Source organism: Pelmatolapia mariae, linkage group LG5, assembly GCF_036321145.2.
Source record: "Pelmatolapia mariae isolate MD_Pm_ZW linkage group LG5, Pm_UMD_F_2, whole genome shotgun sequence".
Classification (NCBI taxonomy): Eukaryota; Metazoa; Chordata; class Actinopteri; order Cichliformes; family Cichlidae; genus Pelmatolapia; species Pelmatolapia mariae.
In genome coordinates, this window is record NC_086231.1 from 17203380 (window position 1) to 17321082 (window position 117703).

General features: G+C 40.1%; 5 protein-coding genes across 12 annotated transcripts; 1 reads left to right on the top strand and 4 right to left on the bottom strand.

Annotated features, from left to right (window-relative positions):
- Positions 1-18050: 18050 nt before the first annotated feature.
- Positions 18051-34752, bottom strand: znf362a (zinc finger protein 362a). Of its 8 annotated transcripts, XM_063473940.1 has the most exons (10): positions 31907-32225; positions 29536-30101; positions 29387-29450; positions 26896-27136; positions 26509-26634; positions 22230-22554; positions 21806-22030; positions 18965-19043; positions 18714-18872; positions 18051-18626 (listed from the first exon to the last, which is right to left on the bottom strand). In XM_063473940.1, the coding sequence occupies exons 3-10, from the start codon at positions 29447-29449 to the stop codon at positions 18507-18509; spliced, it is 1338 nt and encodes a 445-aa protein (XP_063330010.1). In that variant the 5' UTR covers position 29450; positions 29536-30101; positions 31907-32225; the 3' UTR covers positions 18051-18506. The 8 variants fall into 8 exon arrangements, with proteins under 8 accessions (XP_063330010.1, XP_063330008.1, XP_063330006.1 ...); XM_063473938.1 differs by lacking the exons at positions 29536-30101; positions 31907-32225 and adding an exon at positions 32254-34752; XM_063473936.1 differs by lacking the exons at positions 29536-30101; positions 31907-32225 and adding an exon at positions 32627-34751.
- Positions 34753-40276: 5524 nt separating this feature from the next.
- On the top strand, positions 40277-46057 carry LOC134627652 (uncharacterized). Its single transcript, XM_063473945.1, has 3 exons — positions 40277-40394; positions 40946-41095; positions 43186-46057. Exons 2-3 carry the CDS (start codon positions 40948-40950, stop codon positions 44277-44279), a joined length of 1242 nt encoding a protein of 413 aa, XP_063330015.1. The 5' UTR covers positions 40277-40394; positions 40946-40947; the 3' UTR covers positions 44280-46057.
- Positions 46058-52398: 6341 nt separating this feature from the next.
- Positions 52399-87763, bottom strand: trim62.1 (tripartite motif containing 62, tandem duplicate 1). Its single transcript, XM_063473946.1, has 6 exons — positions 87674-87763; positions 85988-86525; positions 65773-65868; positions 62405-62661; positions 59610-59725; positions 52399-55179 (listed from the first exon to the last, which is right to left on the bottom strand). The coding sequence occupies exons 2-6, from the start codon at positions 86393-86395 to the stop codon at positions 54629-54631; spliced, it is 1428 nt and encodes a 475-aa protein (XP_063330016.1). The 5' UTR covers positions 86396-86525; positions 87674-87763; the 3' UTR covers positions 52399-54628.
- Positions 87764-92482: 4719 nt separating this feature from the next.
- Positions 92483-98780, bottom strand: tnfrsf1b (tumor necrosis factor receptor superfamily, member 1B). The gene is made up of 9 exons (XM_063472987.1): positions 98678-98780; positions 97200-97293; positions 95731-95856; positions 95454-95612; positions 94281-94374; positions 93945-94201; positions 93731-93826; positions 93525-93583; positions 92483-93156 (listed from the first exon to the last, which is right to left on the bottom strand). Exons 1-9 carry the CDS (start codon positions 98726-98728, stop codon positions 92608-92610), a joined length of 1485 nt encoding a protein of 494 aa, XP_063329057.1. The 5' UTR covers positions 98729-98780; the 3' UTR covers positions 92483-92607.
- A 3435-nt stretch (positions 98781-102215) lies between these two features.
- miip (migration and invasion inhibitory protein) lies at positions 102216-110895 on the bottom strand. Its single transcript, XM_063472989.1, has 9 exons — positions 110566-110895; positions 107144-107319; positions 106754-106859; positions 105211-105322; positions 105055-105134; positions 104834-104960; positions 104223-104319; positions 102685-102804; positions 102216-102508 (listed from the first exon to the last, which is right to left on the bottom strand). Exons 1-9 carry the CDS (start codon positions 110792-110794, stop codon positions 102365-102367), a joined length of 1191 nt encoding a protein of 396 aa, XP_063329059.1. The 5' UTR covers positions 110795-110895; the 3' UTR covers positions 102216-102364.
- Between the last annotated feature and the right edge of the window lie 6808 nt (positions 110896-117703).

The following is a 117703-nucleotide window of genomic DNA, read 5'->3' on the forward strand; positions in this document are numbered from 1 at the left end:
TATACACCACCACAATGGATTCCAAATGAAACGAACAAGACATGCTTTAACTGCAGACTGTCAGCTTTTATTTGAGGGTATTTACATCCAAATCAGGTGAACGGTGTAGGAATTACAACAGTTTGCAAATGTGCCTCCCACTTCTTGAGGGACCAAAAGTAATGGGACAGAATAAGAACCATAAATCAAACATTCATTTTTTAATACTTGGTTGCAAATCCTTTACAGTCAATCACAGCCTGAAGTCTGGAACACATAGACATCACCAGACGCCGGGTTTCATCCCTGGTGATGCTCTGCCAGGCCTCTACTGCAACAGTCTTCAGTTCCTGCTTGTTCTTGGGGTATTTTCCCTTCAGTTTTGTCTTCAGCAAGTGAAATACATGCTCAATCGGATTCAGGTCAGGTGATTGACTTGGCCATTGCAAAACAGTCCACTTCTTTCCCTTCAAAAACTCTTTGGTTGCTTTTGCAGTATGCTTTGGGTCGTTGTCCACCTGCACTGTGAAGCGCCGTCCAATGAGTTTTGAAGCATTTGTCTGAATATGAGCAGATAATATTGCACGAAACACTTCAGAATTCATTGTGCTGCTTTTGTCAGCAGTCACATCATCAATAAATACAAGAGAACCAGTTCCACTGGCAGCCATACATGCCCACGCCATGACACTTCCACCACAATGCTTCACTGATGAGGTGGTATGCTTAGGATCATGAGCAGTTCCTTTCCTTCTCCATACTCTTCTCTTCCCATCACTCTGGTACAAGTTGATGTTGGTCTTATCTGTCCATAGGATGTTGTTCCAGAACTGCGACGGCTTTTTCAGATGTCGTTTGGCAAACTCTAATCTGGCCTGCCTGTTTTTGGGGCTCACCAAAGGTTTACATCTTGTGGTGAACCCTCTGTATTCACACTGGTGGAGTCTTCTCTTGATTGTTGACTCTGACGCACATACACCTGCCTCCTAGAGAGTGTTCTTGATCTGGCCAACTGTTGTGAAGGGTGTTTTCTTCACCAGGGAAAGGATTCTTTGGTCATCCACCACAGTTGTGTCCCGTGGTCTTCCTAGTTCTTTGGTGTTGCTGAGCTCACCAGTGCGTTCCTTCTTTTTGGGAATGTTCTAAACAGTTGTTTTGGCCACGCCTGATGTTTTTGCAATCTCTCTGATGGGTTTGTTTTGTTTTTTTCAGCCTAATGATGGCTTGCTTCACTGGTAGTGACAGCTCTTTGGATATCATCCTGGCAGTTGACAGCAACAGGTTCAAAAAGCAAACAGCACACTTGAAATGAACTCTGGACCTTTTATTTGTTCATTGTAATTGGGGTAATGAGGGAATAACACACACCTGGCCATGGAACAGCTGAGAAGCCAATTGTCCCATTACTTTTGGTCCCTTAAGAAGTGGGAGGCACATATACAAACTGTCATAATTCCTATACTGTTCACCTGATTTGGATGTAAATACCCTCAAATAAAAGCTGACAGTCTGCAGTTAAAGCATGTCTTGTTCGTTTCATTTGGAATCCATTGTGGTTGTGTATAGAGCCAAAAATGTTAGAATTGTGTCGATGTCCCAATATTTATGGACCTGACTGTAGATGATAGTAGCACTAAAATCATCATAGACCTGCACTACACTTATTTTTTAATTCTACCAAAGTACAGTATTTAGAAAAGTTTATATAATTATTTAGCCTTGTTGTGCAAACAAGCCTGCATAACTTAATAAATATAGAAATTGAAAAATAACAAACCTAAAAAGAAACACTAGGTACGAGATACATGAGTACCTATGATACGGTCATACTTTTGGTAAACAACCATTTGACTAACATGTGTGTCTCACCTGCTCTTGTTCCATCTCTGTTCTGTCCTCATTCTCCTTCTCTGTTCCTCTCTCTCCCTCTTTGTGCTGACAATCATCAAATATACAGTTGAAATCAGATATTTACACACTCTTCAGATCAAAACACAAACACTTTTTAATTGTAACATCAAATCATACTAAATGTTTATTTTTTCAGATTGATAAATATAAAAACATATTTGTTAACTTTAAGAGTAAAGAGAGAAACTATCTGTATTTCTTAATTGTAAATGGCACCAAATTGTATTCAAAATTGATCCACATTTATGGAGGTCCTCAATTCTTTTCCTGGTGTTTTAGTTGACATCTCTTGATTTTCCCATTTCAAAGAAACAGGCTCTGTGTTTTGCCTTATATGTGTCCACAGGTGTGCCACCAATTTACTCACATGGACTCTACAAACCTATCAGAAGCTTCTTCAGCTCAGAATGGAATCGTCTGGAGTTTTCTTATTAATTAACAATAAACTTAGTGTATATGTACTCCTAAATTTGATGAAAGTGATAGACAGCTCTGTCTCTCTTTATTCTGACATTTAACTAATTCAAAAGATATTTCAATATTTATTTATCCAAAACAAAACAAGTTTACTCTAAATTGATGTTGTACAGTAAAAAATTGTTCTTGTGTTTTCCATAAAGTGTATGTAAATATCTGGTTTAAACTGTGAATATACTGCTGTGTATTGAAATTCCTCTTGTTTTGCATAGAAATATACTGAACAACATACAAAGCATAATATATTAAATAACATCTACTAGTTTTTTCTTTGAAAGAAGCTCCTTATGTCCATTTTTGTGTATCTGTACATTACTGAAACAGATTTATTTAGCCGTGGAGGGTAACAACTGAAAATATGAAATAAACACACATGTAAGCTAAGACTCTCTAAAGAAACAGCATTGTTGTTGTTCGGCTTTTCATTTCGCCATTTGTTGATTCATTTGAAGAGCAAGTAACGTAACATGGGTCAAGTGATCAGTTTGATATCAATCTTTCGTGATAAACCGTCATATTTACATTATTTGTACAGTACGAAAGATTTCCTTTGGTACCTGGTCGAACTTAAGCTCTCCTCTGTCTGCCTGGCTCCGTTTCTCTCAGCGCACTCGCAGGCAGCAGCTCCCCCCGCCCCCTCGCTCAGTCGCTTAGTGCCTGAGCTCGGATCATACCAATATTAGGGGGGATTTACGCACAGTCGTAAATTCCCACAGTGTGCACTAAGTGCTTCGAATATTGTGTGTAGTTTTTTGTTTTATACAGTTGTCAGCCAGGCATCTAACTATGAAAAAATTACACTCCAAAAGACCCCGGGCTTCTGAAAAAACAACCCGGGCTTAAGCCCAGTAAGCCACCCGCCCGCTCCGCCACTGGCTGACAGAAGGACCCGAGGCAAGGGCCGTTTCTCAATTCTCAAGTACGCGAGTACGTACTCGCGTTCTCGGCGAGTACGTACTGGCCGAGAACGCACGGGAGTACGGACTCGCCGAGAACGCGAGCACGGACTCGTGATATGTACAATTGGAACACCAGCGTACGTGATGATGTCACAGGTCCGGAGTTTTTACTGCTGTCCCCTCTTAATTTAACTGTGAGTAACATGTTATGAAGCTTAACTTTAATCACAGCCAAACCAGTTTACTCAGGAACAAATAAAACACTGAAATAAACCAAACATTAACATTTAGAAGTGATCTAAGTGACTTATATATCATTTTTAACCTCAGTAGTGAAACCTCTATTAATAAAAATAGTGTACATGTACATACGTGTACATACCTTAATAAAAACAAGCAGGTGAGATGTTAGAACGCTTTTATTTTTATTTTAGTGGACATTTAATACAATAGACAGCTGCTGGGGTTTGTTTAACCTGAGTAGCGAAAAGACCGCGGGCGGGGGGTGGGGGGGTTGAAAACGATGTGCCGGGAGTCCGCTGTTCTGGACGAAATGCATTCTGGGATATTTAGCTGTACCAAGTCCACACCGATGCATGCTCGATAAAACGGGCGGAGCGAGAACACATCCGGGACTTTTTCGCGTTCTGGAACAGTACTTGGTCTCCGACTGATGACGTATCACGAGTACACGAGAACGCAAGTACGCATATTGAGAAACGCCCAAGATAATCCGTAATTACCGTCCTTAGCTAGGTCTCAGGACCTAGCTAGCTAAAATGAGCACTCGGCTGTCGGGGTTCGTTTAGCTAATCTGTGCAGGTGAATGAATTTACCCTGACTAAAGAAATCAAGAGAAACGCCCCGGGCTTCTCAGTCACTAATTACTGTACTTTTATTACAAGTATTATACTGTAAAAACAACAGGCTGCACCCTGCTTCAGCTCCTGTGCAGAGCTGAATATTAAATATGTGCAAACAACAGCATGTTTTCTCTCTCTTGCCACATCTGTAAAGACAGTAACATTTTTTTAAAGCTTGTGCTTCAGTAACTCCTCATTAATCAGGAACTATGGATTAAAGTACTGTAGTGTACTGTAATACTGAAAAAAATGTAAGAGAAGAACTTCAGATCCTGAGTGTGTGAGGACAGAAGAATCAGCTTTATTTCAATTTTGAGGGATAAAATTTATATTTGAGTTTGATGGTTCTGTTCTCTTTGTGATTACAGGGGCTGCCCTCAGATTCAGACCTCAGCACCACCCAATGACAGCAGACAGATCATCCAACATGTTCACATGTTAACTGCAAAATTAACTGATGAAAACAGTACAAAGGTTAAAGTACCACATGTGCTGTAGTGAAAGCTGCAGCTGTTTTATTGATAAAGTTAAAGACAAAAAAACAAAAGGATTAATCACCCCTGTAACTGTGTCACTGTATATCAGCATTAACAGGACCTCAGTTTGGTGTTTCACAAAGGTGCTGATCTCAGACCTGCTCAGCCTCCATTTTAAACACTTGATGTACTCAGCTGCATGAAGAGCACATGAGATTTTCTCTAACACAATTAAATAAAACCTGATGAAGGTCAAAGGTCGTCACTTGTATTTTTAACTATAAACTTGTGATCTGGAATTCTTTCAGTTTTTTGCAGATGGTGTGTTATTTACCATAAAGTGATTCAGAGTTATTCATACCAGAGTAACCAGAGAGGATCATATATTTTTAAATATATAACTTTCTACAGGACTGAATATAATATCTTTATGTAAAGTCCGGAGCCTCTGGGGAGTATCCGAGTATTTATAACATTACACAAACCAAAGGTCTCCATCACAGTGTTCATGAAATGCTGGGTGTATCCATCTCCTGGGGCGGCCTACAGAGGAGTGCTGAAGATTTCCCTGTGAGGGAGCTGCTGGTGAAGATCATGAGTCCTGCTTAATCAATGCGATGAGCTTCAGTGTTCCTGTTGTTTCTTAAATGAAGCCTCTCTCAGTGGGTCAACAGAACATCTGGCACAGGACAGCTGTGATGAAAGAAAGGCAAGAAGTTTCTCCAAACCTCTGGACCCAGGAAACCCAGCTTAGTCCTGATGGTCTCCCTCACTAGTTTCTCTCCAGGGTGAATGTAGCTGTTGATATAATATGGACTCTGTTATTAAATGAAAAGAACAAATTAGACTACACTACTGAAACGTTCTGCTGATGTTTTTAAAGTTTCCATGTTACCAGGCTGTAGAGGGCTCTGAAGATTTAAACAGTTTTAGATCCATTACACTCACAGTCTTATGTTAAAATCTCAAAGGACAGCATTATATTTTTGATATTAACAGTAACTCTGGGCCTCTGTGGAGTGAGCAGATGATCTCATCACTGTCTAAAAATGGATAAAAAAAAAACATAAGGAGTGCTGAATCCTTCAATAACACAGACTATTAGAGTAACAGATGTGTAGCATCGCTAACTAGCTAGCAACAAGCCTCCAACACAGTGCGTATGCTAGCGGCTAATCTAGCAAACGAATTAACAACAGAGTGATTTTAAATGTATAGAACTATAAGATGATAAGCTGTGTGTCTTTTTTTATAACAGTGACATGGTTGTATTTACCTTAATTAAACGAGTCGTCAGTCGCGGTAAACCAGCAAAAAACTCGAGCCGCCGGGCTACGTAAAAAGTGTAGAGGGGCATGTTTGCGGTCACGTCTAGTGGGTGTGTGGGCGGAAGCGTTACACAGTCGCTCCACCTCAAGTCATTACTGCGCAGACTCTGGCTCCAAATTTGCGAGATGGCAACCTCCCCAAGCGGGATATTTTAGCTGTGTCCAAATTCATGGGCTGCACCCTCCTGAGGCCGCATTTGTAGGCCGATTACGTCACAGCGACGCGCCGAAGGCTGTCCAAATTCGTAGACTCCTCCGAATGCAGCCGACAAATGCGGGTCGGGTGTGTCCTTTGTGGCCCACCATATCCCAGAATTCATAGCGCGGCCCAGCCAACCTCCAGTTTCCAGCAATGGCGGCCGCTACTAAGTTTTAAAATTACTCTTATTAATCTTTCTGGGTCACAAAATAAACTTTTAACATATTTTCAGGCGAGAATGTGGGTGTGTAAACTTGAAATATCTGCTCGGTTTATCAAGACATCGCATGTTTGCAAAAGTGCTTCGACGTTTTCGGAGACGTCTGTTACCCACCAGCTCGATAGTTAGCCGAGAGCTCGAGGGTTACTGAAGCCGCAGAGAACGGCACATCTCCCGGCACATCATGTTCAGATCACCGCGGACTTTCGCTACTCAGGTTAAACGTAATATACAAGTCACTTAGACAACCTAAAAATGTTATTGTCTGTCTTTTTTCAGTGTTTTATTTGTTCGTGAGTAAATCGGTTTGGCTGAAATTAAAGTTATTAGATTAGATCAGATTAGATAAAACTTTATTAATCCCCCAGGTGGTTTTCACACAGCTGAATAAACGTCAAACAGAAAACTAATTAAACAGAAGTGTGAGATGGTCGAGAATTTACGCCAGTGTCCTGTTATATTTTAGATAGCAAGGAGCAGACGGCCGAGTTTATTAAACTCCACCGAGACAGCGGTGACGCTAATCTGAAGGCTAGACCGTCCAATTCCACAGCCGTTTACTTCCGGCCTACCCGACCTCCTGAGGACCCGGCCCACGTAGACCGCGAAGGCCGGGTCCTCAGGAGGATGCAGTCCATGAATTTGGACACAGCTCATTTTTGCACAATGGGAGGAGGCGGTGTCGCGTCGTCCATCTTTTCTGTGTCCCAAAACGTCGGCTGCATCCTTCGGAGGACCCGGCCTTCGCAGTCTACGTGGGCCGGGTCCTTCGAAGACCGAGAAGGCCGGAAGTGCGAGGCTGTGAAATGGGACGGTCTACCCTTCAGATTTGCGTCACCGCTGTGTCGGTGGAGTTTAATAAACTCGGCCGTCTGCTCCTTGTTATCTTAAATATAACAGGACACTGCCGTAAATTCTCGACCGTCTCACACTTCTGTTTAATCAGTTTTCTATTTGGCGTTTATTCAGCTGTGTGAAAATCCCGAAGGAACCCACCCAATGGATTAATAAAGTTTTATTTAATCTAATAACTTTGATCTCAGCCAAACCGATTTACTCCGGAACAAATAAAACACCGAAAAAAGGCAAACAATTACGTTTTTAAGTTATCCGAGTGACTTATATATCATGTTTAACCTGAGTAGCGAAAGACCGGGGGTCTGAAAACGATGAAGCCGGGAGTCCGCTGCTCTCGCCGGTGTCCGGCTCGAGTGACCATTGAACCCCCCGGCTTGCTATCAAGCGGGTGGGTAACAGACGTCTCCGAAAACGTCAGCACACTTTTGCAAACATGCTATGTCTTGAAAAACCAAGCAGATATTTGAAATTTACACAGCTACTTTCTCGCCTGAAAATATGTTAAAAGTTTATTTTGTGACCCGGAAAGAGTAATAAGACTGATTTTAAAACTTAGTAGCTGCCGCCATTGTTGGCAGCTGAAATTTGCTATGAATTCTGGGATATGGTGGGCCACGAAGGACACACCCGACGCATCCTTCAAATTCGGGGAAATGAAGGACGCATTTGTCGGCCACATTTGAAGGAGTCGACGAATTGGGACAGCCTTGTACATACAATCAATATCAGACTCCACCAACAAAAAGGCTCTCAAAACAATATATGTATGTGAATTTTTGCGTGTATTCTTATAATTGTTACTTTTTTCTTTTACCCCTGGCTTTGTGTGTTCATGTTCTGTTGTTTTGTATACTTCATCCGTTCGTATGTTGTATACTCATTGTTTGTTAAATAAAGTTTATTAAACAAAAAAAAAGAAAAAAAGAAAAAAAGAATTGGGACAGCCTTCGTCGCCTGGCTGTGACGTAATCGGCCTTCAAATGCGGCCGACGTTTTGGGACACAGCTAATGGGGTAGACCCGATTTGTACGGTCCGACTTTGCACATGCGCAGTAAGGATCGGGGAATCCTGATCCGTAACTATCTTTTTATTTTTCGTTTTTGTCTACATTATATTGAAATGCTTCATTATTGCAAACATTTTAAGAGATACTTATTATTCTTAACATCTTAACAGATACTCTGACCTGTAACTATCGTAAAATGCTTCGACCGGAAGTAGACAACTTCGCACATGCGTGGTACCTGTCACTACCCGATCCGTACCGGAAACCCGATCGGTATCGGTGTCGTCATTACAAACGTGTGTTAAATTTGATTTAGTGATAGTCGAGTGTGTTTATGCTTGTCTGTGTGGAGAGGATTGATTGGAATAGTGATGATGATGTCGGCTATCACTGTCAATTGTCAGTAAACACTTCATCTGGCTGATGAATCTTCACGTGACATATTACACAGTCTGTATTATTAACTCTGTAATTAGGCGCCATTCTTCTTATTTTACGGCGCTCTCTGTTGTTCAATCGGGGGACGCTCTCTGTTGAGGAGAAAAGCATGAATTTATTTGTAAACGGATTATCCATTGTTTAAATGTCCCGGTAGTAGGGATGGGTATCGTTTAGGTTTTATCCGATACCAGTACCAAACCGGTACTTTTGAAACGGTGCCGGTGCTTAAACGGTGCTCGAACCGGTGCTTAAAGAATCAAGAACACAAACTTTGTCCTAAAACCTCTCATGTTTAGCTGTTTTTTTGTAAAAAGATAACAATGTTAGCCTTTTCTGTAGCTATAGGGGATTTATGGTATCACTCTTGGCTGGAAGCAGTGCTTAAACAATGGAAAAAAAACACCAACTTTGTCCAAAAAACCTCTCATGTTTAGCTGTTTCCCACTTTTTTTTGGTCATTTTAGCCTTTTTTGCCAGGGTGAAGGGAGTATCTGCCATCAAACAAGAAGACAGCCGCATGTAACTACGATGGTGTTTGCTAGTTCACCTTACATGCATTAATTTAATAACGTCCTTAGCCTACTCAACGTAAATTACACACAAACAACATTAAGCTACTGACCCAGAGATGAACGGCTGCTGCTGCCATCATCATCCTCATCATTTCTGCTACACTGGCAGGGCTAGGGGCCACGACTCTACTCTTCGGGTTCTTGGGGGATGTTGCTAACTCCGGGTCCGATAACAGGCAACCCACCCGCAGTAGATGTGCTCGGTGTGAGGTCTCGCAGCAAGCTATCAAATACGGTGCATTTCTCGGCTTTTAAAAAAACGCTATGCGTCACCAGGTGTTTCATTAGATTCGAGGAGTTACCTCCTTTGCACAGTATCACAGTATCAGCATAATAGCACTTGTTGCAGGCTGCTGAGTTTGCATCTTTTGCTGTGAAGTACAGCCAGACTTTTGACCGTTTCGCCTTGGGCATTTTTAATCTGTAGCTCTGCTCTAAAAGAACGTACGTACCTGGGCCCACCTACTACGCTTGCAAAGGTAAAATGATTGGCTAGAATCCAAAGTGTATGACATCTCAGTAAAAAAAAAAAAAAGCACCGAAATGTGCGCTGCTCTTCGGTCTGGTTACTACCGTTTATGTCAGATACCGGTACCCATCCCTACCCGGTAGTCGAAAAGGAGGGAGAGCTGTTGAGAAATGCTAGGAGCTAACTGGGCACTAACCGTATCATTCAAATATATTGAATGTCGCAATGCTGGCTGTGATGTAGCATAACTTAAGCAGCAAGGAAGGTGATAAGTAAATAGCATTAGCAGACGACTGAAGTTCTTTTAAGCATACTTTATTGCTGGCATCTCCATTTTACCATAAAACAATCAATCAGGCATGCAAAAATCCCACTTGCTTTATACAGGACTTTGCCCACACCTGACCTCGTTAGTCCCTACCATTGAAACAAATAGGTCAAACCAAACAATACAATTCTAAACAAAGAACAGGAATAAGGTCATGCATGAAACTGACAAACTCATTTACTCAGCTAAATGGTTTGTAAAGTAAAACACTGCATACAATATAACTCAAAAGGCTAATTTAAAGAAAACAAACAATACTATACAAAATGGAAAACCCTCCATTTGGTTACACCCAGTGATGCAATCATTGACCTCATGACCCTATATAAACAGGAAGTAGTGGGCGGCCCTTCCCATACACCTGTCTCACATATAGGACCTGAATACGCAACATGGACACCATGGTAAGTATAACCAAAGCAACATAAAGAAACAGAATTTACCAGACATTTGCCTGTAAACAGAAGAAAATTTAGATGATCTGATGGTTAGTAGTGTTTGCTTTAAAACACATGCATGGATGTAAAGGATGTAACTACTGCTACCACAAACAAAACCCGGGATAGTGTGTGTTAAGAGAAGTTACACCAGCAATGTCTAAATTAAAGCATTATGGCTGACTGTAAAATAACAAAGAAATAAATTAAGGGACAAGTGGTAAATGAGTTCATGCCTAACCACTTTGTCACACTGGCAAAGAGAGGAAGTGACGTAAGATTTGCGCATGCGGGGTACCGATCGGGTTTCCGGTACGGATTGGGTAGCGACAGGCCGCGTACTCTAAGGCTGTGTCCCAATTAAGAGACCGCATGCTTGGAGTACGCGCAGTACGCGTACTACATACGGTGCGTACTATAAGTACTAGAAGTGCGGAAGTGAGAGGCTTGTGAAATGGGACGGTCTAGCCTTCGTCACGCTGCTCAGGTTGCCTAGCAACCATGATACTATCCACTGGAAAAGTTTCATACAGCATTGTTTGACAGAGATGAAGGAGAAAATATTTTGTTCATTTGTTTTTACATGAGCTCTGTGTGATTTGATAAGTATCTGAGGCTGAGACCATGGGACTGTAAAAACATGATTGTTGGGCTTCGTCTAAGGAGCTTGGAAAGAAAAGTGTGAAAACAACACCCGTTTTCACACGGGTGTTTTCACACCCCACCCTATCATGTGATTTCCTGAGATGAGATCTCACCTCTCACCTCAGGAAATCACATGATAGGGTGGGGGCAGGATTCACAATGAGCTCACCCGAAACCCTGGCTGATTGTGACCCACACCCGTTTTCACACCTTGGCTCATGTGATTAGGTAGAGGATCATCAGGGGGTGCTTTGTCCCTCTTTGGGGGGAAACTCCCACTGGGTTTAAATCTGGGACTCTCCACCATTTGACCCTTAGAACTGAAGAAGCTTCTCGAATGAGAGGTGAAACGTCTTCAAGCAACTTAAAGAAGTCCAGACGCTTTCCTTTCCAAGCTCCTTAGACTACGATGACCTGGATGACTGAGAACCTTCACAGACATTGTTGGGCTTCATTTCTGTACTGAACAGTCATTTTAAGTTAGTAAATAACAATTAGCTCATGTTGTTCATGAGACTAAAGTCATCTTACTTGGGTAATGTAAATATAATATGGCCAATATTAAAGTTATTATTATATTAATTATGATTTATTACAGCAGTGAGCTTGAACTGTGTCAAATACTGAGCTTCAGTAAAGATTCAAGTTCCAGTTATTTATATTTCCTATCACCTTAAATCGTCACTCAAAGACAAGTATCTTTGACAGTGTATATGTAGATGTATTATATATAAGAGACAAATATTGTTCTTTTAATATGTTGGCATTACTAAATTTGGCTCAGTGCTTACAAATGTGTGTATTAAGAAAATGTACGGGCTGTGATAACTGTTGCTGATAAAATGAAGAGTAGACTGATATATTAAAAATTCCTTTATTGGGTCATAACTGCTTTAAGTCATACAGAATAGATATCAGAGCCTTAATAAACAGGCTGACTTCTGCTAAATGGGACAAACTGGGCAGAAAGTATACAAACACATAACATCCTTAGAGAATATGATGTAACACTATAGATCAACTTACCTCAGAATATATTAAGCATATAAACAATTACAGCAATATGATGCAACAAACACAGCAGTACTACTAATCCAAAATACTCAAAGCTTCATAGAACTGAAATAAACATTTATTTTTAGGTCGATTCTGCTGCTGATACATACTTTAGGTTTCTGAACATTAAACTTGTTACTGCCTTTCATAGTGTGTAACTTGAAGGCCCTGAGTACTTTCTCCCACACTGAAAACACTGGAATGATAAAATTATTTGAACATTACCTAATAAGACTGATTCAGGACAGACAATTAGTTATTTTAAACCTTTCTAGCAGTCCTTCACAAACAGGGAACAGTCTGTCTATTCTCTCCATCTGTCAGCTGCTGCTGGCTCTTCCTCCTCCTCTTCCTCACACACTGCTGAGTTTGTCTTGGTGGATCATCAGGGGTGCAAAGCCTCACAGATGATGTGCAGCAGTGGGTCCCTCAGTCTGTCCTCACTCTGGACACTTGCAGTTGTCACACATGGAAATCAAATGTGTGATAAGCTGCAGGATTCAAACACAAGTGTAACTTATAAATACATGTTCATACTTTTATTCCACAATCAGAGAGAAAGAAACAGAGAGAGTGCGCAGGACAGACAGACAGGTGACAGTCTCAGGTGTATACACTGCTACAAAACAGCACAAGAGAAGGAGGATTTATTACGAGTGCTAAACAAGAAGAGTTCCCAGATGGTACAGTGGACACATGTGTGACTCCTGTGATTAAAGCATCTTTCTTTCAGCTTAACGAGTGAACCCTCAGCTCGTTCAAACACACGTTAAAGTCCGTTTGGCTCGACACCACCGAACAGAGGCAGCAATATAACATAGGTAACATTAACAGTGCAGTGAATCCTGCTTGTGCCATGATATTCAGGACTGCAAACCGAGCAGCATCACTGACTTTCAGCTTGTTGTGTTTGTGGATATATGACTGACTTTAATTATCCATAAAATCATCACATTCTCTGTAAGATTAATGTCAACTATTGAACAGCGTATATTTTAAAGGCTTTAAAACCAAGTTAGTACTAACATCGGTAATGTTTGTAACTTTGCCGACTTGTGGCCAACAGTAATGTTTTAATGTTCTTCATTATTAATCATTTGCAAATAAATAAGTGACATAATATTCAGTACTTACTTTTGAAAGTTTACTCTTCGGCCGCTCCGCTACAGCCATCCGCCGCTTTTTTCGGCAAAATTATCCACACCCACCGCCACGCTATGAATTGTGGGATATATGGGACCACGAAGTCTACACCGGACCACACTTCAAATTTGGGGAAATTGACGGCGCATTTGGAGACCGCATTTGGAGTACACTTCGGATTGGGACAGCCTTGGTCGCGTCGCTGTGACGTAATGGGTCTCAAAATGCGTACTCCGAAGCCTGCGGTCGCTGGATTGAGACACAGCCTGAGTGCTATGTGTGGAGGGAAAGTAGCTGTGTGTGTATATGTAAGCATTTAAACACTGCAGAGAGTAAAATTAACAGTAACAGTATTTTGTCAAAGCCGCCATTGTAGAAATTAATTTCACCGAAACAATAACGTGGCGCACAGTGTGACGTCAAAAAAGGCGCACACCTTTGACGCTGCGTTTTCTCCGTTGCCCTCGTTCACACGTAAACGCAAAAACTTAGTTTTCGAAAATCTCCACCCTGGCAGGAGTTTTTAAAAATCTCAGTTTTCAGAGACCGAAAACGCCATTTAAATGTGGACGAAAGGTGCAAACGCATAGAAAAATCTACGTTTTCAAAAATACCCATGTACGCGTGGACGTAACCTCAGATTATGACATTTAATCCCTCATATGTTAATATAAAAATAAGAGGAATTTCAAAAGTATGTCAGCCAGAAAAACTGAGACAATGAAATGTAGAATGTAGAAATGTCTGGTCAGCAAGACTGTTTAGGCTTAATTTGTAAGAAAGAAATGTGTAAAATTACATTAAAAGTTCTGGTGGCTCACCATGCTGACTGGCTTTTAATGCAGAAATTATTTTGTTAATGTACAGAAAATAGCCTTTTTAAGGCTATAATTTATTGGAGCCTTACTTATGTTAGGCTACAATTACTGTGTCTAAAGTTCTAGTCTGTTTAGTTTATTATTGTATGGATAGCACATGTTGCAAGAAATTCAATATAGGTATTAGAATAAAAGTATATATATACCTAAATATTCTAATACCTTCCTTAGGTTGCCAGTGATAAGACTATAAAAGCTGATCGTGGCTAAAAGTGTGTGTCAGGTTCAGCGACTTTGAATCCCTCAGGTGTTGAAATTCATCTGAAAACATTAAATCCCGACCTAATAATTGTTTTTGGCAACAGGCAGGAACCAAAATATCTTGGGGAACCATCTAAGGGACATAACAGCCTTTTCAAATTTTTGAACATTTCCTTTCATTATTACACATAAGTGATAAAGTAAATTTTTCTCTACCACTTGCTCTGAAGCCCTGTCAGAGAAAACATAGTTGCCACTACCCTGCTGAAGGGTTGGAAAGTCTCAATTCATTCTCAAGGCAGTGAATAGTTTGTGTTACAAGTGTGAGAATACCCTGTATCATGTGTGTGTGCTTTAGGTGTGGTGCAATTTCAAACATCAGCTAAGCAAGAGTAGGTGCACATTTCTCATGTGCCTCCACCCCAGCCCCATGCTAATCATCAGTAGTGTTGTCCCTGCTGCAATTCCTAGCCCAGTGTCCCCACTTTAAACAGATGTCCGAGTCATTTTATCCTGTTTTGTAGCCACCTCTTCCTCCGAGCTTGATACATGGTGCTCATGTAGAGCTCTTTTTCCTTTTCCTTTTTCTGATGGGGTTTGAGTTTAATGTCAACATCAAAAGCAGGATGCCTGACCTTTATAGTCTGGCCTCTTGGAAAAATAGCTTCTCTTAACCTCTGCTGCTATCTCCTCTCAGAAAACCCAGGCCTGCAGTTCAGTCAGTACCACTGTATATGGTGAACACTTCAGTCAGATGAGCTTAATGCTCCTGAACAGGTTTATCATCATTAAATTTGCCTGCAGAGATTTTTGCAGTGTCCATGAGTGGAGGAAATTCCTTCTGCAACTCATTGCATAGGGATGCTACTGTGATCCTGTAGGCCTGATTATTGTTATCATCCCAATCATGATGCTGCCTGTTAACATCTCCTGTAGGACATGTGCTTGAAAATTTTGCCCACCCTCTCTTTCCCAACTTTATCACCAGCAGGTGCCTCAGCTCTGCCATGGTGTCTGAAAATGTTTTTTTTTCTTCTTTTTATTCTTAAGATGATTGTACAGCTTATAGCATCATCTTCTTTTCAACCAAACTGTGCTCCTACATTTCAGCCTTTTGTCTCATTAGTTGGGTTTGGAACATTTTTTTACTCAAACGTCTTTCGTAATCCATGAAAGCAGTATGTTTCTCAGGATATCAATGAATCAATTAGATGCTACTGTCATGAAATGAACATGATGGGATGCATTCATGAGGCGTTGTGGGTGGAAAACCCGTTTGCTTTAAGTTTAAATCCTGTGTTTTCCTGGAGTTTACCTGGATTGTCAATTGTTGTTAGCTGTAGACAGCGAGCTCTCTCATTTCAGTTGCTCTGGGAGTGTTCGAAATACAAATGAGTGGTGAATGTAGTTAATCAGAATTGCCAGGACAGACATAAGAGCAACTGGAAAAGTCACATTTAAAAGCATAAAGTGACTACTGTCTGGAAGCAACTTCAGTGCACAGTGTGTGAAGTTGGAAGTACCTGATGATACCCGATGATAGTGCTCACAGTGATCAGAGACTTTAGTTGTACAACTGCACTTTCTTGATTTTATTCCATATCAATTTCATAAACTCATAATGCAAATACAAGCTCTTTGCTCCTGTTTGCATCAACAACAATGTGTAGTTTGAGACATGCCCCCACAGTTGTGCCAAAGAAATTCAGCTGCACTTTTTTCTTTTTGACCAGCCCTAAACCATTTTTTTCCTTAAAGGAAATTACAAAAACATAGTCGACATCTCTCTAAAGTGTGAAGAACAAGATACGTGATGTGAAGTCCACACCCTAGAAACACATTTACCAGAGAAGTTGGTCTAATGGACCATGACCAGTGTGACATGACTTTTGCTATGAACACTGATAAGGTGACTTGTACAGTATTTTCTTTCATTAGTTTACAGTCAGTCACACCTTTGTTGTATTGGACTAAATGTGCAATGTTTGCTCAGTTCCACTATGGTTCACCTAGCTCTGAGCAGGTGACATATATATGACTAAAGGACTCCTGTAAGTGAGTGAGTTTGATTTCCTGCGACTCATTCCTCCCCACCTCTGTCACCTGAAGTCTTTTTTTCTTGCTTATTTTGTTTATGTGCAACCACAAAAGCGAAGAGGGGAGGGGAAAAAAGACTTTTACAACTATTTAATATAAAATGGGTTGACAGTAGGTATAGTTTATTTACAGTATACGTCATGCTATAACATAAAAGGCAAATGTAAAGCCAACAACAAAATGAAATGTAGAATTGTAACTAAGTTAAGGCTTAAATGCATATAAAATGACAAAATATTCATTCATAAATCAATTAAAAAATACATATTCAAATAAGGTTGATGCTTTGATTACACAACCAAAAAGGAAAAAGCTTATTGTCAAATAATGGTGGTGGAAGTCTTGCCACCACATTGGTTTATTTTAAGACCAGATTAAATACAAAACGGACAAAACAAATTGCACACAACACACACACTCACTCACACACAAACAAATATAAATTTGGCAAGATAAGTGATTATACATTGCCATTTTTTCAGTTTTAACTTAAACTGAGAGTAACACATGTTTGGGTTACAACATATAACATTTTTTAACTCCACCCATAAGAAGCAAAAACCTCTGATTTTAAATTTGGCCACTGTGAAGCACTGTACTGCTTCCATCTTGCATTTTCCATTTGCACTGCCCATCAGAGTCACACATACATGTGCGGGTTCTGTGTCAAATGGACTTCTATGTTGAGCATCATCTCGGTCTTCAGCGGAACAGTCCACGGTATTCATGCCCCAAGGTGGCGCATCAGGTTGAGAGCATGACCAGGAGCATACTCATTTATTTTTAACCATAAGCCTTCAATTCATAACACAGAGCTTTACAGTCACTTTCTGAGAGACATCTAGAATCTTCAGTGTAAACAACCTGAACTGTGACGTTAGCCCATGGGGCACTGCAGACACGGGAGTTTCCCAGCAGTGTTTGCCCTCCACCCCCTGCATGTGCACTTGTTTCCCAAAACATTTAACTTGTGAGTAAATGAGTGAAATTCAGTCCACCGTTTACTCCCAGTTCCTGGGAGCGATCTAAAGTTAACAGAAGCACAGAAAGTGACTCAGAGGTGAAATAGAAGATAACCTTGAAAGCTAGAGTGATTAAAGTTAAATCACGTGAGGGTTGTTTTTGGTATTTTGCCTTTTATGGGTGGAGTAATGAAACATTGTTCCTTGCATTTGTAACACTACTGAATGCAGAACCTCTTGCATTCGTTGTATGAGAGCTTCTATTTCATTTTTCAGTGGCTTGGAGGTTTATTTAGTATATTTTTATGAGACACTTTATAACAGTGCTCATCATTCAGAACTTTTAAACCTTGACCAGATTAAACTGAGTTCTCCAGGATTGCTTTGAGCATATTTGTTTAACAATACAAAAACTAAAATTAAAAAAAAGAAAAGAATTAAAAACTAAATTTGATAATGAGTCACAGCGGCTCAGATTGAACTTGGCAGCAGGCTGAAAATAATAAGAATAATAAGATGTGTGTATTACGGTCATGTGGTTGATGAAACGTTGCTGACGAAGCTGACATGAGAAGTGGCACGATATACATGAATAGCTACACAGTATATAAGCATTCACTTTTATGTTAACTTGGCCACTCAGCTAATGGAAGACTATTTCTGATGCAAATATATTTATTTTGTAAAGAGTAAAGAAAGTAAAGGACTGTATAAAAAAGACAAATAAATCTGTGAAACACACAAAAAAAAAGGTTAAAAAGGTTTTCCATGTAGCTGCCTGGAGCATTTTTTTTCCTGTGAAGTCACATAGAAAATTGAAATTTTAGGCCTGTGATTTTCAGGCCGGAAAGTGCTGAGAAATCATCTTTGGATGCCCCCGATAATACTGTCTGGTCAGCAAGGAAGGACAGGAGGATATACTCAATAAAAGAGCACCTCGTCACAAAATACTGGCAATCTGGCACATTTTTTTGGATCCCAGTAGCGGGCTGTGTGGTTCTTCAGAGGACCAAAGTGACGATGTCACAGAAAACAGGAGGGCAGGAGACGCGTGAAGGGCTCAGATGAGGGAGATCCGTATAGGGATGGCGGGAGAGTCTGTCCTGTGATGAGGGGAGTGATGAGACACCACGTGTTCCACCACTGCGTGTTTAGACATGTGTTTCATAAGGTAGGTCTCCTGAGAAGAAGCAGAGGAAAACTATTTAGATGTGACCGTTGCCCCCTTAATTGAGACTTAAAAATATGACTCGGGTTTTGAACTCACAGAGGTGTACGACCTGCCGCACATGCTGCAGCAGTAGGCCTTGGCGTTTTTTATGGCATGTGCAGACAAGTGGATTTGAAGTGAGGCAGAGTCTGAGTAGGCACGGTAACAGTTGGAACATTTGAAGGGCTTGTCTTTGTTGTGCTGCCTCTGGTGAGACTTTAGAGAGAAAACGCATGCACACAAAGCCAAATGGTCGTCAGGCAAGTTTAAGGGGAAAAAAAAGTATGTCAGAGTTCATGTTTACCTACCTGCAGATTAGACAGCTGAGTAAAAGCTTTTTCACATCCAGGATGGGCACATTTATAAGGCCGATCCCCCGTGTGGATTCTGAAACGAGAAAAATGAACCAACAGGTGAGACGGGAAGCCGGCAGCTTGTAGATGTTTGCAATCTACTTAGTTTTGAATGAATTCAAATGGTTTCTCAAGTTACAAGGTCGTCTGCACAGCAATGAATATAAAATGTCGTCAGTGAGGTTAATTCGGTCATGGAAAGTGGAAAAAAAATGCCAGCAAAAAGCAACACAGATGCTTGAAAGAATGGTCAACCTTTAGAATAAAGTCTGTTCTTTGAAGCAAGAAAGAGACTTTTAGGTCTGTACTTGATGATGGCGATGTGACTTATATGCATGTGTCCACAGAAGCCTTATTTAACACTGTGTTTGGTCAGGTTGAGTGGTCTCCTTTGTCATGTCATGAACTGGTAACTCTCATTTATAAGGCTATTCTTGATTTGTTCACACCTTACATTCACCAAAAAGTTGAAATTAATTCAATTTCATTTATATAGCATCAAATCACAACAGCAGTTGCTTCAAGGTGCTTTACACAGTAAGGCAAAGACCCTATAATGATAAAAAAATAGAGAAAACCCCAACAATCATATGACCCCCTATGAGCAAGCGCTTTGGCAACAGTGGGAAGGAAAACCTCCCTTTTAACAGGAAGAAACCTCCAGCAGAACCAGGCTCAGGGAGGGGCGGCCATCTGCTGCGGCCGGTTGGGGATGAGGCAAGGAAGACGGGACAAGAGACACGCGGTGTTAAAGAACCAAAGATTAATAATGTGAGAAGTTATTGGTTACTCCTTTAGTTTTCCCCAAAGGTTTGCACTGAATTTGGAAAAAGAGCAATCAAACTTTCAGCTTCTTTCTCCTTGAATCAGCTGCAGAATCAACTAAAACTTAAGGAACCGGTCTCAATTAATGAATTTAAGGCAATTTTAAGTGAGTTCAATGCAATTACTTTAGCCTGCAAATGTTTTTGCTGGAATATTATTATTATATAGAAAATTACTTTTATTGACACCCGACGTTTATATATTTTGGTTGTTTCTGCATTTATTTATTTGCAGCTGATTGCAAAGAGAAACTGTGATCATAATCTTCTCTTGTCCAAAGTACGTGTTCAGTATAAGTTCATGTAATTATCTGTCAAGGTGAAAAATGAAGCTGCCTTCATGACATGAAAATCTCTAAGTTCAACACACTTAGCTTACCCGTTACTCTCACGTCATGTTAAAACCATGTGGACTTCTGATGGTTCTGCCTCTTGTGGATGCTTTCTATATAATCATGTTCATGACTTCTTGCTGGTAACCCTAATTAGTTTTGAGATTTTCCATCAGTTGATTCATTTTTAGTATTACACAACTTTTCAGTCTTTTGTTGCTTGCATCAAACTTCAGAATGAACACTGAAAAGAAAACTATACTATTTCTTAGTGTCTGACTTTATTATGTTGTCATGGGACTATTTCAGGTGGCAGAGCAGGTCAGCCACTAACCAGAAGGTCGGTGGTTCAATCCCAGGCTGCTCCAGGCTGCATGCCAAATATCCTTGGGCAAGATACTAACCCCATGTTTGCCTACTGGTGGTGGTCAGAGGGCCCGGTGGCGCCAGTGTCCGGCAGCCTCGCCTCTGTCAGTGCGCCCCAGGGCAGCTGTGGCTACAATGTAGCTTGCCATTGCCAGTGTGTGAATGTGTGTGTGAATGGGTGAATGACTGAATGTAGTGTAAAGCGCTTTGGGGTCCTTAGGGACTGAGTAAAGCGCTATACAAATGCAGGCCATTTACCATTTATTTAAATTAAATACAGGGTTAAAATGAATTTAAAAAATAGATGCATTTTCTTTTCTTTGCTTGTACCTGGTTGGCTGCCCTTTTGCTTTGAACAGCCTTTAATCTTTACAGCATAGATTAATCGAGGTGCTGGAAACATTCCTCAGAGATTTTGAACCATATTTATATGATAGCATCACACAGTTGCTGCACATTTGTTGGCTACACATCAACGATGCCAATCTTGCCACCCCAAAGTTGCTCTATTTGACTGATATTAGGAGACTGTGGAAGGTCATTCGAGTACAGTGAATTCACTGTCATGCTCGTGAAACCAGTTTGAGGTGATTTGAACTTTGTGTAATGGTGTGTTCTTCTGCTGAAAGCAGCCATCTAAGTACAGATGGGACTAAGGGGTCCAAACCATGCCAAGGAAATATCCCTCACACCATTACACCATTGTTTATACCAAATTCTTACCCTACAGTCCTGATGTCGTATCAGAATTTATGAATCTGAGGCCAGACAATGTTTATTCCAATACACTGTTGTCCAGTTTTGGTGAAGTTCAGTTTCCTGCTCTTAGCTGACAGGAGTGGCATCTGGTGTGGTCTTCTTTTACTATAAGCTCATCTGCTTCAAGGTCTAAAGTAGTGTTTGTTCAGAGAAGTAGTTGAACAGTCAAACCTAATAAAATGAATGTTTATTTGTACATTTCACAGAGAATTCCAACCTTTTTGAAAACCGGGCTGCACAGCAGGCTCAAACGTCAGCTCCTGTTCTTACATGTTACCATTATTTATAGAGCCAGTTCACGCTAAATACAAAATAAATATGTCAAGTTCAAGCATATATTTTCTCTCATGTTGTAGTATTAAGTGATTATCCTCATTAGGAAACACTGAGCTGTAGGGGAAGATCCAGCTGTCACATTAAAATAGGACTCGTGCATTTATGTTCCCTGTGCTTTTAGAAGATGACAACATAATTGCAAAACAAACTATCACAAATACACTGTAAACATTTCAGACCTGGTGTGCTGCTGAAGGTGGGAGAGCTGGCGAAAACATTTCTCACAGTAGGTACAGCGATAAGGTTTGACGCCCAGGTGTATGCGCAGGTGCTGGGCTAGGTAGGACGCGTTCGCAAAGGACTTGGTGCAGTGAGGGCACTTGTGAGCCTTCGCCTCTGTGTGTGTTTTGGAGTGAAGCTGCATGTCTGACTTAGAGAAGAAGGTCAGCGGACAAACTTTACACCTGCGTCAAAAACAGAAACAGAGATGCACTTGTGAATATTCTTCCAACCCCCATTATTCCAAAAAAAAAAAAAGCAGAAGTGTCGTCAAACCACTTTGCATGTTAACGCCGTGAGGAAGCTGTTAAAGCTATGAGGAAGCTCTTTCTTGTATTATTATTGAACTGAAATGAGCTGCTGTAAATGCAGGTCTTTTGCTACCTGTAGGTTTTTCCCTCTTTGGCAGCAATGGTGATGCACGACTGGTCGTTGCCTGAGGCTAGAAATGGGTAGGGCACCACCAAAAGAGATGACCCGTTCTCTGCCTTTATCTTCTTGCGTCCTCGTTCCTGCTTTGGAGGAGGACCAAGAAGTCCCACGAATCCACTGCTGTTTTTCCCAGGCTCCATGCCGTGGCCGGCCAACCCTGAGATGAGGTGAGGGGAGGGAGCTCCACCCAGGCGGCTGTGGCTGCTTGAGGTGGGCGTGGTGGGGGTGATGATCTCCGAGGTGTTTAGGTTGCCTGTTCTGGATGCAAGCGCCACACCTAACAGATGGAAGACAAAGACATTAAGCGTTTACCTTACAGCTGGCATAAATCCAGAGAGGATCAAATAGATATTCACAGACATTTCATATTTCCTGGGGTCTCCAAACGTTTCATTTTAATTTAACAGTGAAGATAGGAAAAAAAAAAGCATCTGTCTAGTGATTCATTATCAAATCAAATCAAATCAAATCACTTTTATTGTCACATCACATGTGCAGGTACACTGGTACAGTACATGTGAGTGAAATTCTTGTGTGCGAGCTTCACAAGCAACAGAGGTGTGCAAAGTACAATAACATAAGAACAAGCAAATATAAGAATGGCTAAATCTGAGAATTATATGAATAAATATATGTACAATATAAGAGTGTATGCATATTACTGAATGTGTATACTAAATATGTATGTCTACGTGTGTGTGTGTGTGTATACATATTTTACAAATTAAATAGAGTAAAAATAAAATAAATATATAAAATATACAGAGGTTGGTAGTTGAATATTGTGCAAAACAAGTGGCATTAATGTACAGTATGGAGTGCATAATGTTGAAGTTCCAGTAGTGAGGGTGAGGTGTCTATGAAGTGTTCAGCAGTCTGATGGCCTGATGGAAAAAGCTGTCTCTCAGTCTGCTGGTACGGGACCGGATGCTGCAGAACCTCCTTCCTGATGGAAGTAGTCTGAACAGTTTATGGCTGGGGTGACTGGAGTCCTTGATGATCCTCCCCGCTTTCCTCAGGCACCGCTTCCTGTAGATGTCCTGGAGGGAGGGAAGCTCACCTCCAATTATCCGTTCAGAGCACCGCACTACTCTCTGGAGATCTTTGCGGTTGTAAGCGGTGCTGTTGCCGTACGAGGTGGTGATGCATCCAGTGAGGATGCTCTCAATGGCACAGCGATAGAAGGTCCTGAGGATACGGGGGCTCATGCCGAATCTTTTCAGTCTCCTGAGAAAGAAGAGGCGCTGTTGCGCCTTCTTCACTGTTTTGTTTGTGTGTACTGACCACGTAAGATCCTCAGCCAGATCTTTTGGCTACCTGTAGGTTTTTCCCTCTTTGGCAGCAATGGTGATGCACGACTGGTCGTTGCCCAAACATTGATTTGGCAAATCAATGTTTGGGTGCCTGAGCTCAGAAAGTTCAGGAAAATTCCCCACTACGAAAACCTAAAACACTCTCTCCACAGCAGCGCCGTTGATGGTGATGGGGACACCCCATCTGCTGTGGAGAGTACTTCTCTGCACCTCCGGAAGTCCACTATCAACTCCTTTGTCTTTGCGACGTTGAGGGTGAGATGGTTGTCTTGACACCAGTGGGTCAGGGCGCTGACCTCCTCCCTGTAGGCCGTCTCATCACCGTTGGTGATAAGACCCACCACTGTAGTGTCATCCGCAAACTTCACAATGATGTTGGAGTTGCTAGTGGCCGTGCAGTCGTAGGTGTAGAGTGAGTACAGGAGAGGGCTCAGTACTCACCCCTGTGGAGCACCAGTGTTCAGTGTGATGGGGGATGAGGTGATGCTGCCCAGTCTGACCACTTGGCGTCTGTCAGACAGGAAGTTAAGGATCCACCTGCAGAGGGAGCTGCTCAGTCCTAGATCCTGCAGTTTCCTGTCCAGCTTCGAGGGAACGATGGTATTGAATGCTGAGCTGTAATCTCCAAACAGCATTCTCACATACGTGTCTCTCTGTTATTAGCTTGTAGAACAACCTTTAACACCAATAACTTGAAGTAACTGTTTTCTCTTTGACACCACTCTTCTTTACAGTGTGTCTTCGGTTCGCTGAGGTGAGATTAAGGTACTGCCACAAAATTTTGAGGTGTGGACTTTGTAACACTGTGATTTTTTCTTTTTCAGCCTTTCTGTTGTAGATGTTGCTGCTCTGCTCGTGATCTGTCTTGTCCCATTGCATGACACTAGAATATTTTGGTATACAGAGTAGGGCTGGGCCATATCATACCGTTCACGGTAATACCGGTATAATGTTGGGCAACGATAAGAAAATGAAATATCGCAATAGAATATGGGTAAAACACGCATGCGCAGTGCCTTTGTTTTCATATGCACATGGCGGAAAAAGCATTTCGATGACGGAGAATGAGAAGGGCGAAAGCGGATAGTTGAATGAAACGGATGAACCAGAACTGGTTTGTAAAAATGCTGCAACTTCAGTGGTGTGGAACTGGTTTAGCTTTCGTCCTCAGATACACAACAAAGCACTATTTTTGGTAGAGCATGCTAGCGGGCCGTCGTTATTACCGTGTTTTTTTGGACAATACGGCACACTTAAAATCAATCCTTTGATTTTTCTGAAAATCGGCAGTGCCCCTTATAATCCCGTGTGCCTTATGTATGAATTCTGGTTGTGTTTACTGACCTCGAAACGATTTTATGTGGTACACGGCGCTCGAAAATCTGTCAAATGTTTTAGTACAACTTTGCTAAGCTACGAACCCGCACCGCTTGATCGATTGTTGGAGCACTACAGCTATCGTAGGCAGGAGCCTCGCGGAGTGATACGTACTGTGCTTCAACGTAATATTACCGTATTGTGTGTGTATAACCTCTTTTTAAGTTTTGTGGATATTATACATGGTTATGCTGAGGATATGTCGGCCAATTTCCACTGGAAATGCCTTTTGGTTAAACTGTCAGCAAGGAATTTGCATTTGCACTGTAAAATTTTTATATAACTTTAATGTACATAAAACACCTGCTTGTTTAAGTGAAAATACATTGATGGTTTTTTTTTTTTTTGCACTAATAAAGTTGTGGAGTCGTAAAGTATTTTGTCTAGTGCCAATTATATCGTCAGTTATATCGTTATCACAAATTTTCAAATGTATATCGTGATAAATATTTTTGGTCATATCGCCCTGCTCTAATACAGAGGAGCTCATGGTTGACTTTAGGACCTCAAGGTGCCTCTTGCTGAAAAACAAGCCCAAATCATCTCCCCTCCACTACCATGCTTGACAGTTGCTATGAGGGGAGTGTGTTTAAATGCTTTGCCTTATGGTCAAACATCCCCACTTTGTTTCAGGACTTATTTGTTCAGATGCAACTTTTCAAACCTAAGGTGTGCCGCCATGTTGTTTTCAGAGAATAGATGTTTTCTTCCAACAATCCTTCAAGCTAGTTCAGTTTCTCTGAGCATTGCACAATCTGACCTCGGGGTGAATTTGCTGGCAAGACTGTGGCCTTGTGTTCACACACATACCTGAATGCTTCAGACCAGCAAACCAACAAAACTTCTACTTTTATAGAGGTGCTCACACTTGCTGATCGTCAATTATTCGTGTGCATTTGATTAGCAGCACCTGGTTGCTACTTACCCTTTAACTTCACATGGAAGCAGTAAAAGTGTATTAGTGTTTCCACTTTTTCACAGGACTGCACACACAAGTATTATTTGCCTGGCAATAGGACTGGCATGACTTCATTAAGCCGTGACACAGTTTAGGCACCTGGACACAATGCTGTACATTGTAGCATGCCACAGAAAATCTGTAATTTGCATGTACAGTCAAATGCAAATAACTTGATGCTGCATCTGAGTTTAGTTGATCCATTTTACAATGATGAAATATCCCAGTCTGCAGGTGCTTAAGAGCACAGGTAGAGTTTAAACTGCAGTTCCTTAGTGTAGGTTACCATGTGGCTTTGCTCACATTGTCTACATCCATTGACACCCATTCATTCAATCACCTTTTCTGCACATAAATGCTTTCTAGCTAACATTTATACACATTGATACACCAAGATGAATACACCGAGAGCATCTTGGAGATCTGTATCTCACCAAGGATACTTTGGCATGGAGACTGGACCAGCCAGCTACCAACCTTTCGATTAGGTTGACCTGCTCTACCTCCTGAGCTACATCCACACCCATAAATATGTTTGTAATTCTAAATAATCAATAAAATCTGCAGAAATCTGCACGGTTACCTGAGACGTGGTTTGTTCTGGAAGGATGATCTATGAGTTGACGCAGATGCCAGTCTTCCCATAATCCTCTGGCTTTTATAGCTGCCTTGTCATCTAGATTCAAGTTTACATCTCCAAGAATACGGCCTGAAAGACAACCACACACACACACAGCATGTATAATTACAGACTAAATGCAATTAAATGACATTACAGTAAAATTATTAAAGAAATGTCACCAAATTTGAAGAATACACACACATATATGTGCGCCCTTACATAACTGTAACTTCCTGATATGTGGACATGTGAATAGACTTTTCATTACTAATTATATTAGCCTTTAATGAGGCAAATGACTCTTTGCAGGAGACTGAGGAAACTGGTGTGCACTTAGTGCTGGAGTACCTGTGACTGAGCTGGAGGCGGGGCGGGCGTGCAGGGCGATATCAGGCTGAGATGGGCTGTGGTTGTGAAGAACAGGCATCTGCTGGGCTTTGGATATCCCATGCTGGCCGCCTTCGGGCTGGCTGGAGGTAGCCAATAGGGGCTGCTGGGAAGGGGCTGAAGCAGGGGCCAGATGATGCGGTCTGATCTTCTCCGCCATCAGCTGCTCCTTGATTTTATTGATCAATACTAGGTTATCCAGCTGACAGCCAGAAAACAACATTTGTGACAAGAAAACAGCCATCAGTTCAGTCAGTCAGTTCATAAGGAAATGGTTCCCTCTTGTGGCTAACACCTGATATTACATGCGTTTCCAGCCATTTCCCTTTGGAGGCGTTTTTTTAAAAATGATTTTTAAAACCAGAAAGAAGCCCAATTAGGTAGTAGCTCCTGAATAATGCAGAAAAAATAAAAAATAAAACGTGACTTCCTCTGAGTGATCTTCAACAATCCTTGGTGTCAAGGTTTGTATGACCATTATGTAAGTGTAAGTGTATTTAAACATACACTTACACTTTCTCTATATTCATTTTATTGACAGTATTTAGATGGGAAGATTTATGCTAACTGTGTTGCCAAAACTAATCGGCAGTTAGCACAACTTAGCTTAAAGAATGGGAAAACTGTTAAAAAAATAAAAAGCTAGCCTAGCTAACCCTAACATGCCACACCTGTTTAACTGCAATAAATAAAAAAAAACATGAAAATAAATCAGAATGTAGTTTTACCCAAAGTTATGTGTATATCTTAGCCACACAATGCTAAGCTATAAAATATTTCAGCGCTAACCACCTTCAAAATCACAGCTTTTTAAATATTAAATATTGTTTTTTTCCCCCAGGTTAATCAAATTACATATCACCATCTAAGGATTTAGTTGTGCTCATGTTTTTATTTAAATCACTGTACATACACTAGTTAGGTGCTTTTTTAAAAAAAAAAAAATTTCATGCTAGGCTAAGCTAAATAGTTTCTGGTTATAGCTCTATATTTAACAAACAAATATTAAAATTTAATTATGTCAGAAAAACTAATAAATGTTTCCAAGTGCAGTAAGGTGCAAACATCACTTCTGTATGTTTTGCTAGGAAAATAGATATAGGCGAGGTGATTCATTAAAACGTGCTAGCATAAAGGTAAAAACATATACTTTTTATTTTAAAGTGTACATTTCTTACAAGCTTAAAGGGAAATAATTTCCAAGGCAGTGTTTAATTTTCAAGGTTGCCATTCACAACCTGAACTGTTAGGCAAGCTTTCTTTCTTTAAGTAGTCTTCAGGAATAGTTCTCCAGACTTCTTCAAGGACATTCAAAGCTCTTCTTTGTGTGTTGGCTGCCTTTTTTTCTAGTCTCTATCGTGATGATTTCACACTGCTTCAATATTGTTGCGGTATGGGCTCTGGGGAGACCAATCCAATCTATGACTGATAGAGTTGCACTGAGTTTTTCTATCCAGGTATTCTTTTAATGCATTGGCAGTGTGTTTGGGATCATTGTCAGGCTTTGAAATGCTTTCCAGTTGGTATTGCATGGTGAATCAAAATATGATGTTACCTCTCTGCGTTCATAATTCATCAATTTTGACAAGATCTTCAACAGTACTGGCTAAAATGTAGCACCAAAGTACGAAAGATGCTCCACTGTGTTTTACGCATGACTGTAAACACTCACCTCTCCACCTTTATCATGATCTCTGCCATATATATATATATATATATGTGTAGGCATACTTCAGTTTTTTTCTCCCTGGTTCCCTCCTTAAGAATGACTTCTCATCAGCCACCCTTCCATTGACATCAGTTATGATGAAGCTTAAGTAAATAGCTCAGTTGCATCTCTCAGGTCCTTTGTCAGGTTTTTACTGGATTTTTTCCTATTTTTTTAAGGACACGACATTCAGATACTGTTCATCTGATTCATATGAACAGAGGACCTGCTACTTCTTATTTTAATTCTTTTCCAGGGTCCACTGTACACAAAACCAGGTTTTCAGTTAATATCTCTTTTGGAATTACCTTGTTGGTGTAAAAATACTGTTTTATGCCTTCAAACTGTGCTAATTTTGGCATTTTTCATAGATAGTTATATTTAGACACCACACTAGTTGATCGCTTGAGTTTGGTGCTTTGTTTAAGCTTGACTGATTCATAAATCTGTTCCTCTGACAATGGTCAGGTACAAGGACTTTACTGTGAAAAAGCAGCCATGGTCCAAAGAACAACTTTAAGAGTATGGACAACTATTGCTCAAGACCTATTTAAAATACTACAAGAACACCTGGCTCTTTGGAATCAAATTATGAAGAAATGAAATATTAAATGCTCTATTTGTCTAGATCGTCTAAAAATATATATTTTTAAAACAAAAACAAAAAATATTCTAAAAGTTACAGTCATGTAGAGTGTAGTGTTAAGATGTTTAGAAACAAGGGTGAATACCACAGTCACTCACCTGACCAGGCATGGCAGGAGGGGGAGGCCAAAAATAGGGGTTGTTAAAGCGGGGTTCAGCCATCCTGAAATAAATACATAGGGGTTATAAAAAAGGTGAAGGGTGCTCTAAATGCTCAGGACTTAGGAAACATCTGTAGTCAGACTTACAAGACAGGGATATCCACATTTACGTGTGATACCTTATCCCTGGTTCCACAGGTGAGTGATTGTTTTTAAGTTTTAAATAACAATGCAGGAAGTTATTTTGAACACCCTTCACTGATTACCAGTTTGCGGCTCCTCAGATTGATCTTGTTTGAACCCACTGTTGTGAGAATCCTGGTAAAACGATGTCCTATATATATTTATGTGTGGATCTGTTGTTCATGTAGCACACAGCGGTTAAAACATGTGTCAGTAGCTCTCCACCCGTGCAGCAGCTGACTGTTAGACGTGATAATTTGAGATAATCTTTTCCAGTCTTGTGACAGCATTTTCAAAGAAACCCTGTATGAGTCCTCCTGCTTCCCGAAAAGTGTGTGAGAAAATGCTGTTTTCTCAAAATTCATCTTCATCACTGATAGCAGGGAGGATGCTTCTAAGTTGCATTCGGTGAGGTTTTTTTTTTTGGGGGGGGGAGTGATGTCAGGCTTTTCCTTAAGATCTCCAACCACAAGTCAGCATGATGGGCATGCTGCCCGAGAGAGAGGCTCATGCAAGATTACGACAGCCAGCTAGAGGAACAGTTATCAGAGAAAACAGAAATGTTAGAAGCAAAGTGGCTCAGATCGTAATCACCCGCTTTTTCTGTCTCCACCTTGACACATGGGGCCCCGGCTGGTTAAGAGTCTGATGGGCAACAGAGCAAAGTTTGCACAGAGTACAGCAAGACCCAAAAGACAGCCAGTGCCTAAACCAGAAGGTCAGTAATCCAATTATAAACACAGACTACATGTATTTCTTCACAGACACAACATGCTACACTCATTTGTAAATGACTCAGCTGTTAACCTTAATTGTTTTCTTGCCTGGTTGACTATGATGGCACAATGCGAGCACAAACCTAACAGTGCTTTATCGAGAAGCTGGTTTGACCAAGTGGGCAGAAACACTCCTATTTTTCAGGCAGAGAAAGTTACTAACTGCTCAAGTCCTGACCCGAAGGCCTTTCTTTCCATAACTTCTCTTTTCAACCCTGTATGAAGTTCTTTTTAAAACATTTCGCATTGCATGCTTTGGCACACATCCCCATTCCTAAGTCTGTTTGGCTTAGCAGAGGCAGAACAGAGTCCACATGAGTGAGCCAAGAGAAACAAAACTGATATGTTCAGGGGTACGAGCGTACAGTGCACCCCACAAAATATTTCTCTAATGATGCCAGTGGGGAAACGTTTCAGTTCCCGGACCATTTCTGTCTTAAGGCAGCAGGCACAGTTTAGCAGTCCGTCTGGCAGCGGACAGCTTTGTGTCACTTTCAGACGCGACATCCTGACACACTGAAAACACATGCAACAGCAGCGAGATGCTCAAGTCGTCAGCAGTCAATCAGCTGGTTAATTTTTATGTCCTATACAGTCAGGACTGCATTGCTTTGCTCACTTAAGGATTGATTGGGCCAGTTTTGGCCAGATTAGTTTCATTTTTTTGTAGTACTGCATCTGACCTTGAGTATGGCAAGTTAAAGGTGTAATTATTTCCAGTATATGTTTACTCTTGCTACAAAAGAAAAGTTAATCCAGGTGTTCAAGTTAAAAAAAAAAAAAAAAAAAAAAGCAACAGCATGAAATGTCACTTAATAATGCTGTTTAAAACTCTGAGGTTACTGTGACACTTTTAAAATATTACTTGTTTTATTCAGAAGAAATAAACTCCTGCAGGTGATGAATTAATTAAATCATATGATGCACTTGGACACATAACGAAGGTGACCCTTATAGGCTAATGTGGCAGCTTTAAGCTTTTACCATGACAAGGTCTGACCTGTCACCTTCTGAAATGTATGAGTTTTAAACATGTTAATATTTACAGCTGCAGACATGGCAGATTAAAGTTCCCTATTTTGGGTTCGTTAATATTTATACCTTGATACTTTGTGGTTATTATGACTATTTATTAATAGATTAGCAATATTAATAAGAGAAAGGGGTGTGAATATACACCCAGAAAATAGAAATCATGAAGCTTTTTTCAGTGTCTTCTGTAGCATAAATAATTGGGTTAAATAACATTTTCCTTCGACTTTTAAAGCTTTATGAAGGCTTCAAAAACAATCATGGTAAACATGCGTCATGCTGTTAATTTTGCATGAACTGTTATTGAATAACTAGACTAATATATCTGCACATTTTTAGAGTCTAACGATCACACAGTTGGTTAGTCAGTCTCGGTCTGCTGGCAGCACATTTTAAATCCAGAACATCTTCTTTAAACCTCAATATTTCAGCTTTAAAAATAGATCAGACTTCGAGATTGCCTCTAAAAATTGAAATCCAACTTTCCCTGAAACAAAAGTTGGCGTTAACTTTCCCCATTTCTGTACCTGCTCTGCTGATTTAACCCTCCGTTAAAAACAAAAAAGGGATCCGAAACGCTGTGCAAATCTTAACCCGAGCAGCTTTAAACACGAGCCGTTCCCTCCGGAGAGACACGATCCTCCGCTCTCCCCGGCCTGTCCGCCGCCTCTCCCACATTCTCAGACAGTTTATTAAAAAATTTCAGACAAAAGGAAAACAAAAATGGCAGCCCAGTCTTATTTTTATAAGCACTGGACGCCATATTCTGCAGATCCGAATATTATAAGCAGATAATTCTCCGGATGTGATTAAACGCTGCTGCGACGCATCTGCTAGCGGCATGTTTGCATTAAGCCTACGAATGATTGTTTACTTTGATTTGCAGGTTTGAATAGCCCGGCTCGGGGAGGAGGAAAAAAAAAAAAGCCCTGACACTTCCTACAACAATCATCATGCCTTTGCTGAATGCTCTGCAGCTGCTGAGCCATAAATCCAAACGTCGATGATAATCCTGACGCGCCGTGGAAGCTTTAAGTGGCACTGCGGCCGAAAAACGAAGTGATTATTCGCCATTAATGCGCTGCAAATGCGCTTTTTTGTAATTCCAACTTTTGCATGACTTAAATAGAAACGGTGACGAAGCGACACGGAGCAGCTGCGTGTGTGTGTGAGCGAGAGAGAGAGGGGGTAAGGAGGGTAAAAAAAGCAAAAAGAGGCAGAGAAATTGCATCGAGTGGCCAACATACCTGAACCAGCGAGCAAGGAAATATTTTTTTAAAAAGGATTAGAGTCTTCTTTCTGCTCGCTCTCAGTCGGACTTCAAATCTTCCGGGTCGCCTGCTGTTCACTTCTGGGTGCTGCAGGCGAGGAATTGTTCAGTGTAAAAACACTGCGCTCAAACAGATTTTTTAACCCATTTTCTGGCTTCTGGTTTCCTCGCAGATGTTGTGCGCATTTGCGCTGTAGCGTTAGATACAAATTGGAAAAGTTCACATTTATCTGTGCACTGATTGTTTTTCAGTAATACATGTTATCTTATTTTATTTTATTTAATGTTATATTATATATTTGCATATGCAAGGGTGTCTCTTTCTTGTGTCATCGCTGAGAACAGGTGTGCACACAAATAATGAAACACTAGTCCAGCTGAGGTTTTTTTTTTTTTTTTTGCTTTTGGTTTTCTTTGGTTTTTTTCCTCCATCAGAGAGAGAGAGAGAGAGAGGTGGGGTAACAAGTGCGCAGCCTAACAGTGGGATTTGCCCTATGCAGGTGTAATCTGTTACATGGCCTGTAAAAAGCTGGCGCCTGTGTGTAGGAGATCATGATGGTCATGCACACATATGAAGTGTAATCCTCTCAGCAGCAGCAGCATGACAGGCTGCTAATATGCTCTGTGCTTAGCTCAGCAGGAGATGGCACTGCTGCCACAGAGAGGGCTTCAGCTGATGGTGAAGGTTTTGCCTCAATGATGAAAACAGGAGATATTTAGCATAGTCACTTTACATTAGGGAATGGGACATCGCTAAACTCCCACTGGTCATTTGTTACTGGAGATAATGCCTGTGGTGGTTTATTGTATCTAACAATCCATTATTTAAGGGGACGATTGAGGCAGTATAAAACTGTCAGTGTGGTTCTCCAAAAGTTGATTCTGTTCATCTGGACGTAGCGTTTTCAGTTTTCCCACTGAAAACGCTACGTCCAGATGAACAGAATCAACTGTTGGAGATTTATTTACCTGGATGATTGAGCATGCATCAAGATGTCAGTGTGGTTCTTTTAGTGATTGAAGACACAATTTCAAAGGGGCTCATTAGTAAGAACTGAATCTTCTAAAAATTGTAATTTAATTATTTCATGCTTTTAGGTTTTTACATGCCCTCTCACTCTTCTTTGAGGTAATACTAGCATGTATTGAAGTAATCTCAGACTTTTATGTTTTTAGCAGCAGAAATGCATCCCTTTTAACTGAAAATGGGGCTGTCAGTTTTTACAAACAAAGGTTTTGTTTAAATAAAAATAGGATTTGTGGGGTTTTTTTCATAACGTTCATGGTCCATTCTGTGAAGTGCAAAAACACTGTACTGTTTCTTTGTCACTGGGCAGAAATGAGTTTGAAGGAGACAAGTTCAAAGGTGGTGAGTTTGGATTTTGCTTCAAAACAATTAATGTGTTAATGTGATGTTTTAGTAAGGTGGGTCATTTTTAATCCATTTGGTTGCTAGGATACTCGAGGAAGTAATAATATAGGATGTAGATAAGAACCTTCAATCGTCTATGATGTACCTGTGAGACAGGTTTGGTGGCCTGAGTGACTAGGAGGATGTATGTGGAGTATGTGGACAGATGGAGGTTTGGAAGAGTCTAATGAAGAATTACTGCTGGTCTGTTTTTTATTTTGTTTTGTTTTGTTTTTCCCTTGGTGATGACATACTGCATGGCTACATTTGCACCACATATAGTAGTAATTAGCACTTTTTCTTGGATTTTGTTCCTTGTGTGAAATGTCTGTTTGATCAGATGTGAGAGCCATGGAGTGCTTTCTTTCTTTCTTTCTTTCTTTTTTTGTAAAATTAAATTTTTGAACTGTATTTGTACATGAATGTGAATATTTTCTTTACTGATTTATCTTTTACCGCATACAGAAATTTGTCCGTGTTGCTTTAACTTTTTTCCCAGCCCGTCACACTGCACAATGTCACAACCATCAGTGTTAGCTTTAGTCCTGTGGCAGGGTGGAGCAAACCAACTTTGATACCTGCTTATAACAGTTAAAGCGCTTAGATTGATGCCTGTGCTTCCGTGTGATGTTTTACTGCAGGTGTAACATAGAATTCAGTATTTTATAGCATAAAGTATAAGCTTGGCTTTGACACAAAAATCTCTCTAAAAAAGAATTTCAAGGGACAATCCCAACATTTTTAAACAGCATGGCCCATTTATGGATTATATTTGACAAACATTGTTTGAAAGAACACATCCTCGTGATTTAATTGCTGTAAACTGTTTTAAGGTGCCAATATCACACCGGCGGTAGTTCTTTACTTTCTGATAAGACTGTTTACACAGCTGAGTGTGCTTCTTACCTTTTCTGTTGACTGTAGGGGTCCATGTTTGTTTGACGCGCTGTGCTGCACTTGATGCTTCAAGCTTTTTGTCTTTGCTTGTAAAAGTAGGCTGAATATTTGGTGTTAATCTAATAATATCCAGCAACATACAATGGAGCCTTAATAAGATCAGATGATTTAGTCCAGGACTGTTGCATTATTGGGGTTTTTAACCTGCCAACAAGCAGCCTTAATGAATGATTTTCTTTAATGTGTCATTTACTAACATGCAGCAGCTCTCTTTACTCTCTGCATCCTCTTAACTATATTTGCTGTTAGCATAATTGCAAGCGCTCACACACACATTCAAATCTATGTAAAATGCATATCTCAGTGGGGCTTCACCTCTTCCATCTTTGAAATGAGTCAGACTAGTGCTGGGCGATATGACGATATATATCGTGTGGACGATAGAAAAGTGTCTATCGTGCCATTTGTCTTCTATCGTTTCTATCGTTTCTAACCCGAATTTTACAAATTATTACATAAAATATATCATTAACCCTTTACAACCGGTCAGAGCAGGCACACTCCGTTTTCCCTAACTATTTTTAAATCCCTGTAGAACTGTAGCCACGTAAGCTAGCGCAATAATGTTTTTTTTTTTTTGCATATGAAACCGTAGGAGTTGTACTTACATCTTATTCCATTAGCTTGTCCTAGGTCACGGTTTTCTTCCACATATAGCTTTGCAAAAATTGCATAAAAAGCACTTCCAGCAACAAAAACATAATATTCCAGACTTGCAGCAACAAAAACATAATATTCCAGAAACACGCTTTGCCAATCCGATCAGCTGTTCATAACACTTCCTAGTTGGAATATAAGTCAGCACAGCTATCGCATGTCCGCCATTACCTGTCCGAAACCGGAAGTGACGTCACTTTCGCGGAAAATGTAGTTTTTTAAGCGTCAAAGTCTATGTTGGTGTTTTTAAAAGTCATGTTTGACTTTATGTTCTTCTGTATCGTTTCTGGGATGCTTAGAAGTCAAATTACACTGTTGGAAATAGTTTATTTTGATGCACATGCTGTTTTTTGCAAATTTGCATTATAATATTTATTTTCATTTATATATAAAAATTTGTGTATCTCAAAAATAAAACTATGAAGACACTCAAAATAAATAAATGTAAAGATAAGCTCTGGCGGACTTGGTTCTATGGTAGGTCTTAAAGGGTTAAATAGCCTGTGCAAATATATTAGTGTTGTCTTCTCACTATACATGCTCTTAACTTTATGCAAGAGAAAATAAAGTATAAAAAAATGATATTTTTCGCAAAGAAACTGTCTTGTGGTTTTGCGACATGGTGCTGCTTTACGTGCACCCGGATTTGCGACATACTTTACAGTAACTCAAAACAAAGACTGCACCCTCTCCACTCGCTGTTTACAGACTGCATACTTTCCAGATGACCACAGGTCAGGTGGTATATCGTGATATATATCGTTATCGTGATATAAAATAATTCATATCGTGATAAATATTTTTTCCATATCGCCCAGCACTAAGTCAGACAGAGAAAACAAAATGCATTCAAATGCCACTAAATACAAAGCAGGTGCACATAGAGAGCAGTGGGAACTGATTTAATTGGCAGATCTCTGACTACACATATGTGGCTCTTACTTGGGCTGAAAGTAAATGTGGTCAGCTCATATTTGCCAAGGAATAACACTATAACGTAGGTAATGGCCACATTTTTCCTTTTTTGTTTGTTGTTAAATTCCAACATACATATAAATTTATCTTAACTAACACATCCAGCTGTTTTTCATGGTGGCTGCAGCCAAAGCAGAGGTGCCCATGCCACCGCTTTCCCCCTTCCACCTCCTCCTGGTCTTCTGGGAGGCACCAAGGATTCTCTCACCTAGTCAGATGCAAACTAAAGGGTTCCTTTCACCCTGTTTTGATTTAAATTAAGCAAAATGTTTGGAAATGAGTTGCTGATTTATTATGGGAAATAATTCAATTTGCAAATGTCATCATTATGGTTACATAAGATGTCGAAAATGCATTTGTATTTCATCATCTATTTAAAATCATATTTAACACCCCAGTCTAACAGCTAGCTAATTGTGACGCTAGCCATCTTTTCTCCTATATGATCATAGTTTTTGGGAGTACTCTATATCAAATAAATGATAAGCACACACACACACACACACACACACACACACCCCTTTGGGGTTGCATCAGGAAGGTCGTCTGTTTTTTTTCACTGTTCTAGTCACAAAAAAGTCACAGTTTAAAAATAATAAAATATATTTCCAACACCCTGGAGACAAAGTCAAACAGGATATAACACTGAGCTGCGTAGTGTAATCACACAAAAAACAAAGAAACTTTATTGCAGTTGTTAAAATCATCTTGTTAACTCTAGGTTTATTGAAGTGGGCTGTAAATGGAGTGCTGCAGCAACTTTTCCAAATCTCTGGAAATCCACAGATTTTAAAAATTGTGAGGAAAAAGTGACTGGTGATGATTCCTGGTAGTAAAGTTACAGAACAAAGGTTAATGAGTTATTAAGGCAAAGAAACCCAATGAGATATTTCACTGCAGTTGAAGCCCGTGTCTTACATCAGGTCAGGATGCAGAGTCAGGTTAAAAGAACAAGTCTTGCACGTTTGCAGTGTATATTATGTATGATATTTAATTTTATGAGGGGAAAGAAGAAACACATCTCTTCGCTTTGCAAGTTGGGATAAACCTCATCAGACTGATTCTACAAACTCGTTCTTCCTTCCTTAGTTTGTGCTTATAGTTTTGTTTATATTGTTATTCGGATATTTTCCTTTTTAGTCTCATTCTCAGTTCCTAATTGTTTCAGGGTTTCGATCCATCCTCTCGCCTCAGTTCTTTGTGTCAGTGCTTCACTGTTTATTTATCACATTTCACTTTCTGCTTTAGCTTCTTAATAGTTATCTGTCTTGTCTGTCTTGTGTTCACTTTTACTTCCTCTTGTTTCCCTGATTGTTTGCACCTGTGTTCACTTCCCGTGGGGAGCCTTGTGCGTTTAAGTAGCCAGTTCTCTACTTATCGTTTGTCAATGCAATTGTTATTCCACCCCGAGATGTTTCTAACATGTTTTGTATTTGTTTCCTGGATTTATTTTTTCTTTGGACCATTTCCTACTATGCTTGAAGTTTTAGTTCTGTCTGTCTGAGTTTAAGTCTGCATTTGGGGTCCTCTGACACGCACACATCATGACACTATTATGCCATAGAAATCGGTGTGGGGGCCTCTCATGAATAGGCTCAGTTTTTAGGAACGCTTTTGTAAGTTTAGATGGTTCCTTCACTGTGTTTTTCAGGATATCTGGGCTCTCACTTAGAGATAGAAGGAAAAGCTCAATCTTTCAGAAGGACTCTGAATAAAGCCGTTGCTCCTCCAGATCAAAAGCAGCCAGTTCAGGTGGTAACCAGGAGGCATCCTAGTCAGGTGACTGCTGGACGCCTCATAGGTGAGGTGTTACGGGTATTTCCTACTAGCAGAATGGCCACGGGGGAAACCCAGGACTCGCTAAAGATATTATATCTTTCAGCTGACTTGTAAATGACTTAGGTTCCCACCTGATGAGCTGATAGAGATAGCCATAGTGAGGGAACTTGGGGCTTGTCTGCTCAGACTGCTGCCCCCCAAAACACAAACCCGGATAAGTGGTAGAAAATACATGATTGGCTTTTCAGGCAGCCACTAAAATGAACATCAAAATTTCAAGCCTAGACTGCCCTTGGAGGACATCACAAGATTATTTTCCTTTTGGACCTTAAAAAATATGTTGCAAGCTACTATATATATATGAGTCCCATCTATCTATCTATATATGAGTCCTATCTATCTATATATATATATATATATATATATATATATACACACACACACATATCTATATCTATATCTATATATATATATATATATATATATACACACACACATATACATATATATGTATTCATCATTGATCCGTTATAGAGTACACTCAGAAACTTATATAGGTGAAAAGATGGCTGGCGTCACACTTAGCTAGCTGTTAGAGTGGGGTGTTAAATATAATTTTAAATAGATCATGAAATACAAATGCATATCCATGATACTAGAGCTATACTAGAGACACAGTCCCTCTGACATCCATAAAACACAATGCAAAACCTTGAGTCTGATTTGTCATTCAATAAAGGCACTCATTCAGTAACATAACAGCAAAATCAGGGTGATGGAGGTTAAAATGCAACTGATCAGTTTGCACCAGGGGGGAAAAAATGAGTCTGCACACGTTTTCAACTGACTGGGAGCTTGCTCTGTTCCTTAATGGGCTGAAATGCGAAGGAGGATCATGCAAAAGCACAGCTTCTGTGGGGAAAAATCCACTCTCAACCTGAGCATTTGAAGTTTATCTGCTCAGAACAAAGTTGCACAAATCTTTTCGGTGGTGCAGCATTTTTAAAGACAAGATGAACATCTGAGCACAAGATGACCTTCTGAAAAGTAAATGTTCTGTTTTTGATATCACAGTGATGTTGCTGTGTTAGGGATTCCTGTCAAGAACATTTAGGCTTGTTTATAAAATGACCTTGTTGGTTTTAAAGATAAAGATGCAGTAGCTGATGAGAAATTATCAACACACTGCCTGCTTCAGTGAGTTGCTTTCTATATAATTAAAGATAACTGTGCTGTGTTTTAATTTATTACTCTTGATGTGCTTTAAAAGCTAAGTGTAGGGCATAAAATCCTATGAAGATGCACTTTATTTACACTTCATTTCTCAATATAAAAGAGCAGAAGTAATCAGGCAGTTTTCACCACAAGTATCTTATAGATAAATAATGTGGTATACAGGGTCTATCTATTGGATACAGAGGACTATTCTGTCTCTACAAACAGAGCATTACTGGAAACCAGTATAATAACTAATCACTTGTGATGCCTAAATAGGATCAAGTGATTAAAATATAGCATTAAGAAGCTAATAAATAAATTGTATTTCTATTTTCAGTGATCTGGAGTTTAATCCAGCTTTACAAGACTGCATGCAGCATGTATGCATTTAAAGTAGCCTTTGAACTAGCAAAAGTGCAGTATGAACAGGCTCAGGGGCATAACACAGAACTGTTTAGATAATGTTTTCTTTACAAGCAAACAGACACCCACTTTGCATCACACGCTGCTGGTTCCGTACTCGTTCGACAGGTTTTCTCGTCAGCACAAACAACGCCACACCCTTGCAGTTCTCTCACCTCCACTGTCCAGGTGCAGGGATCACAGAGAGGGGTGGGGGAGGCAAAGGGGAGGAAGGAGGAGGGTCATTATCCCCTTTGAGGGTGGAGCAAAAGGGGAGGCTAAGAAAGCGGATGAAGCATTTGAAGCTCATATTGACATGTGGCTCTGTAGGCTCCTGTGTGCACAGGTAAGAACGAATGAACTTCGTGGTAGATTGATACTATCTGGTGCTTGTAGTGTAGATTTTCATCTGTAGCCGTGTGGTAGAGGTGGCGGGAGTGTTTACACAGGTTAAACCAGTTTCATTGCCAGGAAGTGGACATGCTGGCAGTCAGGTCACAGCAAAGTTTACTGTGCATTTGCACCTGTTCACATTACTGAATGTGAACTGCATTTATTACTATTTATTTCTTATCTTGCCTTTGGAAGACATCATTTTGGAAAAAATGTAAATAGTATTGATATTTACCCGACATGACATGAACCTATTCCTAGAATTTTCTTTTCGGTCATTTGCAAACAGCCTTCAGTTCCAGGGTTCAGTGTTAATGTAAACAACTAAATATTGATTGTGAAGCATGGTGTTAAAACACTGGAGGTTGAATGACCAGAATGACCACGTAAAATATAAATATGACTTTGTAAGATGTTCCAGAAGTGTTTGTATTTGTCATCCCTGAATTCTTCCACCCTGAGACAAGAAGCCATTTTAATATGTTAACCCTGTTTTTTTTAAAGCCATGGATGGTGTGTTGGAAGGCGCGGCTGTGTTGTGTGTATGTAAACTGGCCTGCAGTCTACTCTTCCTGCCCTCAATGGCCGACTCCTACAGTGCTGTCAGTTTCTGCTGCTGCTGCCTCCTCGTCTTCACAGACTTCCTGGTCACAGGTGAGGGCTTGATTAGGACACTGCAGGATTCTAACCAGTGTTTCCAGTTCCCCCACAGCCCTCTTATACAAACTGAGTCACTTGAATTAGTTTAAAATATCAGAAGGTGTTTCCAACAACCTGTATGTTCAAGTTTCCAAATAATTTTTACTTTTATTTTTTAAGATTAACCTTACCTCACAGCAGAATCTTGGTTTTACTGACCTCCAGTGGCTTAAGCACTCACCCTGCAATGGTGATTTGCAGGCATTACCCAAGGCCTGTGACACCACTGCTGGGTGTGGCTATAGGTGCAGCAAATAATGAATCAAATAGAATAATGATGCCTCGATGGCCTTACAGAAATAGTGAATTTGTTGATCCAGTACACGCTCTGTAATAAATGCACTGCAGAAACAACAGAAAGGAGATGCTGTGAAACGTCACACGTTTTATTTATTGCCAGTGGCTGAGATGTGGCAGTATGTAGCCACAGGCTTTGATCACAGCTGCAGCTGCTCTGCCTGGGATCTGCTGGCTGAGGATGTGATTAATGCTCAGGCTTTAGCAGCATTTGCTGTTGAATCTGCGGACTGTGGATGTGTGCCTCTGTCGATGGAAGAAAACATTTCTGTGAGGTTTCTGATTAAACTGTTAGAGTGTGAGGACTGAAGGAGCATTTTGAAGCATAGGGAGGGCAAAACATGCTAGCTGGAGTCAGCAGGAGCCATGAGAAGCTACTGTTTTCCTACATCAGAAAAAATGAAACAAAAGAGGAAAGGTTTGCTTTAAACTTACTTTCAATACATTTGGTAACTGTTGAACTTTTTAAATCTTAAAGTTATGTAACACTTGACAAAGTCAATGAGTATATATGCTCCTAAATGTTTCAGCGGGGTCTCAATTCATAGATTAACAGCACATCATAAATACTGTGCATTCTCGTATTTCAAAATTCCTCTTAATTACACATCCATGGTCCAATCAAATCTGAAAACCTGCCTTATATCCTTCTGCAAGAGGTCTAAACTGACAGGTGATGACTTTAGGAATGTACTTTTATTGTCTATAATTTGCTTTTATTGAACTTGGAAAAAAGAAACTCTGTATCTATTAAGAAATGGAGCTGGTGTTTCTTAACAGAGACACGTTACAACTCATTCTTTTTAGTACAAAGAGATCTCAGGTAAATACAAGCAGTGGTTTCACAACTCCAACGTGAGTCAGTCTAATCAGCTTTAAGAACCAAAATGCCTGGTAAATTAATTGGGAGCCTGTTTAATCTAATCTATAATAACCTCATCTATAATAAATGTTTATATTTCATAAGGTGATTAGACATCAAAGCAGCAATATCTACCAAACAAACTTGAGAAGAATATAGAAGCATGAATCTAAAAAAGATATAAAAGTGTTTTTCATGTTCACTGTAGGTAAAATAGAAAAGGAAATGAACTTCTATCTTTATCTGAGAGCTACAGATTAAATAATTATTGTAATCTTTGAGTTTGGGTTGTTGTTGTTACTTTACTTTTGGAACTTCGGATGAACATTTTCACAATTTTCTGACAGAACAAGAAAACAAATTACAGATTCTACAATAATAAATATGTGCAAGTTGCTGTTATGTGAGATGTAGTGATCCTGGAACTAGTTCCACTCGCTGCTAGACGCTTTTTATTTACATGTAGCAAATGATAGGAGATGCAAATGCTATAGTTTGCTAAAATAAAGATAAATGAAACAGACCTTATGTAAATTTCACCACTCCTTTTGGTTTTGGCTGGGGCAGTGGTAGAGCATTTAGGAGGCAAGACACATGAACTCCTACGCAGTTACCCGAGTTATTCATACTTCAATCGGTCAAACTGCGTTTGTATGGAGGGGTGTGTTAGGATAAAAAATGATTTGCGGGCTGAGTTACCTTACACCTATATTAGGATGAAGTGTTTTTCAGAGCTTTGCCTTTAATAAAATGGCAGAATATTTATTTTAAGTTACTTTATTAAAGCAACCCTTTCTCTTCTTTCTGATATCTAATTACCTGGTCTAATCCAGTCATCTAACTCACTGACTCTGACACTTTTTCTTTGTGTTTTGTGTTTCTGCAGCTTTTCTGAGTTGCCTTTGCATCTTTGACTCTTGGCTGACTGACTTGACTCCATCAGGGGATTTTATTGCCCTGCGCTTCCTGCTCTTTCTCAGCCAAACCTATGGAGCGGTGCTGCTCCTGACCGCACCTCTGATCGCTGTGGAGACTGTGATCAGACTCCTGTGGCCCTGTGTTGTCGTCCCTCTCAGGACAGCGAGGCGGACAGCAGGCTCTGATGGACAGTGTTGTGATGGGAAGGAGGAGGAAGAGGAAGACAGCAGCGGCTCAGATGAAGACATACGGTCTCATGTTGTCGGCTACCTCTGCTGCCTGTCAGTGTGGGTCATTGTCGCCCTCAATGTCAGGGGGCAATGGAAGCTGGAGGAAGTGTGGGCTGCTGCCTGTCTCCACACAAATAGCTCCCTTGTCAGATGTCTGCCCAGCCTCTTCAGCCCCATTCCTAGCGGCATAAATCTCTGCTGGTCCATGGGCTTCTTCCTCCTTCTGCTCCTGCTGACCACGAGCAGCACAGGCCTTCAAAGGAGATGCCAAGGCCATTCGCTGATGTTCAGAGTCTTCAATAAAGGCGACTGTCACTGCCAAGAACTCATTCCAGAGTTGTCTGCACCCCTCAAGCCTGTAAAACCAGGGATGTTGGTGTCTAAGCCAGCACAGCATGTTGACCCAGAGAAAACAGAGAGCAGCCGTACTGTTCATACAGCCTGGAACAGCTGGCAGATGTTGACATGCAACCATGGAGACTTTGTCCTTATTTCCCCAATGTGTTTGTCTGGAAAGAAGGGAAGACAGGAGCAAGAAATGGCAAGGAGAGATGTATCTGTGGCATTTATCACAGAGGAAAACGTGGACTCACAGTGCAGGAGCTGGTGTGGGTGGCGACAGTGGGGTTTTCCCTGCCTCGGGGTGAATGTAATGATAGGGTTGGTATGTGTGCTCTCCATATTTGTGCTGCCTCTCAACCTAAGCGTGAATGTTGTTCTCGTCAGGACTATTGAGACTCTGCTGGAGCTGTGTATCAAATCTTTACTTTCATCAAACATAGCGGCAAACACAAGAGACACGTCTACCTCTGGTGATGAAACACTCATTTAACGCCAAACAAATGAGGAGAGAAAGTGGAACCTGATTGGTCGCCGTTTGCGACACAGTCATCAGATTACAGCTGGCTTGGCTGTTAACACTGGCTTGAATAGAGCACAAATGCACATTTGCGTGCAGCTGTTCACATGTGTGGAGTAATATGTGGAAACTGCTGATAGCTGTTGAGGAGGCAGGTTGAGGCGTGCTTGGTAGAAAGACACTAAAAACCTCGACTGGAACAGATGGCTGGAAGGCCTCTCCTTACTATTCAGAGCTTTGGGATCTGCCACTATTTGTCATTACACAGTGGGTTACAAAACAAGCCACTCCAGTATAAATAAGGCTAATACAGGCGCAAACACTGTTTTGAAAGTTATGAACAGGATGAATTAATATGAGTCTGCCGATGCTCCATCACATAATGCCTGTTTAAAGCTGCATATAAATAAATGCTGAGTGACTGCAGGGCACACCGGGAATTCTTTTGGTTTTCTTTGTAGGTTTGTTCCAAAGGATTCAACTGAAGCTGAAGTATGTGAACTTGAATACTTATTATTCAGGTTATTCGGAAGTTAACAATCACAATTGCGCATTGAAATAGAACAAATGATCACTTTATAAAAGCAGCGTGAAGCATTAAATCTGTGATTTCTGTTTCTTTGCCATGTTTCTGCTTTCTGTGACCTGTTAGCTGCTACAACAGAAGAGAAAAACACTGAAGGGTATTTTTATTCATCTTCAACATCTCAGCTAACTGCAATATAATATATAATGTGACACTGTATACATAGTTAATAGTAATAAAAACCTGTTTTGCAGAAAGTACTTTTACTATTTATATATATATACACTTACCATCCACTTCACTAGGGACACCTGTTCAACTGCTCATTAACACCAATCACCAGTCAACCAGTCAACTGGCAGCAACTCTATGCATTTAGGCTTGTGGACATGGTCGTAACAACCGACTGAAGAATGGGGAAGAAAGATCTGGGTGACTTTGAACATGCTGGCGTTGTTGATGCCAGACAGGCTGGTCTGACAATTTCAGAAGTTGCAGATATGCTGGGATTTTCCCACTTAACCATAAGTATTTTCTCCATAAAAGAGAAAATATAGAAAATGTCTTGTTGAGGTCAGAGGAGAATGGCCAGACTGCTTCAGCCTCTTGGGAACACTCAAAGAACATTACAACCAAGGTGTGCAGAAGAGCATATCTTCTTGAACCTTAAAGCAGATGGGCTACAATAGCAGAAGACCACACGTGGTTCCAATCCTGTCAGCTAAGAACAGGAAACTGAGGCTATCATCACACAGGTTCCCCAAAATTGGACAATAAAAGATTGGTAAAATGTTGCCGATCTGATCAGATGGTAGGGTCAGAATTTGGTGTTAATAACATGAAAGGTTGCATCCATCCTGCCTGGTATCAGTGGCTCAGGCTGGTGGTGAAGATAAGTGTGAGGGATATTTTTTGGCACATTTTGGGTCACTTTGCATCATCTGAGTATCATTTAAACACCAAAGCGTACCCGAGTATTGTTTCTGACACACTGTACCCATCTTCTGATGGTTGCTTCCAGCAGGATAAAGCGTCATGTCACACAACCCGTTCTCACTCCCAAATCGTAACATTTTACGCTAGGTGACAAATCGTCAACATATTACGTTTTTGGGCACCCAAGGCGTTCCTACGTCACGACATCGGAAAACTGCGGACACATGAGAACCGTTTGGACTCAATCTACACATCTTCGCTTTTTCCCTTAAAATCGCTTTAGAAAACACTATTTCACCTCATTAAAGTGCTGGTTAAGGTTAGGAATAAGGTTATGGTTAGGTTTAGCGATAAGGTTAGGTTTAGGCTTAGGTATACGGTTATGGTTAGGTTTAGGCATAAGGTTATGGTTAGGTTTAGGGATAAGGTTAGGTTTAGGCGTAGGGATACGGTTATGGTTAAGGTTAGGAATAAGGTTATGGTTAGGCATAAGGTTATGGTTAGGCTTAGTGATAAGGTTAAGTTTAGGGCTGCAGTACAGGGCTGGAAACTGCCGCGTACCATAACAACGTGGAAGGTCACCTTTCGCGTTCCTCAGGAACGCCGCAGGACGTGACAAAACGTCGGGATGTTACGCCTCTGTCACAAGCTCAAATCATCTCAAACTGCTTTGTTGAACGTGACAATGAGTTCACTGTACTCAAATGGCCTCCACTGTCAACAGATCTCAATCCAGTAATCCAACAGAGCATCTCTGGGATTTTGTGGAACAACAGATTCACATCATGGATGTGCCGAAAGCAAATCTGCAGCACCTGTGTGATGCTATGATATCAATACGGACCAAAACCTCTGAGGAATGTTTCCACCACCTTGTTCAATTAAAAATTTCAAAAGCATTGAACCCTGTACTAGCAAGGCGTTTCTAATAAAATGTCCAATGAGTGTCTTCTTGTAATACTTATTTATGAGTAATAAAACCTTTTTTTATAGTAAATGCTTTTACTTTATATATTTTTACTGACTACATTTTCAATGCAGGAATTTTAAAAGTAATCAAATTTTATTCTGTTTAAATTTGTGCTTTTACTTAAAAACAGGCACAGAAATTATTTCCATTCTCGTTTTTGTCCTTTAAGTTGAATATTAACTTTGCACAGACTGGAATAGGTACCCTTGCTCTTTCAAAAAGTACCAAAGAAGTACGATTCAGCCCCACTAAATCTCTCTGATTAACAGCTGAAGTTGTTCCCGTGTTGCCCGTTTCTGTTGTTGGTGACTTGGTTGACTTTCATCTGGTTGTCTGGCAACAAGTCCCTGCAAAAACTTAAACCTGGCTCTTAAAGTCTGTGATTCTACAGAAGAATCTTCTTTTGTATGCATTGGCTAAACAAACAAAATGTAAGGTGTTATTAGTGAGGTTTAGAGATAATTGGCGATAGGTTTTTGTTTCTTTTATATCAGTGGTGTCAAACTCGTTCATGTTCATGGGCCCCCCTCTCTCTCTCTGCTGGTTCTGGCCTGCAGGCTGTACACTTGACACCTCTGCTTTAGAAACAAAACTGACTTAGTCCTCTGGCAATATCTTCATATTTAACAGGCATGTATCCAGCTCAGAAAAGGTTATCGGGTTTTCCTGTCCATACACAGGAGACAGCACATTTCTCAAACCTTAAAAAAAAAAAAAAGGAAACCCAAAACAACTTAGGACCAGTTTCGCAAATGGTAGAGCCGCTTTAGACCAATAGGTCTCAAATTGCTTCTGGCATGCTCTCTTTAGTTAGTTTTGGAGTTTCAGTGATTAAAAAGAAATCCAAATGAAAGTTTTAGAGGAATAACTTTCAAATTAATCTTAATTTAGTTTCCCATCACATTTACTCCAATTTTGTGTGTCTTCTCTTGTCTCTGCGCTTTATTGAGACATCTACAGTTCAGTCCATACGTTTGTGGACAGTGAGGCCTTTTTTTTTTTTTTGCCTTTGTAGACGATCAAACAATCATCATGTGATTTAAGTGCAGACTTTAAGCTTTAATTCAAGTGACTGAGCAAAAGTTTAGGTGTTACAGACATTTTCAGCGGCTCAGAAATAATTGGATAATTAACTGACAGGCCATTTCATGGTTAGGTTCCCTGGTTATTTCATGACAAATGAAGCAGATAAATGAGCTGAAGTTCAATCCAAGTGTTGATCTTGTCAGTGAAAAGTGAAGAATGCCATTTTCTGGCTGAAAAAAAATGGGGAAAAACTTTAAGAGTTGCCAAATCATCAATCACATTCCTGAAAAGAAGGAATGCACCGGCCAGCTCAGCAATATCAAAAGATCTGAAAGACCACAGTAGACTGCTAAAGTGGATGATGACAGAATTATTTCCGCCTTTAAGAGGAACACCTTCATAACATCCATCCAAGTCAAGGTGTATCATTTTTTTTTAGATCTACAATCAAGAGATGCCTTCATGTATGGAAATATAGACAGTTTACAACAAGGTGCAAACCACTGGTTACACTCAAGAACAAGGAGGACAGATTAGATTAGACTTTGACAGAAAATATCTGCATGAACCTGCACGGTTCTGTTCTTCAGAGCGATGAAACTAAGATAAACGTGTACCAGAATGATGGGAAGAGAAATAGATGGAGGAGGGAAACGGCTCATCTGAAGCCAGAGATCTGTCAAACATGATCGACGTAGCATTGTGGCATCGGCATGCATGGCTGCAGGGAACCAGGCTACTAGCGTTTATTTGATGATGATGATGATGATGATTATGTATAGCAGCAGTCACATCATCACATCTGAAGTCTACAGATTCAGGCTAATGCAGAGTGCTTCGCAGTCCTAATGAATAATGACCCAAAGCATACTGCTAAAGAAAAGTAAAGAAGTTGGGCATATTCTTGAATGGCCAAGTCAGATAGCTGATCACAATCCAGCAGTGTAGCTTTTTTCAATAAATGCAAAACTGGAGGCAGAGAGACTCACAAACAAGCAGCACCTTCAGCAGAACATCATTAACTGCAAAGGATTTTCATCCACGTAGTAAAAACAATTAAAATTCTGCTAGTTTGTTCAATTAATTCTGAACATTTTGAGAAAATGGGGGACTATTTATAAAAAATACATTTAAAAAAGACTATAATTTCTGAACAATTAATGCTTTACTTTTGTCAAATACCTTGAATTAAAGCTGGAAGCCTGTGCTTCACATACTGATTCTTTGATTTAAAATCCACTGCGTTGGTGTGCAGAGACCAAATTAAAAGCAAACAAACAAAAAAAACCCAAATCTGTGTCACTATCCAAAAACTTAGGGACCAAACTATAGTTTATCTTCTGCTTTGTCTTCTGACTTCTCTAGAGGAGACATGGAAACGATTTTTTCCCCCTTTTACTACTGCTTCAGGTTTCTACTTCAACTATTTGCATAAAAAATGTCTGTGTTGTTCTTTTAATGATGAACAATTCAGATAAAAAAACAAAAACAAAATACTGACATGATGTAGCAACCAAAACTTAGGGAAACGTGCCAACACCAGAGGGCACTCTGCTACAACAACAAGCCTGGACTTCGCTGTGTTCAGTGCTTCAGCATGTAACAGGAGAGGCATGAGGAGGACTCAGGAAACAGGATGAAGGTGAATTAGACTGTCTCCTTTCTGATTGAGCTAAACACCTTCGCACTGCTTCTTTTACGGTGCAGAGACTTGTGCTGACAAATACACTGACTCATGCAAGATTATACAAGAAGGTCAATTTCTCTGTGCGTCCGCTGTGGACTAAAGTTTGAGGAGTGCAGTAGAGAATGTGTGTGTGTGTGTGTGTGTGTGTTTGTGTGTGTGTGAAAGCGAGAGGGAGGGTTTTTTATTTTATACAAGTAGATGATGACATTTTAAGGGAAAAGTTGCTTCAAATTTCCTCATTTCTGAAGTTCTTACTATTCAGTGCTGGAACTGTGATCTGTGAGGAGGGGGGGAAAAGAACAACAGACTGTATTTTTATACAAGATTTGAGATAATTTTCTTCCTAATGGCGTAACATTTTATTGCCTTAACAAGACACCCACAAGTGATTTATCTTCTCCCAGCTAGATGAGTAATCCTCTGCTTCACCTACACATAACTTTTTTTCTTTTTCTTTTCTGTTTTCAATTTCGGAGACAGGATGAAGGCAAGATTTTTTCATTTCTTTAATGAGCTCTGGAGTGTGTTTATCAACCAAAAGGGGGATACAAAACTCTATCTAAAGTTCATCTGTTCCTTTATGAAGCTCCAAATGACAACAACAGATGGCTCATGGTACTGAAGAAAACCCCTACAATTAAACAACCCTCTATGAGCAAGCACTTGGTCATGGTGGGAAGGAAAAACTCCCTTTTAACAGGAAAATATCCCCAAAAGCAGACTCAGGGAGGGACAGCCATCCGACCCAGCTCTATAAGGAAGGTTTTAAGCCTACTCTTAAAAGCAGAGAGGGTGTCTTGTCTTTTGAATCCAAACTGGGAGCTGGATCCCACCTTTTACTTTTAGAAATTCAAGGAATCAAAAGTCTGAGTCTCAGTCTGAGAGCGAAGTGCTCTGTTAGAATAATAATGTACTATGAGGTCTTTAAGATATAATAGAGGCTAATTATTCAAGACTTTGTATCAATTCAACATTGAGCCATTGAAGAGAAGCCAGTAATGGAGAATTGTGTCCAAAAATGCATAACTAATGGAAAATCACGCCCCTATACGAGAGAAAAAGAAGTCCACACATGGGAGCAACAGGAAGCAGACAATGTTTGGCATTCTGGCTTGATAAATGACCTCAGTGTTCAATCAATTAACAAAATAGATGTTGGACTAATCCCTTCAGCAGTGAGATGGTGTAAAATCCTGTGGCACAGTCATGATCCTCAAGTCCCATTTAATCTAATACAGTGCATAATCCATGAACATGAACTGCATAATAACACAGATGATGGATCTGTTCATGCCACCAGCATTACGGCTGAAGCTCTTGTTCTTCAGCAGGAAGGGAAAAAAATGATGACAAAAGTGAGCCTCTATTTCTGCTTTCCCCATCACTTAGAAGATTAAAAACCCTACACTCCCGCCTCAGGAGGGCCACATCAGACTGGAATCAGATACGGGTCTCTCAAAGGAGAGCTCAGTGACTTTTTAATGGACACTTTCCCCTCTGGGAAAAATGTCTATTACGGGTTGGACACCTTCTCCTCGGATAAAAATGTCTTTAATCACAGGAGCGAGCTGAGAAAAGTACCCAGAGTCAAAGCTGAGAATATGAAGCCTCTTGTCCTGAGGGTCTGCTCTGAATCAATGGCACTGCTTCAAACTGCACCGTTTGTTCATGAAACAACGCTCAATTGCTTTGGAGTGTGAAAGAAGAAAGAACTAAGGCACAAAGTCAGAAACACAAATAACATTTTGTTTTTCTTCCTGGCGTTTTTGACATAGAACGTGACTCAGACATTAATCGTTTTTGTCGGGATTAAAAAAAATAAAATAAAGGGGCTGCACGACAGTTTCTTCTTTGCTGTTTCACTGAGCTTCATTCAGATGCATCACAGATGGCAGACGAACAGGATGCATTGAAAACGGTGGCTCACCTGCAGTGAGGGAACACTGAACTCCAGCAGACATCTTTTTTTATTCATCATGTCACACGCCCGAGCCTCAGACTCAGCCAAAATAGGGAACAGTAATGAAAAAGAGTGCACAGCCTCCCACATCCCTGCTGGATACCTTAGCAGAGCTGCGAGTTTGGCACAGCCCAATAAAATGTGTGGCATGAAAACTCTCTCTGATCTGGAGCAGGCATTGACAAGCTCAGACAAAGCCTTCCTACATTTCTAGCAGGACTCATCTGCCTACCAGATGTTTCATTTTAGGGGTTTTGGTTTCAGCTGCCGCATGGTGTTCATTATGATGATGGTGTAACAAAAATGTGACAGATCGTCACAGATGCAGGAATAGATGACCGCTACCCTTCAATGTCCAAAGGAAACAGCACAAATAAAAGATGAAGTTAAACGCCAGGTGGTGCTACACAAAAAGAGCACTGAGGCTGGGTTTGGGTGAAGACTCTAAATGTTTTGATTTTACACCCTAAGATAAAGCTGTGCTCCATTTTTCTAGAAAATGTGAGAGGGGGGAAAAGGAAAGAAAAGAAATCGGGAATAAAGTTAAGAAGTAGATTTAAGATTGATGACCTCTCCTCCAAAATGAAAACTAGTCATGCGTGATGACATGCTGGCACTCAAAAGATAAATAGAGTGCATTTATGTATTACTTTTTTAGACTTACTGACCATTTAATGTGCTTTAAACTACAACATACATTCACCCACTCGTTCGCTTCTTAAGAAATGTTTACAGCAGCTTCTTAGGACATCTTTTCCAAGGACACTCTGTTTTGCGGACTGGAGGAGCCGGGGATCAATTCTCTGATCCACTGATTTCTTGAGCTGCAGCTGCTATGTAAGTTCTCTATTAAACACTCTGTTCTGTGGCACACTGAGGTGTGCAGATGAGCAGACTTCAGTTTTCCGAATTGGTATTATGAGAAAAATGAACCGGATTGCTCTGCGGAGCCGCTGCACCATCAAAACAAAGTTAATGAGACAATGAGATTTTTCGCAGTCATTTATTGTACATTAAAACATTTCCCACAAACCTCCAGTGGCAAAAGCTCACTAGAATATATTCACACAATGATGGGTGCGCATGGGGGCCCCTCATCAAAAGACACAATCATCATAATTATCATTAAAAGTGTCATAGATACTGTCGTCATTTTAACCATTCGCATCACCGTCACCAGTAACATCACCTCACAACAATCTCCTTCTTAATATTTAATATAAAGTCTTAATGAAGCAGACAGCACAAGGGTCTGCAACAAACTGGGGTCAAGTTTTGTTTTAACCTGGGGGGTTACTCCAAGGATGTTTTCCAGATAACAGATCGAAGAGAGAAAAATAACCCACTGTGTTATCTGGGGGCATTTTTGTTGGGTATTTGAGGTGTGTCAGGTGTTACTCAGCCACATCAGATAACTAGTGAATAACTCGCAGGCGCCTGCAGATCTGTGCAAGCTAAGACAAGCGCACAGAATCATCTGCAGAGTCACAAAATTTGACCCTAGTTTGCATCATACTGCACATACTTCAATCACATCCTACAAAAACAGGGGCACTGCCCCGATTTTTCTTTTACATGGACAAAACAAGAGGACACACATACAAATGCAAATGTGTACAGAGGCAATGGAAGGTCAAACTGATCCTTTTTTTTGTTCATTTGTAGATTTCCTGCAGAAGAAAAATCTATTAAGCTCTGCTTGATAGCAGGGTATTTTGCAATAAACATTTTGGCCGCTCCGTGGGTATGCCTGGATGGCCAGATGGGTGTTTATCAACCACAACCAAAGCTGGATTTAAAATTATAGCTGCAGCAGGCTGCACAAACACACCCGTGAACATCCCCTCCGAGCGCCTCACGCGTCTCTCAGTGTGCCGGAACTGGCCGAGGGACAAGAGCCTCTTAGAGCAGATTCTGCTCGACTTGTGTTTAACTAATGATAAACAAGAGCACTTGAGGCACGTGTCAAAAACACAAGTGAGCCTCTGAGGACTTCTCAGTGATTCTAATCACAGCGACGGCGGCGGCAGCAGCATTGGGAATGCAAGTCACAGGAAATATCGTTATACTGCTTGAGTTCATCCATCCATCACCTTTTATTTGATAATTAAAAGTTCCTAAAATGTACAGTTTACACAAATGATATGATTTAGAACAACAAAGCGAACAATTGGTCTCAGAACTGATCTATAATGGTCAGGTTTTCAGAATTTATGCATTTGTCTCTGCTCAGTTCAGTATGATTTACAAATGTTTTTGACATCAAGACAAATGATCAAACATCAGGTGTTGTGTAACTTAAACATGATCCAGCATGATGAGACTTGTTTTTTTTTTAAACTACTGATACTTTATATATACACACACACACACACACACACGTATTCATTTCCACCAATGAGCAGCATATGTCTGCACAACCTCATCACCTCAGCGAGCCTATGGACTTCTATAATCATTCATTTAGGTGCTAGTGCACACAGAACTGGAGCTTTCTACACAATGATAAAACCTGTACAGACACATGGATGTAGAAGGAACTACCATGGTTTCAGAGACAAGTTTAAAAAAAAAAAAAAAAAGTGCCAGCACACTTGACGAGCAGATCGCTGTCCAACCAAAAGCCAAAATAGGCGCCAAGTGCTGTCAATCACATTCCACAGACAAAGCTAAGCCAACTGTACAGCGCAGAGAAGACAAGTGACCGGTATCCACTGTCCACTTGTTTGGACAGGGAGAGGGAGGGAAAGAGAGAGGGACGTCAAGTCTGAAAAGCCTGAAGCTTGATACAGAGAGCAGAGCCCCCTGGGAGTGTGCAAGGCGGGCCTTAGACAGTTACTTTAAAACTGAGGATAACTTTTATTTATTTTTTCCACTGCTGCCACAGACCTCAAAATAAGCCCAGGGGTCCCCACTGTCTCTATTTAATGCCATCTTTTTCATGAAAGATGCAGAATGAGGCTCAACAGCAGGTTGTACCTGTACGGTCACTTCAAGTCAAAAAGAGAAGAAGAAGAAGAAGAAAAATGAAGTTTTTAGTTTTAAGAGCAACATTGAGCACAATTCCAACACCGAACTGAAGGAAATAAGTATTTCAAACACCCTATTTAACATTTTGAAAGTGATTTCTTAAACATCTTTTGAAACACGTGAAACCCGTGGATTCATCGATGGATTCATCTGTCAAGACAACTGCGATCACAGAGGCGAGCAGCTCTTAAAGGCGTACAGTGTTGATTCGCAGTGGCTGCACATTCTTGCCATTAGCGTGACTCTGGCCAGGGCTGAAGTAGGGGAAGACCTTGGGGGGGAATTTCTCTCGGTAGGTGTAGAGCCAAGACATGTCGTCTGCATTGTAGAAGATGAGGAGGCCTTTGGGGTAGTCCAGGAACACCCCAACCTTCTCCAGCTTGCTCTTGACATTGAGACGGGTCCAGGGCTCGGTGCAGGCGCTGTACTGGTTCCCGTCATGCATAACGATGCAGTAGAAGCCGCGGCTCGGCTGGATCTGGATGCTGCCTTTGCGACTGACTGTCTCGCTGGCCACGCCGATCATCCACTGAGTCTTCTCCGACACCATCACCTCCCAGTAATGAACGCCAGACGAAAAGCCCTCTGCACCCAGAACGGACACCTCGACATCAAAGCGCCGAGGGGAGTCCTGCAGAGGCTGTGGATGGAGATTCCCGTAGGCCACGATGGTGCAGTCGTCTGAAAGAATCAGTCTTTGGTGGGCTGTGATGGGGTCGAGGGTCAAAGCTGCTGGCACTGAAGAAAGAAATGAACAAGAGAAAGCATTTAATTTAGTTTTAGATTTAACCCTGAAAAGAGACTGAACAATGAAAAATAAAACAAAAAGTTAAAAAAAAGAAAAAAAAAACACATTAATATGTTATGACTCAGCTTAGCCAGACAGAAAAGCAAGGACAGCAGTGTTATTCTCAGCAAGTCCGTTTGCTCCATCATGCTGCCGCTGCGGGAACAGTTTTGTGCTGAGGCAGTGAGTTAAAAACTCGACTGCTGGTCACTTTGTAGGAGAGGTGGGGTCAGGGTGATGAAACAGAAAAGTTACCATCGATTTCATCATTTCGATCACAAACTGAAAGTTGGAACAAAAGTTTCGGCTTTATTCTCTGATTCTGATTTGCAGTACTTTGCAAAAAGTTTTGAAAAAGTTTAAAACTTCAGATCCTTCTTATCCATCAGGGAGGCTTCTGATCAGTCCCAAATTTATTCTGCTGCATGACAACAAGCTCAAACCTCCAGGCAGAGTTATGAAGAACTGTCTTCAGGATCTGTGGTTGCTGCTGTTTTTTTAAAGGCACAAGATGGTGACAGCAGATATTGTAATTAGGGGCATGATTTTGGAAGGTAACTGATACTGCAACAACTTGGCCATATGTTGTCCATGGTAACAATGACAACCAGCCAATCTGGGATAAATCACAATTTCTCTGTTTGCCTTTAGTTGGGGAATTGAACCCCTAGTGTTTGCATTATTATCATCATCATTATCATCATTATTATTATTATTGAGTTTCTTATAAGTTAGTTTCTAAAAATGATTCGGGGGCTTAATTTTTGTGGAATCTTTCTGACATCTGAGTGAAAGCACAGAGATACCAGTTTCATAAACTTTATCAATCCACACTCACCAAGCTGTGGAATTAAAATTTAATGAATCAGTTAGAGATGCAGCAGCTGTGAATGTGGCTGACAACCAAAATCATTTTGTTTGCTCAGATGCTAATCGCTGTTAATTCAACAAAGCTGGTCAATGCCGATGTTTGACCAATAATGTCCCACTAAAGAAAACTTTTGTGACCATGTGCAGTGACCCTGGGATCTCGCTGCCTTTGATGCTTTACAGACCACTTTCAATCAGTTGCAATCAGTCTGCTAACAGTTTGTGACTGAATAGGGCCAAAACGTCAATTCTAAGTAATCATGTCACAGACAGGTTGCACTTATCAGTGTGGTTTTACTCAGATTGCTAACATGTTGCCTCCAATCTATCTGGATTTATAAATTAGACGTCAATTAATTTCAAACCTTCATCAATCTGTCTGAGACTGCAGTGAGTCCAAGTTGGGGTGTGACTGTTTGTACAGGTCACATGATGGGAAGCAACCTGTCTCCAATTGCCTTATAACTCTAAGTCTTTAATGCAGCTACATTTGATTGGTCACCAAAGGAGGGCTGAACGCAATCACCAAGTCTGAGAAACCAGATTTTTCCTAGTGCTAGAAGCCATTTTCACTAGGAGGCATTTTAGTGTGCCTGAACCATGAAACCTTTGCATTCTTGGAATAAATGAATAAAATAATGTAACTTTCTTGTTGTACATTTCTTTTTTGCAAAGTAGACTCTGGTAAAGGTCGGCTCTTTCAATAGCTGTACAGCAGGCAAGCGAAACGGACAAATAAATCCTAAAATGTCTGCACTCCAAGCTACTACTGAGTTAAAGTAAGAGGCATTGTGTTATCTTTTGGGAAAACCAAGCATTTAACCCAAACAACATTACAGTATGTATGTATAATTGCTGCCAGAATTGGAGAAGGTGACCAGAGGCCTGGCCTGTGGTAGAGGACGAGTAATGGGTTGTCATTATATGGCACACCCCACTGCAGCTCAACTCCTATTTCAGGAACATGACCCGTGTGCATGTGAGTGTGCGTACACTGTGATGTAGTCTTCATAATGTGTTTTTACATTCTTGTATACATCATATACTTCAAAAATGAAGCGCTCTCATGAATCTGCACAGGATGTGACCATGTAAAGAGAAGAAGCAGTAATTACAGGGATGGGAGGAGCAGCTTCAGCTCACAGCCCTCCTCGTCTGTAGGAGGCGGGTCTGCAAACGTTTAGTTATAAGGGAAGCACTTCAGGCCAAACAATAACATCTTGTTCCCTTTGCCCCCTTTTATATGAAGCAAATTCAGGAAAGAGAGGGAAGGGCAACTTTCCAGTTCTCCCGTATTTATATCAGCTGGGATAAATGGAGGTGAAATGTCTGGCAGCCTGCCAGTGGACAGGACAATAGCTTCTTCACACAATGACATCTGCAGTGTTTGTTACAATCGAGTCATTAAAATTTCATAAGCGGAGTGCCTCTGTGTGTCATATGAAGAAACATGAAGGCAGACACACATGAGGAGACTCCATTTCCCCGCTGCTGAACATGAGGAAAGAAAAATAGGAAAAGAGAAAGAAGGGGGGGGAAGAAAAAAAAAGAAAAAAAGAAAAAATGGCACAGGGTCTGGTAGTTATTTCTGCTAACCCATCAGTGACAGCAAGGGATGATGGGAAGAATGTCTTTGTTGCATCTCTGGCAACTGCTGGTGATGGATCGTAACCAATTGTTCCATTTGGCAGGCAGTCAAGGGAGGCCAAGAAAGTGCCCGGCCTCCACTCAGCCAGCAACGGGTTGAAATGAGAGAATTGATTGAGGGAGTAAAAAAAAATAAAATCCTCAGCACATTATTTTAAATAATCTCCTCTGAGTGAGTGATGGCTGTAGGGCAGAGATGGTAGAGCTCCTCTCAGGACCGCAAACACAGAAGGACATTACCAACCTGCAGGTTCGATTACAGACGAGAAAGAAGCTCAAAAGCTTCCCAGAAATATTAATGCTGGATCTTCCAACACTCTATATTTGTGAAGAAAATTAGATTATCAACCTATTCTAGGCTCCATCTTCTATGGAAGATGTGGTTACTTGTTTTCTTTCCAGGTTAGTTGAGATGATTAATTCCTTTCTAATGTCCTTGGGTAAAATATAAACACAACAGCTAGAAACAGGGTGAAAAGAGTAAGTATGGCTGTGTCCAAACACAACCAAAGCCAGAAGCCAGCTCTTTTAATTTCTCTGATTAACATGTAAAGTCTTGTCTGTTTAATATGGACAAATCAAGTATACCCAGCAATTTGTGGTTTTAAAGTCTTAGCACAAAGTCAAACAGGCCAAAAAAGCTTTAAAACAGGAACAGACAGCCACACAGAAAGCAGTGTGCTGCTTTTAAACTGATTTAACAAACATGCAATGTAAATGAGAGCTTTAGAGGGGCTGCTAGATGGATTTTTTTCAGTTATGCACAAAGCCAGACAAGCTGTTTACTTCCACTGTATCTGAGAAGCTAAGCTAGCCACTGTCTAGACTCATTTAGTGGTAGGATGTGGGAGCGGGACTAAAAGCAAGCAACATTTTTCAAAAGTGAGTATTCACTCCTTTAACACCTGTATATTTACTAAACCACATGTCTGAGTACATCACAGCACATCTCATGATGTAGTTATAGTCACACACCAGAGCATCAATGCATCTACATATAAGCAAGGCTCATTTAAAACTTTGAGATCTTTTTACTTTACATAAAATTTAAGATCATACTTGAGATTGAAATGCACATCAAATGTCAAAATATACAAAAAAACCAAAATCCCACTCTTATTGTGTACAATCTCGTTATAATTCTAAGCTACGTTGCATTGGCTCAGTTCTGAAACACCTTGGACACACAGCACAGTTTGCGTCAGGCTTTTAGTGCTTTTAGCGCAGGAGTAATAGTTATTCTTATGCCATTAATTGTTCAGCTTGCATCTTCCCATGTCCAGAGACTAACGAGAAGGTTGGCTAGCAAAGCTCTTCTTCATCACCATCTGGCCTAAACTGACCACCTCCTTTGGCTCAGTCACACTAGATTAAAAATAGGATTCCCACATCCTTGTAACTAGGAAAATAATTTCTGGTTATCTGGTATTTGCATTCAGTGACTAACTGCAAGTACCTGCAGGGATGCAGTTGCACAGATCGTCTGAGGGGTATACTGTGCAGTTCAACACAGCCAGGGTTTTTGTGCTAGCTGGCTTGACAAAACTTAAAACTGCCGTAGGAGATAACATATCACGAGGATATTTATCAACTTTCTGTTAAGCTGGGCTTTCTGTGCATGTTTGCACAAAAAGGAGAGTTCTACAGACATGTGACTCTTTTTTCCACACAAAACGATCCCTACGAGTGCCACCTTAGAACAAATATATAAACCTGAATGAGTTAGCCAAACAGTAAAATGTGTTCAAACAGTGAAAACAGCGGCATTTTGTTTTTGGAAATTCCCACATTATGACAATAAGAACAGACTCATTCAAACTGAAATTAAGACATAAGACTAAGGATTTGAAGGCACCCATCATACCTGGTGAAATGTCCTGGAAGAGTGATTTCCATATTGTATACTGTAAAGGACCCATGTACTTTGATGTCGGGAAGTCCTCATACGTTAGGTTGGTCTCATGAATCTTCCCCTTGATCCTGAGTCAGAAAGAGAGATCAATAACAGTCCAAATCCAATTTGCTGCTTTTCTCCCGCCCTTAATAACACTGCCTGTGGTGTTCAGACCACAACATTGACCCCACAAGTAATAAATCTACTTTGTGTGTTTTAAATATGCCATTAAGCAACTGACAAACTACTTCATGAATCTCAAGGCACAGGGATAAAAAAAATAAATAAATAAAAAAAAAAAATAATAATAATCACAGTACACAGTCAATACGAACCTCTACACGAATCACTCAGAGCACTTACATGAAGTTCAGAGATCAGGCAAGCAATCGAGTGGGTTGGTTAACAGTGTGAAATCTTCATGGGACTTTCCTACGCTTTTGAGCTCTTCTGTTCAAATGCTATTTTTTTTAAGGCAACCTATGTCGATGTGCTAATTCTTCTTCCTCCTGTGTCAAAACAAGATTTTACATGTGTTTTCGACATCTAAGATCTTGAGTTCCTCTTTCTTTATCCCACAGAAATATTTCTGTGACTCATCTTGAAATTGAGAGCGCAAACTTTTTTCTTCTGTTATCTGATCACAAGGTGATTTGGGTCAAGTAGCTACTGTAAGCCATCTGACTGCATAAAAGAAATGACTGTAAGCTTGCAGAGAGATGGTATGGGTCACAGAAGTGCTACTGGATCTGCATTTACAAGAACAGCATGTTTCAATTCATCTCCAGATCAATGGAGATGGGGGCTTTTTTTAAACCATGACCACATCTTATATTTTAAGAACACTTTTGCACTTTAGTCTGAAGAAAATATTTATAGGGAATGCCAAGTGATGTGTGCACAAACAAACAGCCTTTTACACACACAACTACATGTATGGACAAAGTGACAATTTCTTTACGTAGAGCCCATTGTACACCTCTGAATTTTGCACACTTCACACTTGGTCAAACCAGAGGAAAGGGTGTTTAGGGAGACTTCAAGTACCACAAAACGATACCATGATATTATTACAAAAGAGACTGAGATGGATCAGTGCAAGTATCTTAAGAAATCTCCTTTATAAATTATTTACAGGCTCAGTGTTTCTGATAATGAAATTACTGTAGGTCTAACAAATATAAACTTGTTAACTCAAGTATGAACAAACTGATACAGTTTGTCTTTCTGTATTAAAATGATGATTTTCTTGTTTGGACCATTTGATTCTATAATAAAGATGGATTGACAGTTTGCCCGCTTACACTGATTTAGTCTAAAGTACAGGACAAAAATGTTAGGATAAAAGTATTACGTGACTCTCCTTTTAATCTTTTAGTTCAGGTGTTTTCATTCCTGTTGTTAAAGGTGTATAAACCTAACCACGTAGCACTGAAACACTGAAAGAATGGGTCGCTCTAACAAGCTCATTGAATTCCACAGTAGTACTGTAATAGAACGCCACTGTTGCAACAAGTCAGTTCATGAAATTTCTAGATGTCTAGCTATTTCATGATCATCTGTAAGTGGTGCTATTGTAAAGTGGAAGGTTTTAGGAAATACAGCAAAACTCAGCCACGAAAAGGCAGACCACAAAGTTACAGAGGAAAGGCGCACAGCGCAGAGCTTCAATCCTCCTCTGGCATTAACAGGAGAACAAAAAACTGAGTGCTGGGAGCTTCATGACATGGTTTTCCATGGTTGAGCGGCTTCTGCAGCTGTAATGTGCCGGTGGTCTAGTACATTCTTTATTGAAGCCACATGTAGCTCATGTAACAAAACTACATGACAGAAAAAAAACAAAGACCATTAAACATCTTTGTAAGGTGCCAGGCCACCATGAGCCTCATGGTTATACTCCTACTGGGGAGACCAACATCATTTCTGTTCTTCGTTTCTCTTTTTGTTAGTATTTTTGTTCCTTCATCTTCTGTGTCCACATTAACAATTGACGATGTGACCTCTAAATTAAGACCAACTTGGCTTTCTTATGACTGTATACATCTCCTAATAATGTTTGTAATGTTTTTTATTTTCAAAACTGGTGCCAAAATAGCTCTTACCTCTACCTTTTTAAAAATACATCAGGATTATATAACATACTGTCATCATTTAGACTCACTACAAAACCTTTTATTCCCCCACATCAAACAACATTGCTGCTCAACATTTTGACATAGCCTGTTCCAAAACGAACCCAATAAAAGGTTGAGGGAGATGTGACAGTCCGTTCATTCGATATGTGCCCATGTTTGATTTTCAGTGCTTCAAATGCTTCATTTCATGCCCTCTTCAGTTCCCGGGACTGTTTCCAGCTCACAAAAATCTAAACAAAACAGTATTGCCCAGCTCTCATTTTACACCACATTTGTACCAAACTCTAAATTTAAGGCATCCTTGAGTTAATTAAAGCTTTGCCAACTCTATAGTCAACCTTATCAAGACAATTTAAAGATATTAAACTGTTCAATTAAATCATACTCAAGCGCCACTCCCAGATTAAACATTACAGCTGGTTTATTGCAGCGCTAATGCTCCATCTGCTCTGGGATTAGCCACTGCTGTTACTCAAATCTGTACTTTCTCCTGAACGTCAGCACAAGCAGAACACACATTTGGCATGTTCTGAGATACTACTTCCATATACCTAAATTCTCTCTCGTATTTTCTTACTGCACTACAATACATTTTGAGTGCGAGAGAGAGAGAGGAAAAAAAAGAAGCACCTCTCAGATGTGACTGCTACACCCTCCAGGAAGTCGTGTCGCCCCGTCTCGTTCAGGCGCTCCTGCAATATCTGGATGCCCTCCTTGACATCTCTCAGCTGTTGACTGTAGCGCTGGATCTTATGCTCAATGTCGGACAGTTTGCGGGCCGTGTCCATCTCCAGCTCCTCCAGCATGCTCTTCTGACGCTCGCGCAGGAATCGATGAAGGCGCTCAAATGCGTCACCGATAGTTGCCCGCAGACTCTTGGCCGAGGACTGAAAAGCAAAAGACGGTGGGAAAATTAAACCCCTCTTGGCCAGGCTATTTGAAAATGCCATTACAGGATTGTGAAGCAGACTTCATTCTGTAGTTAGTGAGTGATTCAGTCACAACAGTCTAACTCTTAATTAGACATGGGTCAATAATTCAAGGGCTTACACAGTACTCTAAATTGTGTTAATATTACATTAACAGCCATTCATTGATTCAGCTTGTACATGTATTGATTTTAAGTGGCTCTCTGAGAGCATGTGTACAACCTCCCAGGGAGGAAACAAACAGGTCTGTTTTATATTACTGTGATGAGGAGAAACAAGAGCACACACTAATAGAAATAACCCCAACAGATGACCAGGAGGAAGTCACAAAGGACATCTTGTGGAGGAAGTCGACCGACCGCGAGATCGGTGGAGAGGCTACTGGAGACAGTCATGAGTGAACCGAGCAGTTGACAGAGAATGGCAGATTGGAAGAACTGGAGAAAATGATTTGTAGCTTAACAGGAAGAATGAGAAGATGGACATCAAAGAGAATTAATCATCTGAGTGTTAGCAGTTGGAGTGTCAGAGAGGCAGAACAAAGGGATGTGACGTAAAACCCAGCAGAAATTGCACTGAGACGAGGGGAGAGATTTCAGTTTGAAACTTCTGAGCATGATTTCATTAAAACTTTTATTTTTCAAATAGTCATCATTTTAATGGAAAAAAATTGAACTTGTGTTTGCACACTGACTGAAAAGAAATCCAAACATCTGCCCATCACAGAGCAATTCAGAATTAGAGAAAATTAATGACCTCAGAGCGATCCAAAAAAGAATTTCAGATGAAAGTCGTCTCTAAGAGGCTTCGATGAATATTTTGCCTGATCAGAATTTCCTCTGATCTTTACAGGACGAGCTGGGTTTTGGAACTATCATCTGGCTCTTTTATTTTGTAAATTACGTTCGCCTGAAAATTCAATCAATCCTCTTCAAACAGCAGGCATGTCTCTCTGGGGCTTTTCACAGGCGAGGGACAGGTATTCTTAGTCTGCCTGTGAGAACCCGTTAACATGACTCTGAGTGCTGTGGCATTAAAGTGAGCTCCAACACAGCCCTCCTACCTAGTTAAGAGTTGAAAACTGATGGTGAGGAGGAGGACTGCAGCAGCCCAGCTATCAGTCACACTGACGTGTTTGCCGTTTTGGCCCAGCAGGCTGCGATGTCTGTGATGGCTGTTTTGCAGCCCTTGGAGACAGCAGGCTGGATACCTTTCCTGGGAGCAAGTGATTATCAAGAGAATCCCTGGCGGGCGTGTGAATGAGAATGTCGATCCTTCACGTGGAGACCCTCCGCAGCAAACGTGAGCCAAGGTATAAAAATTGGAGCCACATACAGGTAAAGGCCGACCTGCTGGAGGGATTGTTCCTCTGTGTTGGTACCAGAACTAAGATGGCAGAAAGGTTTAATGTTAATGCAAATGACATGTGCAGAAATGCAGTGACACAATGATCTTACATTAATCCATGTGTATGCCGTACTCATGCACTGGACCACACCAATCCTTAAACTTGGCCTTCATTTTGACTTAAACTGCACAACTGTTAAATTTCATGACTTTGCTCTGCATGGATTCTCTTTGCTGCGATGGAAACTACACCCACACGAGGTGAACACTGCCAGCTACACTACTGCGGTTGCAACCTCTCTTTCAACAAAACAAATAAGCAATGCAAGGAGACATTTCATTGTCAGCTCCCTAAATGCATCAGAGATCGATATAGTCACAGTGCAGCCCTCTTCCAGGCAGAGCACTCTGTGCAAATGGATGTAAATCTAATGAAATCAGCTCACTTCCAAAGAGAAGTGGGGGCAGATAAAAGGCCTGCACGTAGCAGTTAGAGCGATGAAATAGACAGGCCAGGCTCGCTCTGGCAGGTCTTGGACACTGAGGTGAGTTGTATGGTGGCGGACAGTGCATACAAAAACGAGAGAGAAGACAAATGTACTCCCTGAATAACAAATAATGCTGACGGCAGCAACACAGTCAGAGCTCCTTACCTGGTCAATATCAGTTATAGGAGAGAGGAGCGGTGTGCGTGAGAGGTCAAAAGACTGACATATTGAGCAGATGTTCACAGCTCCCTGATTAAAACATGGTGTCTAGATTAAACAGTCGCTCAATAAACCAATTTATGCATTGGAACTTAACTGTCAGTCGAAGCGGTAAGAAGGAAAGATGCATGATCAGTGGCTGAAAAAGTGCACATACTACCCAGAGCTTTCCCTTTCATTTCTTGTACTGCTTGTAATGAGGAAGTTTTACTGTGTCAATTTGGATGTCTAAAATGGAAACAAGATTTCTTGCTTCTCTAACTATCTTTGAAGTCTTTTCAAACTGACATGTTCGGGCATTTGCTTCTTCAAGCTATTATTCTAATTAGTTACTTTTTCCGGATTAATTGTTTCGTCTTTGAAAATGCCAGAAAACAATAAACAAGCCTAAAATCTCGTTGTTAGCAAGTTATTTATTTACTAAAGGACCCTAATTAAAAACTGATTTTTTTAAGCAAACATGCCAAAATGCTCCTACTTCTCAACTGTAAGTAGTTGCTCAGACTTTTCCTCTGATCTAGTTGTATATGTATGATTTTAACTAAAGGGTAACTGAGGGGGGGAAAAAAAGCTAATAAAAAAAGTGTGAGTTGCATTTTCACTGAACATATTTTGTTTACTATTCTGAAAGGGAAAAAGGCAGCAAAGGCACTTTTTCTTAAAAAAATAAATAAAAATAAAAATAATTCCAACACCTTAAAAAAATGCAGATCTTCTTATCTTCTAACAGATAAACCTACGTGCTTCAGCAGGTGGAGTGATATTTAGTGCTACAACAATTACTTTATCTTAGTAATTTCCTTTTTTTAAATCCAGAAAAAAAACACAAATGATTCATGGTCCAAGGTGCATTTCTTGTTAATATCACTGCAAACTGTATTTCTTTTTGGATTTCTGAATGCCAAACTATCACTATTTTTAAAAGGCTTTATGAATGATATGGATCATGGAAATTATCTGTAGTTGAAACTCTGAGTTGTTTTTTTGTTTTTATAAAGGAGAGCCATCACAGTACCTTGGTCTCGGTGAGTTGTCTCTGCAAAAGCTGCAGGGCCTCAGTGTGTCCCCTCTCACTGTCCTGCAGGGTGGCCAGCTGCTCCTTCATCTCCCTCTGCAACACAAACAACAAAACACAGATCAGCGACTAGTAATTGGACTTCAATATGAAAGAACTGTTGAGCTTAACTCAATTGTGAAACGCACTTGAAAGATTTCCCTTTCCATTTAAACCAATCAGCTTCTGCTCGCTTCCGGTAAAGTCTCAAAAACACCATCAGTCACGTTGAACTAATGCTAATCATGTTAGCAGACCAGTATTTTTCCAACTCTGTGATACTGTATTTATTTAAATTGTGTTATTTGCGTAAGAAATCTCTTTTGATTGGGTATGAGGCAGCAAAGATTTAAGCTGCAGCTTAAACAAACAAGCCAGACGGAGAGTGAGATATAAAAGAAATAAACTGAAATCTCTGGAGACACTGGGCTCTGTCAGACAAAAATCGGGTCTCATCTCTAGTCAGACACATGCTGGCAGAACCTGCACTGCTCAGCCACCTCCAAGTCTCCCTAAGGCAGGAGGCTCTGCGGGAAGTGGCTGGGATGTCCGTTGTCACGAACGGTGCAGAGTTTTTAAGCAGGTCTCATTTGCCAACAACACCGGTGTTTCAGATTCAGGTTTTTGGACATAGGCATTTTAGCTGATGCAATTCCTTAAGCACAGACATCAGTAGACAAATCACCTGCATCAAAAACAATGATCTGACCAATGAACTGAGATAAAAGCTGTCCAAAAACAAGCCCAGAAATGTCTCATGCAGACACATTTCCACAAAAATTGAATAAGCAATGATCCCAAGCAGGGAAAGGACTAACCTGTGTTGCCAGCGTGAGCAACAATATCTATATATTAAAAAAAAAAAAAGAAAGAAAAAAAAAAGACATTTTTCTTTAAAAGGGTTGGGGCACAATGGACCTGGAAAATCACACATTCTTTGTAGGATGTTAAAACGGGGATGAAACAACACCAGACACTAAACAATCCAAAATAACAAGGAGGAACTATCTTGAGAAGCTTAACACCTCTTAACATGAGAAGATGAAGACGTATCACAGTTTTGAAAAATTAATTGAATTGCGATATTGGGCAAGCTGGACATATATTGGTAATAACACTGACCTTGTTGACTAAAAAAAACATATTTGGTGCCATTTTGTGGCCAAAGACAAAGGCTTTAAAAATGTTCAGTTATTTTTTTAATAATATAATTGCCTTAAATTCCCTGGCAAATAAGGGTAAACAAACAACAATAATAAAAAAACAACAAAAAAAGAGCATGCATCTGCATTAGTTAACAGTTATTTAAGCGTCAGCATTAGTATCTGCCCAGAACTCCACCATCAGTGCATCACTAGCACCAACTGCTTTGATTCAGGGGAAATTAAAACTAAACTGAATCAAAGGAAACAACCTCAAGCCTCATTTATTTCAAGTCCGCCCTGTTAAGCTATCCCGCTGCCTGGTGTATTTGCTTGAGTAACCTGTGTGCCCCCTTCTCTGTGATCCACTAAGTGTCACTTCCTTTGAACACCAACTGCAGCAAAAATCCAGCAAATGGAACTGTCAGCTTAGAGAGGCTAATAAAACAACCGTCACTCCTCACTACCATCCAAGCCTGTCTGACAGGGAAAAAAAATAAATAAAAAATTACTGATTCGAGTATTTTTTTCCTACCACGGAACAGGAAAAATAAATAAGAATCCATTTAGCAGAAAATTTCTGACCTTTGTTATTAGTTGCAATACTAAAAGAAGCAAATGTGGGCTGGGGAAATGAAGCATGTTTCTTTCCAAGGACAGGAACAGAAAACAATGGATGGTGCAGAGGGGGAGCGTGACTCTCCATGTTAATGATAGGAGTGCGGCAGGCTCAGCAGGCTCTCTGCCTCATTGCTACGCGTTTGTCTGCAGCGGGTCAAAGGCCACTCCCACACATTGAGATAGACCGGCACTGACAGAATAAAATAAATAAATAAATGCTCCACCACTTATCTGCTGCACGCTGACTGACCGGTCAGGGAAGGGCAGCTTTAACTGTTGCTGCTGTCACAGCATTTAGATGGATGTACAAACAGAAAACCCCACATCTGTTGAATGCTTCTAAATAAATATAGAAAAAAAACCAAAAAAGCAAAACCCCACAACCTTGGTGAAAACATTTTAATTCAAGGCCTTGAATCAAATGTGCAATTACTTAATCCTTTTTGATCTTCCAAAAGCAGAAACTGTCCTTCAGATGAAGATTTTATGAGATGACATCAAATGGAAACCGGAAAGAGCATGTACACGGGTACCTACAGAAAAAGTTGGTCTGTGCAGGAGTGTGTGAGTATTTGTGTGTTCTCTGTGGAGGCGTCTCTTTCCTGTCCATCGAATCTGGCCAACACAAGTCTGACATGACATTTTCCCCAGGACGTCGAGCTGCAGGAAATGGGGGTCACGGCTTGGGGATTATAAATCTAAAACTCATTTCATCCTGCTGTCATTCCCTTCGTCCTCTTACTTTCCTGTCATATTAGCAGCTCCTGGGCAGATACATAGAAGTAAATTAAATAATATAGAATAGTCTATACGCACAACAGTCTAAACTATTGGCACGTTTTTCACAAAAAAAACAAACAAAAAAACAAAAAATGTAAACGAGCTTTAAAATTCCTCACAATTTCCGTTCTGTAGCTTGTTTGGGATTTACAGAGCATTATTGCTAGACTCGACAAAGAGGCGAACAAAACAACATGCAGTCGCGCAGTGTCGCAGCATGAATAATAAAAAGCTCACAGGATGAAGAACTTCCTCTCACACACAGACAAGAGGAGCTTCCAGTTATTTCATTCACACATAGTGACAAGGAAAAAAATAATGAAAACTTGGAATTCATATTCTTCCTGGAAGATTCACAGAATGCAGAGCCAATATGCTTTTTGGGCTCCTAATTACACTGGGATCCTTTTCATTTGTTTATTGCAAGGCAATGGGCACACACCCCGGCACAGGCCTCGGTAACTGAAAGTGCTGCAAAGTGACTTTCAGGAGGGCGGTTTGGCATAACCTTCATCGAGCCCAGGGTGTAATTCTGTCAGGTAGCAGACAGTGTGGGTAAATAGGACGTCAGCCAATAACAGAGCGGTGAACAAACTGCAGTCATCACAGTCTGTCCGTGAGCTTTATGGGCCTGTGGCGATTTAGCTTTTAGAACAGGACTGAAATATGTTGTTCCTATACTCAATATATTAAAAGACCCAAAAGAAACAAAAAACATACTGTGTGATCAAAACTATCAGTCTGGATATAAATAAAAGGAAGTCATGCCTAAAATGTTTGGGCAGTAAGGTACGCTGATCAGCCACAACATTAAAAGCACCAACAGGGTCCCTTGCTGGGAAACCTTGGGGTCCTGATACTTACTGCAGATGTAAATCTGAAACTAAACACAGCAGCACACCAGCACATGGGGGTAACAGCCTCCCCGAGCAGGAAGCACCACACCACCTGGGTTACTTAATCGTGGTCACTGTGATTAGGAAGCTGGTGTTAATGTTGTGGCTCATTGGTATGTGTGTGTCATCTAGAATATACAAGTCATTGAGGAATTTCAACTGGTAATAACCCATCTTTGAGACTAGGGCTGGGCCATATTATACCGTTCACGGTAATACCGGTACAATGTTAGGCAACGATAAGAAAATGAAATATCGCGATAGAATATGGGTGCCTTTGTTTTCATACGCACATGGCCGATTGTTGAAACGGGTGAACCAGAATTGGTTTGTAAAAATGGTGCAACTTCAGTGATGTGGAACTGGTTTGGTGTTTGTCCGTCAGATACACAACAAAGCACTTTTTTTTTTTTGTAGAACATGCAAGCGGCTGTTGTTATTGCCTTATTTCTCGGACTAAGGTGCTCGTAAATCTGGGAGTAATCTGGGTCCTAAACTCCGTCCGCTTCAGGTCCCAAAGTCAAACGAACACTGCAGCATCACTGAGAGTTAAAAACTGTCTAAATTCTTTCATCTTTAATAAAATGATCAGCGTTGCTGCTTTACCAGGTGTAACTATGAAGTTTAACATCCAGGCATCAACGAAAACAGAATTTATTAAATTTAACGGAATTAGAAGTTAGCAGGAAGTTAGCGGAAGTTAGCTCGCTAGTTACCTAAGCATGATATAGCATGTTCTGACTGAGAGATTTCTGAAAAAATTCAAATGTACAGCTCTGCTATCACTTCCGACATAAATGAAGACAGGAAACTAAACAGCAGTGACGTTTGTAGAGTTACTGAAGTTGGGCTAGCTGGTTTATAATGATGTGCTACGTGATCGCTAGCGACACAGCTATGTTAGCATAACATAAACAGTGAAGCTGGAGGATGAACGCTAACACTTTTCCACTCGATAAAAGTTAACGTGAAGGTTCCTGATGGTTAGAGACAAATGCAATCGCATGGCAGGATGCTGTAAACGGACCAAACTTCAGTCAGGAGAACAACTGAGATGATCCATCTACAATATGAGGTTAGTCATTAATATACTGCAACAACATGGGAATAGAGCAGCTGTGATAGAATACAGCATTAATGAATCAATGGTACAGAAGTGGAGGAAGCAAGAAGAATGAGTTGAATAAAGTTTGATTTATCTGACTGCTTTGTTTCGCTTAATGTGCCTTATAATCCCGTGCACCTTATGGTCCAAAAAATACGTATTTGACTTTTTTATTTGGCACACTGCAGTTTAATGTTGCAAAGCACCTCTTTTTAACTTCAGTGGATATTATACATGGTTATGCTCAGGCAGTGTTGCCAACTCCTCAGTAAGGAAAATCGCTATTGGCTGTCCTAAAAGTCGCTAGAAGTCGCTAAATGACGTCATCACCCAATTTGCATAATTGGTCATGCTAATATAATTGTAACCTATGTTGTTGGAGAGAGAAATAACATTGTGGAAGAGACATAAAGTGAGTAAAAAACGTCCTAAATGCATTTAGAGTTTATTTAGAACTAAAAATTAAATTTCTTTTAGCAATTATTGTTTTTTTTAATGTCACAATTCCAACCCTGCTCCTTTACCTGGGCCTGGACCGGCAAAAGTGACCCGAAATAGGCACTCTGGTGGAGTTACTTTGTGTGTGTGTGTGTTTATAAGTAGTTTTAAACCTTGTGATCCACAAAACAGCATAAGAGTAAAAGAAGAACTGCCTGCATTACAGCACCCGCTGCTTGTTGAGAGTAAAAGCATACCCGCTTTCACGTCTTTTTTAGCGACTTTCTTTAGAAAAAAGTCGCTAGGGGGTCTGAAAACTCGCTAAATATAGCGACAAAGTCGCTAAGTTGGCAACACTGTGCTCAGGATATGTCCGCCCATTTCTACTGGAAATGCCTTATGGTTAAACTTTCAGCAAGGAATTTGCATTTGTACTGTTAAATTTTTATATAGCTTTAATGCACATAAAAAACAGCTTCTTGTTTAAGTGAAAATAAATGGATGGGGTTTTTTTTGCGCTAGTAAAGTTGTGGAGTTGTATTTTGTTTCGCATCAATTATATCGTCAGTTATATTGTTATCGCAAATTTTCAAATATATATCGTGATAAATATTTTTGGCCATATCGCCCTGCTCTATTTGAGACTCAAGAAGATGATTAAATAAATATAGTATATATAACTTTTATATATACTATATAAAAGTTTAGTATATTACTATATGACTTGTGTCTGTATGGCATTGGTGATGTAGGGTGACAAGACCAAAGCTGTCCAGCCACCTTTTTATTCTGTATAGATGCTGGTTTGATGGGAAAAACCATTTATTTGTTTGTTTTCAGTTTAATTTATGATTTTAATTGAGATATAGGCGCTACGTGGAACTGATCTGCAAGTCGTTCTGACGCTGACTCGCCTGTGCGTGGTCCTGGCTGTGCAATGTGAGGGCTCTTTACAGTGCTTGATGCCAAACTGAGGGCAGTCTGAAGACACTGACACAGGCTGCAGTGAAGGAGCTAACAGCAGAGCTCCACAAGCAAACAGCAACAGCTGATGTCACCGCTGCAGAAATACCTGCTATGATATGTGCTGTGTGTTCTGGGGTGGAAAACTTTAAAAATATATATTTTGCCATCTCTGATGCAGTTTTCTTCTCTGAAAGTGCCAGCCTGTGCAATTTAAAAATGCAAACCCATGACCTCTGGGAATGCGACACATTGTGTATGCTTAAATGTTTCCTTCTCCGTTATGAAGGTCATCATTTCCTTGGATAAAAACTATAATGGTGGATTTACTGGAACTGTGTTCAAAGTCATGCTGAAACTGTTTGCCAAGGGATCTCAAATGTTTCACCTGCCCAGTGTGACAGCAGTCTGCAGCCTCCTCTGGCACAGATAGTAATCAAAAACAAAAACTTGTAAACTGATACAGAGAGCAGGACAACTAAAACGCTGTCTCAGGCTGCAAACTCTGACGTACTTGTTCCAAGACATCAAACTGAGCTCAAGCTGTGCCTTACATTCCAGAGCCTTGTTTCCTCTAGCATCAGCAGCGCCTGCAGCCTCTCTGGGGGGACGAGTACGTCCCTGCAGCCTGAGATCAGCCAGCAGAGCAGGCCGAGGCCAGCTGAGCTGACTGAGCAAGCCTGGCTCTGGAGGACAGACACACTATTCACTTGCAGCATCTGCTCTAGTGAGACAGAGGCGCCCTGAGATGAGAACGGCCTGTACAGTACATGTGCAACTCTCTCATAGGACTGGATGTATTCCACTAAACATAAACATGTTTACAGCAAGTAAATTCATTGCCTTAATTAGATAAATATAGCATTACAATTTTAGAAGTTAACTATAGAAACATCCGCATGATGGGAGCTGTTCTCGTCTGCGGTGACCCTGGGTTTGTCAAGAATGACCCCACCACCACCAATTTTTTTTTCCTACCGGCAACATATAGTAAAAGCAATGAACTCTGGGAAAGCACTGATGCTGGCGGCCCCCGCCAGTCCTCTGAATATAGGGCACGTCATGTAAATGATGAATGCTCAGAGGCTGCTGTTCCACTTCCTCGAGCGAGGAAGGGCACAGAGCATGCAAATGTATTAGTCTAAACACGAATTGCTAAGAAAGAAAGAAAAAAACTATTCTGCCAGTCAGTTCTAACAGATTAATCCTTCAAATGAAAAAGATTAATGACGTCTGAAGTGTTGACAAAGGTCTACAAAGGAGGTGCATGGCTTTATCAGGGCTGTAAAGTAGGTCGATGTCTCAGGGTTTTAAGAGAGGCAAACAGATCTCAGAGTCATCAGTGTTATGCCTGATAATGTACACATTGCAGGACAAGCCATTAAAGAGGAACAGGGGGATCCTCTTGGCCTTAAAGTGGAAATCTGAGAGGTGTTGACCGATAAGAGAGAGCCTGCTGCTTGTATAAAGTCACTCAGCAGCTCAGAGCTCCTCGCTGCTTCACCTTCAGCCCTGAGGCTTTTAAAGCGTGTCCTCTCCTGACTGCCAAACAGGAGTTCAAGACATACACCTTTTTTTTTTTCTTTTTTTTTTTTTTTAAATACAACTGGAGTTGGAAATGTATTTGACAGACAGCCAAGTTTAAAGGCTTATAAGCCTAATATGAGACTTCAGAATAATTTCCAGTGCAGCAACCAGTTAGTCTCACTCTGAAGCACTATCAATCAATGCTGTCAAGAGCAAGATGCTAATCTTTGAGAGAGCTATACATCATCTCCACAGGCAGCGGATTAAAAAACATAAAATAGCGCTTCTTTTATGCATGTGAAATGAAATAAAGTCCAAAACAAACTCCTAGCTTCTCACATGAGCCTTCTAAAATTATTTCCAAAGAAGGGGATCATTTTTAATGCAGATTTATTTTGCAGTGTTGTTTGGAAGCTGGATCTGGTAGTGAAGAGATCTTTACACTTTTGAAAGTACAAGCTGTTACAACTGCTGACTAGCATTTGTGCTAATGTAAATAACGTTTTACAACTAACTTCTCCAATTATTTTGTTTATTTTTAAGTAACAGGATTTTCATTTAACATTTATTGCCACTTTTTTTTTTTTTTTTTTAAAACCACACATCATAAAATCACTGATTGGAGTGCCAAGGCCATACTGCACTGGACCCCTAGAGCCCTTCCCTGACAACACAGCTTCAAGGACTACGGCACATAAATCGCTCTATGACGAAAAGGTGGTGATTTGAGACGAGCTAGCTGAAGTGATTACAGCATCTCACTAGGATGTCTCCCAAGTGTGACCTAAGTGGGGTGTTCTGGATGCCCTGGGGCAGACCCAGGACATGTTGAAAAGAGATCCCTTGACTGGCTTGGGAATGCCTTGGTGTCTGCCTGGAAGAGCTGGAGGAGGTGGCTGGGGAGAGGGAGGTCTGGTCAATTAAGACCACAAAATTATTAGCAATGTTTTCACTGAGCTTAGATCAAAGGATCAGTAAGGTTGAATATGTGCTGATCTACAACCATGACATGACCACGTCTATGACAAGTTAACCAGTAACCCTTATGACTTACTGGTTAACCAGTCTAGGATGCAGCCCAATTTTTGCTGCCCAAACATCATGTGGGCCTGTCATGACCTACTCGAAATACAGCTAAAAGACACATGTCATTACAATTGTACAGCAGTTTTGTTTTTTTCTTTTTCTTAAATACCGTGTACTCAGGGAGTGATTTTTGATAAACCTACTCATCATCTCATATTTTGACTTGAACTACAACTCGTGCAGGTTTATCAACACTGCACTGACTTTCTGCATTCCCTTCTAACACCATCATCTCTCTTCTGCCGCAGAGCGACTTCACCCTTTGGTTACACTTTGTAAACAAACCCTGAAAATGACCCTTGGATCTGCACGACTGCCAGCAGATTTCCACCACAACCGCATACAGGCTTGTGTCATCTTTTAGAAAAAGCTTCTTAGGATTAGTCAGACCTCTAACAGTCAGCATGTTGTTAATATAAAACCATGTAGTATGTGTCAGCCGCACAAATCACCTTGTGAAAAAACATGATGTGGTTATATGCCAGCCAGTGCCACACGGCAGGGATAACAAACAGATTTGTTTGCCTCTAGTTCATCTTTACGGCATGGCTGCAGCTGGAAGCTATTCTGCTGTAGCTGGTGCGTATGCACTACGCAGGCTACAGCTCATAAACAGCTCTATCTGACCAAATAAAGTATGCGCCTGCTTCTCTTTCAGTCAGTTCCTTGACATCAAATAAATATTTGGGATACACACCTCTTTTGTCAAGTCACACAGTAAAGCAACACACTGGTTTTGCAGAGGGAGGCAGTACTGTTGTTTAAATTATAAGTATAGCCTCAAGTGGGTTTTGCATGGTTTTAAATCTCCTGATAACTTCAAATAACATATGCCTGAATCATCATTTTAAAAAACAAATTTCAGGAGACTGCTCATGCACAGAGTGGGATTTAAAAAAAAAAAAAAAAAGGAGCCGTTTACAGTTAATGCATGCCACGTTGGGCAGTAATGACCAGTTTCAACCCACACAGGTCTTCAGACAAAACGCTATCAGCAGGAATATAAACAGGATGAGAAAGAACACGCTTACCTCTGGAAACAAATGGCCACACAAAGTACCGCGTGCTGTTCAAACTGTTAACAAGAACAGCAACTGATTTGCGATTGTTGCTCATTTGTCACTGATAATTGGAACATTATCGCAAAGAGATTGCGTGTAATTTCCAACAAAGCCCGTTCAATTGCAAAGCAATAGCTGACAGTTGCAGACTTGGTCCCCATCTTTGAAGCAACCATTTAAAATGCTATAAGATTAGAATAATTAGAACAGAATAATTCTGAATGCACCCTTCCAGAGGTTCAAACTGCCGTGTTTTAGCGTTTTACTGAAGTGTGAAGTGTTACTGTAAATAAGCCAAAAGAAAAAAAGAAAAGGATACTTCTCCACTTAGTTTACTGTGGGCACACACTAAGATCCCAATGAATTAAGCAATATTTCCAAACACCACTACCTCTAATGCTTTTTTGGATGAGCTTTTGATTGTAAAAATTGTGGATTTCAAAGGGGAAGTTTTGTAATAGATGATACTGCAGATTAGAAGGACGTTCTTCTTGGATTTATTTCTGATTAAATTTGTAACACTTTTCACACTTTTAAACTGTCTCACAGCATGTGCCTTTATGAAGAATGCTCACTTGTGTTTATAGCTGGAATTATTATAAGACACTGTGGACAAAAGCGTGGGTTAAATGGTTAAACTGTAAACAGCTGCTACGGGAGGAAGTGCCTGCTAACGGTGCAGACTAAGAGCGAGTACAGGGAATGGGGTGAGTGGGTACAATAGAACTGGCTTCTCCCCACTAATTAGCTTGAACCTTGTAAGTAAGTCTAAGAATTCCTGGCCACAGAAACCTGAACTGGCCATGTATCACTTTAGCAATGAGGGTGTTTAAGTTTCTAATTGAGGTATCAATTATTAAAGAGGCCAATTTCCGTTTCACTTGTGAGGTGAAGTTGCACATTAATTCTTTGTGCTATTGCTGGCCGTTGGCTGAACTGTCCAGCCAACACCATTTTGTGAACGGTTCCTACACTACACCAAACTTTTGAAGACACCTGATTCACACAACAAGATGACAGTAATTTGTCGCTTATGACTTTTACTTTACTATTCATGTAAATTTGTTAGTGTTATCTACTTCTAAAAAGTAGAAAAATCATAAAGTTGAGCCCTCTGATTGATCCAGTGTTAACCGATTGATCTACTTCAATCCATGACTTCCTACACTACTAAAGGCAAAACAAAGGTGCCATCCCTCCGTTTTTGGTTGCACAATAAGGTCTTAATGACACAAGTTGGAAATCATATTTACAGTAAATGTGAGGGTAATAGGAAACCAATCTAAATGCTGACTGTGTCATTATTCTGTTGCGGTTACATTTCATAATGATTATTAAAGCAAGACATTTGTTTTTGAATATTTGTCTCACAACTAAAACTTACACCAATGTTTAGCAACGAACCGTTGCTTCAGTTAACAACATTAACTAATCCCACAGTTAGCACTGGTCATGTGAAAGCTTTCCCAGCACCTGCCTTGCTGTCAGTCATGCCCTGCCCCTATGCACCTGGTCTGCAGTGAGAACCAAGGGTTTTTAGGTAAACAGCAACACAGCTTGACTCTCTCGTTTAGACAAAGGAGGGATTTAAAAGGTGAACATCTACAAGTTTCTTCTCTCTTCTTCCCAGCAACTGGTAAGCTCAAGGGAGGAGTCTGAGTGCCTGAGAGCTGAAAATGAGGACTCCTATCAGCAGCAAGTCAAATTAAATCATCGGCAGCAAATCACGGACACGGGGAATTACAAGAGATTACTGCCCCCGTCCAGCCCTACCCAGACCCCAGAGAACAATGGCCTGTAATCTGTCTTAATTCCCAAGCTAATCAACTCAGGGCTCAGAGTCTCATGGCAGCAGTGACAGGGAACAGCAGTTCACATCCACCCAAATGCCAAACTGACAGACAAAACTAAATGCAGCAAAGCCACAGCATAACTCCTCAGATCGCTCACCACTCATGGATTTTTAACATCTACCAAGATCTGTAATTGTCTCTGCCCAAAACCATTTTCTTCAATCTCTCATTTCATATTCAATGTGTTTTAAAGCCTATTCCATTTCTAAGGGAGTTCATACAACACCCTCCACTGTCAGGGCTTTTATTTTTAATGTAATCTTCATTGCAGTGCTACTGGTGTGCAGGCTGCTCTCCCTGGTGATCTGCCTTGCGTTAAGGAGGCTGGGGGCTCAGCATTAAGCCTCACTTAAAGCTGCAAAACTTTAAGAACAGCGTTTCTCCTTTCATTCACCAAGATGACACATAAACCTCATGTCTTTGGTCATCCTCCGCCTTACTCTCTGGCCTGTCAGGCCAGTTCCAGCACTCTCAAGCCCTCTTGTGATCTTCAGGTTTCACTAGCTGACAGGTAGACGTGCAACTACTGATGTCATGCATTCAGCTGCAATGAATCATCTGACTAGAGTTAACATGTGGGAGTTTGTGCATCTCTGATGAAACCCACTTCTACAGAACACATCTTCTCAGAAGAAGTGATTTGAGGCTGTATAATTTACGATGTTGCTAAGCAAACACATGCACTCAGATGGCAGTTTTTCCCCAGCAGCTTTCTAAGTTTAGCACAATTCTGCAACACAACATACCTTTACGAGAGTGATGTTTGTTACCATAGTATTACTGTGACTTTATAGTCATACTGAAGGCTATGCAACACTGATATCTGTTTTTTATACAGTATTAGTACCACCTTTTTGTCCCCACTGTCCTTTATGTTGCTTTAGTTCATTTAGATTTGAGGGTATTCATTATGCACAGTTCTCTTAGAGAGTGTCTGTTGGGATGTCCACTGTGAGGAAGATTAGAAACTCTCTTGAATGCTTTCCACTTATGAATAATGTCTCACTGTAGAGTGATGCACTTGGCAACCTTTCCTGGACTGATGGGCATCAACCATTACTTATCTAAGATCACTGCTGATGTCTCTTCACTTTTCCAAGGTGCTTTTTCCACCTTGACACTTTGTAAGGAAACAGCCGAATGCTTCAGACCAGCAAACTGCAAAAGCTCCTGCTTTTATAGGGGGAGCCCACACTTGTGGCATCTGGTCACTACTTACCTTTTTAATTCCTGTGGAAGCATGAAAGGTATACTTTGTTTTTCACAGGACGGTGAAAACTCTTTGACATGACAGCAACCGCAAAATTACACAGAAACTGAATACATGACATCAGGATAGTGGCATGTCAGTTACAAGATCATGAAGGCTGATGAGATAAAGTGTCATAAACAAGCCTTTGTTTTTATGTATGCAAGTCTAGTTTTCTTAGATTAGTTTTTCCCCATGTTTTGTAATGAAACATCACTTGTTTTTCCTTTAACAGAAAGCACTGGCAGTCATGTTTGCAAATACCCTTAAAACCTAACCAAAAACATTTCATCTAATGGATATCTTTAAGGTTCAGGAGCTTCCTAAGATGTCCTCAGCTTTCTGCAACGAGGCAGGGTGTACTTGGTAATATGAAGTCATTTGAAAGGTTGTAACTGTAACAACGGTTGTTTAGGAGACACCTGTTAAGCCTGATGCATTTTCAATCATGTTAGCCTAAAAACACTGTTCAGAACAGTCTTTAACAGCTACATATTGCAGCTAGGCAAACAGCTTTTACCTGTATGTGTCCTGCCCTCTACTAGTCATTTCTCCTTTCAGTAAACATATGGCAAGTCGCAAAATCAACTCTTTGCAGAAGGCATGCATAAACATTTTAAAAGAACAACAGATGCAGAGACATCTGACTCACTTGGCGCAGGCCAAAGTAATGATCTAAACAATACAAAATGTTTTGCGTGATGGAGGCCGCACCAGCTTGCTTTCTTCCAATCAATGCAGATGTTTATCCGCTAATCTACCAACAGCTTGGGCTGAAGTAAACATGCTGCCTGGCTCTGTTCTGCCTCAAGCATCATCAGTGCTATCAGTAATGAGGGCAGGATGAGCTACCACCTCTCCCCGTTCTCTAATAGAACATGACTGTTCTCTCTTTCCCCGTGGCTCCATTTCTGCACGAACGAAGCCCCTCTGCCACAATACCACGACCAACCGCTAAGATGGACAAACTAATTTGTCTGGGGTGGATGGTTGAAAAACAGAAGGGTGGAGAGCTGGGAACTGGTTTTCTCAGAAGAACCAGTTATGAGGTACTCAATAAAGCCCATATTTTAGAAATGAGAAGATTACCGAGAAACACAACGAAGTAAATGAAAAAAAAAAAATTCACAGAGAGACAGAAGGAAAGATGGAGCTGCTGGAGGAAAAGAGAGTAGACTGAGGCAAGCCACAGGGGAGATGGCAGCCGTGGGTGCCCTTGAAATTGCCTGACTCATTACTGCAGCAGCACGGCCATGCGTGGTGATGGCAGGCTCAGAGAGAGAGCTCGCGGCCAGGCACTGACAGTCAGAGAGTGAAAGACAGCCCTGTTTTTAAACCACCAGAGGAACACTTCAAAGGCTGGCGTGCTCATTCTCCATTTTCAAACACCACCCTGCACTAGAGCGAGGCAGACGGGAAAATGCTAATGGGTTTCTGTGATTAACCCCCGTGTTTGTGCCCCGATAAGCATATAATGCCTTGCTATAAGAATGGTGTTAATAGATAGCAGCACACAGGTACATCTGGACACCCTGAGTGACAAGTCTGTGTGGGTGAGTCAAGACTACAGTAATCATTTAATTCTTCTGCAGCGTGGGCTTCAGTCAAACTGAGACTAGCATTACTGCACAGCTGCCTGCTGTATACTCCTCACACTTATACTCTACAGCATCTATAGTGTCTGGGAAAAAGAAAACAAAACTTAAAGCTCCAAATGCATGGTTAAGCAGTGGTTGCAATCCATTTTCCTCTTTATCTGGTCCAATACAACTAGAATGTAGAGTGATAACGCATCCCTCGAGCAAGTAGACAGCAGGAAGAGTGTGTCAATCTCTGCGATGCTGTGGTTGCATACAACCCACTGACAATCTTCATCATCACAATTAAGGCAAAGTGGCTGCTGTGTCTTCCATTTTGTCCTCCACAGGAATTGACTTCCAACATTAAGGGCCACAGCAGTGTGGTAATAAGTATACAACTCTGTCCAGCACCAATCAGGGTGCAGTAATCCAGCCAACCTCTTTTTAAAATGGCTCCAGCACTCCAACATTAGCATGACTGATGCATGACTGAATTATTTCCCACAAAATAAAGCTCTTGCTCAACCTGGTTAAGGAATGAAGCTCTGTGGATAATGATATGCGGCCTTTTGGATAAACCCTTATTTGATGAATTAACCATAAAACCGACAGGGGGAAATTTTATATACATGCCATAATGAGTTGTCTGGAGTGTATTTAAATGTGGATATTTATGAGACTATCTGCGTCTCTGTTTAATGTTTTAGATTACAAGACGTTTGGAAGAATGTTGTATTAAGAGTGCTTTTTGCTCTTGTACATTTTAAATGGGTGTCCCAAATCATCCAATATGACTGCTGGAATAAAATCCTACCTAATCAGAAAGCATTAGTTCCCTGTCAAATCTCTGCTCCCTGAAGCAAATGGCAGAGCTGCAGACAAATCCTCCCAGATCCTACCTTAATGTCCTTTATGTTGAGAAAAAAAAAAAGTGTACGAGCAAGCACTTATGTGCTGAGTAAATGCCTGCCAGATGTGTACACATCACCATGCAAAAGTCAGGTGTCATATGTGTTTGTGCATTACAGATTTGGCCACAGCAGCATTTACCGGTTAAAGGATGCAAATCAGCAGGAGGTAAAGCTCTCAACGTGGCATCAAGACTCAGGGCCTGAGGTCAGCAGAGTGACATGCCAGGCTAAGGAGATTACATTCTGCTACAGACTAACGAAAGGCTGCTCTTGTGAGTAGACACTGACCAGCCAAAAACATCAGAGTTAAAGCAGTAGTGGCATGACATAACAGAAGGGTGTTCCATCTAAACCTAGTTTGAGAATAAGAAACAAAAAGGTATCTCATATGGTAATGTGTTGAGAAGAGCCTAAATAAAAATATAAGCCATGACTGACTTGACTTTAGTAAAATGAGCTATTTAAGGGTCAACTGCTCAGAAATTAGGCATTAGTTATTCTGCAAGTTTCTCCAAAATGAAAAGCTTTTTCCAAAGAAGGTCTTCTGGCAGACACACAAGAGTTAAAAAAAATGTTTGTGCTGAATGTCTTTGTATTTCATCATGAAGGTCTATTCTATGATCTGGTCTCAGTCTGAGTATGCTTCCTTCAAATGTAAAAAACTTGATTTCCTCCATCCTTAGAATGCTGATTGTGAAACACACAAATCATCAGCCTTCTGCTTTCTGGAAAGCTGTGATAAAAAGATTACTGAGGAAAAAGAGGTGGCATCCACTTGCAGGGTGATGAAGATGTTGACTTAACCTAAATTCAACCACTGCTGGGAAACTGGACAGTAATGCTGAACTATTACGACTGACAGTAAGTTTGACTTTCATTTTCCCCCAAGAACAAAATCATAACCAAACTAGGGAAACTCTCCTTGCACTCTCTCCAGAAGATTTCTGTAAGAATTCAAAACGACTTCGGCAAAGACTTTGCTAGCCTCTCCAACATTTCAACATAATGAGGCAAAGCTTTGGCACTCGGCCTACCAAATCCTTTTCCCATATCTAAACAGTTCCCCACTCTACAAAAACTCTAACATTTATTTTAAATACACCATCATACTGGCAGGGCATGTGCCCCTTTGGTCATGACTGTCAAAACACTGGATGTGATCTCTGCTGCATTTTAACACATCCTCGCCATGTTGTTTTGGCATTTAGTGAAACACTGCCGAGCCTCACGCTAAAAGTGACGTTTAAGCCTGCAGGCATAGCTCTCGCATTTGTTTCTGTTTGACACTCAGCTCCTATCTGCTCACTGCAAAACAAATAAATAACATGGAAAATGTGCAAGTTGTTCGTCTGATATAGATGAGGCATGATGTAACGAGCCACGGACTTGCAGATCTACAAATACGAGTTTGCCAAGATCATCATGGGACATGCTTGTGTCTGATGGGGCCACTGTGTGCGCATACTCTCTTTCAGTATTGTGGATCTGGGAAGCCTCCAAGTCTCCTGCCAGAATGCAAAATGCCAGATCGCCACCATGAAAAGAACTCCAAGCAGAGGGACAAGCCGGTGTCCAAGAAAAGAGAAACATCTTGTGTTGGGCCTAATTACTTCTGCTCCAAGATTACACAGTTTTGACCTTTCTCAAGCTTCCAGCACACAGCCTGATTGGAAACTGATGAGGACACAGCACTGTTAATTATATTTAATGCAGAACAAGGAAGGGAAAATGTAGCTATTTACTATGCACAAACTGCCTAATTATGTTTCCTTGTAACCCTCACAAACACCTTGATCATACAAATTGGTTTTAATCCAATTAAGTACTTTTTTCCCCAGTTAAAGAGGTCTCCACAGATTTTACAAGCCAAAGTCTGTTTAAAGCTCTTGGGGAATAAGTGAAAAAGTTCCATGAAGACATTTGGAGCTCCAGAAGTAGCTGCACAAAGTCAAGTGATGACACTTGAGTCAGAGTCTGTTATGGTTAAAATCTGGGAATGTGAAGACAGAAAGAAGTGAACTTACCTGACAAGACTTCCTCATCTCTGCTGCTACAAGTACAACATATCCAACTGAACTGATGGTCAAGTGCAGTGCCAAATTATTGTAAATGGACAAATGAGTTGGGGTGTGTTATCTGAAAATCCGCTACTGTGGATTATGTACAACAGTAGATACACTATGGGTGACATTTTAAGAATTATAAGAAGTGAAATGGGAAAGCATAAAGCCAATCACATCGTTTTATCCATCCATGGCAAAAGTTGAGGTTCATAAAGGCTTCAAGTGTGGTGGAAAACATATCTCCTGATGTAAGAATGTGAATGATAAACCAAGAAAATGGTAAATGCACAATGTGAAAGTGGAGAGCAATTCTTTAAGTGCACTAACGTTGATGAAACCATAAATTTGTAAATACCATTAACGCCACTCTCCCTATTCTTTATTCCCTTTATTCGTAAGGGGTTGTCTGACTGCTGGGATTTTCTCTGTATTATTGCATCATATTTTACAGTACAAAATACATAAAATTTAATATGTTTAATTAGCGTGGCAAAATTACCAAATGTACTTAGTTTTTGTTTTAAATCAGATTTGACTTCTGAATTTGCATGTTTTGGTGATCAATGCAATATAGATTATGCCCTGGTTTTAGTTTCACCGAAAATAACTGCCTTACCTAGATGGCTGCCAAGTGGCAAGACTTGCTACTAGAAAGACTTTGACCCAACGCAGCTTGGAGGCAAGTGGTTGCTGGCTAAGTGAAACTGATCACAAGGAAGTATGTGGTGCTGGTTGGGACAAAATTATTTCCCTAGAATCCAGTGGTTGAAGTAGCAGCAGAGATGTGAATCACCACTTCCACTGAAAACTTTCAAAAGGCAGTCATCAAACATGTGATGCAGATGCAGAATTGGGCCTTTATTTGCTAGTTAAACTGACAGTCTCGATGTTCAGTCAACTATATGCATAGTTAGTAATATAATCACAGCTAAATCTGTGGACAGAGTTGTGGGCAGGCAGACTGCAAACTAATAACATAAGGAAGTTTTGAATATTCAAGGTGGAAGTCAAAAATAAAAGACACATTGTGTTATTTGGCAATTTTTTTTTTTAATTCACTTGCAGTCTGCATATAACCCTTCTCACTCATTAACAGTACCACACCACAATGAGCTTGCCAATGTCAAAGTCATACTTTCAGGAGAGTGTCTGAGGTCAGCATCATGAATAGTCAAAGGCTGAGACCATCTCGCTGATAGACTTCCCCTGAGGGGATTAATAGTTTTTCTGCTCCTGACTGAAATTCCAATTCTAAAAAGAAGAACAGTAAGCCTCAGCGTAAAAAATAAAGTATACAGCAAAAGCGGCATCACGAAGTTAGAGCCAGACACTGAAACCGAAAACTCAGACTTCATTAGTGATATATCCAAAAGAGACTTGAGGTTTTGGTTTGAGATGCACTGAAAGACAGTGAAACCTCAAAAACCCCACCGAGTAACTATAAATCTCTTTTATCAGAAACCTCACTGTGCTCACTATCAAGAAAACAAAGTGTTTTATGTTACATACTGCAGATATGAACATCTACACTGGCAACAGCAGGCATGAGAACGGAAAGGAACTCCATAACATTAGACTGGAATGTGTTGCTCTGTATACTGGAGCAGAGAAGGAAAAGGATTAGGAGCTTTGTTTCACAGTTATTGGATTTTGGCTCAGTGGGAATGGAAATACCCAAATGGTGAAGGGAACGCAAACACTGAACTATTCTCGTTAATGTGGAAAACATGACTCAGGGTAAACGCAAATGACACATTAAACACACGCTTTATTGAGAAGTTCATTTCTTCACAGTTACAGTCAATTAGTTCCTAATATTCTAGATTTAAATGAATCACTGAGGTAGGTTTTTTTCCCCCTCTCCTGTTTTCAAGCATCTGTTAGTTGCTGATGTCAAGATCTCTAAAATCAAATTTCCCCTTTAAATTTTAAATTATTTGGGGTCTTTGAAAGCAAAGAGATGACAAGAGATAGGGAGAAAGAGAAATGAGGTTGATGTGCAATAAGGGCCCCTTGCCAGATCTGAAATGTGGATGCTGCATGTCTAACTAATCTAAATGCTTTTTTCCTGGAATATTTCCAGGACTTTAATTAGTAATGTGAAAAAAAAAGCCATGCGTTTCTGCGTAGAGAAGCACTTTACCTAAGCAGGAAAGGTCCCCAACCGATTCGAGATCACCCTGGCGATATGAACTTTATTTGCAAGTTTGTTTGTTTCTTTTAAAGGAGAAACTGCCAAACCAGAGGCATAACAATAAAGAAGCAGACAAAGACACTGACAACACAAAACTAAACTTAATTAAATAAAAAGGTGTTACATAACTAACACGTACTTGTATTAAAAAAAACAAAACAAAACAAACAACCCCCACCCCAAAAAAACAGGAAGTCCGAAAAAGTAAAGAAGTTTAAAAAAAAATCTAAATGAATCAGATTTGTCTTATTCTCTTAACTTCCTTGAACACACCTAAAGAGTGACTGCTTCTTTCAATTTCTTTGTGATTCATTCCAGGCAGCAGGGGCTGCATTCGTAACCATCATTTCAGTTCAGTTCGAACCAAGAAATGAAACTATTAACCTCTGATCATAACGGGACTTATAAACTGGAATCTCATTATGATTTCAGGTCAGTGGACTTGTGGGCATCAGGGAGAAGCAAATTAGATGTGCCTCATTCATCAGCACCTGCTGTACCTGAAACACTCAAAAGCAAAAAGCACCAAATCCCCAAACTGCTTCAGTGCAGCTTCTCTGGGCAGGAGTGGACTTAATGCTGAACTGTCTGGGCAGCTCCCACGGGGTGAAAGAGTCTGAACGTGGAGCAGAGTGCTCATGGGTTTTAAGAAAATGTCAGCCTCGCTCTTGCTAATGAGCTGTCAGAGTGTGTGCGCTATGACTGACCTGTATTTCCTCGTAAGCCTCGTCGATAGTGGTTACTTGGTGCTGCTCATGTAGCGCCGGCTCGTCGCAGAAGAAACACACGAGGCTTTTGTCGGTGAGGCAGAAGAGCTTGACCTTCTCGTGGTCCTTGCAGGGGTAGGAGCTCCTCTGTGCGTTAAGGATGGCGTCCAGTGGGAAGGCTGAGTAGCGCTCCACAATGTTGGACAGCTTGAGACTTGGCGAAAGTAGTGGATCGGTGAAGGTCCTCCGGCACTCGGGACAGTCCCGCGCTCCGTGAGGCTCCTGTCTGCTCCAGTGCTCGGTGATGCACTTTCTGCAGAAGTAGTGCTCGCAGCCGAAGCTGACGGGGTCCTGGTAGATGCTGAGGCAGATGGAACACAGAAGCTCGTCCTTCAGAGAGCAAGCCATTTGCAAAAACTGACACTGAAAGGCATCTAAGAGGGCAACGTCGTGGAGCAGAGTATGCGTGGTTCAGTTTGTAAGGACGTGGTTCACTGCCATGTGGGAGTTGACTTCAGGAATCCTGAGATTATCGTCTCTGTTGGGGTGTAAAAACAATAAACAAAAAGACAATAAGGCGCCTCAAACCTTTAATCAGCCAAACCCTAAATAAGTTATGTGAAGACATTCTTTTGGTTACACATTAACAAAATCAACTTCAACAACAACCCTTTAATATTTAATCTAGAACACAAGAGCTTCTAGTAAGCTGTAATAGCTCTGTACAAACTGATTACACAGGCTAAATATGGCTTTTTAGATTAGTATAAAAAAAATGACACAAAGAAATCACACTTTCCAGTTTCTCAGATTGGATATTTGCTTGTGATTTTAGTATTTTATTGCAGTGTACCAAGTATCCTTTTATCCAGGAGCATTTAGCACATCGATTAATTTGAAATCAACCGCACATTCATGGATAGTGAATACAATTATCCTGACTTTATTTTAAAGCACTTCAAAATCTCATGCCCTAATGAAGGCGGTGGACATAACTTTAAACAAAGCCCTTTAATAATATGGCAGTAGCATGTACCACCTTTTTAAAGCAGTCCTTTTTGTTCTCATAATACAACGCCTGCTCTTTGCTTTCACTTTGTGAGCTTCCTCTTTACCTGGGGAAACACCTGACGTACATTAACGTTTCTACCAAACTAGTTCTCTACTTTGCTGCACCCATTTCCTCGCTCTTTGAAACGGATTTGCTCATTTCTAATGGAAACAGTTTGCAGCAGTCAACCAAACCAACAGGCAAACACCTGCAGCAGTCAGTATTATCTCCGCTGCCTGTCCACCTCCTTCCCCGGTGTTAAGAAGCTGCCTTTTAAATACCCTCCCGTAAAGGGCTTCAAGATCCCGTGCTGCTCTTTTATTTAATTCGCACCATCTATCACAAACTATCGGACCAACATATGAGCTGTTGCTTAGGATACATACACATTATATAACATATTTCATCCACCTTACTTGCTGGCAGGGACTGTAAACATAAGCGACCAGGACCACGACACCGCCAACCACAGCGGGAGGAGATAGGGGACACAAAAGAGGCATAACACTGATTTAATTAGCCGCATAATTAGAAAAGTGTATGTGGGAATCTATACGGGAGGTTGAGGCTTCCCAAAAATGCCCATTATTAATAGAAGAAACGAATTAAAACAGCAAAAAAAAGCCTAAACTCACCAGCCTTGGCTCAACGACATCAGCGGCTCCAACGCAAGTGTCTTTCAGGAAGGGAGCAACACACAGCGGCAACGGATGCAACCAACTGTACCGAAAAATTAGGGGGGCCGGGGACTCGACCGCACACAGTGTTCGGAAGAAAGATACTTGTCATCTATGACTAACATTTGGAAGATAATGAGAGTAATTTATATGTAGCGTGGTAATTTAAATGATTATCAAGTTGAGTACGAGACAAGGAATAAAACTGTGTAAAGTTTTATCCCCCTCTCCTAATGAATCGATTCGTACTGCCTCTCTCTTCGTTCACAAGCTGCTGCTGCTCAGCTAATTACAGGAAAGAAATACACAGAAATCAACCGTTAGCGACTTTTTTTGTAGAGCAAATTGCCTGACTTAAAAAAAAAAGTTCAGCAACTGCCATGAAAAGTAACTGCCACTTCTAACTGAAAACAATTTTATTAGTCAAAGGAGAGACATGTTGTAGTGTCCAACTTCGACCAGCAGGTGTCAGAAGCGTCCGCAAAAAAAACTACCCTAATCTTCAGGTTTAGGTATTGTGACAGAGGATAAGCGTTTGTTTTATCAAAAATAAACGGTTTCTTCAAGAGCTAGGGAAGAACCGCGGGTTTGGTATATTAAAGCAAAATGCAACAGTTTAGTTTATTAATACTATAAAGAAGAGTGGTTCTGCTGAGACACTGATTAGAGTAAGCAGATCCTTCCAAACTGGGACTAAAGTTAATAATGCTGAAAGGTTTGTGTAACTTAATGAAACACAAGCGAACTATACTTCTTAAAGGTTAAGGATAAATGTGCTGTATGTCATTTCAGTCCCAACTTATTCTAATCATAAATGTCTTTTTTGATGTCTTTGTAAACTTGTGCACTTCCTTTTCTATTGTGATGCCATTCAGAGCAGCTCTTTCCTTTCTTGGCTCTGTTTGTTTTGTTTTTGTTTTTGTTGTTGTTTGTTTTTTTGGCATGCTCACTTTTGTAAACTAGAGCCAAACAAAATCTGGGACAGGGACCCACATATAAAAGTGGGTCACTTGGTCACCCATGTATCATGAATATGTATAATATGTGTAACTGTGTGCTTCTGGATCTTGATTTATACAGATTTAGCTAAATTTTATTATATTTTCTTCCTAAGGTGTCTTGATATATTAGTTCAGAACCTAAAGGTGTGTGTTATGTGTTATATATATATATATATATATATATATATATATATATATATATATATATAAATATATAAAAAAGACACCCCATTAAATAATCAGCTCTTTATTAAGAACTGTTCACATATCAATGTCTAATCATGTTTTCATGTATTACTGGAAAAGAAAGGGACTTAACTGCAATTAAACAACAAAAATTAACATTTTGTTACACATAAAAAAAAAGATATGAACAAAAATGTGTATTTTAATGGAGAAAAAAGTTAGGACACCCTACCCCCTAATAACTAGTGTTGCCCCCTTTGGCTGATATAACTTCAGTGAGACACCTTTTGTAGCCTTTTACCGGTCTCTGACATCGATTAGAAGAAAGTTTGCCCCACTCCACAACGCAGAATTCTTTCAGCTGGGGGTTTCTTGCATGTACAGCCCGTTTCAAGTCACCACACAGCATTTCAATGGGATTAAGATCAGGGCTTTGACTTGGCCATTCCAGGACTCTCCACTTCTTAGTTTTTAGCCAGTCCTTGGTGGATTTGCTGGTATGCTTTAGGTCATTGTCATGTTGCTGTCTCCAGTTCCGCTTCAGCTTTAATTGGTTTTTTTTTTTGTTTTACAGATGGTTTCACATGTTCTTCAAGCACCCTCTGATACACAGTCGAATTCATGATGGATTCTATGATGGTGAGCTGGCCAGGTCCTGCTGCAGCAAAGCATCCCCAAATTATGATACTGCCACATCCATGCTTCACAGTTGGTATGAGGTTCTTTTCTAGGAAGGCTGTATTTGGTTCACGCCAAACATGTCTACTGTTCTGGTGTCCAAATAATTCAATTTTAGATTCATCAGTCCAAAGAACATTATTCCAGAAGTCATTGTCTTTGTCACTCTGGCAAACTTCAGTCTGGCCTTAATGCTTCTCTTAGAGAGTAAAGTTTTCATCCTTGAACACCTCCCATAAAAGTCAAACTTGTGTAGTCTCGTTCTGATAGTAGAGTCACGCACTTTCACATCGACAGTAGCCAGAGCCTGCTGTAGTTCCCTGCTACTCTACACCAACCCCACTACACCAAGATGCCACACCAATAAAAGCACTGTAGAGGAAGTAAACAACAGTGATTATCTTATTAGAATGCAATGTTCTTCAGGGAAACCTTGGTTCCTGGCATTCGTGTGGATGTTTCTTTGACACATAACAAGTGCCCAAACATTGTTGCGAACCAAGCAAGCAATGAACACCTCATACAGCATTACAAAAGTAAATATATGACCTGTAATAGGGTACTGTTTCCATTTTTGAAAATAGAAATACTAATATAGTTTTAAATAGTTTCAGAGGCGAGTGAAATGAGCTCAAAGAAAAAGTCAAGCTTTGTTTTTTTGCGCAGTTTGTCAAATCAGCAAAATCTTCTGTCTTTCACATTTGTTTAAAATGTTAAAGAATAAAACGAGAAATGGAAGACTTCTGACCGAGAACATAAGGCACCAGGCAGACAGAGAAAGCGCAGCAGCAGATTGGACTGAATAATTGTGAACAACATCAAGCAGAGCAGGTGTGAAACAGCAGCAGGGATAACTTCTAGGATAAATGAGACTTATCAAATGCAAGTCTGTTTACAGGACATTTAAAGTAGAATCAAGGAATTTGGATAAAAAGGATCTGTGATGTTTAAAACTCAGAAATTATGGCTATGATTTTCAAACAGACATGTACTGTTGTTTGTTTTTGTAGTGGTGTGAGTGAGCTTGTATGTATCGATGGTACTATGATGTAGAAATTATGAAGTGTAAATGTTTGGATGCAAACTTAAATCAGCCAAATACATAAATAAAAATACACCTTTTATCTACATTGTATCTGCATACCCCTCTGAAATCCTTTGCTATAACCCGATATACACCCCCTAGAAATGTAACTACACGTCGACTCTCACTGACATCTTGGTTAGGTACACCTCTTCAACTCCTGATTAGCCGATTACATGGCTTGATCTCAGTGCATTTGGTCGTTATGGTCAATATGACTTGCAGAAGTTCAAGCCAGACATCACAAGGAGAAGAAAGGTGATTTACGTGACTATTAATGTGGCATATTTGTTGGTGCCAGATGAGCTGGTCTGATTATGTTAGAAACTTTTGATGTACTGGGAATTTCCCACAGAACCATCTCTTGAGTTTACCGAGAATCATCTGAAAAAACAAAACACCCAGCCAACAGCAGTTCTCTCGGTGAAAATATCTTGTTGATGCAAGAGGTGACTGGCCAAATTGTTTTGAGCAACTAGGAAGGCAAAAATAAGTCAACCACTTGTTACAACCAAGGTTGTAACCAGAAGAGCATCTTTGAATGTACACCACGCCAGTCTTTGAAGCAGATGGGTTACAGTAGCAGAAAACCACAGTCTGTAACACTCTTGTCAACTAAAAACAGGAAACTGAGGCTAGATTGTGTATGCACTAAGCAAAATTAGACAAGAAAAGATTGGAAAGATGTTGCCTGCTCTGATTCTCAATTTCTGCTACGGCATTCAGATGGTACGGTCAGAATTTCGTGTAAACAACTTGAAAACATGGATCCAACCTGCCTTGTATCAATGGTTCAGGGTGATGGTGATTGTATCATGGTGTGGGGGATATTTTCTTGGCACACTTTGTGCCCCTTAGTACAAACCGAGCATTGTTTAAAGTCCACAGTCTACCTGAGTGTTATAGCTGACCTTGTCCATCCCTTTAGGAACCCATGGTACCAATTTATGTAGGCTTCTTCCAGCAGGATAATGCACAAACTTCAAATCATCAAGATCATCAGATCTGAATCCAACAGAGCACCTTTGGATGTGGTAAAACAGGAGATTTGCTTCATGGACTCTAACATGACAAATCTGCTGCAACTGTCACACAGTTGCTTCAGTGGACCAAAACATGAATTAAATCTCTGAGGAATGTTTTAAGAGAATTAAGACGGTTAAGACAAAAGGGATTTAACATGGTACTAGCAAGGTGTACCTAATAAAGCGTCTGATGAGCGTATGTGACCGAAGTCGATCTTCAGCCCCCTGTTGTAGAAATATTTTGCAAATGAGGAAATTAAATTCACAGAATATCCCACAGAGCACATGCAGCATAGAGAAGCATGAATGAGCGGATATCTGTGCCCTCTGTCACATGGAGGAAACCACAGCTATTTCAACTAGTTGACTTCATGGCCCAATATTGTCAAGTTTCTGCAAACTGCAAGGAACCCAGCCTAGTTTCTGAAACACTGTGACTGAACTCTTTAGGGCAGCCTCTGCTGTATGACCAAAGTTTTTTCTTGCATATGTATTTTTTTTTATATAATTTAAAGTGTAGCTGTGCCATTTTGCTTTAAAATAATTTGCTTAATCTTTGACATTTTGTCATCTAGTGCAATTGACCTACATTTTTTTAAAGTGTGGTTTTGGTATCCAAACACATTTTTGAGGCTACCTTACACGTAATACACATAATACAGTGATGTGTGGTATCTTAACAAAAGAAAATGATTCTTTCAGCAAAACTCTACACACAAGATATGCATTTTACAACAAACATTGGATATAGATGTAATATATTATGATGACTGTAGACTACACCTCTTTCCATATTTACATTTTTATTTCCAGCACGGCTTATATATATTTATATATACACATATATACAAATATTAACAATAAGTAACAGTTTCTGTCTTCAAAGCGGAAATAGTTGTGTACCTTAACATCAGTCTTTCATGCATATGAGTCTTGCTTTGTGTGCTCGGTGCAGTAATTGGAACTCTCCGGCACTGACATTAGTGACTGTTTGCCATCTTCTTGCTGTGGGGTGCTAAAGGACTCCTCTTCCTCTCCATAGGGGAGCTTACAGTCAGGTTTTATCAAGTCAGCGGGTATGAAAGCTGGTGTCCCACAGGACCCGTTTCCTATGTGCAAAGTGATGTTAACGTTGACGTGTGGGCTGGTAGTCATGGGCGTGATGATCTGAGGGCTGCTGGGCTGAGAGGACGTCTGTGTTTGGATACTGGGCTGTGATGCAGCAGATTCTATGTTGGAGTGTAAAGTCATGGGCTCGGACAGAACAGACAATGGATTGTCAAGAGCAAAAGTGGAATGTAAAGGGCTGATGGATTCCTGGCTGCTGCAACCATCAGTTCTAGTTAAAGTTTCGGTATTGGTTGTGCAGTGACTGTGGTCACTGCTGGCTTCCCCTTTTTCTAGCAGGCACTCATTTTCTTGTGATGCAACTTTGAATAAAGCCAGCTGAGTTTTCCCAGTGTATTTCTGCAGGGAGGAAGAAAAAGAGAAGTTCATTTCCAGCGGATTTTTAAAAAAATCACAAACACTGAGCTATTCTGCCATAAAGACTACTTTTATGGTACCTGTAAAGCTCAGTTTTTATTGATGCTTTTATTGAATGTCGCACTGTGGTTACAGTTAGCAGTGGTGTTGTACTGGACTGGATTATATCAATAAACGGGCAAATGGGAATGTTACATGATTTAATTGTTGTAAAACTGAACACAATGAACTTTAAAAGGGGGAGAATAAATGGCAGTGATCTTGTACTGAATTGCAGTAGACCACAGAGGATGTGTACTTTACTAAATGTAGGGTGTATTCAGTATGAAAGATAGAAAGCCGAGACTTACTTCGTCAGCAGTCTCACAGTTTCCGTTTGCATCCACCTTAGGAGATAAACTTGCAGTGTCTAAGAAAAAAGAACAATGGTTGTAAGTAAGAGAGGGAAAGTGTAATAAAAACTGTTCCTTGTAAAGAACTTAAAAAGTAACTGGTCCTTGTCATTCTGTAATGTAACTCAGAAATAAACATAATGCCTATAAAAGCATATATTTACCTTTCTTGCAGATTTTTTGATAATAACATAGCAGAAAAAGGATGAGGATGGGGATGATGATGACAAGGAATCCAGTGACAGAAGCAATTAATCCAACTAAGAGAGGTAAGCAGAGATACATCTCAGAAGAAGCAAGAACAAGAGCACTTTTGAAATACTTTTCATACACAGCTGTTTTCTTATGAGTAGTCTGAAAGTTAGTCAGTTATAGTACCATATTTGCTGTCAGGTGGTGGGGTCAGTAGGCTTGTTATTAAATAGGTGGAGGGTTCTTCTGAAACTGAGGCAGACTGTGTGGTGCTTCTTAGCAGAGACGTCGAGCCTGAGCTTGGTGCAACTGTGGTCGTGCTTGTGCTTGGAGTTGTACCGACACTCTTCTTGTGATTGTCAGCTGTTGTCAACTGTGAGTACAGTTCACACACATTGTCTGATTTAGTATCGCCTTCTCTAAGAACAGCCCTCCCATTGCAGCTGAAGAGAGCAAAGAGAAGGGTCAGCAATTTGAGTTTGGAACACCTTTGGGGAAACACTGTAGCTCTCCTTCACTCACTCTGTGTGGGGCTGGCAGGGGTCAATGAAGGAGGCTTTGTCAGAGAACGTGCCTTTGGGACATTGTTTACACTTCACATCTGAATTTGGTGTGCCTGGCAACAACAGACAAACATTTAATTTAATGACGTGTTTCACTTTATGACTTGTATTGTATGGAACGTGTTACAAAAACAACATTAATAAAAGCATTGGCATATTGAGACTTTGTGGGAAATATCAGAGAGACTGAATAGAAATCTGTAGAAAAAAATACTGTAGCTGTGAAGAGTGCATCTGACCCACTGTCCCGAAAAAAGCAGTCACATGAGCACAGTATACCAGCAGATGTATTGCAGGAAGGATAAAGGTCAATATACTAATAACGTCATAACATCATTTAGCATGGTATTTGTTGAGTGATTTGGTGGGATGAGCCAGAATAATTGATCATGTTGATGACTCTTGATTGATCCATAAATGAATCTGTAACAGCATATAACTTTGCCCATGAGTGGAACAAATATAACTTTTTTGAAAAATAAAAGCTGTGAAAAGGCTGATGGGGTATTGTTGTCACACCGCTGGGTGGGCAGGTGGCGTGGATACCTAAGTTTGTGAATCCGATAACTCAAGCACAAGGTAATGTAGGAGTTTCATATTGATACCGTAGGTGTATCTACTAAAACTGTCGGAGGAGTTTGAATCTCGTCAGGTTTTCTGAAAATCTTGTGAGTGCGATGACTTCAGAACAAGGCAACGTAGGATTTTGAAACTGATATTATAGCTGTATCTACGAGGAGGCTGAGGGTTACCACTGGCCGACACCAGTATTTTTTCTATTCCAGTAACCACTAAAGTTAAAGCTATACTTAGAAAAGGGCCTGTTCTTGTTAAATCAAAACATCAACCCAGATAAGTGTGGACTGTGGGAGGAAATTAAAGCACCCAGAGGAAACTCACAAAGGCAATCAGGAGGTCTTGCTTGAGGCAAAAGTGCTAACCACTGCACCAGCATGTACCCCTCTCCTTTTATTTTTGTTATATTTTTATTAGTAGTAATTACAGAAGACCCTCACAGAAAGAAGTTGGCTCATCTGACAAATGGTACATCCTTAAATTTCAAAATATTGTTTTAAGATGTACCATAAAAACATAGTGACAAGAGAGATTTAAAAAAAAAAAAAAGTTTTACCTTTTACAGACACTCCAAAGCCAGGTTTGCATTGTTTGTATTTTCTACAGTCTGAGCAGTATGGATTGTCATATCCCATGAGGCAGAACCTCCCAGGTCTGCAAATACACTTGGACGGTGTTGTAGAGGAGCAGTTCTGTGCATACTGTAAACCTTTTTCTAGTTGAAGACAGAAAAGTATTCTTTGCTCACATCCATTGCTTGTTGGTATTAAACAAAACAATAACTGGACAAATATGAGTGTAATAACATGGAGATGTACAGTTCATCCACTGACCTTCTTTGCATTTTTGACAGCTATTACAGTTTGGATAGAAGTTAAAGTTCTCCCGATACTGATCCGGAGGACATGGTGTGCACACAGTATCGGTAGTTTCAGTGCAACGTGTGTCTCCTCGATAGCCTGTAATTATATCATTTTAGTTACTGAACTTATATATTTAATTTATAAGTTTTATATGCATTTTATTACTGCACATAGGCACCGTAACTCTACAAAAGCCTCAAAAGGGATAAAAGGATAAGTTTAATGTTATTTGTCATAGTTGTTAATTGTTCAGCCTAATAAAATCTGGTCATACTTTGATAACGTAACAGTGACACATACAATGCATTATAATACAATACTTTATACTCTGTCCCTGAGTGCATTAAGTTATTGCAACTATAGCATTTAATACACACATTTAACCGATAAAAGGCAGTCCAATAAGATGGCCGCTGCACTCACTCAGTGGTAAAGTGGGAGGTAAAACAATTAACTTCATATTGAGTGGGAGAGATGAGATTAGCGAGCATGGGAGATCAAGTTATCTCATGAGCAGGGGTGGAGCGAGGACAAAATGGCTGAAATGCTTCAAAGCAAAACTGAATTCCAGCTCAGCGTGGCCCAAATCACTGTTGTCACAGCAGGAGGTTCACAAAGCCAAAAACACACACAACCCACTGCTTAACAAAAGAGGAAATAAACAGAGGGAAATCCTTGTGTGAATGCACCTTTTGTTAGTGCAGTCATTACGAGACCCAGCCTACCTGCAGTATTAACCAACATTTTTTGTTCAGAGTCAGGGAGTACACATTTAACAAGCTGGTAGTTTTTGTTGCAGAAAGAACAAAAAAGCCCCTGTTCTCTATTCCCCAAATCACACAAAGGCCACTACTGAGTAATGCCTTAGTATTTAATATATCTGTATCATTTAAAAGAGTGTTCATTGTTACTACTTGTTGACAGGTACTACCTGTTTATGTTACAGTATACACATTGTATTTTAACTATTAAATTCTACATAGTAATAGCTTGATTTTTCATGTCTATTTCAGTTTGTAATAGATGTGGAACTGTGGAATTTTAGGAGGCTTTGTGTGTGCACCTTTCCAAATAAAGTTGGGCGATCTGTGTTTGTTACGCTGTGTTATGTGTAAGGTATTAAAATTCTGCTTTAAATCTTTAAGTAATTAACAGTATTGTGCGTTTGCTTTCCCTCGTCTCTGAGGATGAAAGAGGGTAAACAGCAGCTTATAAATACATATAATTAGTCACAGTAGGTGAAAATTTCCTTCTTTCACACCTTCACACCCAAGTTTTACTAACACGTTTCATGATATGCGTTAGTGTTCATCATATAGTGATGCAACTTTCAGTATAGCTTATGCTTGACCATTGTTTATCCAGTCTAACTGTTGTGGTGGAAAGTTTTGTAAAAAAAAAAAAATGCATCTTTGTTATGTTTACAGGACAACTCTTACCAGGGCGACACTTTGTACAGCACAGGCCATTGTGATTGTACTCTGTGTCATTGTGACACTGTCCATTTTCACTCTTGTAGGGTGTAGAGCAGACCTATGGGAAACAGACAAATACTTAAGCGCATCTCATTTTCTGCTCCTTAGATGTAGACAGCGAAGAACGCTGTAACCCTCCAACCCAGAGCCAGTAATTCAGGTAAATTTAGTAATTCTGAAGTTACTAATTTATGTGGAAAATGTATGACATTTTTGCTATAAATGTTCTCAGAAGTAGACAATAAGCGTAAACTTTAGCCAACTCAGTTAAGATAGTAATTTCAAAATCAAAGATTTAGTCACTGTCTGATATAGGAAACAGACAGGTTGAGATATAACCTGCTGTACTTTTGAGTATGTTAAATAGGAGCTTAAAGTAGAACCAGACTACCCACACCTTCGCCCACTTTTTCCTTTCTGGTAATGGTGCTGGCCCCAGTGCAGACATGGTCAAACAAGCAAACTCTTGTTCAGAATTCATAGGAAGTGACTCTTTTTTCTGCAGTATTTCTGGGCGTTTGGGCAGTGCACGCATACCAATGCTGTAACTCACATGCCATCTCTGCCTGTGCTTCTGTCTCACACACCAAAAGATAGTAAAGACTGAAGTACATTGTAGCTGCTTGCACACCTGTCCTATGCACACACAAAAAAACGTGAAACTCCCTCACCGCAGTGGCCTCCAATGACAAGCAAAATGAACGATTATGCTGACTGCAGCACTGTGTTTCTCGTATTACAGGAAACAGAGGCGGCAACCTGGAAGCGCTGGGTTCCTAAGCAGTAAATTCTTGTGTAGTGTGACCACCGGTACTACCTCGAGTCATGACAAAGGTGATTTATGAAGCACTTTGTTCTTATTTCCTGACAGTTAATCAGTGATAATAATCTGTTTTTTCCTCCTGTTCTCGGCTTCATGCCTAAAATAACTAATGATTTACAGAAATGCACAGTGATACAGGGAGATAACAGAAAGAGCTGCTCCTTCATTTCTGCAATGAGATATTCAGTCTGAAACTCCATTAGAGAGCAAGTAACCGAAACCAAACATTCATACAGGTTCACCACAGCACAACCTATTCATTAAAATTCCACGGTAAAACTTACTGTAATATAATCACATTGATACAGATTATTAAGAAATGCTTTAAAAGAAATGAAAAACTCTCCGTTTGTTGGTTTCAGGACAGGTGATCAGATTAAACAATATACAGAAACACGTTAAAAAGGTTAAATTACATGACAGAAGTTAGACATCTACATTAAATCTTTAATGTTAATGACGGTCTTTCAGTGATTTCAGAGAACTGCGTCTTTAGTTCCTTTTCCACTTAAACTGTCCCTCTGGTCATTAGCTGAATCCCACTGCACTGGTATTCATCCAGTCTGCGATGAACAGTACAATCAAGCATGACAGACTTAAAGACAGCGACAAAGCCTACCTTGATAGTTTGGGCACACAGCAGAAACAGCAGTAAAAGTGTGTCCTTCATTGCTTCTTTAAAGTAAACCACAGAGGAGACGAGTTGGCAGCCAGCGTGCGCACTGTACTTTTCATTTCTAGGCGGGTCAACACTCATTGTGCTCATGTGTAAGCAGGAGCAGTTTCCTTGAACTGAGTTAAGTAGTTGGAGGAAGGAAACCAGTAACACGCATTCACATATCTGTGAAAACCTAATACGAAGTGGTACAGTTCATGTTTAAAAAGCGATGTTGGACTCCCACATGTTTACATATGATATCCGTTATAAATGCGCTGTATAAGATTTGTTTACCTGGGGAAGAATTCAGTGTCTGCTAAAAGAGTAAGATTTACTCCAGCTGCTGGCTGTGCCATAAGGAAACAATGGTGTTTATGGATAATATTTCTTTCATGTTAAAGTAAAATTTAGACTTCTACAAAGAAATGTCTGCCTATGGACAGAACACCAGTATGAATAGGTAATAATTCATTTAGTACATATGAAAAGGGGTCGTTAAGTCAGTAACATGATGTGCCAAATAGTTTGTCACATAAAAAAATTAAGAAATAGACCTTGGAACAACAGCTTGGAAGTCATTTTTAACCCACATCTTTTCGCATTATGTAGATTTGCTAAGTGGTCTTTACTAGTTTCAACAAGAAGGTAGGGCTTTATTATCAGTATCTGAGTGAAAAGACATTAGATCTGGCATTCTCAGCTACTAAGTTCTATTTAGTCATGTAAACAAAGAGTTTTATTCAGCTAAAATGCATGTGACATTAATGTTTAGCTATAAGCATTAAATTTGCTGATGTGCATTGAGATGAGGATTGTGTGTCTGTTGCCCTTCAACGCTCAAACTTAAATCAGCATAAATGCACCAGAATTACTTCCCACTTATCGTGGTTACATCTGCCTAATTATGCTGCTTTAAATTCAAACTCAGCAATCAAGTTCTGCTGCTGAGGGCTGTACTGCAAAATAGCATTTGGGACTTAGCAGGGTTACTTAAGGTTCAGCCCTGAGTTTTTAGTGTCACAAAGATTGTTGGAAGATAATGAAAAACATCGTGTTGGAGTTGTAAGACTCAAAATAAGGACATTGTCCTAAAACCTAAGTTTTGATATTTGTTACCCTATATACATTTGTAAGCCTGCTTACAAGTTTGAATTGTGCTTTTGTATTTGTTCAGTCCATTTAACACGACCAGGGTTAGGGCTGAAAGAGCAAGCCTAATCTTGTCTTACCTGCCATAAGACTAGCATAATTTAAGCAACAACACACTAGATACAATATGTAATTATAGTCAGATTCACCTGTGCCTTAATGAAGGCGTAGTGATTCTGGTAAACGTTAGGTTTTGTTGTCAGCTTTCCTTTCCGGTTGTAAATGGACTTTATCTGTATCTTTATCATTTGTCTAGTCTAAATCACAATTGCATTGCTTTTAGCCTGTATTATGCCAACAGCATACTTCTCCATGTGGTTGGTAGACTAGATCGGGAGATCTTGGATCAGCTTATGGAGCTGAAAACTACTTTAATTTTAATCATTTAATAGGATTTTTGATGTTTGGGGAAAAATTGACAGGCAATAAAAAGTTAAGCGCTGTGTCAACAATTCATTCAAAAAATAGAAGTGCTGAAAAAAATATGTATTGAAGTCACCTTTAAAACAGGAAGTGAATGCCCTAGATTTCTTTATACACAGCAACCTAGATGCACAGCCGTCTATAGAGCACAGCTTGCAAATTATATGGGTCAAATGTAATGGCTATTGTACTACCTAATTTACTCAAAGGATTGATGTGGATAGATATGCGTCGCTAGACTTATAGTTTTGTCACACGAATAAAGATTTTTAAGTTCCTTTTTAATGATCTAAAAAAAGAAACCAGAAACACAGGTTCAACTCTGTGGCTGCTAGTTGACATTGCTCAAGAGTCTTTGGGTGAGACGTTCCCAGCTTGATCTCTCTGTGGAGACATGGAAATAGTGAAAGGCAGAGAGGTTTGTTTTATCATACTTTACACCTCAACTGTTTTATTCTTGTTGAGACATGTTTTCTGCTATGACACTGAATGCGTTTGTGCTTTGCCCAGTCTAATGCCCCTATGCCGCAGTGTTTGTTCCTGTGTGAGAAGTTGACATTTCATAATAAAGTTTCCCCTCCCACATTCTCATCACGTCTCTGCTGCTCAGCAGTATCAGCACTCTTGTCCATTACAGTCTTCTAATGTTTAATCTAAAATAAAATACTTTTTTCATGAAATTCTGAGCTTATTTTAGAGCATTAGCCTCACCTGAGTTTCATGTCGTAGTAAAAAACCACAACAAGGTGAATTGAAACCTTTTTAAAGGTTTTTCTAAATATATTAACTTTCACGTGATAGGGCACTGATTTTGCATATAGTACTGATGACTAATTTCCAAAAGTACAGCATGATATTTGTTAATGACAGACATGAAACATCCTTAAGACGGGAATGAACGCAGTGCCTGCTTCTATTTCTGAAGAAGTCAGTCTAAATATTTCACAGCAAATTGCGCATACCATCGAAATCCCAAAATGCATCTATGCCACCGTTACCAGCCATAATGATGATTATGCAATGCCGTCTTGTCACTCTCTAGTGAGTTTCAGATCCTGCTTTCGCTGAAGGAAGAAAAAGTTGGTGAACCAAATGCCTTTAACATTCCGGTGCTTCTACACTGAAAGGTTTAATGACCATAATTAACAGGGTTAGATTCGTTTATTGACAAGTGTTAGAGACAAAAACACTTTTGCTATCACAGGGCCGCATCTTACACAGAAGCCTTTCATTTATGTCACAACATCCGCAAAGTAAGTCAACTATCGGATGTCTGTCTGTCAGATAACTCAGTCTCTGATGTTTGTGGCACAAACCTTCAAAGTGTTTCACCGGAACAGGATGATATGAATTATTACCCAGTCATTATATCTCTGCTAAGCAGCAGAAATACATCAGAAAGAAATCAGTAGAATCATGTTTACCTTATTTTTGTGGATTTCATTGGTTGAAATACATTGCATGTATATTGTTTAATGTATTCAGAAATTCAAATTAGTTGGCTTAGAGGGGACAAACTGGAAAGCGACAGTGTTATGGGTGGGATTTCTACAGCATGTGACATTTAACATAGGTGTTTCTTTGGTTTCCTGTGAACTACTGCTTCTGTACCCTACATCAGCCCCTGCTTTTGCTTCTATTGTGTTCTCAGCCCAACATTAAGGAAGTGTCAAAGGAAGCTAAAAAACAGAAGTAAGCTAGACCCTGGAGCCAAAACAAGAGGCTGGAAAGGGAAAAGCAAACTTCTGCTTGAGACACCCAAAACAACATCCTTTATGTTGCAATGTTGTACATACACTTCACTGAGTAATTCTAAGTAGTCTTGCTTCACATCCACGAGGCTGTTGACAGTAACATGTGCAGTCTAAATCTGTTCAGCTTTTAACAGAGATGAAAAAAAAGGAACAACCAAATTGGAATTGCTGCAGTTATTCAAGTTTTATTGTACAGACATGAATAAATTAATCTAATCTGTCATCTATCACAAAACTTTTTAGACATTCTCTCAAGGTTTTCAGTTTTGGCGCTTAAAACAAACAAACAAAAAAAGCCCACTCAGTATACTTTGATAGTTTATCAGCACGCAGGGTAAGGAGGGTAAGATATGCCGCCCACTCTTCTTTTTGGATTGAACCGTTGAAAGTTGTGACGAGCTAAGCGAGCCACATCTGAGATCTGGTCCAGGTTTGGGTTATGAGACACCTTCAGTGCAGGCTGATCCTGAAAAATATTTTTAAAAACACAGTTTAATTTGTGACGTACAGCACCCTCCGTAATTATGTTAACAAGAGCGAGAAACTATACTAGGAACAGCTGCTTATTTATTAATTATTAAATCAGTTGGCCCTGTGGCAGCTTGGACTATATAAAAACCGCACAGTTGTCCAGTTTCTCACCTCCAGTTGTTTATTCAGTGGTCCTTTTGGGTTCTTCACATTAACACTGCTCTGCAGGTCGAGGCTGCTGGGTGGTGGCAGGGTGCTCTGCCCTGTGTTGGACCACCCTGATAGACAGTGCTTGAAGGTGGGAAAAAAGAAAAAAGAAAAAAAAAGAAAGAAAAGAAAGAATGCATTGAGATGAATTTATTGATTTAAATACAGAGGCCATAACACAAGGTGCAGAGATCAAAGGCTGATCAGCTATACAGACCTCTCATGGTCAAACTCACAATTGCGGGTAATTTACAATCACAACATCTGACCAATCAGTTAAAAAAACAAACAAACAAACAAACAAACAAAAAAAACCCTAAAGCCTTTCTAGAGATGGGATACGCAACACTTCTGTATTATAGTATATGGTAAAGTGATGGCATTATTTTAGACACAATAATTTTCCTCAGAGCTATATTCATACAAAGTCATGGTACTTGCATAATATACCTTAGATACCAAGTAGTACATCAAGCCACACAGGATGCATGAGGTCAAAATTTTCTTTCTGCGTCATAACAGGCCACAGTACTGCAAGTGTTCACTATGCTGAGCAACACACATGCTGAGAGGTGCACATTTATCTGGAGTAGTAATCTCATGCATGCCTATCTCTTAAAGTTTGCAGCATTTAAATGTGCTGTGTCTACAGCACCATATTAAGGTGTTTATTGGTCTATATCACCTGTACAGATACAGACGATGCAGATTTGTCAGCTGCACCTCCATGATGTGGATCTCCTATCCTACCATATCCCAAATATGCCCTCTTGGACTGAGATCTGGTGACTGCAGAGGACATTAGAGTACAGTGAACTCACTGTCATGTTAAAGAAACCACTCGTAGATGAACATGGCCTCAGTCTCCTGTTCTTAGCTTACAGGAGTGGCACCCAGTGTGATCTTCTGCTGTTGCCTTTTCCTATCAGGTCAATGCAACCTCACCCAGAGAAATGCGGCTCACCGGCTGCTCTGTCACTTTCAGACCATTCTCTCTTAACCCTAGAGGTGGTTGTGTGGGAAAATCCCAGGAGATCAACAGTTTCTGAAATACTCACACCCAACCGACTGGCAAAAACAACTATGCCATGCTCAAAATAAGTTAACTCACCTTTCTTCCCTATTTTGGTTCTCACTTTCAGCAGTTTCAGCATGTCGTGTTGACCATGTCTACATGCCTAAATGCATTGCGTTGCTCCCATGTGACTGGTCAATTAGATATTTGTGTTAGCAAGCATATTAATGGGTGTACCTTACAAATTGGCCAGTGAGTGTGTGTTTGTGTTTATATACTGAAACATTACAGTTTATTAGATATAAGAGCAGCAAGTAAGACAATAACCCGTGCACACGGTCTAACTGTTTTTAGGAAGTGAGATGTTGCACCTTCAAATCACAAATGAATGGAAAGACACAATGGCTAGAAGGGGTTTTATTATTGTGGGACAGTGGTTCAATCAAATCAAGCGGTGATGATCTTTAGTCATTAACCTGTAACTCACCGATGGCAATCCTAAACTGTCAGAAGGGTCAAAGCTGCATCGCCGATGAGCTTTGTATTTGTAAGGTGGCAGAAGCCTGGTGCGAGGGATGCTGACCCTTAGAAATACAAGAGTAAGAAGATGAGTAAGAAATCTGAAGAAATCTATTGTGAGGTGATAATTTTTTCAAACTAATCCTGATAACTTTTTAGTCAATATCACACAGCAACACTACTGATTACAGCACATTTGAACAAAATGTAAAATGAGAATACAGGCGCCGTTGCTTTTAGTGATTAGAACTTGATCCAGTGGAGGTTTCGGACGCCCTTTTCACAGGTTTCCCTTGCCTTGTTGCAGTGTATTATACTACAGATCAAAGCTACCATAGCTTGCTTTTTGGGTCGCTGCTGTTTTACTGAATTCAGAAACAGCTTCAGCTTTTAACATGTAAAATATGTGAAGGCAGAAAAAAATAACACAAGGTCTAAGTCCCTGCTGCACACAGTAGAGCTGCTGCCTCCTGTATCCAATTGAAAGTAACAGACTAATATATTTTAGATAAAGCCATTGAAGTGCTTTAATGTTCATAAGTGGTTTAACAATGCAGTTCAAGTGCAGGCCATCAGTACCTGATTAGAGCAGGTTCAGCAACAGTGTGAGGGTGGGAGGATTTGGGCTTTTTGCACAAAGGACAGCACTCCTGAGAGTGGAGGGGGACTGGGAACAGTCTGCTGTTAATCCTGTAAGAGAATGTACCTGCACAAAAGGTGAGCAAGCAGAGACAAGTGTTAGATCAGCCTTAATGAGAGGAAACAGAAAGTGGCCTGTTCAGATAAATGCTCCCTCTTACACTGATGAGTGTCCATGTTAGCTTGTGGGCCATCCTTGTCTGTTAGCAGTGGTGTGACTGGATGGTTCTCCTCAGAGAATCTGTGAGGGAAATCTTAATGAACCAAGGGAAAACACGGTATGGATATATACTAAAGATATTTAAAGCACCACTCACTCGGTTTGTCCACTGTGGACACACTCATCCTTATTGAGTGATCGAAATACACAGAGATCATTGAAGAACTCGTCTGAGCGCTCTATCAAGGAGTCCTCAGTATCCAGCACTCCTAACAGGGTAAAAACAAACATCAGCTGTTATCGGTACTTCTGCTTCAGAGATAAAAAGTGGACTCAAGGGGTGGAGATGTCAGAAGGCAGCTAAACAGGACAGTTATAAGCACCTGGGTATCCCATCGGCCAACAGGAACCACAATAACAATACATGAAGGTCAGCTAAAGCCAAATACCTCCACAAGGTAAGACAGGTGCTGAGAAGCCAGCTCAATGGTAGGAAAAAGATCCAAGGCATCAATACAAACACCCTACCAATCACCACCCAGCTGGAATAATAAGCTGGCCACAGAATGAGATAGACACTAATGATGTAAAGACACAAAAACACCTTACAGTGCACGGAGGTGTCTACCTGAAGTCCAGCACCCTGACGCTCTATGAGCAATGGAACGAGAGGCCAGAGCCACAGGATGAAACACGGAGCATACGTGAATATACCATGAGGATCGCCCCTTGAGATGAGCTGCTCCAAGAATACCTCAGGCAGCTGAAGACAGACGGTGATGACAAAGAGGAAGAGGAACTATCATGGACGACCAACCTCCTGCATAGGATGTACCATTGACATAGACAGATACAGAGGAAGTGGCTGACATCAAGAAATCCTACCAGTCGCTAGAAAAGGCCGGCTTAAAGAACAGCACAAAGGTTCAGTCCGAACCTGGGTGGCTGGCTGGGATAATATTCAGGAATATGTGTGCCCCATATGGACAAGTCTCCAACTCCCAATGGGAAATGCTACCACAGGTAGTTGAGAACAACGGGGCTAAGAAGTCTCTGTCCAGAAGTGCAGTCAGTACCTTAAACTCTGGTAGAGGATCAGAGCCTGAGGAACATACATGCCACAGTCCCAGGGGGCAACGGGGAGAATTTTGATATGATAACAATTCATCTTTCATCATTATTAAAAAATGTAAATATCAGAAAACAGGTCTATGTAAAGAAAACTTAACATGCAACATTATACTAGAACTATACTCCACCTCAATTCAAAAGAAAAAGCTGTAATAAATGTATTGAGTTGTCTGTGGATGTCTCCACAATCAGACTTTTTAAATTATTTGTTCATCTAGGGCACCACAATAGAAAATGCAAAGGCTATATCTAGGTTATATCTATTTCACTACTGCAGGTTCTATGAGTCAGTACTTTCAAAAGCATATTGTGAAAATGTATACATGTGGGATTAAAAAAAAAGAAGAAAGAAATCATGTAACTCGACTTTTCAGCATTATAGATTTCCTACTACTAGGACGATTAAATCAAAGGTCAGAGGAGAGGTCAAAAGGTTAAATAGATCTAATAATAAGATTTGAAATGTATGCAAACTAATTTAACCTAAATTAGCAAAGCGTGGCTCCCTATATTTCAGGAGCATTTTGGCTGCAGATCAGTGCGATATGTGACAGACTGATAAAGCTTACCTGCTATCCAGTCATATCCGAGTAAGGGTGGTAGGTGATGCCTCTCTGGGTCAAGTATGTCTTTGAAATCGTTCGACTGAAACGTGACCCTGCTCTGCACACCCCTCTACAAAAAGAAAGCAGGCAGCGCATTAGCAATCAGCATATTCTACTTCCACCTTTTCAGTGGACATAAAGCACACAGCTTGTTGCAGACTTGTAGTTTATAAACTAGTTGTAACGATATAAATACAAAGCTCCCAAACCAATGTAGATGTGAATTAGCTTTTTTAAAGGGGGATTGTCAGTGAAATACTAGTGAGCGCCTTTTCAGTTTGAGATGAATTATTTATTCCTACTAACTTTATAAGAGTAACACAGGCAGGGTAATGCTGATGCTCCTTTGCTTACCTGTCCTTTGCTCGGATTTACTACACAGGGCTTGGTGCTGAATGGCTCTGTGTCCTGTTTCTTGCTGCCTCTAATGAGATCTGATTTAACTGTTTGTTCAGCAGTTCCTTCTCTGTGTTTGGTGAAAGATGGTGTGAAAACAGTCTTTTTGATGACTGTTCTTTTCTCACAAGTGTCTGATGAAGACAGGAAGAAAATGATTTCTAAATGATTATTTCACACATTACATGCAGACCACAGGCTCACAGTCAAATGGAAAGTACCAGCAGGATAAAAAGGCTCCACAACAAAAAAACAAAACAAACAGAAAAAAAAACTGTCAATAGTGAAAAGGTGATAAAGACACAAATATTTTTTTTTATTTTAGTTACATTTGAACACATATCAGTTAATTGTCATCTCTGATGAATGGTAATAAAGGTGCACTTTGTAGTTTTTCTTCCAGATACTTTCAAATTTTACACATCATTTCATCATGTATATACTAAATCCACTATTAAAAAATAAAAACAAGCATCATCCACTCTCTATAATAAAGCCCACATCTCCAGGGAAAAAATACTTGTAAAATATTTAAAGTACTTCATTAATAAGTACTTCAGGCCTCAGTCACCCTACACCACGAAAAACCATTTGTCTTGCATTTGATTGCGAGTGTCTGAAGTGGAATGTTGAGCATATTTATTTTAATCAACCCCAACATACTATCGAGGGGCGTGAAAGAAATGTGAATATGTTGCACTGTGTGAGCGAACTGCTGTTTCACTGTGTCGCAATCTCTGTGCAGAAATGTGACTAAAAAACTGAAACACCCACTCTGCTTGCTGTAAAAAGAAAAAAAAAGTTTTATCCATTTATCTGTTCAATTCAGTTCTGCTTTATTTCAGGGTTGTTAGGGAACAGAAATATGCGGGCCTTTGCTCTAAACACTCACAGTTACGGGGCAAAGCCGAGGTTTTGGCACTGCACTCAGCTTTGAGCAATCCATCCGTAAAAGTTACGCACTCATTCTGATAAACTTGCTCCCCTCTCATTCCAAATAAATGAACACTCCTAAAGACAACTAATGCACATATATCGGGCACAAAATAAGACATGCTTTTTTGTGCTATTTGCAGCCATTTGCTAAAAACCATAGCAACTCAGTTGTATGTGATTTATTACATTATATCCTCACTTGGAGAAGTAAATGATGGAGCAAACTAACTCCGACTGATCTTGGCAATTAATTTTCCATTTACAAATAAGACAGCGATTAACTGCAGACCTGATACAGGTTTACTCCCACAGTGTGGCCTATGCAGTCGCTTTGCAACCAAAACTGGTCACTGAGAGGTTGAGGGTGCTGCATGCTTAACCTCTAGATGACCATTTGGTTGGTGCAACTATTTGCAATCAGTCCCAGACAGCAAAAAGCATTCATTCCAATCACTCACCAACCACCACCTCTCGTGATCACACAGAAGTTACCGGTCTATTTTTCCTCTAGTGTGACTGAGGCCTTAGTGAAATCCGAAGCACACTATCAGAGTTTGAGAGTAAATATGTGAAGTTTGGCTCTGTAATGTCTGTTACAGCATCAGGCGCTGCAAGTTCTAACTGGGAATGATGCAGTAAAGTGACGGTGAGGTTAGGGTCTTTTCACTCAGGAGTGAGGCAGCAACTGCACCTTCTGTTGCAAAACCAACAAACATTGCACATTACATTTCTTCAGAGACGCCCACATAACAAGACTTTCTGACTGCGAGATGTGAAACAGCAGCCCCGGTGCACAGACCCAGTTCAGTTTCACAGACTGTAGAACAACCCACATGGCACAGTAGCAGTATCTGTATTAACACAGACTGCTCTGGATATGATAGCAAATTACCTTTTTTATCTTGTACGCAAATATTTTGTTCTTGGTAGAATACTGAAATGAACGAGCTGCGTTTGTGTTTATACATTTATAAATTCGCCCTGTTTCAATCTGGCTCTGTCTGTGGTCGAGAGAATCAAACCCGATGTGTAGCTTCTTCGTGGTCTGCCAGTATCGAGTCCACCTCTAGACCTAACAGCACCACAGATCTGATGCAGATAGCAACAGATTAGAGATTTATCACAGCTAATTGGGGGATTATTGCAAATAGATTGCATGTAAGTGGCAACTTGATCCTTTTCAATTAAAAACTGATTAAACAGGATCAAGACTGAGTCCATCTTATTTTCATTTTATTGTAGTCTTGACACCCCAAGGTCATTTTGCAGATGGCAACTGACTGGGAGTGGTCTCAGACCTGGTCACTGACTTCGAAATAACCACTTTAAACATGTTACTATTTCATGTAAAATATTAGTTGACTTTCATTCTGATGGCAGCAAAACATGGGCCAGGGGCAACAAAAGGCCAGAAAAGTAAATGGTACCGAAAAGAAACAGCTAGAGGAGCAGGTCAAGATGATTGGATTTAAAAAAAAAAAAAAAAAAAAAAGCATTTTAAACAGGCAGAGTTTCCCAGAATCAAAGATGGGCAGAGGTTCACCAATCTGTACAAAACAGCATGTACAGCTTGTGTGGAACAGGTTCAGAATAATGTCTTCAATGTGAAATTAAAAAGATTTTGAATACCGAATCTACAGTACATAATATCATCAAAAGATTCCAAGAGTCTGAAGAAATCTCTCTACACAAAACACAAGGCTGAGAATCAATATTGGATGCCCATAGTCTTCTGACTATCACGCAGCACTACATTTAATGATGATTCTCTCATGGAAATCACTACATGGACTGAGGTAAAGTGAAAAACAGTTTCTTTTTGGAAAACATGGCTGCTGTGTCCTCTGGACTAAAAAGGAAAAGGGGCATAGAGCTTGTTAATAATGCTCAAAAGTATGTATCTCTCATGGCATGGGGATACATCAGCATCTATGAAACTGGCATCTGGAAAGGTCTCATGAGTGCTCAAACATATCCTCCCTTCCAGACTTCTTTTTCAGGGTAAGTCTTGGATATTTCAGTTCCTCCTGTCCCAAAAATCCACCATGTGGTCTCCTCAGTGTCCAGACGTGTACACAGTGGTAAATATGATCCTGTCCCAAGTTTTTTGAGACGTGTTGCTGCCATCAAATTCAAAATGACATTATCTTTGCCCCTAAAACCGTACATTTTCTAGTTTAAACATTTGTTCTAATGTGAATATGCGCCTACGAGATCTGCAGATCATCGCAGTCTGTCTTTATTTACGTTTTACACGTTCTTGGAGTTGGGGCTGTATATATGAAGGAGTTTAATCTGGCTATCTCGTAAACAAAACGTCGACAGCTTTGGTTTGTTGTGATGTGAGGTCTGGATTGATCATGAGCAACTCTGTTGCGACCTTAGCTTATTGCTAATTACTTCTCTCGTGCTGCCGGCGTCAAGTAAACAAACAGTTTAATTACCGGCAAACTTCACGGAAGACTTGGCTAGGGTTGCCCTTGCAGGGCCGCGGTCTCCACCGGTCATCCAGACCGTTTCTTCAAGTGGTCCTCTCTCCTCAACTCCATCTCTCTCCCTCTTGCGGCTTTCACTGCAGCCGCACAGCCGCTCCAGTTTCTCTCCATGCTGCCTCAGCTGGTCCAGTAACTGTTTATTGTGCTCTCGCAACACCTCCAGCCGATCCATGGACATTTAGTTTTAATATAGAGAAAGCAAATAAAATGTAGCTTTAATTAAAATACTCAAACACACAGAGAAACTTTCGGGGTTTTCTATGCTTTAAATTAGGCCGACTCCATAACAACGCATTGACAACAGTGATTTGATTGGCTGTTAACATTTTACCCACAATTCTGAGCATTTCTTAAAGTGACAGGCACACGTGTAACTACATTTGTCACTACAAGGCCAGATGTTGAACAACAGAGGGCGCCACACTTCCATGATGGAAACACTGATGAGACTGATGGGTGACTTTCCCAGAAACCACAAGACCCACGTTTTCTAGGATATTAGCTAGCTTCCCCCCCACCCCCCTTTTAAAAAGAAACAATTATAAGTAAATTTTTATGTTTCTGTTTTCAGTAAGTTTCTGCTACTACTTAATTTTTTTTCCAAGATGCATGAAGGAGTGACCAAAGTCTAAAAAAGATCAAATTCTTCAGTAGCATAATTTTATATTGAACCCGATGACGGTCACAATACCCGACAAGTTTATCTCACAATAAAAGTATCCTGTTACCTGTACTATTTTAATGAATGTATATGTATAATGTATGTACTTTAGTAGTTACTTGTTATTTTTTGTTATATTTTTACTTTTGCCTTCCTCTCCACTCAAAGCACTTTGGACATTTTCCTCTAACCTCTGGTATCAACAAGGCACTTTCTTTCAGAGAACCTCCACTCACTGCATATTTTTTTCTTTTATCAGACCATTCTCTGTAAACCCTAGAAATGGTTTTGGGGAAATCCCAGCAGATCAGCAGCATCTGAAATACTCAGTCAAGCCCAAGTCCCTTAAATCACCCTTCTTCCTTCAACAGAACTTCTGTACTGTAAAATGGTTCCAGTTAGTGATTTGCTATTAAATATGATATTTTTTGGATTAACATCACCTTCTGGATAACTCATTGCCAGGATAACTTTTTTTAAATGCCATAAAGGAGAACATAATCCAAAGTTCATTATAAATATTAAAATTAGCAACATCATGAACAATGTACCTTAAAAGCAGTTTGTTCCTATGATGTACTAGTTACATTCCAATACATTTTTAATGCTGTTATCCATAACCATATTATATTTAATCATGCCTCCATAACTGTGCAGCCTTTTGTTTTTTGTAAAAAATTTTTTTAGTGTTTCTGTAAAAGTACTTGGTTGCTCCCTACTTATTAATAAGGTCAGTGATGTAAAAAATATGAACGCACAAGGTCAAACTTAGACTTAAAGCCATTCACAAAGCATGTTTTAAAGATTTTACAAAACACGAGCCCAACAATATCCAACTAATAAATGAAAAGAAAAAAATGTTATTTATAGCACAAGAAAAACAAAACAAGATACGATAGACTACAGAGAACACAACAAGCCTTCAAAGGCTGAGTTGAGCCTAAACAGTACCATCGGGGTTTCAAAGAAAACAAGGACAAAATGCTCCCAAGAAACCCATATTAGGTGCAAGGAAGACCAGGCAGCTCAGAGGAAAATCCTCCACAGGCCCCTACAAGAGGTGCTAGAAAATAATAGAACCTTTGGTGAATTTGCAGTTAAAACTACTTGCATTAACAGCCTTTATGTCACACACAGTTTAGGATATTTGGCATGTAAAAATTAACTTGTTTGCAAATTTCCTAAATGAAGACACAGGCTCCCTAATAACTGCAAAACCCACAAAACCCACTTTGCTGGCACTCACTTGCCAGCAAACTATAATTATTCTACTTCAGGGTCTGACATACTTCTTGTTTTCAGTTGCAATGTATACTCGGACATCTCCAGTTTTCACTGATACTGCCAGAGAGGCATTCATTTTTAAGACCACAATTTTTATGTTACTGTGTTATACTGATTTGTCTTTGTACTATTTTGCATATGCATTTTACTGAAACGAATTGAGATGAACAGCAGAAACAAGTGCATTAACGTCTCTCTGAGTCCTAACCGTAAATTGTAGTAATAAACTATATGAAGGCACTTTAAGTGACTGACCTGTTGCATTTGGACTGGATTCAAGTCTATGGGTGTATCTAATATTTTTATCTAACATACAAGCAGTTATCGTCATGACTGTATTTGAACATGACCTAGCTGATGTTTTTGCCCAGCTGCTGCTATTTACTCATAAGATTAAAAATATAGAAGAGAACTGGTAAACATTTGCTTACAGTTGTACTTTATTTATTCTGTTTATCTGTCTCAGTGGCAGCCACGTAACTATACTTTGCCCATGAAGTTCAGGATGTGTCTTTATCCCATGATTCTCTTATACATACAAACTTTAGTGTCTATGAATATAAACTGAGAGAAACTACAGCAAATGAACATGCACGCTTCAGTTTCCTGTTTTTCTCAGTTTTAAATGTGATGTCGTCATCAGAACTTTTTTTTATACCTTAGAGTTCTCGTAATACAACAAGTACTACCAAATCAGCACATTCTTTTCCTGTTGCCACGCTGCCGTTAGCTGATGATATTCTTTTCAGATAAGAGCATGCAAAGATCAATCAATAATCAGAATTTCTTGCCAACTTCCTGTAGATCAGCACCCTCATTTTCTTCTCATTGTATGACCTTTCAAGGGCAATCTGTGCTTGTAAAAGTGTAGACAGCAGCATGTGGTCAGTCTTTTTACTGGGTGGCTTGATGACATTAGTTTATTTACATTAAACTGTCCATGCGTGGTAGCACTAATGACATTGTTGCAGGTGTTGCAGGGTCACACCTATAATCATATGCCTGATCCCCTGCGGAGTGAATGGTGTGGAACTGTGTGGGCGAGCACCTGCTCAGTATTCCAGTCACGGCTCGTTTGCACTGAGAGCTGTCCAGGCCGGCCCAGTATGATTAGCTGACCACAGTAGTGTGGCGTTGCACCCCATTATCATTAAACAGTACCAGTCATGAAGTCATATACTCCTCCCTGTCTCTCTAATTACACCCCCACTGTTGGGCTCTGAGCAATTACTGCCCGCCACCAGAACGTTTCATTGTTCATTAGGCACAGATAACGGACACATCAACAACAAAAACAAAAGAAAACGTGAAAATATTCATACTTCTGATAACGAAATCACCTAAGAAAGACACTTTCTTTTCAAAGAAACCACTGATGTGTTCAGGAGAATGGCTGTGCAATTATTAGAAAATGAGTCCCATGACCCAGAGAAACTGTTATATTTGTCGTGATGTGTTCAGAAGGACCGTTTCAAGTCTTTGTATCCTTTCCTGTTTGGTTCTGTGTAATGAAGCTCTTATACTAAATCAGCATAGTGCAATTGGTTCACATATAGAGGGAAAAAACTGTTTACCATTACAGTTACTTAAAGCTATTCATGTATAACTAGGTTATAATATTAAAGAAACAAATAGCATTAGTGACAATTAGTAATAACAAGAATTAACATATAGACTGTATACAAAAGCCTGGAGAGCCGTTGCTATTTTAGTTTTTGGGTTTTTGGAGTGAGAATTGACAATATTTAGATGAAAGGATTGAGTGTTGCCAACTAACAGGCAAGTTTATTTAGAAAATTATTTCTATGTGTAATTTGTGATGAGATACAAGTAAAATAAAACTGGAGCATAGCCTTCTTGGACTTGCTGGGAGTACATTAAATGCACCTTAAGTTGTAGTATTTAGCAGATAATTCAATAAAAATGCTCCAAAAGGCACCAACGTCACAAATATGAGCTGGCGTTAAAGCTGCCCAGTCGGACTCACCCTACCTTCAAAAGAGCCACACCCTAATAATATATAACTTTTGTCCAACAAGATTTCTATAAAAATCAAACCTCAGTAGCTGTTACGAAGAAGAAATCTAGGATAGCAGGCTATAAACATGTTGTTAATTGCTCTAAGTTGGGCATTTTAACATTTGAAAAAGGAGCGATCATTTGGAAGAAATGAATTGAATTGAGTTGAGTTGAGTTGAGATAGACAAATTTGTTTTTATTGTCTTAACTAATTATTGTAGAAATGAAGAATCACAACGATTTTCGCAAATTGATGATGATTCATCTCACGAGTTATGACACACTGCTCTCCCCTACATAAACCTGGCATTCAAGCCTCTTGTTGCCTAGATGTATTTACGGGTCATATGTCAATCAAAAGTATTCTTCATTGTTATTAGTGGTCACTTCATTACTTGCCTGGAAGTTGAGGAGTCTATCTGATGGTCAAAATTGATTTTTATTTTCACATTCAGCACATTTTGGTGTCAGACCGATCTCCTGAAATGACAGATGCATCATTTTGTATAAACTGTTTTAGTTTTAAATGCAAGAAAAATGTGGTGAAAGAAGACAATTTAGCTTCCTTGTGCTACAGTGCATGAAACAGAAGAACTAAAACACAGAACTAACAAAAAAATGATCCAACTGATGCCGATAGCTATCAGCTCCTGAGCAGCAATTATTTTTCAGAGCTGATTATCATCCATGGTAAATGATTTCTGCACACAGAGTATTTTGGACAGTGAAAGTCTTTCACGTACAGCTCAGCTCCTTTCAGGTTCACGATGAACAGAAAGATAACGACACAATAAGACAAAGTAGAAGATTTAGGCTGAACTCAGATTTATTAATATGAATGCTGTTTAAGCATTCACATGATTAAGATCCTGATTGGTGGATTCAAATTCAACAGCAGGTGTGTGTGTGTGTGTGTGTGTGTGTGTGTGTGTGTGTGTGTGTGTGTGTGTGTGTGTGTGTGTGTGTGTGCATGTTTTTAACATTGTTTTGTTTTGAGAAAGGAAAATTGAGTAAATGAAGCTCAATTTAGGTACTTTTTGGCTTTATTTAGAGCATTTTCAGTTTTTGGTACTCTTGGTTTTGACACTGATATTTTGGTAATCTTATGCAGTTAACCTCATTTAACAAATTGACCTTTGAATATTTCAAATATTTTTAAGCATTTCAAGCAAAATCTTTGCATTGCATATTCGCTAGGACATGCTTTTTCTGAGTTTTAGTGTTTATACAGCACATACAGTTTTCCCTGGGAAACCAGGTATATCTACACTTGTTTTCAGTCGAGCAATTACCTAGGGAAACCCAACTTTCTTGTTATAAAAGCCAAACTGTGATAAGGCTTTGCAAAGAAAATCTTTTTTAAAAATCTGAGCTACAAAGCCTCTCTTGACTCCCCTGTTGCAAAGTCCCTATTGCCACAGTGGGAATATGGGGAGGCAAAGAAAATAACCCAGAGCCAAGGTACACATCCAGCCTGTGTGTTCTGTGTATTTGCACATACATGTGAGTGTTTTGTTTTTTCAGAAACGTCAGCCCATTTCAACAGCATTCCCGAGAAGCTTTTTTATGTTTTCCTGGAAACATGCATCTGGACATCAACTGAGGCTGGAATTATGACATTGCACAAGAAGATTTGGTAAGTTCAGAGTGAGACAGGCCTACTGATGGCGAGAGAGCAGGGTGACCAACAGGATTGGTGAGGGAAGTGGTTTTTGCTGATAAAGAAAGGCAAAGGGTCGATCTTCCCTACTGCTCCAGCGATAGGGCCGGATGCCATTAAGATAAGGAGGATTAGACCTGCCACGGTGCTGTCCTAGCTGCTAAAACCTGAGGGACAGGTGGATAGTGGGGGGTATTTTGTCACTTCACCTTTCTGTGAACAAAGAAACTCATCCATTCACGTTAACGTGTTTTATTTAGTTTAATATTATTGCAATTGACAGCAATCCAGTTATTTTCCACCATCAACAGTTCTACCTGAAGCTTAAAAAACTCTTACCGTCAATATTTCCATAATAATGAAATAATGAAGAGCTAAATGATTCTCACTGTTCTCTTGTGATTAACAGCTGCAGTGAAAGAGCACTAAATGTCCAACAAAAATGAACGGGTTTAAGGAAAGGTGGTGATAATATGTAAACAAAAAAGGTCTTGCAGGATGCTACTATTTGCAGTGGTACATTAGTTAAATCTGTGATGCATATTGATTACAGTTTATTAATAAGTAAGCTGTGCGGATTAGACTATTGTGCCCCTTCCAGCACGAATTACGATCACGCTGATGAGTAGTTCAGCCTATGATGATAAATCATATCCCTACAGTTCAGCATAAATTATACCTTTACAAATATAATAATGTTCAGTTGTGATTGACACTGTCAAAGAGCTACTGTTATGGTGAACTGGGTTGCATCATATTATTAAGTATTTCAATGATTTTATACTGATTTTAGTTCAGTACCGTATGCAGCACACTGGGTATCTTGTTGTCAGGGGTCACTGGTGATTGTACCTGTTGTAAATGTGTCACTAAAATAAAAAGTAGGAAACATTTAAGCAATTATTAAGCAATATCATGAATCTTTTAGTGTTGTATTTTATTTACATTTTTACTTACAGAAGTCTTTTGTTTTTATTGGGTCATTTTGTTTTATTTTATTGAGCTACTTTATTTGGGGTGTTTTGTCGTGTTTAATGTGTAGGCTACGGGTATTCACAACTTTGTGCTAAAAAGTCTTATTTTAAATGCAGTATTGGAAGTATTTGTGGTCCAACTGCAGACAGACTTCAATAAAGCTTTCATAAACGCACCATACAAAGTGTATTGTAGTGCTTTCCATATGAAAGCCTAACCTAATTCAAGCTCTTCATGCTGCTGTGACTGTTTCCCCTTTCTTGTTATTGCTTTCTAATTAGTTCAGTGCAGGTTTACATCTGCTTGACAAAATAATTCAGGGAAAAACTATTTGTTCTTATTTGTGTCTTTGGCAAGCTACGCAATATTCACAAACTGAGAAGAAACCATGAAAAGCAGAAATTACCCTATGTTCCATCTATAATAGACTTTTTCAGCAGAACACAAACATAAAAAAAAGGCAATGCTAATAAAAAATATGTTTTTAA

Excerpts from the sequence above, each read along its gene's own strand:
- LOC134627652 (XM_063473945.1), top strand. The coding sequence starts at position 40,948 with ATGGATGGTGTGTTGGAAGGCGCGGCTGTGTTGTGTGTATGTAAACTG. Across the intron at positions 41,096-43,185 it reads CACAGACTTCCTGGTCACAG|CTTTTCTGAGTTGCCTTTGC; the intron begins GTGAGGGCTTGA and ends GTGTTTCTGCAG.
- trim62.1 (XM_063473946.1), bottom strand. The coding sequence starts at position 86,395 with ATGGCTTGCTCTCTGAAGGACGAGCTTCTGTGTTCCATCTGCCTCAGC. Across the intron at positions 62,662-65,772 it reads GACAACTCACCGAGACCAAG|TCCTCGGCCAAGAGTCTGCG; the intron begins GTACTGTGATGG and ends TTTGCTTTTCAG. Across the intron at positions 55,180-59,609 it reads CTTCCAGGACATTTCACCAG|TGCCAGCAGCTTTGACCCTC; the intron begins GTATGATGGGTG and ends TTCTTTCTTCAG.
- znf362a (XM_063473938.1), bottom strand. The coding sequence starts at position 29,449 with ATGGCTGAACCCCGCTTTAACAACCCCTATTTTTGGCCTCCCCCTCCT. Across the intron at positions 22,555-26,508 it reads CAGAACAAACCACGTCTCAG|GTGTGGCGCTTGCATCCAGA; the intron begins GTAACCGTGCAG and ends TCCATCTGTTAG. Across the intron at positions 18,873-18,964 it reads CTCAGCTGTCTAATCTGCAG|TCTCACCAGAGGCAGCACAA; the intron begins GTAGGTAAACAT and ends TTCTCTCTAAAG.
- tnfrsf1b (XM_063472987.1), bottom strand. The coding sequence starts at position 98,728 with ATGAAGGACACACTTTTACTGCTGTTTCTGCTGTGTGCCCAAACTATC. Across the intron at positions 97,294-98,677 it reads TGTGTGCCCAAACTATCAAG|GTCTGCTCTACACCCTACAA; the intron begins GTAGGCTTTGTC and ends TGTTTCCCATAG. Across the intron at positions 93,584-93,730 it reads TCAAAAAATCTGCAAGAAAG|ACACTGCAAGTTTATCTCCT; the intron begins GTAAATATATGC and ends CTTTTTTCTTAG.
- miip (XM_063472989.1), bottom strand. The coding sequence starts at position 110,794 with ATGTCCATGGATCGGCTGGAGGTGTTGCGAGAGCACAATAAACAGTTA. Across the intron at positions 104,320-104,833 it reads GCTGAACCTGCTCTAATCAG|GGTCAGCATCCCTCGCACCA; the intron begins GTACTGATGGCC and ends TGTATTTCTAAG. Across the intron at positions 102,805-104,222 it reads ACAGTTTAGGATTGCCATCG|CACTGTCTATCAGGGTGGTC; the intron begins GTGAGTTACAGG and ends CCCACCTTCAAG.